Source organism: Sceloporus occidentalis, unplaced genomic scaffold, assembly GCF_023333645.1.
Source record: "Sceloporus occidentalis isolate IW3139 unplaced genomic scaffold, rSceOcc1.0.p SCAF_1, whole genome shotgun sequence".
In the NCBI taxonomy this organism is placed as follows: domain Eukaryota; kingdom Metazoa; phylum Chordata; class Lepidosauria; order Squamata; family Phrynosomatidae; genus Sceloporus; species Sceloporus occidentalis.
The window spans coordinates 134,486,101-134,630,279 of NW_028316981.1; the positions used below are offsets into that span (position 1 = coordinate 134,486,101).

Consider the following 144,179-nt stretch of genomic DNA (forward strand, 5'->3'; position numbering starts at 1 on the left):
ACGTCTTTCCCATCTCCTGCCCAGTTGAGCCAGGGCAGTTAAAGCGGTGCGAAACCGGATTATTCCTGCGGGGTGTGGATGCAGCCCTGGGCAGGCGTTCCTCCTCCCTTCTCCCTCACCCTCCTTGAAACCGGGGTCATCATATGGCCCCTTCCCTTCCATGAAGAACCAGGAGGCAGAGGAAGGAAGGCAAGCAGGCAGGCCTCCCTCCCTCCTCCTCCCTTTCCCTGCTGCTTCCCATGAAGCAGCAACAGCAGCAGCCCGGGGGCGGTCGGGTGTTGCCCAGGCGCCGCCGCCTCCTCCATGGCCTCCGTCCTCCGCCGGGTGGGCTCCCGCTTCCTCCTCCTCCGCCGCCCTGGGCCGCACCCGACCCCCGGGGCTCGCAGGTACTAGGCCCTCCCCCCCTGGCCGCCATTATTGTTGCTGCTGGTGCTGCTGCTGCGTCATTTCCGGTTTATTATGGCTCCCATTGGGCTGCCTTCAGTTCTCTTCGGACTAGGGCCTTTGGCACGGCCTTCCCCCAGGAGGCTGAGAGAGCGGGACTCGTTGCCCAAGGGTTTACACAGTCCAGCCAGGATTCGAACCCTGCTCTCCAAAGTCTAAGGTCCAACCAAAACACACACATTGCAGAAATAATCCAGCTTGGGACCGCTTTAACTGCCCAGTGGCTCATTGCTAGGGAATCCTGGGGCTTGTAGTTTTATTGTGGCCCCCTCCAGAGCTCTGTCTGACACAGAAGGTTAAATGCCTCGCAAAACTACAGTTCCCAGGATTCCCTAGCATTGAGTGCAGCAGGGCAGTTAAAGCGGTCTCAAACTGGATCATTTTGGCAGTGTGTGTTTTGGACCTTAAGACACTCTAAAAACAAGGTGACCAGAGGCCACACAGGAGGATGGGCGCACATTCCGGAAACATGGGGGACATGGCTATATAAAAGCTAAAGACGCCAATAGAAATATAAATAGCAATTAGTAGTTAACAGTAATTATTATTATTAGTATAGTAACTATTACTATTATTATTATTATTATTATCCTGCCCTTCTCCCAAGACTGCTTCTTAGTCATGCTCAAAATGGAAGATAGTTGGGAATTCGTGCTGGACACTGGGCTGCAATGTAGGACTCAATGTAGGCTCAAACTGCTACCAAAAGCTGGCCCTCTGGCTGTGTTTTGTTGTTGTTGTTGTGCACCTTGAAGTCGTTTCCAACTCTTGGAGACCCTAAGGCAAAACCTATCATAGGGTTTCCTTGGCAAGATTTGTTCAGTTTGGAGTTGCCATTGCCATCCCCTGAGGCTGAGAGAGTGTGACCCAGTGGGTTTTCATAGCTGAGCAGGGATTCGAACCTTGCTCTCCAGAGTCCTAGTCCAACCCTCAAACTACGCCAGGCTGGCCTTGTTTACATGCAGAGAATGGCATGCAAGATGGATCCTAGCCTGGCTCCTAGCCAACCTCTTGTCTCCTTCGCTTCCTTTTGGTTTCAGTGGCTTAGACTGAGGAAAGAAAATCCTCCTCCTCTTTCCTCATTGCTTTTTGCTGGTTCTGAAAAGGCTTGCCTGCTTCCTGACCCCTGTTTGGTCTCCATAAGGTTTTGTTTTACCCCCTGGATTCTCATGCATGCTGAAAGGGTGGCACTGTGGGGCCCCTTTGGCCCAGTTGCAGCCTTCTCCAGCCCAGTGCCTCCAGTGCAGATGGACTGGGGCATGACAGGGAGGTTCACCCACAGTCAGGGTGACCAGATGTCCGAACCGCAAAGGAGGACAAGGGACCACAAAGTTGTAAGACATCCAAGGAAAATGGAAGTCGTTGCGAAATAAAAGCTGAAAACACTCCTATAAATAGACAGTCTAAATGAAATAAATAGTGTCAAAAATATAAATATAAATAAATCATAGGATCATAGAGTTGGAAGAGACCGAAAGGGCCACCCTGTCCAACCCCATTCTGCCATGCAGGAACTCACAATCAAAGCACTCCTGTGACAGGTGGCTGCCCAGCCTCTGTTTAAAAAACCTCCCAAGAATGTCAAAAATGGAATAGAGTGTCAAAAATATAAATATACATAAATAAATAGAATGTAAAAAAGGAATAAATAGAACAAATGGAATAATGTAATGGCAAAACTATAATTAAATATAAATAAATAAATAGAATGTCAGAAATGGAATAAACAGAATAAATGGAATAAACAGGTCAAAAATCTCAAAATAGAGGTCATTTTGGAATTCCTCCTGGACAGAAGGAGGTTGAAATGTAGGACAGGTCCTGAGAAAAGGAGCATGTCTGGTCACTTTGCCCAGGGTGCATCTACACTGTAGAAATAACACAGCTTGACACCACTTTAATTGTCATGACTTCATCCTAAGGAATCCTGGGATGTGTAGTTTTTTGTGAGGCACCAGCCCTTTTTGGCAGAGGAGGCTAAAGGCCTTGCAAAGCTACAAATCCCAGGATTCCCTAGGAAGGAGGTACAGTACTTAAAATTATTCCAAATTACATTATTTCTACATGTAGATGCACCCTTAGTCGAATGTTAACCTTTGTTGTTGTTGTGAAGGCAAAACTATCAAGGGGTTTTCTTGGCAAGATTTGTTCAGAGGGGGCTTGCTGACACGTCACCTTCTTTCAAGACTAAGAGGATGTGACTTGCCCAAGAATACACAGTGGGTTCCCATGGCTGAGCAGGGATTTGAACTCAGGGGGTGTTCCCACTTGGCAGATAAAACGGATTATATTGGCGCGATTCTGATTCGGATTATGTTCCGGGAATAATTTGATTTTTTCCCATTGTTTCCATTACGAAAAGGGGCAAATTACCTCGATTCATTTAGACCTTGTTTTCGTTCCCATTTATTTTAAATCGCTTTATTTTAATAATAATAATAATAATAATAATAATAATAATAATAATTTTTATTTTTCTATTTCCCGCATCTCCCTGTGGATCAAGGCGGGATCCCATCAATATCAGCAATACAGTCTACAAAATACATAAAAGATTAAAAAATCATCATATAACCACAATACACAGTGAAATACATTACAATACAATACTAGTCGCCCAGCAATATTACAATAGAGGAAACAACGCATCTGATTCATCTGTTTTTCCATATAATCTAAACGGGGTGAGAATCTTCACTATAGCAGGTCAGGTGGATATGCCCGCTGGAAGAGATCCGTCTTTAATGCCTTCTTAAAGGCTTCTAACGATGTAATGAGACGGATCTCTTCCGGCAAGTTGTTACATAATTTTGGGACCACGGCTGTAAATGCTTTTTGGGAAGTAGTGACCAGTCTGGTTTTTTTGTATTCCAGCAATTTCTTCCCTGAGGTTCTGAGTGTGCGGGGCGGATTGTGTAGGGAGAGGCGTTCCCTTAAGTAACTCGGGCCCGAGCCATGTAGGGCTTTTAAGGAGACGACCAACACTTTGTATTGCGCCCGGAAGCTAATTGGTAGCCAGTGTAAAGATTTTAGTATTGGTGTAATATGGTCCGATCTTGATATTCCCGTGACCAATCTGGCTGCAGCATTTTGGATTAACTGAAGCTTCCAAACTTGGTACAAAGGTAGCCCCATGTAGAGCGCTTTACAGAAATCTAAATGAGAGGTTACCAGTGTGTGCATCACTGCTTCAAGGTCTCTCCGAGCCAGGTAGGGGTGCAGCTGGCGTATTAACCAAAGTTGGTACCAAGCACTCCTGGCCATCGCCTCCACATGCAATGTTAACTGTAGAGACGAGTCCAGGAGCACTCCCAAACTGCGGACTTCATCCTTTAGGGGAAGTGTGACCCCGTCCAGGACAGGTTGACAATTCTCCCCACCCTGCCCAGGGGTCCCTATCGCAAGTACCTCCGTTTTCTCTGGATTCACCCTGAGCTTGTTTTCTCTCATCCAGCCCATTACCGACTCAAGACAGGCATTTAGAGGAGAGATGCCATCCTTGGTCACTGCAGCAGTCGGGGACATGGAGAGGTGGAGTTGGGTGTCATCAGCGTACTGATAACACTGCGCCCCATGTCTCCGGATGATCTCTCCCAGCGGCTTCATGTAAATATTAAACAGCATGGGAGACAGGATGCGCCTTGGACGCCCAATGTCAACTCCCGCTTACGGGAGCAACTGTCTCCCAGTATCACCATCTGGAATCTGCCTGAGAGATAGGATCTGAACCACTGGAGTGCAGTGCCCCCGATACCTAAATCCCTCAGGCGTTCCAGAAGGATAACATGGTCTATGGTATTGAAGGGCGCTGAGATGTCCAAGAGCACCAACAGGGTCACACTTCCCCTGTCGATGCCCAGACGGAGATCATCGACCAAGGCGACCATGGTAGTCTCAACTCCGTAACCTGCCCTGAAGCCAGTTTGAAATGGGTCTAGATATTCGGCTTTATCCAAGACCGCCTGGAGTTGGAAGGCAACTGCCCTCTCAATCACCTTGCCCAAAAATGGTAACAAAGAGACTGGCCTGTAGTTGTTTCTAATCAGGGGATCAAGGGAGGGTTTTTTCAAGAGTGATTTAACCACTGCTTGTTTGAGTTTGGATGGAAATATCCCCTCCCTAAGAGATGCATTAATAATGATTTGAAGTGAGGTTATTACTGCATCCCCTCCCTGAACGGTCAGCCAAGATGGGCAGGGATCTAGAGGGCAAGTCATCTTCCAAGCAGCTTGTCCACTTCATCAATATTCACAAGCTCAAAGTGATCCAGTCTAACACCGTTCACGGAGTCACTGGACACCTCTCTTATAGTTTCTGTTGTAATATTGGCATTGAGATCAGCCTTTATCAAAGAGATTTTATCTGCAAAAAAGTCGTTGAATAAGTCACAGCAGGCCTTGGTAGGTTCTAAAAGTGGGTTCAGGGTGGGAGGTTGTTGAGTTAGCTCTTTAACCACCCTGAACAGCTTTGCTGGACGAGACTCTGCTGATGCAATTCGAGCAGCATAGAATGAGTTCTTTGCTGCATGGATTGCCACTCCATAAGAGCGAAGGAAGGCCTCATGGCGTGTCTTGTCAGATAAGCGGATTAACTTGCTCCCCGTTTTCATTTATGTCCACAAGCTGTCAATCAAGCGCGTAGGCTTCAGACGTCACAAGTCTTGGGTTTTTTTTGGGGGGGGGCAGCCAATGAAAATTGGCTGCATCCGAGGCTCTTCTGTTGTGTCTCCCCAGACTAGAAGGAGCCTCTATTCATCCTAAACCCCTTGCTCTTCTGTGTCTCCCCATATTAACTGCCATAACTCAGTGCTAGGGAATCCTGGGAATGGTAGTTTATTATGGCACCAGCACTCTCTGGCAGAGGAGGATAAATGTCTCACAAACACAACAGTTCCCATAATTCCTTAGTACTGAGCCAGGGCAGGTTCAAGGGGTCTCAAACTGTATTATTTCTACAGTGGGTTTGGAACTACAGATGAGGTTTTTTTCGTAAATTAAAAAAGTTGTTAATTTATAATTTACTTTAGAAATATATTGTCAGCAACTCATCTGAGCCCTGTAGCCAATGCTGGCATATGGCAGAGTAAGCTGGCAAATTCAGAAACGTGGTTCTCAGTCCTCAGTTGAGATAACAGTAGCTGGATGTCTTCCAGGAACTGAAGAAATGCAGGAACCTCCAGGCACTCGCAGCAACCGATGCCAGGCTTCAGCTGATAAATGACCAGACAAGCCAAGGCTCCCGAAGTGCTTTATTTACAGTGCAATAATACAGATCACAAACGAATACCAACTCCTACTACAACCCACAAAGCAATCACTGGAAGCCTCTGTGCTTATATAGCCTTCAGACCATGCGGTCTCCCAAACCCAGTGACTTCCTGTGTTACAGTCTAAAGTGTCCCCCTGTGCAATCCAGCTAGATGTTTCATCATCCAGGGCTTAGCGCATGTAGGCACCAGAGTGTCCTTGAGGCTATGAGCATCAGCTGTGCTTAATCAGCCTTGTCCTTCCCAGTCTGGATGCTCATGGTCAAACACACACACACATCCAAGCATTTCCCAGTGTGCTGACTTTAACCCTTGACAATCCCCTCCAAATGCGCAGAGGTGTGTGTGTAAGTGTGTATGTGCCATCTCCTGTAGCTAAAAACAGCTACCCCTCTGCACAACCTACACCTTTGTCCTTCTTGTGAACCCTTTGAGTGCTCTGTGCCTTCTCTATCACTACCCCAGAAGAGACCTGTGCTTGCCTCAGCACAAAGAACTTTCCCTTCTGTGACAGCATGGGTACTCTAAATTCCCCCTGTTCTTGAGCCTCACCTTGCTCCACTCCTGCAGATTCCTGTGTTGGTGCTTCAGTGCATGCCAGTGTCTCTGTTGAGGTCCGCTGTGCATGCTCTTGCCCCCTGCACCTGAGCCTCAACTTGCTCCACTGCTTCAGTTTCCTGTGTAAGTGCCCTAGTGCATGCCAGTGTCTCTGTCCGAGTTTCAGTGGGGAGAGACTCTTTGAGGAAGAGAGAAGAGAAAGCTTGATCCCCCCCCCCAGATCCCTGGACGTCCAGGCTCTCCTGTGTCTTCCCATAGTTCCTCTGGAAGGAGCCTCTATTCCCCCAAATCCCTTTGCCTCCCCCATTGCTCCCTGGGCTGTCTGGGGGGTTATAAAGCAGGCATGTTCTGCAAAGCTCATCTGCTGCTCAGGCAGAGGCGAAAAAAGAAAAAAGAAAAGTTTAAAATGGTGTTCAATGGCTCTCCTCACACATCAGTCTATGAATGAGGAGCAGAGGGGAGGTTGCAATCCACGGGGGGAAAGTCTATGTGAATTGAAGAAAATGGTGCTGGCGATGCAGAAAGAGAACAAAGAGGGTGATACCCCCAGGCCAGCCCCTTGAGTGCTGCTCCGCCCATCTCCAGGTTCCCGAATCAGACACCCTTTCGTTCCCATTCGGATACCGCGAATCGGACCCCGGGAGCAAAAATAATTCGCTTTAAAACCTACTGTTTTTTTAAACCGCTTTATAGGCATATAATTCAAATTATTTGAGATAATCTGATTCAGATTCAAATTTCTATGGGAACGATTCAGGGGCAATGCAGGTTGAATTCAGGCTTAAGTGGAAACAATACCCCCCAAATTAGCATCATGGTCTGCTTTATAGGCGAATGGGAACACCCCCTCAGAATCCTAGTCCAGCACCCAAACCACTGCATCATGCTTCCATGCTAACCTCAAGGAGCATTAAAAGCAAAGAGAAACAGTATTGGTCAGGAAAGACGAAGGAGGGGGAACTCTAGATACACAAATTCATGTGTATGATGACCTGCCTCTTGCAGGCACTACATTTTGAAAGATTGGTAACTTGTAGAGCAATACTCCTCAAAGGAATGGTCTGTGATCCATCAGCCATTGGCTGCTGGTCCACAACAAGTTTCCAGGAAAACAAAACAAAACATTTGTATAGGCTGAGTATTCCTTGTCCGGAATCCCAAAACCCAACATTGTCCACATGGATGGCTGAGATAGTGACAACTTTGGTTTCTGATCGTTCAGTGTATATAAACTTTGGCGGGTTACAGCCCGCCATTTAGGATGCACTCTGCGCATCCTAGGGTTAGGAAGGGGCGTGCTAGGGTTAGGAAGGGTTGCCCCTTCCTAACCGGCCTTGTTCCCAACATGCGCGGAGCGCGTTCTAAATGGCAGTGCCCATCCACATGGGTGCTGCCATTTTTACGTCTTGGACGCACAGCGTCCAGATGTGGTGCACCGGAAGTGACGCCGCGAGTGCGTGCCTCACACTTCGCGGCACCACTTCCGGGGGCCTAAAAGGAGCATCATTTCGGCACTCCTTTTTCGCTGCAGCCGGAAGCCTCGCGGTCTGGCTGGTGGGGCTTCCCGCTGCAGCTAATGGCGGTGGCGGCAGACCGCCCGCTTTAGGGCGGTCTGTAACGCACCTTTGTTTCATACACAAAATTATTTTAAAATATGAATAAAATTACCTTATGGCTATGTGTATATGGTGAATATGGAACATAAATTGATTTGTGTGTGTGTGTGTGTGTGTGTGTGTGTGATATGCCTTGGCACACTGGCACCCCCCCAAAAAAAACCCTGCCAGTCCTACGCATCAGATAACTCAAGAAGCCCTGCCATAGAGCGGTGGTTCGTAGGCTTTGTCTCTTCAAATGGGCATGGATTTCAACTACCAGGAGCCCTGACCAGTAGGGCTAGTAGTCAATGATCCAGGGAAGTCCAAAACACCCAGAGGTCAAAGACAGAGCTGATGATATATAGAGCATAAAGTTTGCTTACTCCCAGAGCCCTTTTCTAGTTGGCAGTTTGGATGGAGTATTGCCTGCATTGGCTTTTCTGCTGTATTTTAGTAGTGGAGTGGGCAGCCTGGCCTTTTCCAGATGTTTTAGAGTATATTGACTCTGGCCATTGGCTCTGGCAGATAAAGGAGTTGTACTGTAGTTCAAAAGATCCAATGGGGCTTCACAATAGCTGCTCCTATGTTGTAGAAGTTCCTTCCATAGGAGGCTATGCTGGTCCCCTCTCTGCAATCAATAAATTGACAGGTGACCTGGAGGCACAAATTTCTTCTGCTACTACTACTGAATTTCTGAAACAGTTATATCTTAGGTTTTTTTATATAAATTTTTATTGATTTAAAAGAAAAATGACATATGACAGACAGAACATAAAACATAACAGTCTTCCATGTCAATCTTGCAGAATCCCCTCCCTCCCTGCACCCCTCCCTTTATCCCATCCAATATCATATCCTTTCATATTATTTCTCTCTTATCTTAACATTCTCAACATACTTATTCCCCTTACCTCTATAACCAACCACACTAACTCATACATTAAAAAAATGACTTCCACCACCTTTGAGTTATGAGAAGATCCTTTCTCTTCTACCTTAGAGACTTCATTACTCTATTTTCGTTATCTGGTATTTCTCTATCAGTTGATTCAAGATGTAAAGTAAATTTTCCCAGAATCTAGATTGTCTTTATCAAAAGAGAGGTAAAAAAAAAAAAAGAACCATAGCACTGCCTTTCCATCCTGTGGGCTTAAGGCCACTGATGGGTAGTACGTACTTAGTTAATTACTCCCTGAAGGCCACTGATTGGGATAGCTGCTTCAGAGAGTGCAGTTTTCTGCCATCTTGGACCTCCATGAGTCACACCGTCTCTTTTTTTGAAACTACGCATGGACCTTAATACATTTGCCACTTTTTCAGATGACACAAGACTTTTGGTTGCTTTTGATGAACCAGTCTGAAATCTTATGGAAATTACTTGGTATGGCATTGTGTGCCTTCAAGTTATTTCTGACTTATGGCAACCCTATCACATGGTTTTCTTGGCAAGATTTCTTCAGAGGAGGTTTGTCACGGCCTTCACCTGAGGCTGAGATCATGTACTGTGCTCAAGGTCACCCAGTACATTTCCATGGCCGACCTGGTAATTGAATCTTGGTCTCCAGAATTGTAGTCCAACACTCAAATATACGATTAAATGAACATTCAGCTGACATCCCATATTCATATGCTTTGTTTTTGTGCAATTGCTTGACCCTGCCTGGCTTCTTGTTGTATTTTCAGATGAAAAAAAGATTTTGTCAAGTGCAAAAGCTACCTTTTCAAGTTAACTATAAAACCTTTTGATGTGTACAACTAAAATGTGACATGTGCAATAGCCTTAAAAGACAGACCATGAGTTACAATATTACATTAACATGTTAACATGTTTCAGTTTCTGTGCTTTATTTTTCAGAAGAGCTGAGCTAAAGCTTTTTCGAGATACTGCTTGTCCCACCTCCTGCAGGCATTCTGGATTCTGATTGGTAGACACAGATCACACTCCGGAATGTGGGTGGAGTCAGCACCATTTTGAAAATCCACAACTCTGGTGTATGTTCGTTATGACGGCAGATACAGCCAAGGGATTTTGAGGAAGGGACGAGAGAGGTTGAACAGTCGAAATTTGTAATAGAAACAACGCCAGAGAGCTGTAAGCATGGTAGATCTGAAAGAAAGGAGCTGTTTCATTAAGCAAAATTGTGAGGTTTAGAAACAACAGATAGTCTGAATATAAGGGTATCCCACAGTCTTAAAAAGAAGACAGAATGACAGTATCCAAATTTGTTGAATGATTTCTATCCATTGTGATTAGGGGCTTGTCTACACTGGTGCCAAATCCAGGACTCACGCCGTATCCACTGCGATGAGTCTTTGCGACCCACGCACAGAATCTGCTTCTTTAAGACATTAATCCATCATAACAGAAAATGCTGTTGACTCTGGAGTTTCCAAGAATAAATGATAAAAAATCATGAAAAAGATATATGAGTGCAGATGAGGAAATTCTTGTGTGTGATCACAGTACAAGGAATAAATCATGGTGATAGATGTATGGCTATGATTTAAAATTTGAGGATAGAGAAAAAAAATGTTACTAGAAGTGTTAAAAGAGGTAATTGTTGGGTGTAGCGGGTGTATTTGGGAATGATGATGTAAATCAGTGGTTCCCAAACTTTGATCCTCTAGATGTTTTGGACTTCACCTCCCAGAAGTCCCAGCCAGCTTGGCCAACAGGAATTCTGGGAGCCGAAGTCCAAAATATCTGGAGGATCAAAGTTTGGGAACCACTGTTGTAAATGAAGGTGAAGGGTTGGATGCAGGGTTGGATTCCCAGTGGATATCAAGGGCCTACTAGAGTTGAATGATGGAGTATAGATGAAGTTTCCAAGAAATTATGGAGTGAACCCAAGGTGTCTTGAAAGTGAGGACAACTGGATCTGGTCTACACACCAATTGCACCATCCCAGTCATTTGTCTTTCTCGATGCTGTCACTTCTGTTGAGATCAGAACTTGATGCCCATGTGATTCACGAGGAGGGGATAGAGCAACCCCCTGCTTGTTGATCAGATGGTAGGGTGCCTCATTCTGACCTTAGCAGATGTGACAGTGACAGCCAGGTTCTCATAGGGAGCTTGGCTGGTGAAGCTGTGCTGGCGGTGGCAGTGGGCCCAAGGGTAGCTGGCCAGTGGGATGATGCAGTGTTGCCTGTTGGCCCACCTAGATACATTTGGCCTGCATTGTGACAACTTGGGGCAGCTCCATAATACTCTGGATTAAGGAAATCATTGTAGACGCACTCTTTGTTGACTTTAGAACTCTCCTTATCCCTTGACCTTGACTATTAACTTGAAGAATTGGTGCCTGAATTGGCTTGGTTTTCTCTTCCTTCCTCATTCATTTTTCCTTTTATGACCTATTTGTTACATTATGAGCATGTGGGCAAGGACTGTCTTCTCTGTGTTCTCTCTGTACAAGTCTCAGAAAATGTTAAGATCGTAATAAGTGATAAATAATTGTGAAGAAGATAAATAAGTGCAGATGAGGAAACTCTTACATAGGATCAGAATATGAGGAATGTATTATGGTTATAAATGTATGATTAAAATTTGAGGAACAGAAAAAATGTTACTGGGGAGTTTGGAATTGCTTGAGGAAGTAATTGTTGGATGTAGGGGGTGTATCTGAGAATGAAGATTTAAATGAAGGACTATAGTCAGGTAGATGCATTGCAGTTGAAGTCTGTTCATATCTTCATAATAAATAGGAGTCCTGGGAATTGTAGTTTATTTTGGCACCAGAGCTCCCTGATAGAGAAGGCTAAATGTCTCACAAAACTACAGTTCCCAGAATTCCCCACCACTGAGACAGGAGAGTTAAAGTGATCTCAAACTGGGTTATTTCTGCAGTGTATTTGGGACCAAAGTCAACAAAACAAAAAGGACACAAAACAACAGCATGAAGCCTAATAGCAGTGAGCTTCATTAAACCGCCATTTTGTAAGAGCTGTGCTTAAAAAGAAAGCTTTTAATCAACTTTCTGAGCACAGTGTTTGAAGCAGCCAACAAACTTATCTTGCACAAGCTATTTCCAAAGAATGGATGAGCAAGAGAGAAACCATTATAACTTACCTTTGCATGTCATAGTAAGTTTATAGTCAGGCTGTGTTTCTTAAACCACTAATTTCATGACAGACAACCAAGCCATGGCTTGTCTTCACCTGGTTTATGTTGCACCCCTATTGTCTACCATTCTTTCATGGTGAGGAGCTGAAGAAATAATCCATAGATACAGCTTTAGAGGTCACAATAAATCATGGTTTAAATAAGCCCAAATGAATAAGCCAATAACAAATCATGGGCTTTAATTATGGTTTGTGGCTTGATAACAAACCAAGAATAAGTATATATCCTGAAAGTATTACCACTGTAAAAAGAGATGCAGTATGCATTTTGTTACTCTCTCTCTCTCTTTCTTTTTTTCTCCCTGCTCCCCTCCCCTCCCCTCCTCTTTTTTTTTTTTAACAAACCATGATGGCTTGTTAGCAGAGACAGGTTCACACATCCTATGAGCTATACCATACCTGGTCATGATGTGTGAACACAGTCTTTATAACTGGTGATAATTCTATTACTTTAAAACCTAACCTGCTATTGTTGTGTGTATCATGGAGAGCCAATGTGGGGTAATAGTTTGAGCATTGGACTACGACTTTGGAGAGCAGGGTTTGATTGCCTGGTTGGCCATGGAAACGCATGGGGTAACCTTGGGCAGGTCACAAATTCTTAACACCACAAAATCCTGTGATAGATTTGCCTTCCATTTGCCCTAAGCTGGAAACAGCAACACACAAACCATTATAAACATTCTGTGTCCAGAAACTATTGAGTCTTGTTGCGTGTGCATCATGAGAATTTGGTGTCCTGAATTCTTCAACTAGAAGAAAGGCTCATCCCTCAGCTATGTTACAGCTCACGTGTAACAGCAAGACATGCTTCTTTAGGCCTACACTAGGAGAACCTGAAATCACTATATATAGCTCAAGTCTGGCAGCAGTCCCCCAAAGTCAGCTTGAGACTTACATTTCATTACACACTATCCTAGTGTTCATTAGTGAAACAAATCTGTAGTATTTACCCACAATGCAGACTTGAGTCTGCCCAGATGCTGATCTCCCCAGGATATCTGTAGTCTCACAAGAGGACTAGCACTGGGAACCAATCCAGATCTTGGTGCTTTGGAGATTAGCCCAGCTAATAGCCTGCTGTCTGTGCTTCTTGTTGCAGAACCATATTTCTGAGAACAGCCTTAGCAATGGCCACAGGAGGGAAGGGCAGCCATTCCAGTGACGCTCTCTACACTAATCGTCTGATTCATGAGAAGTCCCCTTACCTCCTTCAACATGCCCATAATCCTGTTGACTGGTAAGAGTTTCTTTTTGGAAAGAGGGATAGACTGTGGGGAAAATAGTATTGGAATTTCACAGGCTCTGTTCTTAAGAAAATAAATAGATCACAATTTTCATTTAGTACTACAGATTACAAACAGCTCCAGCCATTCTTCTTCATGTGTGCTGAAACCCTTCCCATGGCATGCAGTACCCACTCCTGGCTTTCAGATCTTTCGTGGCCTCATCCACAGTTGCAGTGAAGCTGAAGTATTTACAACAATATTTGGTCCTGTTGCCCTCTTTTTAAAAATAATTTCCCTTCTCTCCATTTCAAGTCTCTGCTACTGTTTAAATTGGGCTATAAGCTTCCTGGGCCATAGATTGAATGTGCATGAAATAGAGGGAATGCGAGAGAGTAATAAATACCTATATGAAATGTTTTGAATGCTTAGATTGACCTCTGTTGTTGCTGGAAATGTCACAGTTGGGCATTGAAGGTGGCACTTTGTCACTGATGGTGCCACAACTTCGTAATGCTATGCCTGGAAAGATCTGAAAAGCTAAGGACTACAAAATAACTGTTAGAGGCAGAGGAGACAATTAGATCAAAGATTAAAGAAAAAAGCTTCCTTTGCCCCCACTTTTACAAAACATTTTTTTAAAAAATATTGGGTCCAAATTGTTTTTGAAAATATTTTTATTCAGAGAGGTCTTAATTTTTAAAATAAATCCTGGCTTTTAATTGTCTTTTGTTATGTTTAGTCCTTCATGCTATTAGTTTCAACCTACTCTTAATGTTTGTAGATTTTTTTTAAAAAGTAAATGATTATGTTATTGTATGCGGTGTTGTATATACAGGTTGAGTCTCCATTATCTGAAATGCTTTGGACCAGAAGTGTTGGATTTCAGATTTTTTTGGATTTTGGAATATCTGTTTTTGCCAGTATGTACACAATGAGATATCTTGGAAATGGGACCCAATCCAGCAGTGTTCCTGCATGAGGACAGGGCTAGCAGGGGATATCTGGGGTGGGACTTCCAGGGCGGGACTTCTGGTGGGCAGGGCTTCCAGGATGGCATGCACTCCCTCTTCCCATGTTGCCCCCCATGCACACCACTCCCCCAACGCATATGCCAGTATGGAAAAGGAGGGAACAGTGTGTGGGAGAAGCAGTACATGGGGATGGTGATGGAGTGCATTTGGGGACATGGAGCAGCGCACACATGGGGACTGGTACAGGGAGTTCTGCCCCCAGAAAAGGACAGGATGGTGCACATGAGTGGTGTGGGGGGACAAAACAGCATGAGCTGTGGATGGAGTGGCTCACACACGGGGGCAGAGTGGTGCATGCGGGGGACAGCTGACCAGGTGTCACCCCCCCTTCCTGGGGTGTCACCCGGTGCGACTTGCCCCCTGCACTCTCCAGTGACGCTGCTGACTCCATCGAAATGCAAAATTCATTTATGTTTTATATATACCCTATACACATAGCCTGAAAATAATATTATACAGTATTTTAAAATATTTTTGTGTATGATACGAAGTATGTATACATTAACCCATTAGAAAGCAAAGGTGCTAGTATAGCAGCCACCCATAAAAAGAGTTTTGGTCTTTGGAGTATTTTGGAATTCTGAATAAGGGAGACTCAACCTGTATGTGCTTCTATCAAACTTAGTTATAAATGGAGTAAATAGTAAATTTACAGTGAATAAAAGTGAGCAAACCAAGTATATTTAGTTTGGGAACTTCACTCCATTCTCCTGAGCAGAGTGTACAAATTTATGACAGCAGTGAAGAACAGGTGTAGTTTTATATTTTATTTCAAAAGGATTAATCTCCTTCAATAATCTGCAATACTGAGACAATCATGACAATGTAATTCAGGAATGGTCAAAGTGTACCTCTTCAGATGCTGTTGGACTGAATAATAGCATTGCTTGTGGTGAGGAATGCTGGGAGTTGCAGTCCAACAACTTCTGGGGCGCTGTTTGGTTCCCATTCCTAGTGGAAACAGAGTTGTGAAATCTGAAATTTTCCAATGCAGGCATTCCAATTCCTGCAGAACAGAACTTCAGAACTTTTCTGTTGTTATTTTATATTCAGAAACCTGCTCTTAAGTCTCTGATGGTCCATAAGGATTTAAAGTCAACAGCCAGCCTGAATTCTAATTAAGTGTACACCCTATTTATGCCCTGTACTAAATGATCCTTTACCTTAACAACAGTACACACATGAGTGTGAGCACACACATACACAGATGCAGCCCTCAGCATGCTCAGGCTAGTAGTTCTGGCCAGTGAGCTGCTTTGGCAGAGCTCTTGCTCTTGTCAGTTGTTTTCTGTAGGACTATTTGGTAGCTATATCAAGCAGGGTGCAGTGCAGCTAGTACAATATAAGCTTATGGTAGAAAGTACTCAGGATGCTCATGTAAGGTAAAAAAGGAAAATGCAACATTTATTGTTCCAGGAAATCCATCTTGAAATAGGAAAGGAGATGGGCAAAAAAAGAAGTTTACACACACTTTGATACAAGCGCTCCTAAAGGCTGTCTCTCATTATGGGTTTTAGCAAGCATCCATTAGGAGGCTAGCACTTCATGGACACTCCCTTCCCAGACAAAGAACTAACTAACTTTCTGAGAGACTTTGGGGGGGGGGGGGGAGTGAATTATACAGTCAGGAAGGAAGCAAAATAGCTTGAGTGCATTGACTTTAGAAAGAAACAGAGGATGCATCTGCACTGCAGAATTAATCCAGGTTAACACCACTTTAACTGCCATGGCTCAGTGCTATGGAATTCTGGTAATTCTGTGAGATATTGAGCCTTCTCTGTCAGAGAGCTGTGGTGCCACAGGAATCCCCAGAATTTCCTAGCATTGAGCCATGGCAGTTAGAACAGTGACAACCTGGATTATTTCTGCAGTGTGAATGCAACCAAAAAGACAGGCATACTCCCTAGCGTCCCCTCTCTCACTTTACAAGCACTAATGCTTCTTTATTTCCAACATTTTCTTCCTAAGTCATATAACTCTCTCTCACATCCAAGGAGTTATGTGTATCTCCCTGTAAGTACTTACCAACACAGGACAGCTATGCTGGCATTACTATTTAGAATAAGTTACAGAAGTGTAGATTTTGATTAAATGTTGGAAGGAACTTCTTGACAGTAAGAGCTATTTGACAATAGAATCAGTCCTCTAGAGTTGGTAGTATCTTTTTCTCTGTATGTCTTCAGAAGGAGGCTGGACAGTTACCTGATGCTGGAGATGCTCTAGTTGGATTTTCTGCACTGAGCTCTGTGATTCTCTGCCTATTCTCTTCTGCCTTTTATGGATGGGAAGGTTAAACTCCACAGCCAAGCATAGGGACAATGTGCCCATCTTTTATAGACATGGCACTACTTAAATGTGCTTATGTGTAAGTAGAAGAAACATTGGTTTAAGCAACAACATGCTTCCAACCAACTTCTTTAATCATATCAAGGAGCCCTGGTGGTGCAGTGGTTAAATGCCTGTACTGCAGCCATTCACTCAAAACCACAAGGTTGCGAGTTCAAGACCAGCAAAAGGGTCCAAGCTCAACTCAGGCTTGCATCCTTCCGAGTTCGCTAAAATGAGTACCCAGACTGTTGGGGGCAAATTAGCTTACTTGCTGTTCACCGCTATGATCTTTGGAATAGCGGTATATAAATAAAACAAATTATTAATTATTATTATATACATAGGCATATTAAATGATGAACTGCAGAAATAAATCCCAGTATCTTTCTCTCATTCTTTTTCCTTTAGGTACCCATGGGGTCAGGAAGCCTTTGATAAAGCAAAGAAAGAGGATAAATTGATATTTTTATCAGGTAATAAAGGAATTACTTCATTTAATGCTATCCTTATGCATATGTTCACAAATTATATGTACATATGTTGTGTGTATATATATATAAGTTCCTTAAGACACAGAAAAGAAAGCAAAGTTACCTATTCCCTTGAGAGTTACTTGAAATCTGAGAAAATAAATTTGCATTTAGAAGAAGAAACATAGTAAAAACTAGACCCTCATCCCCTGGGCAATTTCTCTTCTCTCTGTTCACTTCAAGGAGGCATAAGTTATGCCTTCTTGTCTTTCCTTTTTCTAGAGTATTCTGATGCTTCTCTTTCTGGATTCATAGTTTGCACGTACAATAATGTATTTGTATCAGTTTATTCCCCACCCCATGATTTTTTGTACTACCTAATCTGATGAAGAGGTTTGAAGAATTCAACAGCTTGCACATTTTTATGGCATATTTTGTTGATGTAATAAATAGGGGAATAGGGAAAATGTTTCTGGCCCTCTTTGCTGTTCATTTTCATTTTTTAAAAAGCAACTTTTAAAACATTTTTAAAAAAGAAACTAACTTCTGTAGTCATAGTTTCTTACAGAAACATCTTATTAATCATGTTTCTTAGATTCACTTTGCTCACTTTCAGCTGCTACTGTATATTAGTTCTTTGCTTTCAGAAGAGTTCTTGACACATTATTCTAGAATTGTATTTATTAGCGGGGCTAGAACTTTTCCATTGGTTTACAGTCAACTTTGATTCATGAAGCCCTGTTCTTCATTTATTATTGTAGATATATATTCTTCCCCACTTATTTGCTCACCCCTTAAATTATATATCTGCAGAGGGACAAAGCTGTGGTCTTTCTCCTTGGACTATCTCTCTCTGGACTATTTAGAAGTACATTTTATAAAAAAAATAATTTCTGGAGTTTGCTTCGTTCATCAGGAAGCCTTTCTTTAATTGATAACATTTGTTTTCAGTTGGCTATTCGACCTGCCATTGGTGCCATGTGATGGAGCAAGAATCCTTCCAGAATGAAGAGATTGGTAAAATCTTGAACGAGAACTTTGTGTGCATCAAGGTGGATCGTGAGGAGCGGCCGGATGTGGATAAAGTTTACATGACCTTTGTGCAGGTGCAGAGGTGGTACTTGGGGAGCCAGAAGAAGAAAACATGGGAGAAAACTCTTCTTGATTGTTCTGGGTGGCAGTGAAGGGGTGGCAGAAGCAATCTTAACATGTCCCATCTTGTTTTCTGCAGGCAACCAGTAGTGGAGGGGGCTGGCCAATGAGTGTATGGTTGACTCCTGACCTGAAACCATTTGTAGGGGGGACCTATTTCCCTCCCGAGGATGGTATTTACCAGGTTGGCTTTCGAACTGTTCTGCTCCGCATCCTAGATCAGGTATGGGGTTCAGTATCCAGGACTGTGTTATAAATTAAGACTCATGGGCGTTCGACAGATGGCCCCGAAGGGACAGCAGAATGCCACAGTTTTCCAAGTCGGATCGAGGCTGCAGCAACCTCACGCCATGACCCTGATCCAATCTTTTGATGGCACAAAAAGGAGCCGCAAAATGTGGCTCCTTTTTGTGCCCTCAAAAGGGCGCCATAGCCATGGTGGCAGGGCTATATGGTGCTCCTTCAGCGCTGTGTCATCAAGCACAATGCCAGAGGTGCACCATGACATTGCGCGCCATCTGGAGCAGTGTGTGGCATCAGGAGGTGGAGTCAGGCATGCATCGTCAGGATGCTACGTCCCGACTCGGTCCCCCAGGCCGGCATTTCAGGCCAGTCTGTACAGGGCTATAGTGAATTAAGAGTGCCAAAGTGTAAAAAATATTAATAGAGGAAAGTGGACTAATTTGGACTGTTGAGATTAGTGATCAGTGCTATCAATACTTGAAGAGAGAGAAGCTGGTTAATAAATAGAGGCTCCCCATGTTGCATCAGTGTGAGCTAGAAATGAGTGAATGTTGCTGTCTCTTTGTATTGTGCATGCTGGTGGATACCCCTGAAAGCATCTGCAAGGCTTATTTTAATTAAAACAATGTACTCTTGTCAGTAAACACTTTTGTGGTTGATGAGGGTATCAGTTGACATTTTGAGACCAATTCTGACATCATGGCTGCTGAAGGAAAGCTTCTAGGACAAGTTACAGAGAGTTGTGGCAATGTCAGCAATAACGTCCCTAAAAGCCACACATTGTGAATTGCCCCTGTGTATTGATATTTTATCTCCGGATACATGCTTAGTAGATATGTTCTCAGTGAGAAAGCCAGACAACTCTCTGGAGCAACGTAGCATGTTCTGCTTTGATACGAGAAATCACTCTCTGCATGAGAAAGGACTGGATTCCCCCCCCCCCCCCCCCAGTGGAGATTGATGGTTGGGTGAAGAAAAAGGCACAAAGAGTAGTAAAACAATGACTTAGATGTCTTCTCCTCACAACTACTTTTCCTCCAGTGGAAACGGAACAAAGCAACCCTTTTGGAAAATAGCCAGAATATCCTGTCTGCACTGTTAGCCAGGACAGACATCAGTGTCCGAGGGGGGGAAACACCCCCCTCGTCGAAGGAGGTAATGACAAGATGTTTCCAGCAACTCTCAGAGTCCTATGATGAAGAATATGGTGGATTCTCGGAGTCTCCCAAATTCCCAACTCCAGGTTAGTCCAGGATTAACAACAGTAGGGTTCCTTTTACCATCCATGGGCCAGAGGTTCCTTTCCCTAGTCAAATAGCAGAAGATAGCTCTGCATGAATGTATGTGTCAGATTCATGACTTGTCCACTTTCTTGTATTGCAGTCAACTTGAGTTTCCTCTTCTCCTATTGGGCTCTTCATCGATCAACTTCTGAAGGAGGCCGGGCTCTTCAGATGGCCCTGCACACTCTCAAGATGATGGCATATGGTGGCATTCATGATCATATTGCCCAGGCAAGAAGGGAGGGTAGTCTTAGTTTGGTGGGTTCCAATTTTTGCAGTAAAGGGTTTGCCAGTAACACTTTTTTCAGTCTGCCCCTCCCTCAACATATCATCTTCCCAGTCAAAATCACATCCCCACAACTTGCCAAGCACCTGTTTAGATGAAACAAGGGAGAAAGGAATACCATTCACCTGGCAAGGATTGCATGTGGGGAGGCTGTTTGTGTGTTATCTTCTCCATGAAAATTACTTCTCCATGACCCTGGTGGACAGCTGAGTCTATGAATTGCTGTAAGATTTGGTGGAAGTGCTAGAGGGATTATTGGGAGATTTTTGGTGGTTTGGTTATATTTCAACCATTGCTGGGGAACTACTATATTCCCTGAAAGCTGGGTACTGAGTTGGGATTGAGGTCAGCCTGTGACTACAGGATTCATAAACGCCAGCCAGTAGGGGGAATTCTTGAACACATTTTAAACCGAGTTTTCTACTTGTCCCTGAGCTCAGATAGAAATAAGTTTCAGTTTTTAGATGCTTGGAGAGAAGATTAAGTAAAGAAATGTTATCATGGACAAACATGTGCACCTGGAGAAACTGGACTGAAAGCATGTGTAGGCCATGTGTTGATCACAAAATGTTGTAGTGTGCAGTGTTTCTGTTCAGGTTTCCAGCCAAGCCATTCTACCCTCACATACATCCTGTTCTCTTATCCCTCGTCCCTCACAGCAAGTCAGCATTCTGGATTTGCTGACTATGCTCAGTTCTCATTATGCTGTTTTGGGATGTCCATCCCTGTCTGCATTTAAACCTGAAATTTCTCTGCTGATTTCTTTCGGTGGCTAAGTGCAAAGCAGAACTTAATGACAACAAGATCTCTCTCTCTCTCTCTCTCTCTCTCTCTCTCTCTCTCTCTCTCTCTATATATATATATATATATATATATATATTTATGCATGCATCAACTGGCCTAAATACCCTGAAGGCACCAAATCCTGTCTGATCTCAGAAGCTAAGCAGGATCAGTACTAGTTAGTATTTGTATGAGAGAGCACCAGTGAATAACATAACATAGGCCTGTGGTGGTGAACCTATGGCATGTGTGCTGGAGATGGCATGCAAAGCCATTTTTGAGGGCTGGAAAGGGGAGGAACAGGTGTGGTAGCTGAAGGCCTGGGAGGCAGCTGAAGGCCCAGGAGAGTGGGGGAAGAGAAGGAACAAATGTGCCTCTTCCTGGCTGTCCTGGGCCTTTAGTTGTCTCTGGAGGGTGGATGGAGGGGAGGAACAAGCACATGTCTGTTCTCCGGTTCTCTACTGTCCCGGGCCTTCAACTGTCTCCAGAGAGGGAGCTGAAGGCCCGGAACAGTGGAGGGGAGGAGGAGGAACAGGCACTCCCTTATTCCTCCTTTCATCCTCCGCCCTCCTGGGCCTTCAACTGTTTCCAGGGAAATCCCACCGCCCGAAGTCCTGCCCCCAGAAGGCAGAAGTCCCACCCCAGATTTCCCATCCTCTGGAAGTCCCCTCCCTGGCACTGGGTGACACCTGGTGTAGGAACACTTTTCAGTTTGGGCACTCAGTCTGTAAAAGGTTCGCCATCACTGGCATAGGCTATATTTTGGAAGAAGGAACTGGCAAAACCATCTCTGAGTATTTCCTTGCCCAAGAAAACCCTATGAAATTCATGGGGTCATTATAACTCAGCAGGTGACTTGAATGCACATATATAGACATCTGTGCAGTTGTTTCTCTGACTTCCATTTTCAGCCACTCTTTTCCATTTATCCTTCCTACTGGTTATTTCTCCACTCTCAACCAACAGCTAGAATTGTGTTTTCATGGAATAGTCCTTCTTAAGTTGTTCCCTCCTTCCTCCCTACCCACCCTGCCTGTTTATTTGGTCTAGATTTATACATCTTCATGGGGGTTTCCTGGGACTGCCAATATCTCCTTGTGCATGGGTGGTACATTTTGATTTCTTATGCAATGGCATTCAGACAATTCAACAGCATTTAGTTATAAATATAATATATGTTAAAGTCGAAGGCTTTCATGGCCGGCATCCATAGTTTTTTTGTGGGTTTTTTGGGCTATGTGGCCATGTTCTAGCAGAGTTTCTTACTGATGTTTTGCCAGCATCTGTGGCTGGCATCTTCAGAGAATGCTTTGCCTGGAAAAATTGGGTGTATATATACTGTGTGATCCTGGGAATGCAGGAGTGATTTGCATGTGTATTGTCCTGACATGCATATAGCACCACTGTAAGCTATGTTTTGTTACAGACTTGCATGGGTAGCTTTTTAATCATTGCAGCCTCCCTGTTCACTGGCATCTACTGGCTGTTTTGGAACCTCTGTGTTAGGGTAACTTGGTTTGTCTATACTTTTGAATTAAGTCAAGATAATTCTGGTTTAGCACAAATAAAAATTTCAGCTGAAAACGAGGTGTGGGAGATTTAACCACAGTTCCAAACTGGGCAAAAATGATCCCCACCTTCCTCTTCTTCAGGGTTTCCATCGCTACTCCACTGACCAGCGTTGGCATGTCCCTCACTTTGAAAAAATGCTGTATGATCAAGGACAACTGGCAGCAGCTTATGCCAAGGCATTTCAGGTATATTGCCCAGCAAGATTTCTCTAAGCAATGTCATAGAGCCTCCATACTAGGGCCAATAAAACTGGGGAATGAACAATGTTCTTTTCAGGCAAGAGTGGACAGGAAACAGAATCTTATGCTGGGTTACATGGGGGAGAAAGGTGGCAAATGGTGAATTTCCCCTCTGTTGTGGAATCTCGTGTATTTCTCTTTTTTCTGGACATTCATACTGCTATTGTCAGCTCTGCTGGAGAAAGGAAATGCTACAGTTAACTGAAGAACAAAATAATCCTCTCCCCCTGTGAACTCCCTGAATCCCTTTAATTTCTCTTATTGCCTAAGTCAATTAGGCAAGGATAGAGGCCATAGTATTGGGGACTTTCATGAATGTGCTTGTAAAACATTCTTCATGCGAGCGCAGAAAGAACACGACAAGGCTGAAGAATCTTTGTAGAAGTACTACAAAATCCACAAGCAGTGATACCTTTTTTGGGCCACCTCCAAAACATAAAATACATTATGCAAGCTTTCAAAGCTTTACTATCTTCTTCTTCAGCAGACAAAGATGTTAAAAATCATACAGGAGAAAAATGGTAATCATGTCAGAATGTAGTCACTGTCTACATTCTGTCTGTAATGTTGTCAGTTAAGATGGTATTGAGAGATTTCAGTGCAGTCAGAGGCCACTGCCATTATTGACCATGTCAGGGCAAAGAGAGCAATAAAAGATGGGTAATAAAATTTCAACTCCCATTAGCAACAGAAAAGGAACTTCTCTTGAGATCTAATTGTCCCTGTCCTGTGTGAAGCTAACAGCTTCTTTCTTAGCCAGAGAACATTTAATTTCTCAAGGAGTCTCTGTACTGTTACATCTGGAAAAACTTTTAGGTGTTGTATAGGTATAGTACTGTATTTCTAGGGTTTGGAAAAGTTACTTTTTAATATATATACTTTTCAGAATTCTCTCCATTGACTTTGAGTCTGCAAGTTGTAGTCCAAGAAATTAATTATTCTTGTTGCTGTATATTTGCCAATATCTGGATTCTTAGCTAGAATCCAGTTCTGTCTATGAATTGAGCTATAATTGCCAGTCAAACAGGATAGTACTTGAACCCACTTTAATCTCACATTTTCCACATGTCATTGAGATGACACAAAAATAGGTGCAAATTATTATGTGAAAGCAGGAAGGTTAGGTAAGGAGGTATTATTATAAACAGATACTTAGCCTCTTGAACTCAGTTCCTGCATTCAGTGACTCTATAGAGAGCAAAGTAGAGGAAATGAAAAGGTTATATTATTTGCTTGTTTCACTCATTCTGTTTGTGGCAACACAGAGAGATAGTATACTGTGTATAGTGTCCCACCCTGTCTTACTGTAATTATTCTCAGCAGTAATGTGGCACTTCTTGAGTATAATGAAAACAGAACAATGTGGAGGCCTGTTGCTTTGTACATAGTAGAATAGCCAGTATTTATACAGGATTGTTGAGGGAGGAGTGAAACAAGAAATGCTTTACTGGAGCAAAGACAGCTGCACCGTTTCTCCACAGTAGCCATGCTCTGAGGTAGTACAAATTCTCTTGGGACTTCAGCCAGAGCAGCCTCTCCTGGGAAGTGTCAGGTGGCAGTGGATTACACAATCTGCCTTTCCTTAGATTGCTTTTCACACAAAGTTTCTCAACTGTGTAAGTGGATTCAGCTTCCGTCTTGCTGTTGCACAAAAGATAGACCTTCAAATACTTCAGAAGTGGAGTGAGGGTGGGTGGGAGCTGGGAGGACAGAAAAAGGGCCTGCTTTGTATTTTCACCAAAAGGGAACCCAAAATCAACAGTTCTAAGCTGACTGGAGGTCTCATTTGAGGCAAATAGGCTGCATATATATCTGATAAATTAATCCCAGTACTGACACTTATAACAGTATTGTAGATGCACAACAAGAGTCACTGTTAATGTATATGTGGCTGGAGAGAAGAACCTTTATGACAGTTCATTTTCCTGCTCCATCCTGTTTTTAACTCCTCATTACTAGGCTCTTCAAATGCAATTTGAAAAGGATTTAGAGTTGTAGAATCCACAAGAATTTAGGCTGTATCTGTAGGGCCCAAACAGAGGCGGGATACAGACGGGCAAAAAGGGGTGTATTCATGACATCATGAAGGTAGAGCCTTCAGACGGGCCTTACCTGAATGCCGCCATGAACACGCCTCCCGCACGCCCCAAGCGGGAAGAAGTGGCATTAAAAAGGTGCTGCTTTTCTCCGCTTCTTTTCCGTTTGATGCGCAGCTGCGCAGCTCCGTCTGTAAGCTGCTGCACCGGTACGTCAGAATTGCTACGCCGCTACTTTAAGTTGCCCATTGAAAAGCTCCGTGTCTGCTGCGCCGCATAATGAGTCGGGGTCCTGGAACATGCGCAGTTTGCAGTCAGGCTTTAATTGCAGCGTCAGCTGCCATGCAGGTGTGGAAGCTGCGGCACAGCTGCAGCGCATTTTAAGACTCGTAACCCTAACCCTAACCCTAACCCTAACCCTAGAGCAACATGTACGCATGTGCTGCTTGGAAAGTTTGGACTTTAAAGTGAACCCCTACACACATTCCTGTGCCAATTTCACCTAACAATAAAAAACGCTAAAACTGTAAATATTTACATATGTACAAGGGAGGTGATGGGGGATGGCAGGGGGACAGCGGTGGCAGCGGAGACAGCTGTGGCTGCGCATTGCAGATTCAGCAGGAGCGCGGGGACCAAAGGAGAGGAGGCATCTATGATGCTGGTGACACTGGCAAAGTGCAAGCGGACAAGGATGCCAACACCAGCTGATCACCAGCTGGCAGGAGACCACCATTGTTCTTGGGCAGAGCGGGGGGAAAAGTTTTAAAGGGGCTTGGGCACTTTAAATGTGCCCATAGGCTTTCTGCCGCCGCTGCTTAGCGCTGCAGCTGCGCAGCTGCGCATCCACCAGCCGGCAAAGGGGAAAAAAAAGCCGTGGTTTGGGCCGCCCGTGAGGAAGCTGCCTCTCTCTTTGCAGCGTCCTCCGAGGCGGCGGTTTGGAAACTCCGGGTCTGAAACGGACCCAGGTGAGGCGTCTTCACTGCCCCCCATGTGGAAGCCCCAACACCTGAAGCACGCCCCCGGGGCGGGTGGTCTGGAGGCTCCGTATTCAGCAGAATACACCTCCAAGACATCTTCCCCTGCCCGTCTGTATCCCGCCAGACAGGCCAAAATAAAGCTGCTTCGGATCACTTTGGAGGTATGCTGTTTAAATGATGTATGCATCCTAAGAGGCTGAAAGTCACGCCATAACCACACTCCAGTCCTAAGGACTGGAGCATAACTTATGCAGTCAGAGGCCACTTTTGGCCTCTTAAGATGCGTGTGTCATTTAAACAGAATACCTCCAAAGTGACCCAAAGCAGCTTTATTTTGGCCTGTCTGTTTGGGCCCTTCCCTGAAGAAATAATCCATTTCGACACCACTTTAACTATCATGGCTCAATGCTATGTAATGCTGGGAATTGTAGTTTTGTGAGACAGTTAGCCAGAGAGCTCTTGTTGTCACTACAAACAACAGTTCCCAGGTTTCCATAACATTGAGCCATGGCAGGGCAAATGGTGTCAAACTGGATTATTTCTGCAGTGTGGACACAGCTTTAGAGAATTAGCCAAGCAAGCCACTAAAACAGCCTCTGTGCTGCCTTTTTGTTTGGATTATTGGCCTCCCCATAGGCTGAGATGACCTCTGGTGCCCCCATTTTACATCCTGTCTCCTGCTCGTAGCAAAGGAGGTCTCACATTAAGATCACAAGTTTTTTGAAAATAAATTTAAGCTAGGGTTCTCTGTGGATGATGTTAGATTTGGTTGTTGCAAAACTTTTTTGAGGTATGCACAGTTTTGTGTGGGAGGACATGAGTGTGATCTTTGTGGGCAGGATGTTTACAGACGGATTGTTTACCACCCCATGGAGTTCTCAGCTACACTGATTTCATTTGAGATTATAGAGTGGGGAAATGCTTGCACCATAAGTGTCTTGAGAGAACCAAGAAAAGGGCATATATCCTCCCAGTTCCTGTCATTTCTTCACTAGGCAACAGTGTTGCCAATCACCCTCGAAGGAAATCCCCCTTAAAACCCCAGAAACTCCCCCAAATTCCCTGGGACATCCGGGTCAGGGGGCGGGACATCTGGTTCAAGGGGCCGCAAAGCACTATGGGAAGGCAAAAGGGGTGGGGCTTCCAGGTCAGCTATTTTTTGGGGGGGCGGGGACTTCTGGGTCAGCCATTGTTTGGGCGGGAAAGGCATTTTTGGCCATTTTGGGGGGTGGGTGGGAAGTGAAATAATTCCCCTTCAATGGAAAGGCTTTTAATTACCCAACGGGAAGGTTTAATTCCCTGGAAATTCTCCATAATTTTTTTATACCTGGAAATTTCCCGGAAAAGCTTTTTATTACCTGGAAACCGGGGAATTCCCCGGAAATTGGCAACACTGCTAGGTTACAGCTCCTCAAATGCCCTGGGGCTGAATGACCTGGGTGTGAACCTCTCCCACCATTAGACATCTCTCCTCTGAAAGGCCTTTGAGCTTGCAGGTGGATTTTCAGTGGCAAATCAAAGTCTTTTTTCTATCAGTTCCAAGAGTGGTACGGTCCTAATCTGGATATTAGGTCTCTTCTTGCTTCCCTGTGGCATTAAAGCATCAATCCCCTCCCACATTACATTGTTTTAGCCAACTCCACTCTGCCCCCCCCCCCCCCCCATTTCATTCTCCCAGGAATAACATCTTCCTTGTATCTTAAACAGATTTCTGGCGATGAATTCTTTGCAGACACTGTGGCTGATATTCTGCAGTATGTTTCCAGGGACCTGAGTGACAAGGTAAGCTACCACCTCAGAGTTTTACCTCACAGCCTTCAGAAGCTGGCTGGTCTTTGGGTTGCCACCAGTGTTCATCTCCGTTTTTAATTGTGCTCTCAGTTCTCACCTTCATGGACTGAAAGTTGTTGTTGTGTGCTTTCCAGTTGTTTCCAACTTACGGTGATTCTAAGGCAAACCTGTCATCAGATTTTTTGTGGGCAAGATTTGTTCAGAGAAAGTTTTCCATTGCCTTCCCCTGAGACTGAGAGCATGTGATTTCCAAGGCTGTGCAGGAATTGAACTTGGTTTCCAGAATCACAGTCCACCACTCAAACCACTATGCCACACTGGCTATTGAACTGGAAGTAATATAAGTTCTATTATTTGCTTTCATCAAAACAAAACAAACAAACAACTACAGAGCTTTAGTTTTTTGTGGGTTTTCCAGGCTATGTGGCCATGTTCTAGAAGAGTTTCTTCCTGACGTTTTGCTAGCATCTGTGGCTGACATAGAAATTCTCTGAAGAGGCCAGCCACAGATGCTGGTGAAAGGTCAGGAAGAAACTCTTCTAGAACATGGCCACATAGCCCAAAAAACCCACAAAAAAAGTATGGATGCTGGCCATGAAAGCCTTCAACTACAGAGCTTCTTTTCTATCCTCTCAGACACATTCAGCTTGGTATAGGTCACAAGGTGTACAGTCCTGTTCTAGAGAGAGGAGCTTGGATTAGCTTTGAAATACATGAATGTTTTAGGGTTCTTCAGAAATTTGGTGGAAGGTGTGGAGACTAGAGATGTCTAATTCCTGGACATTTTGAAGGTAAGGAGAAAAAAAAACTGTTTCCTTTCTAGTTTTGCTGGAAAAAAATGACAGCAGGGTTGTTGTTTTTTTGAAGAATTGAAAAATACAGTATTAACATCTTTTTACAGACTGAAACTCATTTTGTTTCTTTAATAACATAAAATGTATTATATGTAACTTGATTTGGTATAATGTTATATAGTTATATTGAAAGTACCATTTGTTCAGAACAAAATTACAAATGGAACTTTTTAAAAAAATCTTTTAACAAATGGAGCTGTAAGGTAAGAAAAACCTGAATTATAAGGAACTTCTTTGAGTTTTCTAGTTTGAGAAACAGCCCCTCCCCATGATAAAAACAAAAGAAAGCATCAAAATTAACAAAAGAGAGAAAATTCTATGATCAGTGCTAATTCTTCATCATGTCAAGAAGACATAGTATGCTCATTTGTATAGAAAGAACTCAGAAAAGGAAGTAAAGTCCAGGAATTGTAATAATCTGATACAGTACATAGTCTTCCACTGACATAGTTTTTGGAAATGATTTTGGGGAAGTATATTTATGAACTTCTTGTTTTAAACCTTTTATTTTATTTTATTTTATTTTTATTTATTTATTTTAGAAAGGAAAACATTCCATAATACATTTTTCTCCTATTTTGCCAGACCAAAAATCCTATGGGGGGATGACAGCCCAAAACTTGATTTTTTTCTGATCCTGTCCCCACCCCCAGGCCTACCCATCTCTAAGGGGAGAGGGACAGAAGTAAGCATATTCTAAATAGGAATATGAAGGAGATTTGCCACTTTTTTGGCCTTGACAGGAGAAGGTATCTCAACATGATGAGCCACCTCAGCAATCACAGTAAGTGTTTTTGAATTCTGGGCAAGAGTGAAATGACATGCTTTTTCTGTCAGTTTTTCTGTAATCTGTGCAGGAAACTTCTGTTAAAAGTAAGCAAAGGACACACACATACAGTAGGCATGGAGAGGTAGGATTATTGCTGAAAATAACACAAAGAACCTATCCAGTGATTGCTCTTTTAAAAAGTTTCTGCAACAAAACAGAATCAGTCATGATTTGTGCAAAAATCATTTCTGAAATTAGCACAAATATTGCATCACAAATATAAATATTCCTTGAAAAAATCCTCAAAATCCTCTCGCCATCATGTGCAGTGAGGGGGGAAAACAGTTTTATACCTCTAGTTGTAACTTATGAAACCTTGAGTGAAATGGTAACATTTGAAAATGTAAGGGACCATTTGAACATAAATGCATATATGTGTGCTTGTGTATAAAGGATGGGCATAACAAAAATATATAATCCTCCAGTTAATTGAAAATTTACCCAATTTCTTATTGGGCTCATGCAAAGTTCATTAGCCACTGAAGCACAGTCCCACATATATCTGATCCTTCTTTAGTACAGGGATGGAAAACTTTCATATCTGCAGATGTTTTGGACTTCAGCTCCCAGGAGCCCCTGCCACCGTGGTCAATTGTAAGGAATTATGGGAGATGAAAACTTTCAGGAGCCAAAGATTCCCAATTCCTGATTTTGGTAATTAGTATGTTTGTTTGCCACTTGTATTTGGCACTGACAAATCTTGCAGAAGTCACATAAGAGATCACCTCTCGGTCTGTAGTGGTCTGAGTACCAGACTACAACTCTGGAGGCCAGGATTCCCTATCGGCCATGTAACCCTTGGACAAAATCACATTCTCTCAGCCTCAAATGAAGGCAAAAGCAAAGCTCCTCTGAATAAATCTTGCCAAGAAAACCTGGTGATAGGTTAGCCTTAAAGTTGCACACAACAATAATAACATTAAAATTTGTCATTCAAAAAATAATGGGCTAGAAGCAGTTTGCCTCCCCACAGGGCTGTGATTCTCTTTGGGTGGTTTGGTGGCCTGTGAGAATCATTAAATGCAGAACCCTTTTCATTTACTGGAAGTTTCTCTCAGTGCTGTTTTGGCTGCTATATATTTTAATAAACATGGTTCTTAGCCAGCCTCTCCAAACTTTCCTTGGAAACCTCAAAGGCTTTGGCTGTCCAGGACAAACTCATCCCACCAAAACAAATACTTTGGAATGTGAATTGTCAAGCCAGATTCCAAGGCTCATGATCATGGCCATGATTAGACTTCCTCCCTGTTTTGTCAATTTTCTGTTTATGTTGGGGGGATGGACTGGTGCACTTCATAAGGGGTATATAGTAATAGTGCTGCCTTTGTTTTCAGTCTGGGGGGTTCTACAGTGCAGAGGATGCAGATTCCTACCCCACTGCCCAGTCAGAGGAGAAGCAAGAGGGGGCATTCTGTGTGTGGACAGCTGAGGAGATCCGGCGGCACTTGCCAGACCTCATTGAAGGGAATCCTGAGAAAAAAACTGTGGCAGATGTCCTCATGCACCACTATGGGGTTAAAGAAGATGGCAATGTGAATCCAATGAAGGTGCTGTTGATGGGAAGATGCAGTCAGGGTGGCAGAGATGGGGCAATAATTCCCAATTCTTTTTACCAATGCTGTCATAGGTGTTGTTCAGTGACATTTGTGGTTGGAAGAGGATTGCCGTGATCCATGTCAGAGTAGTTCTCTTGGGAGAATGAGCATTCTGTCTGACTGCAAGCTGAATAGTCTTGAGAAAGATAACCAATCAGAGAAAGTATAGCCCTAAGTTCTGAGTGCAAATGGGAAAGGGATGTGGACCAGCTTGATCCTCATGAGCTCTACAGAAGTAAAAAACAACAACAACCCGACAACATCTGGGCACCAGCATTAAAGGAAGTACAGCATGCTGCTGAGGAACAAGTGCTTCCAAGTGTTTACTCAACTCTTGATGAAGCACATGACAAGCCAGGCCCTCTCCTGGAGAAACTCGCTTCTACTCATCCCTAATCTCTCTCTCTCTCTCTCTCTCTCTCTCACACACACACACACACACACTTGTGTGCCTCCCAGAATGGGATTTCCTCAGAAATATTGCCTCAACAATTAGACATATAAATTACATATTTACCTTCCAGTGACCAAAATCCAATAGATATAGATCAGGAAAATCACATGCTGTGATAAAGAGATGTCTTTCACCATTTGGGTGAACCCCTTTTCTAAAAAGTGTTAAACGTATTGTCTAATTTGACCCCTAGAATTCAAAGTTCCCTACCAGCTGTCTCCATAGCCATAATCTGCTCACTTTTAGCAACAACCAGAAGATATAGTGTGATGCAGTAGCTTGTTTAATTATGTGGGATAACAGAGAAAAATACAACATTACATGGCCATTTCAAGTAATTCTTTGTCTCTTATACATGTACCTCTGTTTTAAACATTTGATTATATTAGTAGTTGGATCCTATATAACATAACATAATTTCATATGAAGACATGATTCATTAATCACTATAACAGATAATCACACATATTTATCAGGACTTGCATTTCATTCATCCTGTCCTGTCTTGGAATGCAAGCTACCTAGAGCACCTCTGGCCCCAGACTCTCAGTAACTCCTAGACAAAATTTAGGAAGAGGCTTCTGAACAGGGCCTGGTTAGTGGTCTCGCTGTACAGTCGGCCCTCAGTATCCGTTGACTTGCCAACCGTGGATTCAACCATCCATGAATGGCAAGTCCACATTGTCCCCAGTGGTTCACATGGCTATGTCGCCATTAGGCACAGCCCTCGCTGTCCCCATTGGCGGCATGTGTACATGGCTGTGCTGCCATTATGGACAATTAGTCCCGTTGTCTCTAACAAAGCCACTGGGAACAATGAGGGCTGTCCTCAATGGCAACACGGCCACATGCATGCCCTGCCATTGAAGTCCCATTGTCCCTAATGGCGATGTGGCCACGTACCATTGGGGATAACAGAACTCGAGCATCTGTGGATTTTGGTACCCATGGGAGGGGGGTCAGAATAGATCCCCTGCGGATACCAAGGGCTGACTATCTACAATCTGCATTTTGATTCTTTTGCTTGCTCTTTTCCAGTTCTCTTTTAGTCCTGCCTAACTTCATTGCCTTTAACTTTCCTCCTTGTTCTATTATTTCACCGATATCTTCATTTGTCCCAGAGGGTGGCATATATGTCAACTATGTGACCATCTGTTTCATGCCTTACATACACAAGAATGTGCCTTCATGCCAATTGTTGCTACCACATATACACAACTGTAAGTTGAGAAATTTATGCCCCAAACTGGACTCCCAAAATCATGGATCAACTTATATATGGGACAATATGGTAATACTGCTTATAAAGTTCCTAAAAGAAATGCCCACCTTTGTAGCCAGGGATCTTTAAACAGCTCCCCACTTGAGTCCTGTGTGCGCGCTCCTCTGTATGTGTGTGTGTTATCCCTCAGTAGCCAAAGCTAACAAACAGTGAGGCAAGGGAGAGAGAGAGAGAGAGAAAAAAAAGTGTGTGTGCCTAGGTTTGTACCCTTTTTTTCAAGTTATGAGCCTTGGGGCTTTTTCACACGGGGAAAATTGGAAGGTTAAACTGGTCACAATGCAAGGTCATCCAGAGCATTAGGAACAATTTCATAATTGCTTTTCAGATGATGCTGTGCACAAACTGGTCAGAATCCAGACAGAAAGTGAGGTGAATGAGGGAATAATCATTCTGCAAATAATCATGTGTTTTCATGTCCAGTTCATTCATGAATTTGCTCTCTTCACGTAATAGCAGCCGTCTGAAAATGATGTCCTGCATTCTCCCTGTTCTCAGATTTCCCAGGGTACCTTGCTGTGCCAAGGAGAGGGAGACAGCGTTCTTAAAGGGACATACATATATACACACACTCCTCTTTCCCTCGTGCAGCTGGTCTCCTCCTCCTCCTGCAGCAGCAGGGAACAGCTGGTGGGAGAGCAAGAGGGAGGACGTTTTGGAAATCCTGTACAGGGGGAAATGGAGGATATGTCCTGGAAACGGAGGGCATCTTGGAGGTTCAGCCCTCCATGAAACCAGGAAGGTTTAACCAGTGCTGTTCTCTAGCTGGTGGAAGGAATGGCTTGTTGTCAAATGGTGCTGACTGCTCATCAGATGACGCACGTCCCAACTCTGCCCCAGGGCGCCATGATGCCGTGCGCCGCTCCATATGGTGCACGGCATCATGATGCTCCTCCAGCGCTGTGTCCATACAATACAACACCGAAGGAGTGCTGTATAGCCGTGGCAACGTGGCTATGGCATCCTTTTAAGGGCACAAAAAGGAGCCACTTTTTGTGGCTCCTTTTTGCACCCTTGAAAGGCTGGATTGAGACCGCAGCATGAGGTTGCCACAGCCCCAATCTGGTGTAAAAAGGAGTGGATACAGACCACCTCTTTGGGGCGGTCTGTTGGGCCCCAGAGTCACTATTTACAGGGCCCAGAGGAATTGCTTTCTTCCTATAAGATCATGACAGTATTGTGTGGAGTGAGTAAGAGCAGTACCCTCCAACCTCAAGTGCAGAGCCAAGCTTTTAACTCTCACCTTCAACAGTGGAGCCACTTCTCTCTTTATTCCCTTTGTCTCTGTGCCTAGTACAGTGCTTCTCAATTATTTTCTGTCATGCCCCCCCCCAGGAAGAAGAAAACATTTCGCGCCCCTGCGCGACTGTAAATAGTATCATTTGTCTATAAAATTGTTATAAGTACACCTCTGCATAACAGAGCCTTGCGCCCCCCTTTACGGAGCCTCGCGCCCCCCCTGGGGGGCCCACCCCACTATTTGAGAAAGGCTGGCCTAGTAGTTTCCTTTCTTCTGTCACTCATCAAAATGTTTATAGCAGGGAAGACAAATATTTTATAATATCCTATTTTAGGGATTATTTTACTGCTTGGCTGAATACCAGTTAATTAAAAGCAATCTCAATGTGTGTGTATATACATGTATATGTGTATGTATGTATTTGGGTCCTTAGAAGGATGATGGCACAAGTCTGGCTTAGATGATGATTGTTATCTGATGTTGGCTTTTGGTTTCAGGACCCTCATAATGAGCTAAAAGGAAAAAATGTCCTGATTGTTCAGTATTCCCTGGAACTTACAGCTGCCCGGTTTGGACTTGAGCTGGAACAGCTGAAGACAATGCTAGTTGAAAGCAGGGAGCAGCTGTATAAAGTGCGGGTCCAGCGGCCACAGCCTCATCTGGACACCAAGATGCTGGCCTCCTGGAATGGTGAGCCCCTCTTGTTGGTTCTGTCACTGAGCTCAGTGATATGAATTGATCTGTGCATTGGGCAGGCACATGGAAGTGGCACAATGTCTTGCCTTAGTTGTTCTGCCATGATGTAGGGAACAGACATGTTATATCAGGCTGTGTAGGTCTATCAACCTGCTATCAAATCTACTTCTCTGATGTTGGAGGAATACATTCTGATGTGATCAAAATTATTTCTCTGCATTTCCCTGCCCCCTGGTATGTTTTTTTGTCTCTCCTGATTGCAGCATTAGAGCAAAACACACCAGACAAGCACTTTTAAAATTGCTTTCTGTTATCTAGTCAGCAGGGGGCAGCAACACCTTTCTGCTGTTCTGTTCACAGATGTTTTGAACAGCTCTTCCTTCACCCATGTAGCCCTTGCTTTGCTGTGGTTTTCCACTTTATATAAAGGTATAGAGGGCACAGTCCTCTCTCTTATGAATGAAGATGCCTAAACAAATAATGGAAAGTAGTAGACAAACATACACATTGGTCTTGAAAATATAAGTAGTGAGAGCTTTCATAATTCATGGGGTTTCTTTCTTCTGTTTGACCTGCAAGAGAGTGCTTATCTATAAAATACAGCGGGAGAAAATAGAGTTAAAAACTATGAAGACATTTTGACTGTTTGTCTTTGGCTAAAGGCAAAATGTTTTGCCCAGTGTTAACTTCTCAGGAATGTACATAGCATTGGCCTGTGTCCCCTGCTGCAAGTGAAGTGCTTGCTCCCTCTTCTGTCTCCCAAATTTCTGATTAGGATTTTCAGGGTGGTAGATTAACAGTAGGTGCAATTATTGTACACCCAGTGGTAAGTTACTGCTTCACAAATAAGTCTTCTGTGTTTGATCTACCACAGGTAAATTTTGAAAGCTTTTCACTTTTTAATGAGGAAGTGGCTTAGGCCAACGAGACAGTTAGGATCTCTGAGTGCCCTTGGCCTGTCTGTTGCTTTTGCTGAACATCAGGAGAGGCAAGCTTCTCACAGAATATTCTGAGGCTGCAAATTCCAGCTGAGCCCTTTATGGTGCTTTGTTTTTCTCCTTCTCTTTTAGGGCTGATGATCTCTGGCTTTGCTCAGAGTGGAGCCATCTTGGGCAAGGAAGAGTACATTGACCGGGCTGGGTGTGCAGCTGATTTCTTGCGGAACCACATGTTTAATGTCAGCAATGGAAAGTTGCTCAGAAGCTGCTACCGGGGCCAAGGGAACTCAGTGGACAAGAGGTATGTGGCCAGCAATCCTAGGCCAGCCCATGTAAGCGGAAGAAAAGATGGCTGGGTCTTGAGGAGAAAGGGAGCATGGCTCTGTGGTAGAGCACCTGCTGCACATTCAGAAGACCCCAGACTCTGTCTCTAGCATGTCCATCTAAAACATTCAAGTAACAGATGGCGGGAAAGATCCTGCTCTGCCTGAAACCAGCCCTGTCTGAGCTCATCCATCTTGGAAGGCCTGGCATAAGCCAGTGGCACTGTGACTGTGTTTCCATGGTCCTGTCAGAGGAGAGTTGGGAATGTTGGAGTTTTTCCAAGAGGGGAAAAGCTTTTAAGCTAGGTTGGAGAATCTTTGGCTCTTCAGCACCTTTGGTCTACAACTCTTAATTGTAATATAGCTAGTGGTCAAGAATTGTGAGAGCTTTGGTCCAGAACCTCTGGAGGGCTGAGACATCTCTACCTTTGCTTTAATGTTTTGTGGGCCGATTCAAATATTAACCAGACAAAACATCTTGTGGCAGTACCTCAGTTCTCTGTGCAACATACTGTTTTACTTTTCTGAGGCGTCATTCACATGCTGTTGTTTTTAGCACATGATCTCACACATTCTGGATTCGTTGTTCATACTATGGAATGATGTGCATCTCTGCAAGTTTGGTTGCTCACACGTGTCAGCAATCAAATAAAGATGGTGTCAATGATGTGAATGTATTCAAAGCACATTCAAGCCATGCAGGGTTTTATCTCAGTTTATCCTGGGTCTATTTGCATTGGTTATTCACAGAGTCGAGAATCTGAATCTTTTAGAAAAACTTGAAAGAAAACCTGACACTGATAATCCTGGGTTAAATGGGCTTTTTTGGCAGTCCCCCAAACTTAATCGGATTCATCCTAAATGCATGTAAACAAAAAAGATTCAACCCAGATTCTACCTTAATTATTTTTACCATCTGAATCACCCCTAAGACCCATTTTCTGTTTTTCATGTGGCTTTTGTTTCTCTCATTGGGCTCTTTCTCTTTCTCCCCACATTTGCCATATCCCCATCCTGATAAAGAAAGGATGTTTACAACTCAGTCTGCAAGTTATGTGGGTGTTGCCTAGATCTGAATATGAAATTGATGCTGGTAGTCTGATGATTTTTTTGTCAGATGGTTCAAGATCCATGGCTGTGTCCTTTTAATCTCAAGGAACAGGTTTTACATTCCACTGTTATAGTGAGAAAATTCCCACTGGTGGAATGATGTGGCATTGCCATTTAAGCAGAGGAACCTGTGACTTTCGTGGTAGTTTGTAGAACTTGTGTTTCTGCACTAGCTTATACACCTACCCCTCTGAGTGACTGAGCAGCCTGTAAAAAAGTATATATTTATGTTTATTAATAACAATACTCTTATTAAGAATAATAAATACATAAATAAACCATTTTAACTAGATAGTATTCCTGCTTAATTGTTCAAAGTGTTGCAAGTGCATAACCTGATGTTCCTTTATAAGGACCTCAAAGTAGGCCAGCACAATCAGCTCCATATTAGTCAGCAAACTGAAACTTAAATGTATTCCTTTAGGTCTCCTTGTAAGTTCATGGTTGAGGCTATGTTGCAGGTGCAGTGACTTTTAGGCTGAAAAACCATTACACGGAACCAACTTGTATGTGACAGAAGCAATTACATACAGATGTGTGAATTCAATGTGGAACGTGTGTATGTGTAATTAATGACAGGTTTATACTGAATGGAGTTAGAAGACACACACACATAACACACACAGCAGTTTGAATTGGCAATGTGGGCATGCATACAAAAGGTGTGTGCAGGTGCTTTCCTATCGCTGAGATGTGCAGCCATTTGCTTGAGGGAGAGGCTTGCTGTTCCTCTTGGCTTTCTGCTGGAGCTTAACAGGTGCTCACCTGACATTGGCTGGCTTTGCATATATAATAAACTGATGTCAAGCTTCTGACAACAGAAGCTTCAGAAGCTGGGACTAACCCTTCTCTTACTTACTGCTTCCAAAGTCTGCTCTGCTCTTGAGCAAACACAAATTAAGCCTGTGTCAATAGAGATTAAGGCAATCAGACAAAGAGGACAATTTGCCTGGCTACTTAATTCTGACAGCCGCTCCGCTCTATACCTTCCTCTTGCATGTCAGGCTGAACTTTGCTTAAGTAGCTGGCAAACTGAGATGGGGGCAGAAATGACAAGAAAGAGGAGGTAAAGTAGTGTATAAGAGGGGGCAGGTGTGGAATGGTGACTATGTTCAAACTATATTTACATGTGCATTTTCAATGCTAGCAGTGCTAGCTTGCTCCCTGGCAAATTGTTTCACTCCTGTCTGTATGGTCACAGGAGGGGGGGGGGGAAGTGTTGAAGTTCTGTTGGTAAGTTGCTTGCCCTGAGAGGTAAGTTGCTTGCCCTGAGATAATATGGAAACCTCTGCCTTGGCAAAGGGGGGTGCCTCCTCATTGTCTCCCTGGGAAGGCAGATGCCTCTGTGATGTATTCCAGAATTACCCATGCTTTCCTCCCAAGCATCCTCCTGGTGGAAACAATAAACTCTCCCATTAACTATCCATTATAAAATATCATAGGTTGCTTTCCTGTTATAGTTTTCAAGCAAGCAAAATACTGCTATTACTGTTCAGCAGTAATTTTAACACCAAACTGCTACATGTTCAGTAGTGGTGTCTGGTGCTGATGATGGTAAATTCACAGCTACAAGCCCATTGTGTTCCAATTCCCAGCTACAAGCCCATTGTCAAAAGGAAGAAGGAATGTGTTGAGGGAAACAGACTGAGTCAAAAAAGTTACCCAGAGGGCCAAGGAAATGGATGCTTTGATTCATTATCAAAAGATATCTCCTTCTGTGTTGTTGGGCTTTACGTTTATATAGTCAATACTGAAGGTCCTCTCTTGGAATAAGTGAACATAGCATGTGATGATATGCCAGTTATTTGTGATACAGATAATATTAATCAAAGGCAGAGGCAACTGGTCACAAACATATTTTGTGATGATGTTTTCTTCATCTTTGTGGCTCTCTGCAGTTCTGTTCCGCTCCACGGCTTCCTGGAGGACTATGTCTTTGTAATCCAAGCCCTCTTTGACCTTTATGAGGCCTCGCTGAACTCGAGTTGGTTGGAGTGGGCTGTGCAGCTGCAGCACAAGCAAGATGAGCTCTTCTGGGACCCAAAGGGGTTTGCCTATTTCTCCACAGAAGCTGCCGACCCTTCATTGCTCCTTCGTATGAAAGATGGTATGTGTCCCCCAGAGACAGTAGTGCCTGCATCCCATCCTGGATGAATGAGACAATCTTAGCAAACAAAACAAAGAAAACTGTTTTGGTGCAGTGGTTATTTCTGCTTTTGGTATACAGCAGAATTCTGCACAAAATAATTATGATAGCAAGGAAAGTGGAATTGCAGTCATGGTGTTCTTTACATGTGAGACTTGAAAGGATCCATGAATTCTGCATAAGGAAGCTGTGGGCATTCCTCCAGACCTAGTCTGAACATAAACTTTTGGATTTCTTAAGAGCTCAGCTCAAAGGAGGCAACTTTTTGAGAGCCCTCTCAAGGAGACACCTCCTTCTTCCCCTCCCCTCTGCTGCCTTTGCTATCTCGTTGCCTATGAAGCTTTGTAAGGAGAGGGTATCTTGAGAGCTGGGCTGCTGACAGCACAGAGAGATGGTTCATTGTTTTCCCAGAATCCCCAAATCCTTGAATGGGCTCAGGAAATTCATGGGCAGAGTCCAGTTTTGAGGGGAAACAGCCATCCATTTGGCAAGTCATTCCAAGGAGAACTCAGGGAGTTTGTCTCAGAAGCACTCTGCTTGTCTAGGAAAAAAATATCTCTTGAGATTTACAAATAGCTAATAGTCTACCATTTCCTTTTAGACAGAAGGACTTGGCAACTATTGCTAGCTGATATTCTACATCAGGGGTAGGCAACCCTTTTGAGCCGGGGGCCGGGTTGCTGTCCCTCAGACAACTGGGGGGCCGAAGCCAATAAATAAATAAATTTTTTAAAATTAAATAAATAAATAAACTGGGACAAATGTAGGACAAAATGTTCAAATGGATGACACTTTTTAAATAAAAAATGGAGGACACGCGAAAAATTTGCTGATTTTTTAAAAAATGTTAAGATAAATGCATGTTTCTGAGGGTTCTATAGACAATTGCCCCACCATGCCCCTTGCGCGAGATGCCAAAGGCCCCGGCGGCAATCGGTGGCAGGACCGGGCTGGGGCCAGTCCCAAGGCCTCGCCGGGCCGCATCCGGCCCGCGGGCCGCAGGTTGCCTACCCCTGTTCTACATCCACAGGGACTGAAGTGGGGTGGTTTTAAAAATTCTGCATTGGCTACCTCATTTTTCTGCAACTGCACAGTTGTTAAACCCGGTCATCCCTGTTGTAATAAATGTGTTTGGCATGTGCTCTTTTCTCTGATTTTTCATGGTGGGAGGAGCCTCCAGCAAAGTTATCAATTGATTGATTAGTGTAATGAAAAATAATTTAATTATTTCCTCCATCAGTTTGTGCTTTCTGTTTCAATTTGGCAGATTTGTGTATGCTTGCTCCTCTTTTTAAAAGAGCATTTTATGGGACAGGTTATGAGCCAGTCCTAGTTTGCCAGTCTTGCTCTTTGATGGGAGAATTGAATAGGTTTTATTTAATCACTGACAAGAGAACAATAACATGAAATGTGGTGACCAGCTAAATTAAAAAAAATGTCTGAAAAGTTCTTGTGTGAATCTATTCTGTGTGTGGAAAAAAAGGACAGAATGAATTTTTCTCCTTGTTTGACATGCCTACTGATGGGTGTTGAAGACTTTATTGTTCCCCCCAACCCCCAGTCAGCACTTTGGTAATCAGAACCAGCATGGTGTAATGGTTTGATTCTTGACCTAGGACTCTGGGAGAGCAGGATTCAAATGGCTCCGGGGGTATTGAGATTGCCTAAGGTCACCCTCTCTCAGCTTTAGAGAAAGATAATGACAACCCTGTTCTGAACAAATGATGCCCAGAAAACCCTAGGATGGGATTGTCATAAGTCAGAGTCATCCTGGTACCCTTCCTGAAGGAGGTGTCTCTATAGCCCCACATCATGCTAAGCTTGGCTACCCCCTTCAAAGAGAATCATGGGCATATCAGACTTGGAGTATGGTTTGGCCCAATGGATATGAACCAGGAGAACATCTCTTTTGGCTTGAAGTAAACCTGACACACATACAGAAGCAGCAGACAATGCTGATAGTTCAGCACAATTGTTCTTACTTATACATTTGTTGCACCATGGCACTTTTATGTTACATTAGCATATTCACAATTTACAGATTGTCAGTGTTTAGCACTGAGTGAAATGATCTGATATGCATAGTATATATGTATACATGGTGGTGAGAATCAGAGCCCATCTAGCGACTGAATTAGTTTCTTGCAGGTTACATAAAGACTGAACAGGTAACCAGGGAGCCACTGATTATGGCAGTGAAGAGGGACACATGAGGCAATAGAATTCAGATTTCAAGTTCTACTCATGAGTAAGCTTCACTGAATTCAGTGAGACTAGAGCTTGGTAATAATGTTTGACAAGTAATGTCAGTGGCTGTAACTTGGTTCTTTTTTCTTTTGTAAAGAGATGCCACCTCACAAAAGTAATAAGTGGGAAGAATATCATTCCCCCCCCCCCCTTTTTGTTGTCTGACTCCTTAATTGCATTTGGAATGTTTCAGCTGTTTTGCCATTATCAATCCAAAAGTTTTTTCTCCTATCTCCAAGTACTGAGCAACTAAACATTTTCCCCCTGAGACTGGTACCAAATTGCAGGATGGGTGGGTGTGCATGTCCAAATGAGTTGCAGAAGAAATTATTCTTTAAAAAGTAATATTTGGACTTATACCAAAGTACCTTGGAAGCATAGCCTTAGTATTTAGGTATGATGGGGATTTGGTGGGATGTGCATTACTTGCAAGGCTCAAAGCCTTAAGCTAAAAATCCATTGGCCATCAATAGCCACAGGGTAATCCTTAGTAAACAATGGGTTATGTTATCATAAGATATAATGATGGTTTCTAGCTAAGACAGCTTTAAATGGAGATCAGACAAATTCATGGAAAATAAGGCTCTCAGTGGTTAAGGTTGCTATATGCCACCTGCAGTACTGGGGCGACAATACCTGTGAGTACCATTTACTATAGAACATGAGTAGGAAGGTGCTATTGCACTTACCCTACTTGTGGCTTTCCCAGAAACATTTGGCTGGCTACTGTGTGAACATATTGCTGAATCACATAGGCCTGTCCAGCATGACCCATCTTACCTTGTACCTTACAGTGTGGGAATTTTGCCAAGGGAAAGCTAAGCTTCCTTAGGTAGCTGACTTGTTTTCCTTAATTTTAGATCAAGATGGTGCAGAGCCTAGCCCCAACTCTATTGCTGTCAGTAACTTGCTCCGGGCAGCCAGCTACACTGGCCACAAAGAATGGGTGAAGAAAGCTGGGCAGATTCTGGCTGCATTCTCAGAGAGGCTAGTGAAGATTCCTGTGGTCCTCCCTGAGATGGCTCGAGCCACAGCTGCTTTTCACCAGACCCTCAAACAGGTATTGTTGTGGGCTGGAATAAGTTTAATACTCTTTAACATGGGGCACTTTGAGAAACTGATCTGTTAGCACAGTCTATGAAATGATATGTGCTTCCACCTGCAGAATGGTTTGGCCAGAAATTTGTTAAGCCATTTCTTTGGTCAGACTTGATCTTGCAGCCTAGAATGTTTCTTTCTGAATGGACTGAGTGAGGAGAGTGGAAAGGAAATCTGTCCATTGACTGCTGTCAGGATGCAGCCCCACTTAAAGTTCAGAAGCTGGATTTTTCCTTGGAAGAAGAGCAAGATCAACCCCTCCTCCAGTGTACATGATAGCAGCCCTGAGGAGCTGCAAAAGTTGCCTGGATTCCTGTTGAATTCTCAGGGCTTCAGTCAGAAGCCCAGCACCTCAAGAGTAGAGGTCACTGTGAATGAGATAATTCATGTCTCAGTGTTGATGTGTTCCCACATGCTCCTGGGCATTCAGGATCACTACTTTGTAGCGAGCACAGTGAGACAGTCTACATCAGGGAATGAAGACAGAGTGCTTTTCCTCTCCTTATGAACTCAAGATGTAGTTGTGTTTTGCTGATCTGTCTCCACTGAGGGCTTTTCTGGCTGCTTTTTTTCCACTTTAGGGAACATTCAAAGCACATCCTTAATTCTGTTTTATTCCTGGGCAGGTTGTTATCTGTGGTGACCCAACAGGAGAAGACACCAGAGAGCTGCTACACTGTTATTATTCTACATATACTCCGCACAGGGTAAGAACTGCACACAAGCATCTGCCTTCTCCCTCATTCAGTTGGCATTCTGGGCCTTGGTTGGAGATTGGTGAGTAGGTGACTTTCGGAAAGTCAAGGGCAGCAAAAAAGAAGTCCCAGAAGGACCAGGTTGTTTAATGAGCAGGAAATAGGAGAGAACTGTAGCTCAGTCAAGTCTGTTGTGTAAATGAAAGATGTTGAGAAGTGGAGGGATCCAAGAGGATGCCAGCCATGCTCAAGATGTTGGTCTTTTGTTTAAAGTTCATTTTGAAAAGGGATAGTTCTTATGGAAGTGGTACGACCAATGAAATTTAGAGATGCAGGTTAATAAAAGAGCTGAAGGTGAGGTGGAGACCCCAGAGACAAACAGGACAGGCTTGTAGGCGTATGTCTGATTCCATCTTAGCATTTTTAGGATATGCTATGTCTGCTTCCTTGACTAGTTTTGGGCTTTTTGACAGCTTTCTTTATATTGATGGGTTACCAAAGACATAGGAGATTGTGGTTGGACAGTGATACAGAGGTCCAGTTGCCTAGGTTGAAAACTAGAAGCGAAACGGTTAACCAATGCACTCCCATTAATTGTAGTTTCTTTGCCAGTGTGCCAGCCTATGCCTCTGCAGACCTGTATATGAGATTGGAAGGCTTTCTGACCATGGCCCTCCTAAGTATTTGCAAGTTGCTGATTGCTTTACCAAAGTGACCTGCTTAGAGTGACATTCTTCTACTCTTTTTGTTAAAACCCAATCTCTCTTCTATGCTGCTGCAAAATCTTCACCAGAATTGTGCAGGGCAAATTCCAAGACCATAAGCTGCCAACCTGGGCAGCTTGTGGCTCTCCATTATTTGAAATAAGCTCTGCTGTATTAAGTGAGGCTTACTCTCAAGCAAGGGTATGGCTAGGTTAGTTATGAAATAACTACCGTATATACTCAACTGTAAGTCGAGAAATTTATGCCCCAAAATGGACTCCAAAATCAAGGATTGACTTATGTACGGGGCAATAGGTTACTACTGTTGATAAAGTTCATAAAAAAAGTGCCCACCTTCCTCTGTAGCCAGGTAAACAGCTCCTTGTTTGAGTCCCGGCCGGCAGTCTCTCTCCTCTCTCCGCGAGTGTGTGTGTGTGTGAGATCCTTCAGCCTTCCCTCACAGCTGGAGCTAACAAGCAGCTGGTGAGGGAAGGGATGCAGAGAGAGGGAGCATGCCCAGGGTTGGACCCCGTTTTGAAAGCCATGCGCCTGGAAATGTTGGGGCTAAAGGCAGGGAGAAAGCAAGGTTGGTGTCCTTTTTTTTTGCAAGCCATGAGTGGAAATGCTGGGGTTAAAGGCAGGGAGAAAGCAAGGCTGGTGTCCTTTTTTTGCAAGCCATGAGTGGCAATGCTGGGGTTAAAGGCAGGGAGAAAGCAAGGCTGGCGCCCCCCTTTTTTTGCAAGCCATGAGTGGAAATGCTGGGGTTAAAGGCAGGGAGAAAGCAAGGTTGGTGTCCTTTTTTTTGCAAGCCATGAGTGGCAATGCTGGGGTTAAAGGCAGGGAGAAAGCAAGGTTGGTGCCCCTTTTTTTGCAAGCCATGAGACTGGAAATGCTGATGCAAAGAGATGTGTGTGTGTATGTGTATGTATGCACCCAGACTTGTTTCCCCATGCTGATACTGTGACCCTTGAGAGAGGTTCAAAGAAGGAGATGTAGAGGGGGAAGTGGTGCTTTGTTTCCCCCTTTAGATCTTTTGTAACATGCCCTCAACTTATCCACAGGTCATATCAAAATCCATGATTTTGGCCTCAAAAACTGCCCTCGACTTATACATGAGGTCGACTTATACATGAGTATATACAATATATTTCTTCCACCAGAGTTGAGTTTCTGGTGGCAATGATGGGAAAGGAATTGAGATTGTGAAGGCAGAGGGGAGCACTGGACTGGAGAAATTTGATTTGTTAGCCAAGTCGAAATGTGCATGGCATGTGCTGTGGCTGTTTCTGGCAGGATGCTGGAGGAAATGAGCAAATGCTACAACAGCTTCAGAACTCTGGGAAAGTGGTTGCAGGGATGAGGAAGGGTGCACAATATATTGATTTTTACCTGATTTTGGATAGGGCATAGGGGTGTAGTGCCTAGGACAGCTGTGTTCCTCCCAGCCTTTGATTTCCCCCTGATTTTGTTGCACTCCTCACATTTGAGGAAGATTTTCACTTCCTAGGTAATCTCTTCCAGCTTGAAACCCTCTTCACTCTCTGAGGTAAAGGCTGCAGTCCCTTGTGTGATGGTGCTGCACTTTATAGCAACCACAGTCTCAGGAGCATTGCCCTTTGCTTCTCTTTGCAGGAAAGAATATGTTCCATCCTTTCTCACTCTAGAGAATGTCTGTTTTAAGATGAGTCTCCCAATACTCATCTTCCCCAAATGTGAGTGCAAGTGGGGTGCAAGTGGTGGGATCATTAGGTGGAAGTGACCATGTTCTCCTGGAGTTTGTTATACACTGGAAAGGAGAAGCTGGGCATAGTCAGACACACATTCTAGACTTTAGGAGAGCTGATTTCAGTAAACTTAGAGAAATACTGGGGGTGATCCCATGGTCAGGAATACTAAAAGAGAAGGGAGTTCGGGAAGGATGGGAGTTACTCAAAAGGGAGATACTGAAGGCACAAGTTCAAACAGTTCCAGTGAGGAAGAAAAATGGGAGGATGGATGACTAAGGAACTTTCAACTGAGCTAAGTTTTAAATGGAACATGTATAAGAAATGGAAAAATGGGGAAATCACCAAAGGGGAATTCAAACAAATAGCTAGCCTGTGTAGGATAACGTCAGAAAAGCTAAAGTGCAGAATAAACTCAGACTTGCTAGAGAGGTTAAGAACAATAAAAAGGGCTTTTTTGGATATGTCCGCAGCAAAAGGAAGAAAGAAGGAAATGGTAGGGCCGTTGTGTGGAGAAGATAGCAAAATGCTAACAGAAGACAGAGAAAAGGCAGAGTTACTCAATACCCTCTTCGCCTCTGTGTTCTCAGAAAAGGAAAAGGGTGCTCAACCTGAGGATAATGGAGCAGAGGACAGAATAGGGGAATTTCAGCACAGAATAAGCAAAGAGATAGTACAGGAATACCTTGTTAATCTAAACAAATATAAGTCTCCAAGACCAGATGAACTACATCCAAGAATATTAAAAGAACTGGCAAATGGAATATCGAAGCCATTGGCAATAATCTTTGAAACCTCCTGGAGAACAGGAGAAATCCTAGCAGACTGGAGGAGGGCAAAGGTTATCCCCATCTTGAAAAAGGGTAAAAAAGAGGATCCCAACAATTATCGTCCAGTTAGTCTGACATCAATACCAGGAAAGATTCTGGAGCAGATCATTAAACAGAGAGTGTGTGAACATTTAGAAGGCAATTCCATAATCACAAAGAGTCAACATGGGTTTCAGAGAAACAAGTCATGCCAGACAAATCTTATCTCTTTCTTTGATAAAATTACCAGCTTGGTAGATGAAGGGAATGCTGTGGATATAGTATATCTTGATTTCAGTAAGGCCTTTGATAAGGTTTCCCATGACATTCTTGCAAACAAGCTTGTAAAATGTGGGCTAGACAAGGCAACTGTTACATGGATTTGTAATTGTTTTCCAGCTGAACCCAAAGGGTGCTCAACGATGGCTCCTCTTCATCCTGGAGAGAAGTAACCAGTGGGGTCCCACAGGGCTCTGTCCTGGCCCCAGTGCTATTCAACATCTTTATCAATGACTTGGAGGATGACAAAATTGAGGGCATTCTTATCAAATTTGCAGATGACACCAAATTAGGAGGAATAGCTAATACCCCCCCCCAGAGGGCAGGATCAAAATTCAAAATGACCTGAATAGACTAGAAAGCTGGGCCAGAGCTAACAAAATGAAATTCAACAGGGAGAAATGTAAGGTACTGCACTTAGGGCGGAAAAATGAAATGCACAGATATAGGATGGCGACACCTGGCTGAACGAGACTACATGTGAAAGGGATCCAGGAGTCCAAGTAGACCACAAGTTGAACATGAGTCAACAGTGTGATGCGGCAGCTAAAAAGAGCAATGCAATTTTAGGCTGCATCAATAAAAGTATAGTGTCTAGATCAAGAGAAGTAATAGTGCCACTGTATTCTGCTTTGGTCAGGCCCCACCTGGAATATTGTGTCCAGTTCTGGGCACCACAATTCAAAAAGGACATTGAGAAGCTGGAGTGTGTCCAAAGGAGGGTGATTAAAATGATGAAGGGTCTGGAAACCATGTCCTATGAGGAACGACTTAGGGAGCTGGGGATATTTAGTCTAGAGAAGAGAAGGTTAAGAGGTGATATGATAGCCCTGTTTAAATATTTGAAGGGATATCATACTGAGGAGGGAACAAGATTGTTTTCTGCTGCTCCAGAGAGCAAGACCCGGAACAATGGACCCGGAACAAGCTACAGGAAAAGAGATTCCACCTCAACCTTAGGAGGATCTTCCTGACAGTAAGGGCTGTTCGACAGTTGAACACACTCCCTCGGAGAGTGGTGGAGTCTCCCTCCTTGGAGGTCTTTAAGCAGAGGCTGGATGGCCATCTGTCGGGGATGCTTTGATTGAGAGTTCCTGCATGGCAGGGGTTGAACTGGATGGCCCTTGTGGTCTCTTCCAACTCTATGATTCTATGATACTCCCGCCTTAGCAGAAAGCACTACTTACACTAGCATGTCCCTTACCCAGCCATTGACCTTGGATTGCTCTTGCATCTGGATTCATGCAAGAGACACAAAAAACATGTGGAAATGCTCTGGATTCTTAGCAAAATTAATGGCCAGGATAATAACTTGGAAAATGTAGTCTGCAGAGTTTATTTAGATCTGGAGAATGGATGAAAGTTTGGGCTTGAAATGCCTCAAGGTGAGTCTCTACAGGTTCTTCAAGTTCTGAAGCTCTATGACTTTCATTCTCAAGGATAGACCCATAATGGTGATTTGTCTTTGCAGACTAATAGGCATCTCTTCATATTGCAGTAGGTTATAGATGGCTGGGATTGAATGGTAATGAAGTGACTGAAAAAATATTAATTTTGGGTCAAGAAACCATACTGCCAAAACATATTTTGTGCCTGGCAGTATAAGTGAGAATTTCAGTGTGGAGCTTATACGTTTTAGAAATCTGACTGCTCATGGAGCTGTTTGGGAAGCTGTATTTGGCTCTGCTGATGCAGGTAAGCAGAAAGCAGGTAGACTAGTATCAATTTGTAAATCATTGATTCCACTGATACATCATGCTTTCATTATGGCTCACTTAAGCACATAGAATTGCTCTCTCCTGAATCATCATATTTTGAATTCCTGTGTGTATGTATCCTCCCCAGGGCATTCTGGTGACTTCTGTAGGAAGGCCTGTACTCAATTCTGTGAACTGCTGGTAGTCTTTCTACTGTTAGGGGAAGTCTTCTTCTTCATTTTTAATGTTTATATCAGCCTCAGGAGCTCAGCTGTCCCTTTAGTTTAGAGCCCTTGGATTCTGATTCTTCCCTGTGGTGGTGAGCAGCATTTGGGCAGATTATCTCATGTCATCCCCTGTTGTTCCACTTGTGGCGGTCTGCTGAGGTTGCCTTTAGTGTGCCCAGTTTTTGCTGGTCAAGCCATTGTTTTGTAGACTGGAGAGAGCATGGGGTCAGCCATAATGACAGAGAAGAAGGGGCTGATGGAATCTGGCCCTGGTAGCAGCTCCTGCTTAGAGTACGGCAGAAACTCTCCTTAGCAGTTGCCACATTTGCTAGACTGTGCTCAGTCTCCTTTTCATTGTCAGCTTACTTATGGGAGGGCCTGTCAAACTGAGCAAAACTGGGAGAACATGAGGGGAGGTTTTTGATTGGGTATATCCGGACCAAAGCTAGGAAAAAAAATTTATTTTTGGATTATGCCTTCCAGAATTCCCCAGCCAGTGGCCATGGATTCTCCTGGATTCTAGGTATTGCAGTTCAAATAGTGATTTCCCAAGCTCTCTACTGACAGAGTGACTAGAGACCGTAACCACAAAGATGGACAAGGGACCACAAAATATGGGACATTCAAGAAAAATGTAGAACATTACAAAATAAGAGCTAAAAACACTCATATAAATACAAATTCATGTTTCTTAGTCATGCTCAAAATGGAGGACATTTGGGGATTCCCCCTGGATAGAAGGTTGAAATGTAGGAACTGCCCTGGAAAAGGAGGACATCTGGTCACCTTGTATTCTGGGATCCACTTGGAGAATGTCAACGAATGGCAGAATAGTCAAAGGGCCATGGACCCCCACAAGGGAACCCATGTGGTCCTGCCTGCTTAGATATTCTTTGATCATATTAGGTTATCTATTTATGACATGGGGGATTTGTGCTTGAGAATGACAAATGAGGGCACTGGAACCAGAAACCATTTTTCCTGTTCTCTACATGGAACAATAGATGGTGTTCTAATATCCTTCTACAATTGTGTGTCTTAGCTTTTCCTAAGTGCTGCTCTACATGCGTTTTTAAAATGTGAGGAAGACAGTATAACATTTGAAGCTGCCTTAAGGCACAGATCTTAAACTGTGTCGTTGCTAAACAAATGGCACAAGGCATTCTTAATAGTTGCTCTCCTTGGACCAAATCAGTTCTTCTTGAAGAACAAGGGCTGCTCCTTGAGTCAATTACATCCTCTCTTAGCCTAAACAAACTCACAAGGCTGGTGTGAGGATAAATTGGGATGAGCCACTTGTGTGCTGCTTTGAACACCATCCTGGAAGAGCTCTGAATGTGAGCATGTTGGGGGGGGGGATAAGGAGGAGAGGCATCATTATATACATAAGGTTTTAGTTATATATGACTGTAGATAAGTCACAAAGGGAGCTCCCTAGTCTCAAGCCTAATAATACAATGTGCTGTTGTTGCACCCTGTAAAGATGGGGGCAGGTATTCTTGTCGCAGTTGCGTCAGGGTATTAGTTAATACCTCATAGAGGTAGACCATAACAGGAAGTCTCTTGAATAGGAATAGAAAAATTTTCAGGAGCTGTCCAGCACTACCGGCTTCAAAGAAAGGGTAAGGGGAGGGTGGGTGGGGGAAGGATCAGACACCTTTGTGGCAACTATTTGGCTCTCCACAAGTGTCTGTAGTGTGAGGAGGTACAATTTCTGACCTCTTCCAAATTTGCACCGCTGTGCCCTGTGTTGCACCCAAAACCCTTCATTCATGGCCTGGGTCTCTCAGGTTCTGCTTTCTTTTTCCCAATCTCTCTCTCTCTCTCTCTCTCTGCCTTCTGTTAGAAGGATTAAAGGCAGTGACCCACTTTGCAACCACTGAAAGCACTGTGTTGGCAGCGGGGAGCCAAGCCTGCTCGTGCCACTATTAATAAATGACTCCTTTTCCAACAGCTGCATCAGCTTTTTGTTCTCTGCAACCTGTACATTGTTCTGGGAGTACCCTTCCTCCTCCTCCTCCTCCTCCTCCTCCTCCTCCTCCTCCTCCTCCTTTGGGAAATGGGGGTGGGGGGGACAAAGCAGGCAGTGTGAGCAAATCAACCAGCGTGGAAATTAAATTCCGTTCTCACTGTTTTAATTCAGTTTCCTCTTAACTGCAGCAGAGAGCAATGGGAAAAGAGCGGTGACAGTAAAAACAAGAGAGAGGAAAAGAAAGAAAGATGTTCACCATAAATGGCTAGTTAGGAATTTGGAGGGCATCAGACAGGGAGGTGGCGTTCAGCTGTTACCAACCATTCTTCTCCAATTTGCTTCTTGTGAAATGGGTAGGTGAAGGGAAGCTAGGTATCTTGCAAAGATCCTCCTCTATTCAAGGCCTGGTCCTTTGAGAGACCCACAGCTTTGGACTCGGAGCTTTGGCTCTTCCTCCTACTGCAGGATGTTTCAATGACCTGTTGCCATCACCTGTTGGCCATTCAGAGGAGCAACTAAACAGTTGTTCATTTGTCTTGAAGGAATCAGCAGGCTGGTGACAGACCTAATTTTCCTATCCCTTGGCTCCTTGAAGGCAGGCTCCTCTCTCAGTGAGATGAATCAGAGCACTCCTCATCAGCCTCTTCTTTTGGCCAGTTCTGGATTAAATGAGCCCTCCTCTTTGCCTAAAACCCCTTCTTCTTATAGCCCTGTTTTGATTGTGGATTCTGCCAATGTTGCCTAGTGCTTAGAGTATTGGAAACAAAGGTTAGGGAGGCCTGGTTCCAAATCACCATTCATCCTTCAACCTTACCAAGTGTCTTTAGGCACCAACTAAAATTATTCAACAGAGTTGTGAAAATTAAATGAGGGCAGGAGAACCATGTCTGCTGCCTTGAAAGAAAGGTGAGCTATAAATGTAAAAAGGAAAAACAATCTTCCTCCAGCATATTTCTGCTTCTGTGAGTGGTACAGATGGAAGAGTACCATGGCAATCACTGCTGTCTTGCATGCTGTTGTTCTGTCCTTTTCCCAATATTAAGAGCCCTGGTGGCGCAGTGGTTAAATGCCTATACTGCAGCCACTCACTCACAAAACCATAAGGTTGCGAGTTCAATAGCAGTGAAAGGGCTCAAACTCAACTCAGGCTTGCATCCTTCCGAGGTTGCTAAAATGAGTACCCAGATTGTTGGGGGCAATTAGCTTACAATTTGTAAACCGTTTAGGGAGTGCTTAAGTGCACTGATAAGCGGTTTAGAAATGTACTTGCTATTGCTATTGCTGTGCATTCTTTGTGCTATTTATGAGAGCTCTTGTGCACCACAACAGTGCTGTAGGTTTTCAAGTCAACACCTGGGATGTTCTTCACCAAACCCTGGCCCTAGGAAGCAGCATTTAGCTTTCCACTGACATTTCAGAGGTCTATGGAGAGGGAGCTCTGGGTCTTCTTAGCAATCTGCTGTGCTGGCTTGGTAATACAGAAAAAAAAAAAAGACTGTGCAGTATCAGGTAAAAGCCTTTCTAGTCCAGCCTTTTGTCTCCATGAGTGGCCAGCGAGATGTCCCAAGTGGAACATAAAGTCATATCTCCTGCGTCCTGACTCCATCTTTCCTTAGAAGTGAACAAGTGGTTCACATTTTTGTCCTGGGTGATGGTTAGAGTTTTTGTGTAGATATTTGTCCGTGTGTGTAGGTTTTCTGTATACTGTGTGTCCCAAATATAAAAACATTGGTAGACCAGGCAAAAAGGATCTGTGAACCCCACTTCCTCGAGGATGAATTGAAGCACCTAGACTGAGTTCTACAGGCTAATGTTTACTCCAGCTCAGATGTCAGAAGGGCTGCCAGACCCAGAAAAATCCACAGGAGTGGGTACATACATCAAAGCAGTCACAGATGAAATAGGGAAACTGGTGAGGAAACACACCCTCCAAATGATCTACAGTGATCCCCATCCATTGAAAATCCAGGAAAATCCATTAAATGCTGTGCTCAGCAAAGGACAGGAGAGAGCCTCTCACAGCTGCAGGAGTTTATCACATACTGTGCAGCTGTGGACAAGTCTACATAGGGGCCACCAAACGCGAAACAAAGGAACACGAGAGACACTGCAGACTGGGTCAGCCAGAAAAATCAGCAGTAGCAGAACATGTTATAAACCATAGGCATAAAATGCTATTTGAAAACACTGAAATTCCAGTCCATGTCAACAACTAGCAGGTCAGAATGCACAGGAAATCCATTGAAATCCACAAACACCTAGACAACTTCAACCGGAAAGAAGAAACCCTTAAAGTAAACAAAGTTTGGCTACCAGTCCTGAAAAACCCCGCCTATGCAAATGAAATCCTCCCAGGGTGAGGGGGTTTCCCTGGAGACAATAGATCACTAATTAAGTAGACACCCCGCGGCCTTGCCATTCAACAACAGACCAACACAGATTAACATATAAATCACTTTCTTTTACCCAAGGGTCACACAGTATATACACCCCACTCACTTCCATGCCAACATTTTCTGAAGATTCCAGCCATGGATGCTGGTGAAACATCAGGAATAAACTCTTCCAGAACATGACAAAGACATTGAGTAGGAGTGGCTCTTCTGTAGGACAGAATGACACAACTTCTTTAGGCTAGGTTTGAGGGATAGCATCAGTGGCAGTCAATGGCACACAGTCTGACCTTCTTTCTCTAAAATGGATTTGCTTATCTCAGCTCTGGCGGAGGATGATGTCCCATTTCCAGTACTGAAGTTGAATTTAACTGGTAGTCCAGTTAGTTTTTGTCTATGGTATGGAGGAGATGTGCCATTTTGCCTGCTTTAGGTCCCAAAATGCCTTGGGCTGGTTCTGATGTTGGGAGAAGAATGGATGTCATCAGCAGTGATAGAGCATATCAGAAATCATGGTGGGTATTTAGAAGAACAGCGAAGCTCGGTCTGGAAATATTTGGAAGCATGCTAGAGCTTATCATTATGACCTCAGCTGTGGGCTGGATGCTTAAGCATGTTGTCACCAAGCTCAAGCAGTGATAACGTATAGCATCATGTCTGTGGACAAACTGGGTAGAACCATAACCTGAGGCGAGATAGTCACATTAAGGAAGAGGTGATACAGTGTCCTGGATTGCCTAGCCTTGGAAGAACCCATTTTCCCAAATTGCACTATGATCCATGCACAAAAGAGAATGTCTTCATTTTCCCCTGAAACTCTTGCTTCCCATCCATTGATCTTCTTTTCTGTAGGTGATGAAAGAGCCCTGACTCACTTCCCCTGGGAGATGGACATGCTGTGCAGACAAGCCAAATTGTGAGATTAAAAAACAAACAAAATAAAATATCAGCACATTGCTTGACATCGCTCTTTGCACCACAGGGGCAAGGTGCTGGTGGCTAAAGCTGCCAGGATGTATGTAATCAACTGGGTAATTCCAGTAATGAATTCTTTCACAAAAATAACATTCTGCAAGGAGTAAAAAGAAACAAGCAGCCACAAAGAAGACTGTATTAAGTGAGAAAGGGAAGGCAGATTTAACTCATACACTTACACTAGAACTGATTAGAACTGGAGTGCCTGCCCCAGAAGGACAACTATTTTCTTGGGCTGAGATAGCAAGTGAAGGCACAATTACATGAGGCACACCTCTGTCCAGTCACCCCAAAGCCCAGCCGTTGATTCTCCTGCCCCAGTGAATTGGCAGGTGCAAACTGGGTACTTAGTTGGTCCCTTTCCATCTAACGGGGTTTCCCCCCAGGTCCTTCCCCCATATACTGTATACACTCGACTACAAGTCAAAAAGTTGTTTCCAAAAAGTGACTCTAAAATCCTGGGTCGACTTATACAGTATATGGGTCAGTACAATCACCATGGGTCGAGATTGATTGGAAGGTAGTTAACAATAACAGCAACAGATAGTACAGTCCACCCTTTTTTTACATGGGGGGATCCGTTCTGGATCCCCCCCGTGTAAAAAAAAACATGTATGCTTGAGCCCTATTGAAAGTAATGGGACTCGTGCATGTGGCGGCGCGGCGGCGCACCATTCATCTGAATGAGATGCGCTGTCCCTTGCACCCCACGTGCTCCCACACGGCTTCCTCGCAGCCTTTAGCATATGCTGAAAGCACTGTAATACTGCTTAGAAAGCTCCTAAAAAAGCAGTCCTGTCTCCCTACTCTCCATGTCTCAGCAATGACTTCTGAAAGAGGCAGGAGTGTGAGTGTGTGCATGTGTGTATGGTGATTCCCTTTTTAATTCGATATTAAAACCTTCTCTCCCCATCCTCCTCCTTCTCCAGATCTCTTTGACCACCAAACACCCTATTTCTCTACACTTTCTTCACTTCCCAATCTGATGTTAAAACTTTGTCTTCTCCTCCTCTGGATTTCCCCTGTCTACCAAACACCCCATTTCCATCCACTTGCCAATCCGATAGTAAAACCTTTTCTCCCCATCTTTCTCCTCCTCCTCCTCTGGATCTCTCTGACCACCAAACAACCCCATTTCCCTCCACTTCCCTCCTTCTCAGTCTGATGTTAAAACCTTCTCCTCCCCTAAGTTCTACTCTTGACCAATCCATAGGTCATATAAAATCCATGATTTTGGCCCTAAAACATTCCCTTGACTTGACTTATACATAAGGTCGACTCGTTCATGAGTATATACAGTACTCTTCACAGTAAACTGTACCGCTGGGTCTAATTGGCAGTTGAGAAGCAGCTATGAAGAGTAATATGTGAAACAGAGTTATGTCACCCATCTTCATGGGGATACAGCTCTGTCTTTGATTTGTTGAGGGTGAGATGGTCAAGGTTTACAGATATCATACAGAAAAGTTTGAAACTGTAATACTGATACTGGAGACTTGGTAACTTCCAGAAATTCAGTAAAATGCAACCTCCATGGAACCCACTAAAATACATTTTTTTAAAAAAAAGGCTGACTACACCAAACCCTACCAGATGACACTTGATGGAGCTACAAATGAAGAGGAACATGCGGCTCATTTTTTTTAGGTTTCCTTTTTTGTACAGGGCTTCCTACATTTTCAGATCCAAATGTTGGAGACAGACTTACAAAGCCAGATCTGAAGCAGTGGCAACTTTAGAAAAGGACTTGATTATGGGTAGAGCCACAAGGTCATGAACCATCTAAGCTTGAACTGAGAACCTTTTGGTTCTATTGAGCTCTCCATGTCTCAGAATTTTGGCTTGGCACATCATCTTAAGTAGCACAGTATTATCTTGCTTTGGACTGATCTCAGCTAGGTTGACTGTTGGTCGGTGCTAGGCTGGAAGGATTACAAAAGACTTCCTGTTTGGATTGAAATCTTTTCTGAGGATTGTGGTCTTTGTGGTTCAGATGCATTTCTGTGCCTCCTTCAGTTCCCACCTCCTGGCCTAGTCTTTTCATTCTGATTCCTCAACTTAATTCCCTTGTAACACCTGCTCAGCTTTAACGCAAAATTGCCCTTTTTGTTTTCATCGAAATGTGTGTCCTGGTTTGGGTGATATTTGGCATTCTTTGCAAAACAGATTTACATTCTTTATTTCCTGTTCTTGTCAATGCCATTTTCCTTCTTTCCTTTCCTTCTTTTTTGCCCTTAGTAGTGTTTAATTCTGTTAGCTTTGGTGTTCCAACTCTCTGATGCTACAGTGCTTCATCTGTCATGATGATGCTATGGATACTTGTGAACAAAGGCAATTGGATCAGCACAGCTGTTTGGATTAGATGTCAGTGTGACAAGAAATGAGGCTATGGACAGTGAGGGCAGAGAAGAATGAAAATGACATTGAGAAAAATTCCACCAAAGCAATATAATAACTGCTGGACGTAGTCAAAACAATGTAAAAAATCTGCATGAGAAGTGATTTCCCCAGCAATCTCTTCAGCAGCGTTTAATAGTAAGTTCAAAAGTTGAATGCTGAAAGTGGAGAAGACTCAACATTGCCCTAATGTAGACATTATGTTTCCCTCAAAACCACAGACTTGCGGGAAAGGAAAGGCATCAAGCCCCATTCAGACACAGAATCTTAAAAGACTTTTGGTAGACAGGGCTGGGGTTTGCTTTTGGCTTGAATTTGCTTTCTGGTTTATTATTCTCTGCCCTGCTAATGGCCTAAGGGTAATTATGGAGAATTTCATTATCTCCTTTGTCCACTGAGTGCTAATGCTCTGGCTTTCCTTTATCCTGCTCCAGCAAGAGGACCTCAGGGAGGCTGCAAGAAATGAATTAATGAATTTCAGGTTGGACATGAATTGGTAATTAATCACTCCTGGAATTCAAGATAAAGCCAGCGAGAGGGAGACTGACAGACAAAAATGTAATAAAGAAACGTAGTATGGATGGTGGGATAGGGTGGTAACTGTCCTGAAGATGGTCTGATTGCCCAGAGAGGTTAAGCAGGCACAAATGGATGGCCCACAGGAGAACTCTTTGGTCCCAATTGTCTCAAGAGAAGACTCTTGGAGGTGGGGTCAAGGAGATTTAATTAATTTATATCCCTGGCTTTTTCCCAGGAAGGTACTCAAGAGGCTTCCTTTTTTTAACCCTACAAATACATGTAATATGCCATTGACTGTAACCCAATGGGAAGTGGATTTTTATTATTAAGCTTTTCCGATGGTTTAGGTAGATACTCTTGTGAGCAACATTGAAGTTGCCTTGGTTGATGAAGCCTGTATAATGTGTTAATCTTGGATTCCAAGAATGTTTTCCCAAATCTACCTGTCTGTGCATGTGCAATAAATACACCAACTACAGAATGTATTTCTGGTCACATTTGTTTGTTGTGCTTTCTGGGAAAGCAGTGGCAAGCACTTGTCCTAGCTTAAGCTCTCTGTACCACCCACCACAATATGTAGGAATGCCATTTTGTAAACAGGTTCATTGTGTATTGGCCATTTGACAGGAAATGGTATCTAAAAACTCTAGGAGGATCAGCCCCGAGGGCAGAAGCCAAGTGCCTTGATCAAGAAATGGTTAGGCAGGTGGGCAGGTGGGAAGCTCAACACTGCTGTAAAGGGCAATACTCTGAACTTCTTCGGGGACCAGTGGATTAGACTGAGGGATGGCAGCAGTGCCAAGAGCTTTTTATCAATCAGTGGTGCAAGACTGGCTTTCTAATTCCACCTGACTTTCCAGGGTAGAAGGGTAATAGGGTAGACATATAGCGCCCCCCCCCCCCCCAAAAAAAAAACCCTGAAACTATCCAGAATCCCTATAATCATCCATCCACTAGAGGGAGCAAGTGTCTAATTCATCATACTTCCAGTTCCAGCCTGGTGGTATTTTACTGAAATGTCCTGTCCCCTTGCTTTTTCTTGGCTGCTGATGGGGAGAATGCTGTTTCTCAATATGATTGTGGGGTTGGGAGCATTTGTATTTTCTTTCATGCGTTACATGTGCGTATGTTTTTATAAAAGGGTGTATGTGTGTGCATGCACACACACACACACACACACACACTGCTGAACTGTCATCATCTTAGTTTTAATCATCTTAGACAACAGTTCCCCATTCCTTTGTTCACAAATGACTGTCATTAAAGCTGGACTTGCCACTTCATTTCCATACACAAAGAATTTTGAATTTGAATTGACATTCTCACACACCAATGACATCTATAGGTCTGTCCCTGGCTTTGACTCCACCAATGCATCTGAGGAAGTAGACTTTAGTCTGTCAAAACTCATGCTGCCAACTTCTTTCTTTCAGTTAGTCTCAAAAGTGCTACAAGATCTGTCTACATGCTGCAGACTAACACAGTTGTATTTTTGATTTCTACGTACTGATTCTATAGACTAGCGTGGCTGTATCTTTGACTTCTACCACTTAGACAACAGTAAGAAAGAATTCTGACACTTTTAATCCCTGTATCTGCTCATTTCTTCCTTCTCTAATAAAGCAGCCTGTGTGTGATGTCTGTGTACAGTATATGTATGTGTGTGCCAGAGAGAGAGAGAGAGAGAGAGAGAGAGAGAGAGAAGTCCTTTGTCATGTAATGACAGAAATACTTAGTGTAGCTTCTATCTTCTTAGATTTCCACATGGCATGTCCTGTTTTACACCTTGAACAAAGGTAGCTGATCCTCGCTCTTGACAAGTTTCATCCCAGTGCACTTTCTATTAACGCCCAGGGCCCAGGGGAGCTAATAATAATTTCTGTATTGTAAAAATTAATTAGCACTGCAGACATTCATTTCTCAGGCATGATTAGAGAGCACTTCTAACAGGGGTGACCTGATGACTCTGCGGCAGGAGCCTCTGCAGTTTTGATCTGGCCTAGAAAACACCCAGAAGGCCCCCAATTTGAAACTTCACTGGAGTGGAAGAGACAGTGGTCTGCGTGTGCAGGAGAAGACATGGGACATTTTCCAGGTGTGAGACGAATCTGGGAATATAATGCAAAGAAGGTGCTTGTCAAAAAGGAAGCTGTCAGGGAGGGGAAGGGTTTGCACCAGGGAAAAGGTACTTAGGGAAGCAGCCAGGCATAATTCAATTACAATGCATGTGTCACTAAAAGAACAAGATGAGGGGGAAGAGAGGCAAATGCAGAGGTATGTAAGATGCAAGAGGACCAACTTTTGAAGATAGAGGCAAGAACTGAACAGTCAGAATGTCTATAGGGAATGTGCTTAAAAAAGGGCCATTGGCAGGTCAAGTTTAATGTTGCACAGAGAGATAGCAAGCAGATGAAGCTGAACCTGAGGAAGGAAGCTGACCAATTCTTTTCTGGAAGCATGACTTCTGTAGTCACACTTCAACACTGCTGTTACAAAAAGAATAATGTAGTGGTAAAATTTGACCCTTTATTTAAACAGTAATTGTCGGGTGTGGAACCTGCCTCAGAGATATGTAGTGATTTGGGCATGAGGTAATGTGGACTGTCAGTTAGTCTGGTGCACTCTGGGAGTTGTATCCCCCAAAAGTAATTTCCTCAAGCTCTATGGTCAACCATGATAACTAAATAGAATATCTATGTTCAGAGTCAATGTGCTTTTTGATGTTAGATCCTCTGGATGTGAGGTGATGGATTGTTTTTGCTTTCACAGCTTGCTTATTAAGTTTCTCAGGGTATTTGGCTGACCAGGGTTGGAGACTGAAAATCCTTTGTCAGATCCAGTGGGCTTCTTAGGTGATTAACTTTGCTAAGTTAGTTAGCCTCATATTCTGTCGTTGACAGCAGGTCATAATGGGGGTGTTATGGAGATGTGTAAATAGTCCAAGATGACAACAGAGTTGTCCATGTCCCTGGTAATCTGATTCCAATGCTGAACAATTTCAATATCTTAATAAGAGACAACACAGACACACATCATGAAGTGGGGCCCATCCCAAGCCACTGCTTTTTCTTTCCCCGCCCATTCCATCACTGTTCCTGTTGTTGGGATGAGACACTACTGCATGAATATGTTCATGTATGTGTGAACAAAAATATGCACACTAAACAAAATATTTTTATTCATATATTAATTACATTGAATGGGTGGGGGTGACATCCGCATGTAGATGTAAAGGGGATCACAAGGGTAAAAATTTTGAGAATCACTGCCTTAAAGAAACAGGCCTCAACCTAAACTCTAACACTCTGTTTGATGGCTCTGGGTGGATCTCCAAGTCAAGCCTGCTCAAGAATAGTCAGTTCCTTGACATGCTTTTGAATTTTTTCTTCAGGGACAGCAGGACAACAGGTGACGTCCATGCTAGGGGGGTGATGAATCTGCTCTGGGTTTTAGGACCTATCTAAAATGCTGAAACTAAAGGTTCCCAAATGTGTCCATCACCTTGGATAGCTTCTTAAAATGTTTAGGCTAATTAGGATGTTGAGAAACTGGAGCGTGTCCAAAGGAGGGCAACTAAAATGGTGAAGGGTCTGGAAACCATGCCCTATGAGGAACAACTTATGGAGCTGGGGATGTTTAGCCTGGAGAAGAGAAGGTTAAGAGGTGATATGATAGCCCTGTTTAAATACTTGAAGGGATGTCATATTGAGGAGGGAGCATGCTTGTTTTCTGCTTCTCCAGAGACTAGGACCCAGAGCAGTGGATGCAAGCTCCAGGAAAAGAGATTCCACCTCAACATTAGGAGGAACTTCCTGACAGTAAGGGCTGTTCGACAGTGGAAAAAACTCCCTCAGAATGTAGTGGAGTCTCCTTCCTTGGAGGTCTTTAAACAGAGGCTAGATGGCCATCTGTCGAAGATGATTTGATTTGGATTCCTGCATGGCAGGGGGTTGGACTGGATGGCCCTTGCGGTCTCTTCCAACTCTATGATTCTATGATTCTAAGCCAGGTTGATTGGTTTGTCTTGATTTACTGTTAATGAAAAGCATGCTGGTGCCTGTGAACCAACATACTGGTTCACTCATCCCTTCACGCAAATAGGTAAAACTAACTGGGAAACCTTTGCTTAGCATGAGTGTTTGGTTTGTTGCTCCCAAGCAAACCAGGATTCATAAGCCAATAACAAGCTAATGGTTTCAGTCTAGTTGATGAATCTTCGTGAGAAAAAGGCTCTGTGCATCTACAGCTCCTGTGTCCAACTGAGAGCCCTGATTGATGCATACAGTTTTCTCATACTGTTGAACATTGTAGGCACCAGGGAATGTGGCCAGAGCATGCCTTAGTTCATGGAACATATCAGGGGGTTCATATACCCTGGGTCCTCAGTATCCATGTGGGATTCATTCTGGACCCTCCTGCAGATACCAAAATCCTCAGATGTGCAAATCCTTTTGTCTTCAATGGTGGTGCATGCATGCAGCCACGTCTTCCACTGGGGACACTGCAGACTTGCCGTCCACATATGCTTGAATCCATGGATGGCAAGTCTGCTGATACTGAATTCCCACTGTAATATCATAGAATTGTAGATTCCTAGAGCTGGAAGAGACCACAAGGGCCATCAAGTTCAATCCCGTTCCATGCAGGAGCTCACAATCAAAGCAGCCCTGACAGATGACCATCCAGCCTCTGTTTAAAGACCTTCAAAGAAGGAGATTCCCGCACACTCCAAGAGAATGTGTTCCACTGGACTTTTTCACACGAGAACCTATGTGTGTCCATCCCCAAAATGGTTAAAGTGGTGGCATCCCAGAAAAGCAATCCCATTTGCTAATGATTATCACACACAAGAGCACAGCCAGGGGTTAAAAGCACATTATTTCAGATTCGAATTTGGCTGCCTTTTCAATGGGCTGCAGCCAGAGACACCAGGCAGAGCAAGGGAGCAGATCTCTCCCCCCAAAACACACACACACACTCTCACTCTCACTCACTCACTGGCGTTTATCAAACAGGAGGAATTTCTCTTAAATTCGAATGAAAAGAAAGTGGGGCCAAAAAGCATTCACTTAAAGTCGCTAGTTTCGCGCAATTACATGAATATGCATTGCATTCGAACTGGCTCCCCATTGCCCGAAAATAGCATGCCATTGCCCGAATTTGCGTGTGGCAGTCTATCACGCAATAACGTGAAACGACATGATTGCGTTCGGACTGACTTCCCATTGCCCAAATTTGTGTGCAGTGGATTATCACGCAATAACGTTAAACCCCATGATTGCGTTCAGATTGCCATTGGATTATACTTCCAATTCCCCTTGTCTGATAAACTCCTTTCACTCACTCACACATTGCTCTGCCCTGGCTTGAGCTGGCTGAGAGGAAGAGAAGCCTTGTTTTCGATGACTCCTTGGATTTTGCAGGAGACCAGCTGGGCAAGGGAAGTGTGTGAGTATCCCTTTAAGAATAGGGCTGCCTTCCTCTCCCTGGCACAGCAAGGGACCCTGGGAAATCTGGGAACAGGGGTCATCTGGAGGCTTGCCATTACGCGAAGGGAGTGAATTCGCAAGCAAAATGGATATATAAATCCAGTAGTTTTGCGAATTTGCTCATTTCTTGATTCTCCTCTCATTCTCCCTGGATTCTGTCCAGATTGTGTGCAGCGTCATGTGATAAGCAGCTGCGAAGTTGTCTCTAATACTCTGGATGACCCTGCATTGGGGCGACTTTAACCTTCCAATTTTTCTCATGCGATAAAGTCCACTGTTCAGGAGCTTTTCATTTGTGATGCCAATGTGACATTCATCTCCTCTCACAATATTGCAGCAGTCCAACATCAGGAGAGCTGCAGTGTTAGCTAGACTTTGGGATGGGCCCTGGGCTCAGGCTCTGGATTCTGTATGTGGGAAGGAAACTGGCATGGTATAAAAGTGATTAATGCCATTTGAGTTCAATTAGAGTGGTATGTTTGAAGCCGGCTGGGCAAGCGGGGGTGGCGACAGCATGATTATGTTGATCACAGCTTGGTTAAGGCACAGATGGGGTTGAAGGGTAGGTGGGTGACAGCAAGGCAGAGAGCAGAGATGCCCTTCCCCAAACTGCTTCGCAGCTCCAGATCATAAGTGGCTCCAAGGTTGGATAAGGAGAGACCTGCTTGAATGAGTCATATCCGACTCTTCTTCTTCTCTCCCAAACCTCCCTCATCAGTGAATGTTAAATCAGGAGATTACTATGAGTTTGTTTACATGGTTGTTTACTGGATTTTTACAGAGCCTGATATTCAGGGTAACAACTTGGAAAAAAAGCATTCTCTCCAGGCTTCATTGCCTGTAGCAAAATTCTTCAGCTCATATTTGAGTTTGATAGCCCTGGGGACTCCCAGCACCTAAAACAGGAGACAGGCAAGTCATACGGGGATTCAATTCATGGATTAAAATCCAATATGTTCCACCTCCCCTTTTCAGCTTGGTTGGCTGCTGTTGCATTTTGATGTTGCATGTTGCTGTTGACTGTTGCATTTTTCACGCTGTAGCCAAGGGTCCGTTTAGGGGAATTTTATTATTATTGTTATTAGCTCAAATATTGCAAGAGGGGGCCTGCTACGACAGCCCTTGCAGAATCGTCTCCCGATATGTATACGGAGTAGACCAGGGGATCCCACTAAATGGAGCTGAGACAGACTTCTAGAATTAATAACCAATTTATTTATAAGGGGAAAAACACATACGATTCACTAGCATACACACACATATACAAGGCTCAGGAAAAGCATAGGTTAGCATGGAATAGGATTTTAGGCATCACTGGGGTGATACGTACCAGGATGTAGACTCCCTCCAGGAATCCAAATGGAATATGATGAGGATGGCATGAGGCTCAGCCATGGAATGACTGGCCAGGAATCAGGGGCCAGGAGCCAGGTCAGGGTTCAAGGGGACAGAGCTTCCCCCTGAAGTCCAGCCTGGCCCAGTGAACAAGCAAATCTGGGAGTATTTATAGGCAAAATCTTGCTTCTGGCAAAGGTGCTTGATGGTGAGAACAAAGGTGTTTAATTACTTTCTTTTCACCTGGATGTCTCTGTCTGATTGTCTTAGTGGTCTTAAGCTGCTCGGACAACAGACCTGGGGAGGGGGCAAGAGCCTCAGGCAAGGCAAACATTTGCTCTTCCTGGTCATATGATAATCCTCTTATGCGACTCTCTAGATATGATGATGTGGGTGCCCCTCAGGGTTGTGTGTACATGTTCTCATGCCTTGCTGGCAATGGTGGACAGGCTATTAGAGTTCATCTAGGGGTCATTAAGGGTTATCATTTATACCAAAATATATATGGAGCAGCATGGGTAACAACGCTACTTGTTCCCTTGAGAGAGCAACAGCACAGTGGGAGAAGCTGCCCATTTTCCCAAGAGCCCTTTGCAGGTGGTTTCAGAATTTTTTGACTGCAATGGATCTGGAAGTTATCTAGTGGAAATGACTGCACAGGGCCAGTGTCTTCCATCCTAAATATTCTGGTCCTCTACACAAGCTGGAATTGCCACCCTTGGTTCTTTTATTTTGTATAGGTAATCCATATAGTGAAGCCAGTCCATAGCACCTTGGTAGTTTTTTTGTTGTCTCCCTGAATCTTTTCAGAATTATTGGTAGTTATTTTTTCTATTTAAAATGCAATTGTGTTGTTATCCTGTTCAGTGCCATTTTGAGGCTTTTCAAAACTACTACACTTTTGATTAGAAACTTTCTTTTTGCAACTGTTTGCTCTAATGTTTTTGTTCAGCAGCATTATTAATGATCACCCCATAGTCAATTTCTGTTCCTCACAAAATGACTAAATATAAGCAGTTCTCTCTCATTTTTCTTCTTTTTATTGTGAGATAAAACTATTTTTCAGTTAATTTTTTTTTAAACGAAGGGAAGCCAGCCTTTACTAAATCAAGTAACCAACAGGCTGTTAATGAGTAATGCTGCTGATGTATTGCATGAAGGAAGTATCTAATTAACATTGCAGAGGACATTTGTTGAACTGGATTCCTGAATAAACATTTTAGCATTGATAATATAGTGTTATATTAAGTACTGTGTAGAGCTGCCTTTTCTGGCTGATTGTGGGTTTTGGTAGTGTCTCAGAGTGTGGAGATCAGCCATCAGAACTGATATAATGAAAATTACTGTATGCCACAAGCAATGAGCAAGAGAGCCCATGATGTGACATTTCAAAAGTGCCAGTGGGTTGGGGCAGGGAGGCAGGGAGCCTCAGAAGGTTTAATGTACAAAATTCATTTGCACTGCGTGGAATGGGGAGAAATGGCTGTAAGTTCTGTCTTAACTATCATCTTAGTCTGAAATCATATACATACTTACAGCGTGTGTGTGTGTACACACATTTATAATATTATATTGCTATGGCAATTTCCCTTTCTGTTTCAGGTGCTGATTTTTGCAGATGGTGACACAAGAGGATTACCGTACCAGCAGCTTGGCTTCCTCTCAACTCTGGAGAAGAAGGATGGAAAAGCTACTGCTTATCTGTGTGAGAACTTTACTTGCTCGGTGCCTGTCACTTCTAGCCAGGAGCTGCGACGTTTGTTGCTGTCTTGAAGCTACCATCCTTGGCAGACTTTGCATTTCTGTGGTCAAGAAGAAAGAGAGCCCTAAATTTAATGAAACAACCTTTATCTCCTTGGATCTCCCAATAAAGTCACCTTCAGACTAACAAAGTCATGGCCACTTTCAGCTTGCCTCTTTGTGTTGTAATAGCTTCTTCCTTCTCATCATTCAACACAGGGAGATGCTTGGTCAGTGGTCCTCAAGTTTACTTAATGGGACTGACTGGCTCAGAAAGTGGTGGACTTCGGAGGGCTAACAGAGGTTGGACAGGCATCTTCAGGAGTGCTGTAGCTGTATGGCATGGGCTGGAACAGATGGACCTTATAGGCCCTTCCAACTCTAGGATTCTATGGGTCTTCAAGACACAGAACATTGCAGTTTTTGTTTGAAGTAATTTCATCTATTGAAAACTTGTTTTTTGTAAAATCTCAGACCTTGCTACAACTCTGACAGAGATGACAGCTGTTCCTTCTTTTTATAGGAATTATGTTGTTTAGACCTCAGCCTCAAGTCTCTTGACTATCAAGGACCAGGTTTCCTTGTTCCTGTATGGCAAAGATTGTTCAGTTTTTGCAGTGGGAAATAAGCCAAGCTCTTTAATTCCTGATTATAGCTCAGGTGTGATGATTTTACAGAGGAAAGTCCATCTTCTTTCCAATAAGGATCATATTCCCATGGAAAGATTTGTGTGATGATCACAACCACACTCTCTAAATATGTATATATTCTCTATTGGCTGTCCTGGTGTGTGTGAGAGTGGGTATGTGTGTGAGAGAGATATGTGAGATGTAGTCCAAATACAACTGAAAGGAATTAGATAAGGAAGGGTAATGTATAGCCTCCCTCCCTATATATTGGTGGCATTTTATGGGTCTAGACATTGATGTGAAACTGTTGTGAATACTAGGGAGAATCAGTGGGACACAACTATCTCTATTCTGCCCTGTTGGGGACTTCTAGAGAGGTATCTGGAGATACTGGGCTATATGACTCTCCCACCTCCCCCGCAGTTCAGTATTCCTATTGTCCTGAAGTGTGTGTTATAATTTTTAGAGGTAAGAAGAAATAATCTTTGAGAATACCAAAGTGCAAAATTTCATGCTACATTACCCGTCTCAAATGGTATAATGCAGTTTATGGTAATATAAGATAAAATCTTGAGCTTCTTTTCTAGTTTTAATTACCGTATATACTCAACTATAAGTCGATCTCATGTATAAGTCAAGGTCAGGTTTGGGGGCCCGTGGATAGGGTAAAACTTGGAGGCTCCTTCAGTGTGTGTATGCATGCGTATGGCAAGAGAGAAGCTTCATCGGTTAGGCTTTCATTTCAGCCAGACACTCACATGGGAGATGGACTTTTAAACAAACAGCAATACCAATCAATCACCCAGGACTCTTTCTGCTTGGCTCCAGAGAGAAATAAACTCTTCTCTGCACCACATGGGGAAATCTGAAAGAGCTGCTATCACATTACCATAGTGATAAATAAGTCGACCTGGGATTTTGGGGTCAATTTTTGGACATAAATTTTTAGATTTATAGATGAGTATATATGGTAATTAATAAGTTTCTAGCTGCCATGTATTTGGAAGATGAAAATGAAAATGAAAGGGGGGTTATCACTTAGTTTTAGCCAGTGATTGTACTGGTTTCCTCCTAGACCCATAAATACTGCCATCTTTTCCTAACCAGATACCTCTCCTTCTTCCAGCCATTTTTCTCCTGACAACCAATAGTGGCTCTTGTTGTTTATGTTAGTAGGGTGGTTCACGGACTCTAGTTTTTGGTCCAAAATGCAAAGGAGCACAGACCTGAACTCTATCCCCACTATACTTCTTGTTTGTATTACAGTCGGCCCTTCTTATACACGGTTTTTTTATACACGGATTCAAGCATACACGGTTTGAAAATGTTCCAAAAAAGTATAAATTTACCTTGATGTTCCATTTTTTATTAGGGACACCATTTTGCTATGTCATTATATTTAATGGGACTTGAGCATACACGGATTTTGTTATACACGGGGGATCTTGGAACCAAACCCCAGCGTATAACAAGGATCCACTGTACATCAGTCCAGAGTCTTCTATCAAACCACACAGATTCACATTATTTAAATTTAACAATATAATCCATTGGAACAAAACAGATATAAACAAATTAGCTTAATTTTAGTATTTTTAAAGAAATATTTCATAGAAGTTAAGAATGCTACATTTCTAAATCTGCCCTTCTTTGGTTTATACAATCACACACCTTTAAAATTTAGTGCTTGGGATTACTTTTTGTGTTCTCTGCAGTATTAAAAGGGCCATCATAGCTGGTGAAGAACCACATTGGCCCACCCAGCAGTTCTCTTTCTGTGCAGCTGGGAAAAGACAATTTGCAAATAACATCATTAATGGTCCTCTCTTTCTCCTGTGAAGTTAACCCTTCCCACAACTTGGAAAATGTTTCTTTTTAGACTGCATCTCCCAGAATCCATCAGCCAATTTGCCAGGGAATTCTGGGAGCTATAGTTCATAAAAGTAACTTTTCCAGGCTTTTACTCCTGTTTTGCACTTCCTTTCTACTTTGACTTCTGTTTTTACACACTTTTACTTTTCTTAAACCTTGCATGCTCTTGTCCCTGATAGTTCAATATGAGCTCATATGTGTGATTCAAGACAGTGCCTCTTGTCACCAGCATATAAGGCTATCTGGAAAAAGTGGGGCGGACTGATGTCATTTTCTGCGAAACAAGACAACTGACTCTTAATGGGGGGGAAAGCCAAATCATTTGCACCTTTGGACTAGAAATTCTCGTAAGTGTCACTTCCCCTCCCTTCAAAGCTCTTGAATGGTGCCAGCTTTCTACTGGTGATGCCAGCGGAATTTCAACCAGAATCCCAAACATGGGACCAGCACTCAGGCTGGCATGTGGAGCCAAAGAGCTTTGTAGTCAGGCAGAGTGGCATTTTCTGGTGCGCTGGCTGTTCCCCATGGCTGTGTCAGGGCTGTACAGCCTGAATTATTCACATCTTTACCTATTGTGGAGCTGGATTTGTCCTTCACCCAACTGGCAGCTTCCCTGTTCCCTTTAATTTTCCCACGTCAGGTATGCAGGAGTTGCCAGGAATCAATATGTCTGCCTGTGCCAAAGCAAAGGGGGGTGGGAAGGAGGTGTGTGTGTGTGTGTGTGACTTTCAGGAGTGAAAGAAGCTATTTTAGGATGCTTGCAGGCCATGCAAAACTGATCTATAATAAACACCCTTGGGTGCTGCTAGCTGTGGTTTTCATTGTGTAACTGGCCTGCCTCATAAACAGTATTTTACAGGAGGTCTAGATGACGTCTTCTACTTTAAACCCTTCCTGATGCTTTTCTTCCTACACACCCAAAGAAGAGAAAAACTGTTAAGGAGGAAAAGCTGGAATAAAAAGCTGCATTCTATTTTTTGATTTGTACTGCCAGGAGCCGTCCATCTGGAAGCACCCCTTGTTAACACAGAGCTCATCTGAGTTGATTTCCTACTGTTTGAATTATTATTATTATTATTATTATTATTATTATTATTATTATTATTATTAACCTTTGTAAATTTACACAGCGCTGTACATACAATCTTTTTAATTGGACGGTTCCCTGCCCTCAGGCTTAGTAGTAGCTGCCTAATTTAGTAGGACTACCTCTGCATTCATTGTTCCATGTTTGAGGGATGTGGCTCAACCAGTAAATTCTAAGTTGAGTACAGCAATACCTAAACTGAGGCAGTTACCATTAGAAAGAATCCAGATTTTGTTATGATATTTGGATCTAGCTCTACCACCCTCTGTTGGACTGTGATATTACAACCAGATAGGTAGAGTATAGAAATGTTACTTTATTAGACTACAACTCTCAGAATCTGCTAGTCAGGCCAGAGACAAAACTGGATGGAGGATTCTGGGAAATGTAGTCCAGAAAGAAAAGTAATGTTTCTAAACTGTACAGATACAGACCCTGGATTTACACTAAGATTAGAAACAGAAAATCCTATGATGTAAGAGTGGCATACCTAGATTCCTTCTGTGAAAGAGCACCTAACACAATTCTACTTGGCATTCTCGATTTTACAGACTGTTAGTGTCTACTATGGGATTGCAGCAACAATAAGAATGCCTGAGGTTATAGTAGATCCTTGGGGAAGAGGAAAAAACCTGGTCGCTAACCCAGAACATTAACAACCTAAGATATGCGGACAATACAATACTACTAGCAGAAACAGACAAAAACCTGGGACAGTTACTTAAAAAGGTCAAGATAGAAAGTACCAAGGTTAGATTAATACTTAACATTAAAAAAACAAACATAATGATCACAGAAGATCTGGAGGAAATTGAACTAGTCAAAGAATTTCCATACCTTGGTTTAAATATTGATCAGAACAGAGACTGCAGTCAAGAAATCAGAAGACTAGAATTGGGAAAGGTAGCTATGAAGGAAGTGGGCAACGTCATAAAGTGTAAAGATGTAACCCTGAACATTAAAGTGAGGATAGTCCAAGCCACTGTATTCCCCATCACCATGTATGGGTGTGAGAGCTGGACAAAGAAAAAAAACGGGTGGTGGAGAAGAGTGCTGAGGATACTGTGGATAGCCAAGAAGACACACAAGTGGGTCCTTGAACAGATCAAGTGTGAAAACCAGGATATAGTCAAGGCTGTTGTACTTTTGCCACATCATTAGGAAAAATGAATCATTAGAAAAAGTAATAATGTCAAGAAAGATGGAAAGCAGTAGAAAGAGCGGAAGACCGCATGCCAGATGGTTAGACTCAATAAAGGAAGACACAGGCTTGTGCCTGCAGGACCTGAGCAGAGAGGCTGAAGATGGGGGCGGGGGGGGGGGGGCTTGGAGATATCTCACCCACAGGGTCACCATGAATGGAAGTCAACTTGAGGGCAGTTAACAACAAAGCGAATCAGCTCTCTGACTGAAAACCACCAAGCCTGGGGTGAGTTGTTGCTTGGGGATGGCAAAGAGCATATGTTGCCATCTAGTGGCTAGCCAACTGGACCTCTGCCAGTCCTGTAAAGCTTTCTTCTGGCAGTTTGAACTCTGCCAGTATCAGCAGTTCCTGGGCTCCCAGCCAAGCAGTACCAGAGAAGCTTTTGCGAGGAATGGAAAGGTCCCTGGGAATAAGGAATGTGTGATTCTGTGGAGCAGAAGTGCAGGCTGTGCCGTGACAGTGATGGATAGATTTCGTTATGGGGTCTCCTGACCCTGCTGCTGTTCCTAGCAGTAAATTAGATAGCGACACTTCCAGACCTGATAGGAACACTTTCGTTTGATGCTGTCCTAGTTCCCTCATTAGTTTTTGCTTTGTGACAAGGGGATCAAACCAAAGCCAGAAAGAACTGGGCTTGTTCCTGCCTGTGTATACTTGTGTGCTACTGCCAGGGGGAGGGACTGCAAGAGGGAGGGACAGCATGGGATCAAGGTGGGGAATGGCTGGGATGTGGAGTTTTACAAGCCTTATCCCACCAACTGTGGGGTTTTTCACTCATGCAAACCTACTAGTGCTACCAGTGGTGAGAACTCCACTAAGGCAATCTCACCACTGTGGCCCAAATGTGGGGTTTCTAGGCTTTAAGTCTCCAAATGTGAAGACAATGTAAGGACTTCCTTTTCTCCCCCTTGTGTGATACCAACTGTGGGGACTGTCTAAATGCCCTCAAGGTGCCTGTGAGGATTTATGCAACTTCTATCCTCAATTGATACCACCTTTTATTTAATGCTGACACCACAGACACCTTGTCTGAATCCAAATTCTCAGATAGTGTCCCCAGAGGCCAAAACAATCAAAACAAAAACAGTTCTTTATTTACAGAAGTTAAATGTAACTCAGCAGATTAATTATTTATTACATGCTCACACTCCTCTTAAGCGTCACCAAACTCCATCCAAAACTCCAACACTAGTCTGTCTCCAAAAGAAACACAGAAAACAAAAACCTTTGTCTAGCTGAACTGTCTTTCACCAACCCAATGCAAATCTCAAATATTCCACTAATCAGCATTCACTCCTACATTCCATTCTGTTGCCACTCCCAACAGCTCCTTCCTTACCTTATACTCTAATGCAAAATCAATAAATCATTATTTCCAAAATACAAGTCCATGACATCACATGGGGCATTCTAGCGTGGCAGCAGGGTTGATGTTGACACCAGAGTACCTAAAGAATCACATGCCAGCTGCATAGAAAGGGTTTCATTGATCTTGCTAATGCTGCATTTTTTATGAGTGCCACAAATCCTTTCCCCAGCTTGTGAGTGATACAGGATTAAAGCATTGTAATAGCACTTGAGATATTCGAATCCTAGTTCTTGGAGGGCCATGAAACTCATGTTACCTTGAGCTGGTTGCTTTTTTTCCAGCTTGGCCTATCTTACAGGGTTGGGAGAACAGCTGGGCATTCTGCTTTGAGCTCATTTAAGGAAAGGCAGGGTATAAATGAAACAAGTAAATAACAGCTAGCCTAGAGAGGTCTGTTGACATAGTAGATCTGAATAAGTAGGCGTTACAAATTTACTCTCTGCACACCATCAGCTCTTTTGAGCATTCTACCATACATAGTTGGCAGCTACAGCAGAAGGGTACAGGTGCCAATCTGCATTCAGATGACAGAGCAATGAAAGTGACAGGATGACGTGTTTGAAAAGCAACAACACCCTGGGCATGTTTATTCAGAAGTCAAGCATAGTTAATTCAAATAAAGCTTACTCCCAAGTAAGTGTTCATCTTAACCCAAACAAAGCACAGCATGCAGTGTGATGTATCCTGAACCTTGGATGCATTGCTCTCTATCCAGATCCAAATCTGTGCTGTTTTATTACCTTAGAAATGAATGGCCTGGCTGTTACAGACTTCCTAATCAGGTAGTTGCTTATGGAATGGCTAGGTATGTCACCCCTATTGAATAATCAGTCCAGAAGGTAGAGGGTCAAAGCATAGCACCATTAGGTCAAGACCCAAATGCAAGGCAATCCCAAAGTGTCTGTTGGATGCATAATCAAATACAAGGTGAAGGAAAGGGCCATATCTTAGTGGAACAGCATATGTCTTGCATGCAGAAGCCTCCAAGTTCACTTCCAGGCATCTCAAATGGAAAAAAAATGTAGGCACTGTTGGATTATGTGCAGGCCTTCTGAACAGATATAAAGTAGGCTCAAGTCTACAAAAGCTCATGCTACTAACTTCTTCCAGTTAGTCTCAAAGGTACTACAAGATCCCGTTGCATACTAATATTGGATGGTAACTCCCATCAGTCCTATCCAGCACAGGCAGCAGCACAGGGGGCTTGTGAAGCTGTAGTCCAGCAATAGCCATAAGGCCACACAGGACCCAGCCCAGATTTTACATATCAGGACAGGGGCAGTCTGCATCTTTTGTGAGCCAAATTAATACTGGGCCAGGTACACTGATTATCCAACACGCTATCAGGCAACATCATGCATAGAAAAATTCACATATAGAATTTTGTTTTCAGGTGTTTGTGTACACAAAAGATGGGCAATAACTTTTGTAGATTGCTGGCGAATGAGCATAATCCTCTGAGACCACTTCTGAGAATAACTGCAGTTCAGAACTGGCCATGCTGGCTGGGAGATTATATTGAGTTATAGCCCCATACAATTTTTTCAACCTATGCTATACTTGTACAATGTATAATATAAACGAAAGTATCATTTTTAAAAGGAACTAGTCCTTTTCAGACTATCACAACCAGAAAGAATATTATGCATGTTCCTTGTTAAAATTTCATATCCTCACAGAATCTGATGGGTGCCCATTTTGGCTACCATTTTGTATTTATACCATTTTGACAGGGCCCTTTTAGTTATGCTTTTGAGAACTCTGCTGGCTGCTTTGAAACTGACCTGTTTGACTAGATTGGAAATAGGCTTGTACTCTCCTAGAAACTTTATAGGTATTTGCGGGCAATTAAATACATCCCTCAATATAATTCATTTTAAGAGCCCTGTTTCTTCCATTTTATTACCGATATTAAATATTCCTCATCCCTTTGGTAGTTTGGTCAAAGTCCACTGGAAACCACAAAGCTGGGTGTTGGTGATCGTTTTGCATTAATAACTAATGTGCAATTTAATAGCAAAGTATGGAACAGGAAATGGGCTCATTTTATCATGAAATAAGCAACCATATGAACTATGAAAAAGTAACAATGCTCTGTACATCCAATTTTAGCAGAGCTATTTTACCAGCACAGATCTGCCTTTTTCCTGTTCATAAAAGAAGGAAAGAAATTGTTCTAGGAATTCCTTCAGGTAATATATTTAAATATACTACAAAATACACAATGTGTAAATAATGCAGCTAATGATTAGCAACAAGCAGTAGATGAATTACTGTGTTTGATACAAAGATTCACTGTGGAACTGAGAGGTCAACAGTCCCAATGACAGAACAGTAGTGCTGTAACTAAAATGACACATCTACCTGGCAGTGCCTGGACCAACCAGAAGTTGAAGTGAAGGAGTATGAGCCCTGTTCTCACTGCAATAGGGCTTGTTAAGAGGAACCACATACATACTGGTTTTGAAGCATTCCCTTTCATACGTATTCACAGTATGCATTTTAAAAAAATGCAATACCAGACGTATGCTAATATTATTATTTTTTTAAAGAGAAAGAAAAAGGAAGGAAGGAAGGAAGGAAGGAAGGAAGGAAGGAAGGAAAAGAAAGTTTTAAAAAGGGAGAAGCCTGCCTGGGAATAGTGAGGGGAAGTAGGGACGGGGGAGAAGAGGGGACAATGACATGGCATGACTGCCCAATTTCAGAATTGCTATGCGAAGAACCTATCACATGGGACAGCAGCACGTTTGGGGGTTACTGACAGATTTCACCATCAATGACAAGATGTACTGTAACTACACTTGGGCAGCAAGTCAGTGATGAGATGGAGATGGTGCTGTTTTTAAATTTTAAAAGCGCTTTAAAAGTCACGTGTGATTAAGTCTGAATTGAGGATGATGTAACACTATCTTAGTACTTGGGGATCCCAGAGACATTACAATGCATTTCACACAGGGACCTCTGGAGGTGATCTTGTCTGCCAGGGGATGTACAACAGCATGCATTGCAATAGCAATAGTACTTATGTTTCTATACTGCTTCATAGTGAAGTAAGCATTTTCTAAGCAGTTTATAGTCTGTAAGACAATTGCCACCAATAAGCTGGGTACTCATTTTACTGACCTATGGAAAGATGGAAGGCTGAATCAACCTGGATCCCTCTGGGTTCGAACTCACAACTGGCTACAGTACTGGTATTTAACTACTGTGCCACGAGGGCATTGAACCTACTGCTTGTTCACTTCTTCTGATTCAACAGCAGGATAGCATGGCCTAGAACAGGAATGGGCAATTTAGGGCCTTGGGGAGGTTGGACCAGTCCCGTGGGTAGTGATCTATATGGACATGCTAACTTCTTGGGTAGATGCGAATTGGAATTCAACAACCTCTTCAGGGTTCCTTTGCTGCTCCCTGGGCTTTAACAGTAAGATATCCATGCAACTGAGATGTTTTTTCTGAAGATACTTATCTTTCAACCACAGAAAGAAGTGGTCAAATACAATATCTCTGTGTTTCCAGTGTCTCCTATGTATTCATGCTTTTTTGGGGTGGCTACCCTCCCCCCCCAAATGCTGGGGGGGGGGATGTTCTTAGGCAGACTTATGATTTCAACAGAGAGCTCTGACTCATAACTTGGATTAGTGTGACTGCACAGCAAGCAAAACCATCATGCCTCTCAGCAGGACAGCCTGCAAAAGAACAGCTCTCTTGCAGGACAACGGGGGTGGCGGTAGGGGGGGAGTTGGCTATCTAATGTTGACATGCCAGTTATTTTTACTCCACAAAGACCAGAAAAATGGTTTTGTTTCACACAGCATCCACTCCCTGTCTGAGCAAAAGCTGAAGTAGCATCCTTGGTGACAAGGGAGCACATTGATAGGAAACATTTTCCTGAGCCGCTCTCTGGTTTTCTGCTTCTACCTTGCTCTCTGTGTCTGGTGTTTGGCGGCTCCACTGTGGAATAGGCTGTGGCAGGCTTCTTCCCTTACCCCACCCTGCTCCCTCCACACTGCACACTGACCTTAATGAATGTCTGCTGCGATCTGGACATGGGCTTTGAACTGGGGGGCGGGGGGGCGGGGGGGGCATAATGAACATTTTGCAAATGTGTGTTGCCAGCTGGTCATGTCCAGAGGTTTCCAAAAGGATGTTCCAGGAATCAAGGAAAGGCATCCAGGAGAAACATCTTTGAAGTTGGAAAGGAATTTTGCACCTCATCTCTGTGAATGTATTTTCTTGGCTACTGGAAGAAGAGGAAGAAGGAGTAGGAAGAGGCGGCAAGGAGTAGGAAGAGGAGGCCAAGAGAAGGTTTTTTTTTGTGTTTTTTTTTTAAAAAGGAGGAAAACGTGGACTGGGTGGGAAGAATATCCTCAGTGCCATCATACCTTCCTAACCTTTTATCCTTCTGAGCCTGTTCTTCCCTTCGTCCAGCTGGGATCACTGACTTTGAAAAGGCAAAAAGCTGGTGAAATCTGGTCTGTTGCAGTGCCTCCTGGCACCACTTGCTGGGAAGGGGATTAATGATAGCTAGAGAAGCTCACTTCACACCTTGGATTCTTTGGTTTCCTTTAATGCACTTTGGAAATAGTGTTTGTGGGGTTTTTGGGCTATGTGGCCATGTTCTAAAAGACGTTATTCCTGACGTTTTGCCAGCATCTGTGGCTGGCATCTTCAAGATGCCAGCCACAGATGCTGGCAAAACGTCAGGAATAAACTCTTCTAGAACATGGCCACATAGCCCAAAAAACCCACAAAAAACTATGTTTGCTGGCCATGAGAGCCTTTGACTTTATTTTGGAAATACTTCACCCACATTGGGATCCTGAGGGCTGCATGTGAGAAAACATGGTAATAATGCTACCAAGAGTTTCTTCGAAGGATGATGGGGAGGACTGATTCATAGCCCTAATTCAAAGGCCCATTTTAAGTCAAACAAAATGAATTTATACTGGAGTTCTGATCCTGAAAGACCTGAAAGTTCTTAATACCACAAGGAGCCACTTGAACATTAAGCCTTCACTATAACTTAGTAAAGTTATTTTTAAAGAAATAATAAGTCTCAATAAGTCTCAGAATTCTTCAGCTGATGGTGGGGAATTCTAGGAGTTTTAGTCCAAAAAGTAAATTTCTTAAGCTCTGGCCCTGACATGGAAGCCACTTCAAAATTCAGGTCATCTGTTGTGGGTTTTTAAAAGTTGTGTAAAATTTTGTTTTCAACATGTTGTGTTTGTAAATTTAGAAAACCTATTATGACTAAACTAGATGGACTATAATTGTGATTAATACCTATAGAAAAATAAATGGGTAGACTTGGGCAAGTCACCCTGCTCAGGGCACTCTAGTTTCTGTGAATACAGTGATGCAGTCATAACATGATGTGCTGATGTTAGGATTGCTGTGATGATTTTATGTACGTGGTTTGGCACCAGAGAAAAAGTACCATCTAAATTTTATGTTGTTGTTGTTGCTGCTGCCGCCGCCGCCACCACCATTATTATTCAAGGTATGGAAATCCAGTCTATCTTTTATACTTTCTCCATGGTTGGGAGTACTAGCTAACTTAAAATGTGCATCAGACAAATAGAATAAAAGTGAATTGAAATATAATCTGGAGAGCGAAATGGGCACTACATGGCAGGAGGTGTTGCAGCTTTATCTTGCATGTCAGTGCTCTGTAGTTTTTTCAAGGGACAGAATTGTACAGTCTTTCTGCAGTACTGGCCACCTTCTCAAGGGGGCAAGTGGGGTGGTACGAAATGTCAAAGGGATCTGTAGGGTGTGTGGGTGAGTCAAATGGACAGCGGGAGATAATAATGAGAAATGAGTATCCAGCAAGAGGCACTCAGGGGAGCACAGATGTGGGGATAGTCTACGTGTAACAGTAGTATAAGAATTGGTGTGCATTTTTGCACATTCACATTGGCAGGTAATTGGCTTCACTTTCCCACATAAATTCACATCTATTCATTCTCTATCTGTCAAAAATGTGCAGCCATCAGCAGATACTCTGGTAAAAACTGCAAAGCCTTTTCCCATGGACTTTAAAAGAGGTTTTTTTGGGGAGAGGGCACAGAAAGACCAAACTGTGAATCACATGTGACCTGAGCACATTTATTTGACTGGATAGACTCAGGGGAAGGCAATGGCAAACCTCCTCAGAACAATGTGAAGTTGAAGGCTTTCAAAGCTAGCATCCATAGTTTTTTGTGAGTTTTTCAGGCTATGCAGCCACATTCTGAAACAATTTATTCCTGATGTTTCACCTGCAATTATGGCTGGCATCTTCAGAGGGTGGTGGCATGGAAGTGTGCGGACTATGGGACCCTTGCTGAGGAAGTGGTTTTTTAAAAAAAAGTATTAACATTTAATGTTAATACATTAAATGGTGGAGTTAGTGTGTTGTACTGTGTTGAATGGCACAGTTTGGAGATGTGTTGTGTGGTGGATATGTGGGGGGGATTTGTGTCTATTTAATTGGCAATCCATTGTCTGCGGGGAAGCCCCTTGATTCTGGGTGGTGTTCATTTGTTTTCATGTCCAGCATCCATAGATGGCTTATAATGTGTTCTGCTACTGCGGATTTTTCTGGCTGGCCCGGTTTGAAGTGTCACTTGTATTCCTTGATCTGTGTTTGAACACTGCATTTGGTGGCCCCAACATAGACTTGTCCACAGCTACATGATATACGGTAAACCCCTATGGCCATGAAGGGGGGGGGGGCGGTCTCTCCTGTCCTTTGCTGAGCACAGCATTTGCTGGATTTTCCAGGTCAGTCTGTAAATCATTTAGAGGTTGTGTTTCCTCATCAGTTTCCCTATTCTGTCCACGATTCCTTTAATGTATAGTAAAAATACATTCCCTTTGGGAAATTGTTTGTCCTCATTCCTGTGGTTTTTTTCTGTGTCTGGCAACTCTTCTGATGTCTAAGATAGTGTAATTGTTGCTCTGTAGGGCCCAGTTTAGGTGCTTCAGTTCATCTTCCAGGAAGTGGGGTTCACAAATCATGTTTGTGCTCCTTTTTTGTACCAGGTGATGGTTGGAATTTTTGTGTAAGTATCTGTCCATGTGTGTAGGTTTTCTGTATATTGTGTGGCCCAGTCGTTGGTTCGGTTTGTGTATGACCATGTAAAAAACAAGGGTTCCACAGGTAGATATACTCCAAACACTTCCATGCCACCACCCTCTGAAGATGCCAGCCACAGTTGCAGGTGAAACGTCAGGAATTAATTCTTCCAGAATGAGGCCACATAGCCTAAAAAATGCATAGAAAACTCCTTTGAACAAATCTTGTCAAGAAAACCCCATGATAGCCTTAGGATAGGAAGTTGGAAGATTAGCCTGTGGTTTGGGTTAGGTTCAGAGCAATACTAGAAAGGCACCACACTTAGAATCATAGAATAATAATAATAATAAGTTTTATTTATGTTTTCCCGCCTCTCTCAATGGATCGAAGCGGGATAACAGAATATATAATTCAACAGTACATAATAATTCTAATAACAAATTATTTAAAATCAGAGTATAAAAGCAATATTCTACCTAAAAACATAAAGTGTGCAAATCGCGGTTAACATCCTAAGATAGACTAATATTTGAGAGTGATTTACTTTATAGAGAGTCAGGGGGGTATGCTTGTCAGAAGAGGTAAGTTTTCAGTGCCTTCTTGAAGGCATCCAGGGTAGAGATAAGTCGGATCTCTTCCGGGAGATTATTCCAATGCATGGGGACCATAGCCGTAAATGCTCTTTGGTGAGTAGTTGTTAGTCACACTTTGGGATGCTCAAGTAAATACTTCCCAGTTGTTCTGAGAGTGCGGGGCAGATTATGTAGGGAGAGGCGTTCCCTCAAGTAACTCGGGCCCAAGCCATGTAGGGATTTAAAGGTAATAACCAACACTTTGTATTGGGCCCGGAAGCTAATTTGCAGCCAGTGTAAAGATTTTAATACCAGTATTATGTGGTCTGACCTTGAAGTTCCAGTGACCAATCTGGCTGCGGCATTTTGGACTAGCTGAAGCTTCCAAACTTGGTACAAAGGTACCAAGGTGTAACGGACCCCCTCTTAAAGATGGCAGGCGCTTGGGCTTTACTTATCCCACCGCTGCCACCTAATTACGCTGCCACCATTTATGTACCGGATGTCCAAACCACAAGCCTTCTTTTTCTATGGCAAGCACCTGGGACTTCTGTTATCCCACCGCTGCCACCCAATTATGTAATATGAACCCCCTTCCCTCTGGCAGGTTCACCTTATTTAATATAGTAGCATGGAGCTGATATGTATGACTGACAAGCTTTTATGTAAACCAAAATATAAACTTTATTAAACAGAATGGTTGAACATCTCTTTCTTGAACTGAATGATATTATGTAATTGCTAGTTCAGGCACAGGTTACTTAGTTACACTTGTATTATTTGACTCGGCTACTGTCACTTTACTTTTCCCTAGATATCCCTCTATCACCTAGAGACTTTCCTGCCTCTCTTTCGTTCTCTTAACTCAGCCACCAAGGCTAACCATATCCCACAGGATATTACACTCCAGTCCCTCCCTCTCCTAGAGGTCTGCCAGTGCAATGGTAGGGAGCCCTTACTACACAGACTCTACCCCTAACCGTCCTTCTTGAGCCCTGGAACCCTCCCTCTCAGGATTCCAGCCCCTAACTAACCCATTCCCGCAGGAACTCCTGGACCTCAGTCCTCTCTCCCCAAGATTCTAAACCCTAACTGCCGTTCTAAACTGTCCCGGTTCCAACTGACTCCCCAACTGTCCGTTCGGAATCTTCAAAAGTTCCAGCCTACAGGCTATTGGCTGGCCCTCAGCTGCCTTCTGATTGGACAGCTGGGAGTGCTCTCCGTTACACAAGGTACCATGTAGAGCGCGTTACAGAAGTCTAAGCGAGAGGTTACCAGTGCATGTACTACAGTTTCAAGGTCCTTTCGGTCCAGAAAGGGACGCAGTTGGCATATCAGCCGAAGCTGGTACCAAGCACTCCTGGCTATCGCATCTACTTGGGATGATAACTGTAGAGATGGATCCAGGAGTACTCCCAAACTGCGAACCTTGTCCTTTAGGGGAAGTGTGACCCCGTCCAGGACTGGATGGCAAATCTCCCTGCCTGGACTTGGGGAACCTATGACAAGTACCTCTGTTTTCTCTGGATTCAGCCTGAGTTTGTTTTTCCTCATCCAGCCCATTACTGACCCAGGCAGGCATCCAGAGGAGAGGTGCCATCCTTAGTCACTGTATCAGTCAGAGACATGGAGAGATAGATCTGGGTGTCATCAGTGTACTGATAACACTGTGCTCCATGTTTCTGGATGGTCTGTCCCAGCGGCTTCATGTAAATGTTAAACAGCATGGGGGACAGAATCATAGAGTTGGAAGAGACCATAAGGGCCATCCAGTCCAACCCCCTGTCATGCAGGAACTCTCAATCAAAGCATCCCTGACAGATGGCCATCCAGCCTCTGTTTAAAGACCTCCAAGGAAGGAGACTCCACCACTCTCTGAGGGAGTGTGTTCCACTGTAGAACAGCCCTTACTGTCAGGAAGTTCCTCCTAATGTTGAGATGGAATCTCTTTTCCTGTAGCTTGCATCCATTTTTCCAGGTCCTGTTCTCTGGAGCAGCAGAAAACAAGCTTGCTCCCTCCTCAATATGTCATCCCTTCAAATATTTAAACAGTGCTATCATATCACCTCTTAATCTTCTCTTCTCCAGGCTAAATATCTCCAGTTTCCTAAGTCGTTTCTCATAGGGCATAGTATCCAGACCCTTCACCATTTTAGTCGCCCTCCTTTGAACACACTCCAGCTTCTCAACATCCTTTTTGAATGTGGTGCCCAGAACTGGACACAGCATTCCAGATGGGGCCTGACCAAAGCAGAATACAGTGGCACTATTACTTCCCTTGATCTAGACACTATACTTCTATTGATGCAACCTAAAATCGCATTGGCCTTCTTAGCTGCCGCATCACACTGTTGACCCATGTTCAACTTATGGTCTACTTGGACTCCTAGATCCCTTTCACAGAGCCAGGTGTCCCACATCCTTTATGCATTTCATTTTTCCGCCCTAAGTGTAGTATCTTACATTTCACTGAGTTGAATATCATTTTGTTAGTTTTGGCCCTTGTTAGCATAGTTCCTGTCCCACTCAGCATGAACTCCTCGCCGCCCCCCACCCCAAATGAGACTAGGAAGCAGAAATAAAGGGGTGGTTAGAAAGGGTCCCTGATTTCTAAATGTCTTGGTAGCAGCATGAAGAAAGTCCCAGGTCAGAAACTCTGTATCAGGTGTAGAGATGATGGTCTCAGAGCCAGCTGCTTACCTTCTGTCCAAATGTAGTTCCTCCCAGCATGCTGAGCTGTTGTATTCTCCCTGTTTGTGTTAAGCTTTCTCACGCTGTCACTGTAAGCAAGCTGTCAGGTTTAATTGGACTGAGCTGTAGTTGGGAAAACAACAAAATACTTTGATAAAGAGAGAAAGAGGTAAGTGACAATGTCCTTGTAAGACTCTTTTGCAACTCAGTCCTCCAAGCTCATTCTCAGGTGCTTGCAGATTAGAATGCAGAAGCCCCCCCCCCCCCCCCACATTTGCACATGTAGATTTTATTACACTTCCCTCCTGTTCTCCATTAGGAATAAATCAAGCCAGCCTAAATAGTTCCCCAGTCAAGATTTAAGAAACATTTTGTAATGCCAAGTAATTCAGAAGGAGAGGAGGCCTAGATCCTAATTCAGATATCATTTAAATTATTATGTTCCATAAAATGGTGAAGCACAGATAGTCAATCCAAGCACTAAACTTTTGAGAAGTCTGGATCTAGATATTGTATCTAATTCATCATTATGCACAGTTTCTATAGCCTGATGCAAACCAAGACAAATTGTTGATAACTGTGTCCTATATTCCCTTGTGCTCCAGCTTCATGGATCTGGCTTCAATAGCAGCCAGGTCTGTAGCACATTTGGTTCCTTGGCACCAACAACTCCATGGTATTGTCAGAAGACACCAAGGTATGGTCTGAAGGACAGCAGCCTTATTCAAACTGAGCAGACCAGGCTTGGTAGTTGTTCTTGCCTGGTCCAGCTATGCTGTATTTAATTCCACGAGAAAACAGTGGGATTTTAAAAAAAGTAATTAAACTGCTGCTCTACTGTGGGAAGCAAAAATGGGGCCTGAAAGCAGCATTCACCCTTTCTTTTCTTTCTTATTCATACACACTTTCTTTACCACCCTCATCCCAAATCTGACATATTACCAAAACTGACACAACTCTTGTACAACCCAGAAGAAAGAAACCTATGAGGTGCTAACATTAGGTAGAATGAGGTGGCTACCCCAGGCAGCTGAATCTGGGTATCATGAAAGGACATCAGATTATTTGTTAGTTAACTTATTATTGCTGTATTTCTTTTCTTTCCAAGCATGGGGAATGGCCTTGGTGAGATTTTCTTCCTAAGTGCCAAATGTGTTGTTAGCCCTTGGGCTTCATGTGTTTTGACATGCGGATTGGGATGCGATTGCCTGCTCTGCCCCAAGCAGCAAATAGTCTGAGGCCAGATGGGATATAATTCAGGGCACATGATAGACATGACCTCTTACATGCTGGCTCTGACTAGATCACCCGATGCATCCTTGGCTGAGGTCATTTTATCCAAGCCTAATTGGTTTCCTGGAAGCAGAGTGTCTCTGGGAGAACATCAGCCTCTTCCCTGGTATGTTTGGTCAACTAATTCATATGGCCCCAAATCAGAACACCAGTGGAATCTCACTTGAGGTGCAGTTATTCTTTGGACCAGTATTGGAAACAGTGTTGTCTCTGATGTAAGTGGTCAAGGGATCAAGTTGGAAATCTACTTGTTACCCATGCTGCTTTATATAAATTTTGGAATCAATGATAACCCTTTAATGACCCCTGGATGAACTCTAGCAGCCTGTCCTCCATTACTGGCAAAGCGAGAGGACATGTATACCTCCCCTGAGGGGAGCAGCCACATTAACATCTTAGAAGGTCTGGGAAGTCGCATGAAGGGATTATCATAAGATCAGGAAGAGCAAATGTTTGCCTTGCCTAAGCTATCACCCCCTCCTCAAATCTGTTATGTTATCAGATCCAGACATCCAGGTGAAAAGAAAATAATTAAACACCTTTTGTTTTGGCCAAGCCAGCCTCTTTGCCTAAGGCCAAATTTGGCCTATAAAAAGTCCCCACTTTTGCTGCTCAGCGCGCCATTTACAAGGTCTACTTACTCCACGTCAGTCGGACCTCTGTTCTGGTAGCCGGCATTTCTGCTCAAACCCAGGTTGCGGAGCAGGCTTGTCTCACTGTCCATCACCCCATTCGCTTCCCGGACGGAATCTAAATTCTGGTAAGCATCTCCATTAGTAACGCCTGAAATCTGTTCCCATCTTCCAACCCTAATTTTCCTGAGTCCTGAGTGTGTGTGTGAGTGTATGCGCAACGCATGTGTTTTTCCCCTATTTCAATAAATTAGACATCTAGTTATTAATATCCGTCTCAGCTTTATTTATTGGGATCCCCTGGTCTACTCCGTATACATATCGGGAGACGATCTCGGTGGGCTCTTGTAGCCAGCCCCCCTCTTGCAATATTTGAACTAATAACAACATAATAAAATTCCCCTACGGACCCTTGGCTACATACTTATAGCATGATTCTAACTGTTCTAATGGGATTGGAGTTCTTTGCCTCAAAAGCAAATTGGCTAGGATCATTTGACTGTTTGAAAAAAATATTTTAGGAAAGTGGTTTGAATCTTAAGCCAAGGATGTTGTTCTATTCTGGAAGTTCTCAGCAGAAGGTTCTCAGCCTGTATCTTGGAGATTGTGCTTGGTCTAATTGAAATATAGAAGTTCATCACAGCAAGGGCCTCCTTGATGCACTTTGAGTTTTGACCATATTTCTGACCTCACATTTTAATTTATACACATTGAACTCAGATGATATTCAAGAGCTCTTAAAATACAGGTAACTGTGCATAAGGGCAGGTTGTCTGGCCTCCTTCAGATACAAATTTGAATGTAGCAGAAGACTGTGCAAAGATTGCCAGAGGATGTCAACTTTATGAAAACTGGCAGCAGGAGAGGCTGTGATCTTTATTGCTGAAGAGAATATCCCACAGTCAGGATCATGCCTCTGCAGCTTTTTACAATTTGAAGTGAATACTCTACTTGTGATTACTAGCTGTTAAAAATTCTCTGTTGCTTGAGGAGAACTGATTTGCAGATTGCTTGATTTCTGCCTGGCCTCCAAAGTGTCAGCGTGTTTGAACAAAGGATAAGTGGTTCATCCTAAACCCAATTTAGGGGTGCTGTGAAGGTTAGCAAAATTACAGCTTGTACTTCCAGTGGGAACAGTTTCCATTGCTGGTTCACCATGAACTGAAAACAAACAGGCTCTGCACCAATATAGAAGGATTGTCCCAAGCTGACACTCACACTCACTTCTCTCACTTTCCGTTGTAAATTTTCATGTCTGCTTTGTTTCAGTACAGAAGGTTAATACTGGACATGTCCCACTGAGTCACCAGACATAAGCCCTCCTTTATTTTAGGGCAAGATTTCTTACCTCTTTGATAGGTTTGGAAAACATGAGAACGTGAGTCCCTGAAACTCATTCATTAGGAAAGTTCAGGGAAGCAGCCTGAGAGTCTTGAAATGCTAACTTCATCTTCATGAGCAAATATACTTGGGACTTTATAACATGAGGAAAATTGGAAGGTTAAAGTGGCCTCAATGTAGAGTCATCCAGAGTATTAGGGACAACTTCGCAGCTGCTTATCACATGACGCTGCACGCAATCCGGACAGAATCCAGGAAGAATGTGAGGGGAAGCAAGAAATGATCAAATTTGCAAAACTGCCATATTTACATGTCCATTTGGCTTGCGAATTCACTCCCTTCACGTAATGCTAGCCATCTGAAAATGCAAGCCAATGGATGCCTTTGTTTCCCAGGGTGCCTTGCTATGCCAAAGAGGGAGAATGCTCCCTTCTTAAAGGGCTACACACACACACACACACACACACAGTCCCCTCTTTAGCCTCGCCTGGCTGCTTTTTCTCCTCTTTGCAGGCTCTAATCAGCTGCTGGGAGAAGGCAAGAGGAGGATGTTTTGGGATTCCTCCTGGACAGGAGCGACAAATGGAGGACATGTCCTGGAAAAGGAGGGCATCTGGGAGTATCAGCCCTCTGTGGAATCAGGCATGCTTATAGACCCAGCCCCCTCCTTTCTCTCTCTCTCTCTCTCTTGTGTGTGTGTGCGCGTGTCTTTGTGGTTTTACGGAGTTTGCAAAGGGAAGCCTCGTTCTGCCTTCCTCTGAAACAGTTTCTGGGGCTTTTGGGGCAAAGAGGATCCCCCCCCCGGTTTCCTCTCCCTCCCTGGGGCATGTGGGGGGGGGCACTTGTGGAAATGACAGTTTGGAGCATGCACAGAAAAGCTATTTCTAAGCGAGCAATGGGGGTTTGTCCACACCCATTTGATAGCCAAATTTGAATCTGACCCTAAGTAATGTGCCTTTAACCCCTGGTTGTGCTCTTGTGTGTGATAATCATTAGCAAATGGGATTGCTTTTCTGGGATGCCACCACTTTAATTTGAGATGGAAGCAGATAGGTCCCCGTGTGGAAAAGTCCTTGGTTACAAAATATATCCAGAGTTTAGAACACAGTGGTTTCTTATGTGTGTTGGGGGGAAGGATTATGGCTCCACTGGCCATACTGTCTGGGGATATTTGGAAATTGTAGACCCCAAAAGACCTTTTTTGAGCTCTGCAGATGCCCATCCCGCAAGGTAGCACATTTGGATGCAATGTGCTTTTCCCTTCTCAAAGGAGAAAACCTAAGCTAGAGCATCTTTAGCAGATGGCTATCCAGGTATCAGGTCCTGGCAAAAAACAAACAAACAAAAAAACCTTTCAGGATATGACAGAGCATGCTCATCATTGGGCTAACCTCCTCACTTCTCTTTGATGATATTCACATGTGCTGTAGAACAACAGAGGCAGGGGAGGATGTAAGTCTGTTTAGGACTGTGCTGGAACATGGCAGTCAGTGGTTGCCTGTGCTGTACTAGTTATTATTTTGGAGTGGGAGCGAACAAAACACTGGAGCATTTGGGATCAGAAACTGGCTCACCAAACCCCAAGTTGCATCATATATCTCTGTTTCTCTTTGGGGGATATGCAAAGTGCTAGTCTGTCACTCCAGGTCAGAAAGGGAGCAGGTTCTTTCCTCCAGTCCCAGAGAATGTGGAGCAAAACATCTGAGCGACAGGGCTGACTTTCTCTGTCTGCCCCGCACCAGTCCCTACTGCAGTGCAGAGGTTTCCACTTAAAATTTTAATTGCTTTTGCAGATTTGAAAGGAAGAGGAATGTAGGTTAAAACAGAAGAAGGTCTCCCCCTCCTCTCCCTCCCTCCCTGCACTGGAGTAAAACTTCTATTTAAAGGAACAAAAGCCAAATGGTGTGTGCTGTGCTAGGAGGGAAGAGAAGCAAAGGAAGAGAAATACTATTCCGGTGTCGGAAATGGACATTCTGTATAGCTTAAATCCTCCCAAAGAAAGGAATCAATCTGAGAGGGCCTCTGGGACGTAATGCCTTGCTTCAGCTCAGTGGTATAGCATGTGTGTTTGTTTGCTGCCTCCTCCTCCTCCTCCAAACAGAGAGCTAAAGGACATCAGTGATGGCAACAGCAAGGTTAACCTTGGAGCAAGATCCACAGCACCCTCCAAAGTCAGACCATTGGGCACAGCCCAGAGGGATATATCTCAGAGTAAATTACCTGAGTGCTCAAGGAAGGTTGAGCCCCCTTCCCCCAGGTCCTCTTCTAAAAGAGGACAAGGCACACATTGCTGCTGGAGAAGCTGCACCTGTCCACGAGGTCACAGCTGGGGAGCAGAAGATGGGAGCAGGGAGTGTGGGCTATGGAGCTGTGGTTTGCATTATTAGCAAGCTGAAACTGCTGGAACGGATGGGTAATGCTCCAGAAGGGCAAGCCATCAGAAGGGAGGATGTTCTGCAGGCATTGCTTGGCAGCATCTGATTCTGCTGGCAGCTTAGCAGGTATGCCCCTTGTGGCAAGCCAGAAGGTGTCAATCTGTCAAGCTTCCCTGTCAGCTTCTGGATCTGTGGCACAGCTAAGAGGACGGCCCTAGAGATCTGCAATCCAAGAAGCTCAAAAGTTATACACCATTAAAGCCCCTTCTGTCCTCATTACATTTCCTGCCAGCAATTCACCCATTTCCCTGCAAATTACGTTGATTTGCTGAAACTGTTGTTTTCCACCCCTTGCTTGTCTGCACAATTAAATTAAAGTTCTGTTGACAGCCACAGTGCACGGACATGACAAGGTGCAGTGATGTGAAAAGTTTCCACTTGGTGACTCACATGCTGATTGTGTTCTGTGTTTAATGGGGCCTCTGGTTACTCCTTCTTCTGCTCCTGGGATCCATGGCCACACAGTGTCCAAGTGCTGCCTGGCATGTGGCGTAACCCAGAGCTCAAAGAATAATTTGATAATGTTAAATGTTTTAAATTAGGATACTTCTGCCATAAATGCTAATAATCAAAGTTCTTTTACTAGTTGAGTTATCTTTAATTAACTCATTGCTTAGATGAACATTAGTTGCTGTGCCAAGCCTTGAGAGTTATAGAGAATGGCATGGAGGTTGTCACTGTTAACCTTACGAGGGGAGCACATTTTATTTCAAAAGGGCTCTTTCTCTCCTTTTAAAGTTCCCTTCTTTCACCACATGGACAACAAAGCCCATAATAAGATTGCTGCCTGAGAATGGTGGGAGTCCAAGCACCTCTGGGAACTGTCAAGCTGTGGAAGGTTATCCTAGACAATATGATCATATTTTACAGTCTCTTCAGCTCAGTTTAGCACTGTTTGTATCTCTCTTTTCTTCCTGACCACATTAACATGTGCACTTCATTCACTTACCAGATACCTTCTTTGTTAAAGGTTAATAAAGAGGTTATTATTTGGTCAGAGGGAAAGTACAGGTGGAATGTCCTTAAAGAAATGGGAGTGCCACCACATCTGATAGCCTGATGAGAAATTTGTACTTAGGACAAGAGTCTACTGTTAGAACAGAATATGGAGAGACTGAATGGTTCCCAATTGGCAAAGGGGTCAGGCAAGGCTGCATCCTTTCACCCTATCTGTTCAACTTGTGTGCAGAAAATATCATATATAGAGCAAGCTTGGACACAGAAGGCGGAGGAGTGAAGATAGGAGAAAGGAATATTAATAATCTTGAGATATGCAGTCAACACCATACTACTAGCAGAAAATACCAGAGACCTGGAACAAATATTAAGAAAGATCAAAGAAGAAAGTACAAAAGCAGGCTTACTGTCAACATAAAGAAAACAAAGATAATGACCGTGGAAGATCTACAAAGATTCAACCTAGACAATCAGAAAATTGAAACAGTAAAAGAGTTCCCACATCTTGGGTCACACACTGATCGGAATGGTTACTGCAGCCAAATAAGAACATGACTAGGAATGGAAAGGATAGCTATGAAAGCATTAAAAAAGATCCTAAAATGTAAACCTATATAACTGAGCACAAAAGTTAGAATTGTACAAGCCATTGTTTTTCTTATTACCATGTACAGTTGTGAGAGCTGGAAAGTGAGGAAAGCGGATAGGAGGAAAATGAAATAATTTGAATTGTGGTGCTGAAGAAGAGTTTTGAGGATACTATTTGTTGTTGTTAACTACCTTCACATCGATCTCGACCCATGGCAACCCTATGGATGAGACATCTCTAGGCCCCCCTGTCCTCTACTGCTCTGCCCAGAGGAAACTATGGACAGCCAAAAAGACAAACAAATGGGTCCTAGAGCAGATTAAGCCTGAAATCTCCCAGGAAGTCAAGATGATAATGTTGAGGTTGTTGTACAGTGGACCCTCCACATCTGCTGGAGTTAGGAGCACAGGACCCCCATGAAAGTAGAAAAAATGGAAATATTTTTTTTGTTTGTTTTTACCTGAGAAAACACCTCTCTAGAAATTGCTAGGTCCTTCAGGGCAATTCTGTGGTCAAGATCTGCCAGAAGTTAACCATAAAATTGCACTGGAGGAGCTACAAATGCCCAGAGAAGTGTTGTTTCTAGGAATCTCTAGATCCTCCTGTGTGACCTTTGGCAGAAATTGACAATACAATCACGCTGGAGGATCTAGAGATTTCTAGAGAGAATGTAATAATCAAATCCAGAAATCATCAAATCGGCAAAAGTCACATCTGCAAATGTGAAGGGCCAACTGTACTTTGGTCACATCATGAGAAGCAATGACGCACTGGAAAAAACAATAATGCTAGGAAAGGTGGAGGAATGTAGAAAGAAAGGAAGAATTAATGCTAGATGGATAGACTCTATTAAGGAGCTCATGGGCATGAATTTAAGGGACCTAAGCAGAGCAGTAGAAGATAGGGAATCTTGAGGACATTTTATTCACAGGGTTGCTATGAGTCGAGATCAACTTGAGGGCAGTTAACAACAACAAACACGAATACTTCAGTTAATTAAATAGATGTGTTCCCGGGCTTTGCTTCTTTAAGAGAAACTTTGACCCTGTATACACTGGCCGTTAAGGCTGGCATGGGGGCGAAGTTGGGGTGTAGCGTCCTCATGACACACCCCCAACTCTGTCCCCCAGGGCGCTCTGATGCAGTGCACTGCTCCACATGGCATGCAGCGTCATTGTGCTTCTCCGGTGCTGCGTCCATACAGCACAGCACTGAAGGAGCATCATATAGCTGTGGCAATGTGGCTATGGCACCCTTTTGAGGGCGCAAAAAGGAACCGCCCTCAAAAGGCCAGATCAGGGCCATGGCGTGAGGTGAGCTGATGATGCATGATGAAGAAGCCCATGGAACTTCAAAAGTTTACAACGAGTATATTGTGCATTTCGGTTGAACACTAAAGGTATCACTGATGGGTTTTTGCTAGTATTTGTTAAATGGCCAACACAGTTACCCCTGAACTAACCATGGACTGACCGCTTATGTCGTACCTGTCCCTAGGGTTTCTCAAGATACAACCATCAACAAATGTGGTTTAAAGTTTATAGAAGTTCTTTCTTTGCATGGATTGCAGTGCCTTAATGGAACCCATTATGATCTGACATCGGGCTCTTACACTTATGGTGATGGCTAGACGGGCCCTACTTTCAGATGCCCCTTGCCCCTCGCACGTGATGAGGGTGTCAAAATGGTGGCGCCCTGTATATACAGGCACCACCATTTTGACGTGACAGATGCCTAGCGTCTGCACGTCTCGGCGCCCTTGTGACGCCTCAAGTGCACAATTGGCGCCTTGAGGCATCACAACCGCTGCGCGAGGGAGCCACGCGGTTTGTCCACTGCGGCTCCCTCGCGCAGCAAACCAGGGCGGTGGGACATGCCCTTTTTGGGCGGTCTGTATCCCGCCTATGTCACCAACAGGGGAGCAAGTACAATAGTTACCCCTGAATGTTTTCTGTATTGTGAGATACCGTATTGTAGCTCCAACAGGGGAACCATGAAGAGTAGCCTGTGGACTGGGACTTCAACCAAGGTAAAACATTTTTTTTCTTCTTAAATTTGGACTGAACTTGCATGTTTTACCTCTACATCACCAAAATGTTCTTGATGCAAAAGCATGAAGACTTCTGGAGGTATCTATTGTTCTCTGCCTACAAAGAGGCCTGTGATCTCACTGGAATGGAGACATGTTGGATTGCACAAAAGAGATGCAAATGGACTTTAAATTTCCTGGACTTTGAAAATCTCCCTATTGCCCCATGGACAGAAGGAGGAGGAGCCTGACTGTAAAAGATATCCTCCCCATCATAACATCTCTACTAAGGACTGAAACAACATGCAAGCATCTGACTAACATCTCCAATTGTTTTTGTTTTTCCCCTCTCTTGTTTGGTTTGTAACATCTTGCCCAATGACGAAGCCCATGGAGCTTTGAAAGCTTGCAGCAAGCATATTGTGCATTTCAGTTGGCCAATAAAGGTATCACTAATGGATTTTTGTTGGTATAAAACAGTGTAGTATAGATTCTCTGTTTCACAACCTGAGTCAGTGCTACATTTCTTCCAAATTATCTCTAATAACTCATGAGACACCAGTGAACTTTATTTGTCATATAACAAGATTTATATCTTCCCAGTTCCAACTTTGAATCATAGAATCATAGAGTTGTAAGAGACCACAAGGGCCATTCAGTCCAACCTCCTGCCATGCAGGAACTCTCAATCAAAGCATCCCTGACAGATAGCCATCCAGCCTCTGCTTAAAGACTTCCAAGGAAGGAGACTCTACTACACTCCGAGGAAGAGTGTTCCACAGTCAAACAGCCTATTTGAAATGCAGTGGGAAGGACCCAAGTTAGGCCGCATTCCCACTATGACTTAAAGCAAATTGCTGATCGGGTTATATGATCATCGTTCCCGTTTGAAACTGGTTCTGATCCTACTGTGATTGGTTTCAATCGTGATGAAGCGAGGCAAACGTAAAAGACCTGTTCTTTCCTCACACTAGTTCTTTGGTGGTTCTTTTGAAAAGGATAGATTCCAAAGCGTGTTCAGCAAGTGGGAATGACGGATCTGAATTGCATCATTCTGGAGGGGAGGGAATCTACTACATTGCCCACTACAATGGAGATTATCAGATGGGGGGAACAAAGGACAGTGGATCGCTCCCATCCTTATCCCACAAAAGACTATCACACATGTCATGCTTAACCAGTCATTATCCCATCAATGAAGCAGAACTGACTGTCATTTTTCAGTAATGGAAACTTCCACTAATGAAAAATGATAGGACAATGCCACTTCATTGATGGGACAATGATGGGATAAGCGTGACGTCATCTGATAGTCTTTCACGAAATCATGGACAATTCCATTTTAGTGACAGGATAATGACTAGATCAGTGTGATGTCATCTGATAATCTTTACGCAACTGCGTGATAAGGACCAGAAAAGGGCAGGAAGAGAGCGTCCTTGAAGCTTATTGCACTCATAGTTTTCCTGTTCCGTTCTTGCAGACAGATTGTGGAACGGGATGAAGACTAATGCTACCGCATCTAGTGTTCTTAGTGATTAGAACAATTGCTATCGCACACCATTAAGGGAGTAGATGACGTGTTATCGTTCTTGGACCTGGCTGTGAACGGATATCACCGCACAGCCAGGTCCCATCCCAAGTGCACCCCGTCTGTCCCCTTTTTCTACGCATGCATACTTGAGAAATAGAATCGGGCATGATTTTCAATGAGAGTGTAGGGCAGTTCCACACTCCCCAATTGTGCAGTATTCTGTGGTGTCTTATCCAACAAAAGATGTAATTTCTATATCTTTATTAAACACATCAAATATATCTGTTTTGTACACATGCTGCATGCAGATCCAAATAAATAAGTAGATAAATAAATAAAACTAGTAATGGTAACAGTGGTGATTACAATGTGTACAAGAAGAAAATATATTTCTATGGCAATTTCATTAGGTACCAATAATCAAACACATTTAATACCATTATGCTTTAACATTAAATATGTTATTACTAAAAATATTTTGCAATTCACATGTAATTACCTTACCTTTAGTGTCCCAGTAAAATAATCGAGGAATTATGTTTGTAGCACCAGTATTCCATGCATTTCCCATGTTGCATCCTCAAATTGTTATTTTTCTTCAAAACAGGATACTGTTATTATAAAAGGGGGGTCTGAAACTGGGGAAATGTCCCCAACCCTGAAACTGGGGAAATGGTCAGACAGGAAACGGGAGCAAAGCCAGTCTTTATTCTGTTTGTGACAGAGATCGTGTGAAAGACATGCTCAGATGTGAGCATTTCTGTTAATGCAAAATAAAGGGCAAGGACGAGACAGTTTACCAGACTGATGGGACAATGACAGGATCGGTGCAACATCATTTGAAGGTCTTTCATGCAATTTGTGCTTCTCGGATGGGACAATGACTGGATCAACTTGACACCTTCTGAAAGTCCTTTCCGCAGTTGTGCTGGAAGGACTAGACAAGGATGGGAGAAGGACAGGACAAGGATGCCCACCCCCTCTCTGATAATCTTCTGGGTCTGACTGAATCCTACTTCTTGAAAATTTGGTTAGGTTTTTGCGCTTGGTTTCAAGAACAATGAAACTTTATTTCTAATTCTCCAATTAATATTCCTTGGAAAAGCTGACACTGTCTAATCAACAGCTGGTTCTTGGAATCTTGGCTTTTTATCTCAGTTGTATTGATGTTACATCAACGGGAGATGGGGACTTTGAAATCTGTTTGTGATGTTGAAGCAACATGGGAGAACTAATAAACTGAGAAGAGACAACACAATAAGCAAGTAAACCAAGTAGAATAAATCTCATGGAAAACATGTATGTTCTTGTGATGGAAATTTCTGATGCCATGTTTTGATTCTTTATGTTGGCCATCTTTGCAAAATGAACAAGCTGCATCTGGAACATTAGTGCCATTCTGTTAAGTATTTCCCTTTGGGGAATACCTCTGAAAAATACCTGTAGAGTTGTTTTGTTTATTTCTGTTGTCTAACGACAACCAGTGGATTGAATATATGAACGAAGTTTATGCCATGCTTCCCATTTCTAGTCTCCCAAGTACAGAAAATAGGTCAGCTTTGCCAATATTTTCAGTTACTGCTGCTCTGTTCTTTGTAGCCCCTGGGAAAGTTATAGTGCATGCTGGGATATTACCTGGGAATATGGGCTGTGTACATTTAAGCCCATGTAAGAGGTCTATGTATAAGAATCAGAGGCTGAAATGAAAGGCCTTGACTGAGCACTTTCATCTTGGAATGGAATATGTGGAGCAGGGAATTTATAAGCCTCTTTAGTAATTTAGGGGGCGGGAGGGAGTAAAATTTTTCTGAAAGTTCATGAAAGAGTTCCAAATTGGTGGCAGCATCCTCAGCAGTCCTTTTCAGTTTAAAGCTTTGATTTTTGTACAGGCAGTGCTCCTTTTGGTGGCCATCCTTTAGCAGCTGCCATTTCCCCACCCGCACATGTCCCAGAACTATGCTATATCTGGGTTGTGGGTAGGTGGTATGGTGGCTCAGCCAATAGCTGAGAGAAGTTTTGCTACAGCCACGGCAGACAGAGGCATAAACCAGTTAAGGGCAGGGAGAAAGAGGGAAGCATCATTGCTTTGGAATGTTGTGGTCTAAACCCAGCTCATGTTCTCTTTGGAAAGCTATGGAGCAGGAGCAGCAGGATGCCCTTTCAGTCACGCACCACCTGTGGTTGGCAAGTACTCCCAAACCCATCTGCCTAGTGGCAGAGGCCAAATTCACTACAGCCATCATGGGGAACAAATAGGCCTCTGGTCTTATCCAGCACATCTCATCCTACATTCATATGATGCTACCAATGGAGAGAGATACACACATGGCTACAGGAATTTCTCAATGTACCCTAATATAGTATTGCCAAAACAATTCTCCTATTTTCATTGACACATGCGAATGGGGCAGTGAATTTTGACTGGTTGCAGATTGTGCCCAATATATGTTCTGGCTGCCTTTGCTTATCAAGACATGTTGTTGTTGATGCTGCTGCTGCTATGTGCCTTCAAGCCATTTCTGACTTGTTTTATGCCTACGCTTGCTATATGATCCCTAAGATGAAGTTATCATGGGATTTTCTTGGCAAGATTTTTCAGAAGAGGTTTGCTATTGCCTTCTGCTGTGGCTGAGAGCATGTGATTTGCCCTAGGTCACTCAGTGGGTTTCATGGCCCAGCTGGGAACTGAATCCTGGTCTCCAGAATCATAGTGCAATTATCAGACCACTATGTCACACTGACATACCCTACAACGTTCCACAGATGAAAATCAGGACATGTGTGCCCAAGCAACATTAGAATATGGCCAAGATGGAAAAAGTTATCAATGAAGAAGAACAGACAAGCCCGGAGAGCTGTAACACTTTGCTTCTGCTTGAGTTTCCTGGGAAGGGTAAGATTTTGCCTCTTCTTTCCTCTCCTCCCTGCTGAGTTAATCTAGTGCAAACTGCTTTTGCACTTTCTATTCAGTTTGATTCAATTGAAGTAATCTGGAAACAAAGTGGGAAAGTGGGAGGAGGAGACAGAAACTGGAACATTTTAAATGCAGCTGAAAATGTGGGAGGGCAGAGGATTAATCAGGACTGTCACTGCCAAATTGGGACAGTTGAAGAGTATGCCAAGGAGCAGGCTCAGCCCCCAAAAGGCTGATCCATCTTTCCCGGGTGCTCAAGGGCAACCAGAACACGTCTGGGCTCACTCCTCATAGTAAATTAGTAGTCAGGCGAGATGAAACTGTGCCTGGAAGCCTCCCCAGCTGCTGTTATGCATCTGGAGCAAAGGCACTGTAGATGCAGCTATTGGATATCTCCTTCTGCAGTGCTCCCTCTCCAAAGTACATATGCTGGCACACCTGAGGTTCACATCAGTGATCACCTGAATGGTTTTACAGTACGATCTGTATCCATGGGAGATATTTTCTCAGACTTATCATGGCTAGCAAAAACCATGGATAATGTCAAACACAATATTTTTGACAGCGGTTGACCATAAAGTCATGCTTGTGGACCTCCAGATGCTTAGCAAGACCCTTTTTTTTCTGGAAATGGATAAGAGAAACATCAGTTACCTGTCTCACAGGTACAGCCTTGTACTTTACTTTTATTTAATTTTATTTATACCCTGCACACACACCCCCCCCCCGAAAAAAAAATTGGACCCAGGGTGGCTCACCATATGAGTTCAGGCAAAATACAGGTACAATCATGTATAATACAAAACTTAAAAACCAATTAGACAATTATATTAACAATATTAATTTTTAATTGAAACATTACAACAGCTTTAATTTAAAACATCTTTGAAAGGTCCCTCCCTTGCTCCTCCTCATGCCTTGCCCTGGCATCCATCCATTGCTTTTTGGGTTTCATCACCTGCATACTCTTCCCTCATGCCTGAAAAGCCAGGGCAGACTTGTTTCTACATTTTGTCCTATATCTCAGTTCCTGCAAGGTCTATGGGCTTACTTTCAGAATAAAAATAAAAACGAAAGCTTTGAATCTCAGGCAGTTGATGGTTCAAACAGAAACCAGGTGGCAGGCCTAGAATCCAGGTAAAATCTGGCTAAACTAGGAGTATGGCAACCCTAGGCCAAGCCAGCTTCCCATAGAAGGGCTTTCCACAGTCAGTTACCCCAAAGGAATTTTTCACATAGGAGAAATTGGAAGGTTATCCCAGGGTCAATAAGGAGTCAATCGTGGGGTTTAATGTTATTTGACATGAGATCATCAAACGAACATCAAACGTAATCCAGAGTCATTCATGGAGCTGCACGTTATTTCGCATGTACTTATCAAATGACATCGAATGGAATCCAGTGCCGATTTGAACTCAATGGCGAGTCATCCCAAAAATGAGTAAATTCGTTAGACTATCAAAGTTACAAATCCTGTTGCAATGCAAATTTGCAGCCAATATGTGTGTAGCTTGTTGTGAAATGTGGTTTTAGATCACCCCTGGATTCCGTTCGATTCCCATGATCCTCCTCTGCCTCCTTCTCCTCCTCCTATTCCTCCACCTCCCTCCGGCTGAAAGAATGTGACTGTTGTGTGTGTGAGAGAGTGTGACTTTTGTGGGGAAGAGGACCTCCAAGTGAGCGCTGAGGATCAGGAGGGTCCAGCTCACCCACAGGGGTTCGTCTGAGGGTGGCGGCAGCAGCACCATAACCAACCCTTCCCCCATGCCTCCCCGAGGGTGGCGGCATTCGTCCCTGGGGCCGGCAATAGCCTCCTGGCCACCGATAATACTGCCTCCTCCTCCTCCTCCGCCTCATGGTCCCACAGCCTCAGCAGCTCCCAGCTCCTCCAGCCGAGCGGCCACTGCGGACAGGACCTCCACGGCAGTGCTGACCCTCCGCCTGTCTACCTCTAAGGCCTCTCGGGCCACCTGCACCACCAAGGGGTCCCCGCTGAGGGAGACACTGCACCGCAGGACGCTGCAGGAGGACTTCACCAGGCGTCACCCCCGAGCAGCACAGGGCACTGACCCACTACTGCCCACGTCACTTGGCTCCCCTTCCTGGCTCTGCTGCCTGCTGCCACACACAGTCACACTCTGTCAGCCAGAGGGAGTAGTAGTAGTAGTAGTAGTAGTAGTAGTGCATTGGCCAGGCTCCCCACTGCTGTGGATGTGGGGTTGTCTTTCAGAGCCCCAAGACAGCCACCCTTCCCTCCCTGGAGCATGGAGGGGGGCTTGTAAAACTGACATCTGGAACATGTGCAGAAAAGGTATGTTGGCAGCTGGCAATGGGAATTTGTCCTCCTCCATTTGATGCCCAGATGCACATTGGGCCCACTTTAACGTGGTTTTAAATTCTTGTTGTGCTTGTGTATGATAACCATTCACAAATGGACTTGCTTTTCTGGGATGCCAGCACTTTAACCATTTTCGGGATGGGAGCACATAGGTTGCCGTGTGAAAAAGTTTGAAGACTCTCTTCTGTGTCCTCAAAATATAGGCCTCTCACAGAGGTGAGACTGGGACTGCATGTACAACATTGCAATAATGCAGCTTGACACCACTTGGAATTTGTAGTTTTATGAAACAGCAGCATTCTCAGAAAAAGCCCTTTGCTGAAAATCTTAAACCTCAGACAGGCTCATATTAGGATTCTAACCTAAGTAAATTATTGTTGTGGGCCTCCAAGTAATTTTTACTTATGGCAACCCTAAGGCAAACCTATCATAGGGTTTCCTTGGCAAGTTTCTTCAGAGGAATTTGCCATTGCTGAGAGAGTGTGACTTGACCACCCAGTGGATTTTTATGCTCGAGCAGCGAATTGAACCCTGCTCTCCAGAGTCATGGCCCAACACTCAAATGACTACATCATGCTAGTCTAGTTACTTGAAAACTGGGCAAGAGTTATTTTTGAATTGTAGCTGTGAGAGTACCAAAGTACTTGGGGAAGGACTGGGACTTTAACTGTAACTGTTCTTTGAAACTTTGGACTTTCTAAGCTCTCCTTTAGAGCCAGTGTGGTGTACTGGTTTGAGCATTGGACTATGACTCTAGAGACCAGGGTTCAAATCCCGGCAGTCTACCTTTGAATCTGTGTGGGAGAAACAACAGGAGAAGCCTGTCTCCTTCACACCTTGCTGCTTGGGGAGCCTTTTTTCTAAATACTATTGCATCCTCCCCAAAAAGGCCAACCTTCTCCCCACAAAACCAGACCAGAACACTGGAGAAAACCATAGGTCAATCCATTAAGGCAGCTCTTACATCCTTAGCCAGCATGGACTATGACTCTGGAGGCCAGGGTCCAAATCCCAACTTGGCCATGTAACCCAACTGGATAACTGTGGACAAGTCACACTCTCTCAGCCTCAGAGGACAGCAATGGCAAGAAATGTGCCAAGAAAACCCAATGATAGCTTCCCTTTAGGGTCACTGTACGTCAGAAACGACTTGAAGGCACACAGCACCAACAGCAAAACTCCCTTTTAGACGGTGCAGCTTCAACCCTTGAAAGGATGCAGTGTGGGTTGAGGTGCAGTGTGCCAAGCTAAGTAGGCCTCAAACAAGGCGTGAAACGGAGGTGAAATATTCTGTCTGCAGAAGGAAGCCTATGGCTTAATGAGCGCTCCTTTTTGCCTTCTCCCTCCTGGAACAGCTGTCATTGCCATGCAACAGGAATAAAAAGATGGGAAGCGTGTCCCAGGAGCCTCCTGGGATTGTTGGTTAGGGAGGAAGTTGGGAGGAAACAAACAGCAGACTTCTCTGTTGACTTTTTCATGGCACTGTGTGCTCATGGCCTGATCACGGCTCTGCTGCATGAAGACTCATTGTCACACGTGCTTGCGTACTTTCCCCCTCTCTGCTTCATTTTCTTTTCTTCAGCTGTCCTGTCCATCTTTCCCTCCTCACACCAAGTTCCCTGGCATGGTTTGGGAGCTGTATGTTCTTCCCAACAAGGGAAGGCTGGGCTATAAAGCTTTCACCAGGCCTGTTCCACCTCTTCATTCAGTGCCAGATCCCATATACTGGGGTATAACATTGGCCATGAGCAAAGAAAGCCCTTTCTGCAAATTATGCGTTTTATTTTCCATTACTTTAACAGCCACTTGCGCATGCTAGGTTGTGCTTTTCCATGCTGCATCATGGGAAAGAGCAGGGGAGGGGAAAAGGAATACTGTACTTCCAAACTACCTTGTCCTTTTCTTCCTTGGCTCAGTCCTCATTTGACTTCGGACACTTTAATTAGGGCTTTTAATGGGCTTTCGTGGCTTAGAACTGTCCTACGAAACAAGCCTTTCTCTCAAATTGAGCTGTTCAGGATAAACACTCCATTAGTTCTGTTGTAAACAGCAACCAGGGACACTTTTATTGGTAACAGAAGGGAATACACCCTCATTTCCCACACCATGGTTCTGAGAGTCAGAGGAAATAGGACCCTTCAAGGCAATTGCAAGCCACATTGACCTTCCTTTTTCAATCACAATTATGAGATTATCTGTAGACTTTGTGACATGCCATAATTGTTTGTGCAGCAAAGTAGGTCTGGAATAGTCCAGACTAAGAAGATCAGGGGGAGGGGGCAGATTTTGTGATAAGTTAAATGGCAAGCTGGCCATTACCCAGGGTGGAGAAATGGATCCCCCACATACAGAAGAAGTCTACCTCTATCACCTTCACACCTTGCTGCTTGGGAGCTTCTTTACTGAATGCTATTGCATCACATACACACCCCAAAAACTCCAAACCAGAACACTGGAAAAAACATGGGCCAATCCAAGGCAGATCTTACATTCCTAGCCAGTGTGATCTAGTAGTTTGAGTGTTGGACTATGACTGGAGATCAGGGTTTAAATCCTGACTCAGCCACTGGGTAACATTGGACAAGTCACATTCTCCCAGCTTCAGAGGATGGCAAGGGCAAACCTCTGAAGAAAAGTGGTTGCCAGAAGTTGGAAACAACTTGAAGGCACAACAACAACTGCAGCTGCAACAACAACAAGCCATTTGTGTGGTGGGTGAGTGGAATGAGTGGAAAGATTAGAAGACTACTTGGTCACCCATCACGAAAATATTACTTTACACTGGTTTTCTAGCTTGTTCCTGGCAAAATGGACACACTGGTATCAAATCTAGTTGCCCAGGGAGACACTTACCAGCTTCTTGTCTCTGGCCACCTGCTCTTTATTTTCTCTCTCTCTCTTTCTCTCCTTTTCTCTCCTGTACAGTGCAGCAAGTCCAGTTCTTAGGCCAAACTATGGAAGATCCAAAGCACAAGTGGGCAAAGTGTGGCCCCCAAGATGCTGTTGAACTGCAACTCCCATTGTCCCTCATCATTGGCTATGCTGGCTAGGGCTGATGAGCCTTGCATTCCAAGACTGTAAGTTTTCCATTCCTCTTCTACAGAGTTCTAAACACCAAGATGGGAATAAATAACATAGAAGATGGCATAACACAAGGGGATTGTTTTCTTTTTGTACACATAATTTGCAACACTCTTCTGTATGCCCTCACAATGCAAGGCTAAGAGATGTGTAAACATATCCCTTAGGTTTTATCTGTCAGAGGCAGGCAAAGCCCATCAAGGAGCTAGCAAAGCAAAGCAAAGGGCCAGTGATCCACATATTTTTTTTACTATTTTCCTATGATTTCTGCCTGGAATATGTTTTGTTGCTCTGCAGCCAGAGTGGCGTAGTGATTTGAGTGTTGGAGTATGACTTTGGAGACCTGTGCTTGATTCTCAACTTGGCCATGAAACCCACTGGGTGACCTTTAGCAAGTCACATGCTCTCAGCCTCAGAGGACGACAATGGCAAATCTCTTCTGAACAAATCTTGCCCAGAAAACCTTATAATAGGGCTTCACCATAAATTGGAAGTGACTTGAAGGCACACAACAACAAGCTACAAAGAGGCTGTGCATTTGCAGAAATGACATAAGCTTGGATTCTTTTGGTAGACTTAATCTGCACTTCAGAAATACAGTCATCCCTCCACATTTGTGGATTTGATTATTCACAGATTATATTAGCATGTTCTCGCTAGGAATATCTAGGTTGTCCAGTCAACTTTAACCTAAAGTTGCACTGAAGGACCTAGCGATTCCTAGAGAGAACAATTCACTAGGCAATTGTAGCTTCTCCAACATAACTCTGTGGTCCAGTGTTGCACTGGAGGATCTAGAGATTCCTAGAGAGGTGTTCTCTCAGGTAAAAACAGGGTTTTTATTATTTGCAGTTTTTCCACTTTCATGGGGGTTCTGTGCCCCTAACCCTAGTGAATGTGGAGGGACTACTGAAATGCAGTTTGACCCTGCTTTAACTACCATGGCTCAATGCTATGGAATTCTGGGATTTGTAGTTGTATGAGATATTTTGCCTTCTCTCTGAGAGCTCTGATGCCACAACAAACCACAAATCCCATGATTTCATAGCACTGAACCATGGCAGTTAAAGAGGGGTCAGACTGCATTATTTCTGCAGTGCGCATGAATAATCCCAATTAGAATAGACCCATTGATTTGCTGAATGGTGGGTCAACACATATAGAAAAATCTCATTGATTCAATAGGTCTGTTCTGGTTGGATTACCAGTAGGATTCAGGTCATAATTTGGCACCTATTTGTTGAAAGCATTTATATCCCAGACAATTCCCTGGGCAGTTTACAGCTCCATAGACACAGAAAACATAAGAAAACAACAAGATAGTTCCTGCCCTCCACTTTACAATCTAATAAAAATGACACAAAAAGGGGAAAGGAAGGAGAGTGAGAAGCAAAGAAGCCAATCTCATGCTCTCCATCATTTCACAGATGAACACCGAGGCATATGTGACTACAGTGTGGTCAAGATGGCAAATTAATAGCAAGGAAGAACAAACAAGTTAGCAGAGGTTCTTGGTTGGAAAATGTCTTCCATTTTGAGCATGACTGAGAAGCATGGAGTCACTTATATTAGTGGTTTTAGCTTTTGTTTGGTAATGCCCTACATTTTATGGTACCTCGTCCTCCTCTGTGGTTATGATATCTGGTCACCCTGCTCTCCCCAGCTGAGTTAACAGAGTGCAAACTACTCTTGTACTCTGAACTTTTGCAGCAAGTGAAGTAAGCTGAGGACAAAAGGGGAAAGTGGAAGGAAGAGAGAGAACTGGGACATTTAAAAAGTAGTTGAAAAAGTGTGACGACAGAGGATTTATTGGGACTTTCTCTGCCAAACTGTGACAGTTGGAAGGTATGCAACCACACATTAGTTCTTATCACTAGCTGAGGTGTAAATGTGCTGCTGCTCACAGTTTAAAAGCAGGCCTTAGCAGGGTTTGAGATCTGGTGACCTGACCTTCCTAGATAATTAATAATAATTTGTTTTATTTATATACCGCTATTCCAAAGATCATAGCGGTGAACAGCAAGTAAGCTAATTAGCAAGTAAGCTAATTTGCCCCCAACAGTCTGGGTACTCATTTTAGCGACCTCGGAAGGATGCAAGCCTGAGTCGAGCTTGGGCCCTTTTGCTGGTCTTGAACTCGCAACCTTGTGGTCTTGAGTGAATGGCTGCAGTACAGGCATTTAACCACTGTGCCACCATGTGGCTGTAATGCATGCAGAAGCTGTTGGCCATCTGGAGTCTTATCAGATCTGTGAATATCTTACCATTCTCATCACAGCAGGCAAGGTTTAGGGGAATGGAGATGACACTCCACACTGCCTCCAAGCAGATGATCCTGCTGCTCTTCTTCACAGGGCAGCTGATTCAGAAAGTCTTGGTGAATTGTGGGGTCAGGACTTGACCCGGCCCAGCTGGTGAAAGCAGAAGCAAGTGGAGAAAGCAAAGATGACAGTTTGCTTCATGACCTGCAGTTTATTCTGTCTCAAACTGCTGGTCTGTGCTCCTTGTAATACTGTTAAGGATTTGCCATTTATATAATGCATCTGTTGCATTTCATGCTCTGTTCTTCTGAAAGCAGGATGATAACTATGCTGTGTTAATGTTGGGTATGTTCCCACTATGATTTAAAGAGAATCGCTGATCGGTTTATATGACTGTTGTTAACCAGTTCTGATCCTACTTTGATTGATTCCTGTCATGATGTAGCGAGGCAAACGCAAACCCCCCAATTTTTCCAAACACTAGTTTCGTAGTGGTTCTTTAGAAAAGAATAAAGATCACTAAGGAGATGTAGGGGTGTACAAATGCAAAAAGGGATTGTTCAAACATAGGAAAGATGATGAGATTAATGTGATATCAAGTGATTATGTATTGTATCAATTTAATGTTTTATAAAAGTATATTGGGAAAGGATAATGGATACACTTAAACTATGAAGGGAAATGTTTGAACGAAGGTAATAAAGTAAGGAAGAAGATTAATAGAGAAAGTTCATAACAATCAGATGTCTTCAACTTGGAGGAGGGGAAGGGATTTTAAATGTCTGTCGTTGTTTAGTTTAGGATGTAGGGAAATAGGTGTGGTGCTGTTAGAATGTTTTTAGTTGGTAGTGTTGTTACTATGTATTTCCTTTTTTTGTTTTTGTTTTTGTAGACTTTTTTGTATTTGTTGTTTTTGTTTTGTTTTTAATCAATAAAAAATTAAAATTTTTTTTAAAAAAGAGAAAAGAATAAATTCCGAAGTGTGTTCAACAAGTGGGACCGACCGACCTGAACTGCATCATTCTGAAGGGGAAGGACTAATGGGAGAGGGGTGTTTACCATCCCTCCTCAGTTTTGGTAGATCCTCCATTCCACTCTCTCTCAGGTCTGCCTTTGTGCTTTTGGTGTGACCTATGGGTGTATTTTTTTTAAAAAAAATAAAATTGATATAAGATGCAATTCATTGGTCTTGCAACTACTTGCCTCACTGATTGCAAGTAGTTGCAAGACCAATGAATCACATATTCTATCAATTTTTAAAAAAAATGTAAGTTCCCAAGCCAGGCAGTCTGGGCTGCTGCTTATGTCGCACAGATAATTGACATGCATTTTGTAGCTGCGCAAACTAGTGGGGATGACAATCATGCCAAAAAAGAAGCAATTACAAGGGGATAATGAAAAGATCTGGTTTTATAGTGGAAACAATGGACCTTTTGGAATCAATTACCAACACGGAGCGAAGGAGAATCGGAAATTGGTTTAAAGTGTAAGTGGGAATCAGCCCATAATGTGTTCTAGGCTAAACTATACTAAAGGCTGAACTATATAGTTGGCCCTTCCCTTATACGGAGGATCCATTCCGGACCCCGCCACATAAGGGAAAAAACACGTAAACTGAAGCACCATTAGAATTAAAGGGGCTTGTTTCCGCAGCGCATGCTCAGCATGCCACAGGACACCTGCCCCATTGCTTCTTCTGGGGCATGGGAGAAGTCTCCGGCACAGCTTTCAGCATATGCTGGAAGCTGCGTATGGCACGCCCGTATATAATGCGGGTGCACTGTACTAAATGAATCAGAACTAAAATGTGGAAAGAAATGAGGTTCTTTATGTGTACTGTAATGTAATTAACAATGACATGAATCTAGACTATGCAATTCTATTTTTATTTGATTATGCCAAGGGATCTTGTAGCACCTTTGAGACTAACTGGAAGAAAGATGTTGGTAGCATGAGCTTTTGTAGATTTGCCTCTGAGAAAGTAGGCTCAAGACTACAAAAGCTCATGCTACCAATTTCTTTCTTTCAGTTAGTCTCAAAGGTGCTACAAGATCTTGTTGCATCCTGATTTTCCAGACATAACATGGCTATAGCTTTTAATTCTATGTTTATATGAGATATACCTCCGAGCAGTGTGTGTATCTGAGCCTGTTGATTTTTTTATTATTTTAAAAATTGACTAGAATTCTGTACCTACTACTTAGCCACGAAACCACCTTATTTATGTAACTACGTAGTGTCTCTAGGCTTGATCCCCCTCATCCCCGTTTACTGGGCAGCAGCTCCTGTGAGTGATCTCTGGTACATTAGCTAGAAGCAAAGTCCATGTTGTAGTTCTCCCTTGCACTGGAGATCACTCATGAGAGGGAGGAAACATCTATAAGATACTTCCTGATCTACAGGGGGACAGAATCCTGCTATTTGCAGTGGCTGCTGCCTGGCAAGTGGGAACTGGGGACTTTAATGTGAGTTGTGTTAACTGCTCTCAGGTTGATCTCGACTTATGGCAATCCTGAGGATGAGACATCTCCAAGACCCCCTGTCTTCCCCTGCTTTGCTTAAGTCTTGTAGTTTCATGGCCATGTCCTTCTTCTTAATTGAGTCTAGCCATCTGGTGAGCCATCTTCCTCTCTTTTTACTACCCTCCACCTCTCGTAGCATTATTATTTTTTCCAATGTGTCATGCCTTCTCATGATGTGGCTATAGTATGACAGCCTCAGTTTTGATCCTCTTGGCTTCTAAAGGTATTTCAAGCTTGATCTGTCCAAAGACCCATGCCATAGAATCCTAGAATCATACAGTTGGAAGAGACCCCAAGGGTCATCCAACCCAACCCCCTGCCATGCAGGAATTCACAATCAAAGTACCCCCAACAGATGGTCATCCAGCCTCTGTTTAAACAAGGAGACTCTTCCACTTATCCTTTTGTCAAAAAGGATGTTGACAAGCTGGAATATGTCCAGAAGAGGGTGACCAGAATGGTGAAAGGTCTGGAAACTGTGCCTTATAAGGAGAGATTTAGGGTGATGGGTGTATTTAGCTTAAAGATGAGATGGTTAAGAGGTGTTATGATATCCCTGTTTAAGTATTTGAATTGTGGTGCCCAGAACTGGACATAGTATTCCAGGTGAGGGCTGAGCAAAGCAGAATAGAGTGGCACTATTACTTCACTGGACCTAGACACTATACTTCTGTTGATCCAGCCTAGAATCACATTGACTTTTTAAGCTGCTGCATCACACTGTTGACTCATATTCAACTTGTGGTCTACTAGGATTCCTAGATCCCTTTCACATGTAGTCTTGTTAAGCCAGATGGTCTCCATCCTATATCTATGCATTTCATTTTTTTCTGCCTAAGTGTAGTACCTTACATTTCTCCCCGTTGAAATTTAATTTGTTAGTTTTCGTCCAGCTTTCTAATCTATTAAGGTCATTTTGAATTTTGATCCCCTCTTCCTAATTTGGTGTCCTCTGCAAATTTGATAAGTATGCCCTTTGTTCTTTCATCCAAATCAGTTGTTTGTCTTTTTGGCTGCCCATGGTATCCTTGGTCCTTACCTATTCCCTAAATTAGTTAACATGTAGGGCTTGTTAATACAAGCCAGTCATGAGTGCATAAGTTGAAGTTATGTATTTGTTATTGCCTCAGTGAATTCTGGCCATTAGTTATAAAGCTGCAAACCTATTTTCCTGCAGTAAATTTACTCATACTCCATAATTTAAGATATCATAAACAGGAATGCTGATGTTAATCTATCTGCTCTAGTTTGTACAGTTGTTTGTAGCCCTGGGAGCCCAGGTGACCAAAAAGGTGAATTGTAAGGCAGTGCTACTGAAATTGGTGGTCCCTGGACAGATGTCGATCTTTGAGCCTTTGGCTGTTGGTCCCTGGCAAATTTCCAGGACAGAAGGAAAGAATTATACTCAATGCACACAAATATAGATGCAGATTGACAGATATTAAGGCAAAGAACTTCCAGTCTTCTACAAGATACAGAGGTAGAGAGATTGCATCTGTGTCATTTTGACGTAACAGTCTGGAAGTATATCTACACTAAAGCTTGATGCCACTTTAACCACCCTGGCTCTGATCTATGGAATACTGGGATTCAAAGTTTGATAAGGTACTTCTAGTTTTTTTTTATACAGGGCTCTTGTCCATTCTCATCCAAACTATAGCACTTGAGCTACAGTATCTAGTAGAGAAGTCTAAGTACCTCCTTGAACTACATATTGGGAGGTGGGACTACTGTATAGAAAATCTGCACTCATCTTCTGATTTTGGTAGCACAAGCTGGTAGGATTTATGAACAGGTAGGAGAGCCACTCAGCCAGTGTAGTGTAGTTATTCAAGTGCTGGACTGTGACTCTGGAGACCAGGGTTTGAATTCCCACTAATCCATGAAACCCACTGGTTGACCTTGGGCAAGTTACACTCTCTTAGCCTCAGAGGATGGCAATGGCAAACTCACTCTGAAGAAACATGCCAAGAAAACCCTGTGATAGGTTTGCCTTAGGATGATCATAAGTTGGAAACAACTTGAAGGCACTCAATAACAACAAAGTTTTATGCTACAGAATTGCCCTGTCCACCTGCTTTAGGGTTGCTCTGACTATTCTTTTCTTTTCAAATATAAATAAATAATGCCATACTCCAATATTGTTGTCTCTGTATTTTTAAAATCCTTGCTAACATTGTTTCATCCTCTAATCAGCTTGTTTTGTGTCTTCTAGATCTTAAAATATTAACAGTCATGCACTACCAAGTGTTTCTTTATTTTATGAGTGGCTTGAGGAGCTGTACTGCCAAGGAAACGCCTTAACCTCAGTCATTCCAGAGTAATTATTGTGCTTTATCTCAGCTTGTCTGCTTCCTTCTTGTTTTAACAGGAGGTTTCCCAAAAGTCTAAGGGGGTTATATAACTTTTCCTTACTGTTTGGTATGTATTTTTCCCCTTCTGGCTCACCTGTCACAAGCAGCCAGGATCTGAGCCTGAAAGGATGAGAAAGAGAATTTCCTCACAATCAACATCCTGGTTTGGAACTTGGTATAATCCTGTTTTTTTGTTGTGAGTCCTAAAGGCACCAAATCCTGTCGGAGCTGGAAAGCTGAGCAGGGTCAGCCGAGGTTACTACTTGGGAGACCACCAAGGAATACATGGGGGTGTAGGCTAGATTTCAGAGGAAGGAACTGGCAAAACCACCTCTGAGTAATCCTTGCCTAGGAAAACCTGATGCCTGAGAGACCATGATTTGCCCAAGGTCACCCCCTGAGTTTCCATGTCAGAGAGACAGTTTGAACCCTGGTCTCCAGTCATAGCCCAACATTCAAACCCCAGTGCCACAGAGGCGCCGAGACTTCTACAGTGACAGTGGAGAGTGCCACCTATTTCCTTAAATTTTATTCCACACGGATATGTCATTGGTCAAAGGACTAAGGCAGGGGTAGGCAACCTTTTTGAGCCGGGGGCCGGGTTGCTGTCCCTCAGACAACTGGGGGGCCGAAGCCAAAAAAAATTAAATAATTAAATATTTTTTTAAAAAATTAAATATATAAATAAACCAGGACAAATGTAGGACAACATTTTCAAATGGAAGACACTTTTTTTAAAAAAATGGAGGACACGTGAAAAAATTTGCTGATTTTTTAAAAAATGTTAATATAAATGCATGTTTCTGAGGCTTCTATAGACAATTGCCCCCCAAAGGCCCCGGCGGCAATCGGCGGCAGGACCGGGCTGGGGCCGGTCCCAAGGCCTTGCCGGGCCGCATCCGGCCCGCGGGCCGCAGGTTGCCTACCCCTGGACTAAGGGCTATGGCAGGGGTGAGAATCATGTGGACTTCCAGATGGTTTTGGAGTGCAAGTTCCATTAGCCCCCGCCAGCATAGCCAATGGTGAGACATGTTGGGAATTGCAGTCCAAAGGCATTTGGAGGGCTGCATAATTCCTACCCCTAGCAGAGTTGCATGAGCTTGTTGGTATAATGTGTGTGTGTGTTTCCTTGGCTACATGTTATTCCAATGTATTTTGAGGAGCATTAATTCAAAAGATGGGACATATATCTTCTGAATAGACTATTTTTGAGCAGAGCAGGAAAAAGCTATTATTATTATTATTATTATTATTATTATTATTATTATTATTATTATTTCACACCACTGGCCACAGTGGGTGGAGGATGCTGGCTGTGTAATTTTTTTTCTAAAGACACATTTCCAAGCTTTGGTTCTAAGCTAGATGGCCCAGTGATCTGACTCAGTATAGAGCTGAGCTATGTTTCTGTCATTTCCCAATTGGGGGCGTGTCCACACTATATCATTACTGCAGTTTGATATTGTTTTGACTGTCATTGCACTGTTCTACAGAATCCTGTGATCTGTAGTTTGGCAAGGTACTTAAAATTCTCTGCTGCAGAGCCCTAGTGGAGTCCCCTGCACTGTAGCACTAGAGCTCTTTAGCACAGAATTCTAAACACTTCAGTAAGCTACAAATCAGGATTCTGCTGGGTGGTTTCATGAAAACAATATGAAAGCACTCTAATTGAGTAGCACAAATACAGTCTTGGTGATTTAAGAACTTGTCCAAAATGATTGTTAGCAAGTTACCCCCTGTGCACATGAATTCTCCCCTTTTTCTTCTGAGTGTATGACTGACATTTGGCCCTTGATGCAGAACTAATACCTTTGACTACTTCTTTGAACTGGTAGATGAAATTGCTTTGGCAGCATTCCTGCTCTTCTCATCTGATGACAAGTCAGTGATTAAACCAGACTTCAAAAGCAGGTGGCTGTTGCCATTCATTTTCCATGGGAATTTGTCCCAGCAAATTTCTGCATAACAAGCAAAATTAAAACTCACGTGTTTGCTTGTATCTAATTGCAAGTACATGACATGACTGAAATATTGAAGAGAAGATGTGATCCTAGGCAAACTCTATGTCAGAGATGGAGAACCTTGGCTTTCCAGATGTGTTCAGCTTCAACTCTTAGAAGTCCCTGATAGTGCTGACAGTGGTAGAGGACTGTAAGAGTTGTCTAAAATACTGTTGTTGCTGTGTGCCTTCAAGTCATTCCTCACCCTAAAGAAGCCTTATCACGGAATTTTCTTGGCAATATATGTTTAGAAGGAATTTGCCTTTGCCTTCCTCTGAGGCTGAGAGAGAGTGACTTGCTTAAGGTCACTTACTGGGTTTCCATGGCAGAGCAGGGATTCCTAAATACCCTGAAGGCACTAGATCCCATCTGATCTTGGAAGCTAAGCAGGCTCAACTCTGGTTACTACTTGGATGGGAGACTGCCAGTGAATATCAGGAGCTGTAAGCTATATTTTACAGGAAGGAATTGGCAAAACTGACTATGAAATTTATGGGGTCACCATACCAAAACAGGCAACTTGGAAACACACACACACACACACACACACACACACACACACACTCCAAAGTTCTAATCAAGTGCCCAAACCACTATATTACACAGGCTCTTCTAAAACATCTGGAAGTTAATGTTTCCCCACCCATTCTCTAATGCAGGAATGAAAAGTGTGGAACTACCAGCTATTGTTGAACTGGCTGGGTATTTGCTAGGAACTGCAGTTCAACAATATCCGGAGGGCTGCATAATTCCTACCCCTGTTGTAAAGGAAATAACAATGAATAATTTTAGTACAGAAATCCAGTCAGTTGGAAAATATATTTAATGTGTCAATGTTGTTGTTGTTGTTGTTGCTTGACTCTTCTCCTGGATGTTCTTCTCTGATCCACGATCTCTTGATCCCATTGTTTGGGATGCTCCATTAACATAAGGGTGTAATAAAAATTTCAGGAGAGATTTAAATCTAAGAGGAGGATTTCCTCATTTCCAAAGTTTTAAAAATGACGTGATTATGAAAATACTTTCATTTTAATAGATTCCAGTAAATATTCAAATCATAGCAGCTGCTTGTTAGAAAATCTGCATAAACATGTAACGTAAGAGGAATGAAATCTGCTCTTTCCTTCAAACAGAATTTCCTGGTTGTCATCTGCTTTGCTCTTGCCTCTTGTGATTCTTTCACTGCCTTCCTCTTGCGAGTGGCCTAACTCAGTGTTCTGAGGCTAAGCTTCAATGCCAGGCCAAGACATTGAAGAATAGCTACCTCACATAGTGGCTATTTGTTTGTCTGTCTATTTGTCCAGAATGGCAACAACCTATTTGAGTGGCTGTGTCACACAAACAGCTCACTGCATACATGCACAACTGGTTGCATTATCTGGGCTTCATCCAGTGGATATGGTGAATCATTGGTTTTACAATTATTTCTGAAATGCTTTTAAAGATCACAAAACTAGTATGAACATCTCCATTTCTCTCCTATCTCTGTCCTTGTTAATTGTACCTATTCTCAATGTTACTGGCTTTCTAGACCTGGGAACTCCATTCCTTTAAATTCTCCTCCATATACAGTATGTGCACTGGAGTAAAAAGGGGAGGGAGGAATCAGAGCTCAAGAAAACAGTTCCATATCCTCCCCCCCACCAGGACAATTTGGGTGTAGTCCCTCTCTACAAACCAGAATTAAAATCAATGACCAAAGTACACTTTCCCTATAACTGATAGTTTATGTATCCAGAAACCTTAGTTTGTGCTGCCACAAGCATGGTATATCCAGTATGTTTTATTAAAAAAAAAAGTAAGATGAAAAGTGGAATTGTGATTGTACAAGGGGAGGGGAGAAGTGAGTATCCCAAGAGTATGTTTCAACTGAAAGTGTTTCTAGTCACAACACAGTTATAGTACTTTGGGACCACTTGGATTTAACACTCAACTTAGTGTTAAACAGTAAAAAACAAAAAACAAAAAATGTAATGAATATACGTGAGTTCATCCTAGATGACAAGGAAATCGAACTAGTCAAATATTTTCCATGCTTTGGATTAAACATGTTATCATAACATAGACTGTAGTCAAGACATGAGAATAACACTACGAATGAGTAGGGCTGCTATGAAAGAACTAGACAAGATCCTAAAAAGTAAATTTCTTCTTCGTGGTCTCTGCGAATCATACAAGATGGATAGCCAAAGGACAAACAAAAGGTTCTCAGACCAAGCCTGAACTCACCCTGGAAGCCAGAATGACTAAACTGAGGCTGTTGTACTTTGGTGCATGATTAGAAGGCATTACTCATTAGAAAAGACAATAATGCTAGGCAAGGTAGAAGACAGTAGAAAGAGAAGAAGACCACATGCCAGATGGCTAGACTCAAACAGGGAGGTCAGAGGCCTGAACCTACGGGAGCTGAGCAGAATGGCTGAGGATAGGGGGGCATGGAGATGTCTCATCCACAGGGTCATCATGAATTGAGGTTGACTCAAAGACAGTTAAAAACAACAGAATTAAATGGTTCTGCTCTGTGGGATTTGTAGTCTGGTGAGGTACTTAGCATTCATGGTTAGAGTGCTGGAGTGCACTTCTCCCCTAACTGACAGAATTAGAGCTCTCTAGCAGAGAATTCTAAGCTGTCCCAGGGCTCTTTGGATGGAGCTATGTGACCTCAAGTGGTGTCTACACATAATGTAGCCACTGTGGTGTGGTAGTTGGAATGCTGAACTAGGACTCTGGGAGATCAAGGTTCATATGCAGCCCAATCATGGAAACCCGCTGGGTGACCTTTGGCAAGTCACACTCTCTCAGCCTCAGAGGAAGGCAATGGCAAACTCCCTTTGAACAAATCTTGCCAAGAAAACCCTGTGATAGATTTTCCTTAGGGCTGCTATAAGATGGAAACAACTTGAAGGCTCACAACAGCATAATGCACACATGAAATGATAGGCTGGGCTAGGCTAGGCTAGGGCCACAATACACAGGAAATTATTTGAAGGCACACAACAGCACAACCACAAAGTGCTAAAATTGTGTAGAATAGCCCTTCTGAGTTTTAGATTAAGTGGCTCTCAGTGCTATATGCTCTTATTATTGACATTTTCTTATATTGTTTTCTAGTACAATTCTAAACCCTTAGTACCTGGCTGAATGAAACTACGTGTGAAAGGGATCTAGGAGTCCAAGTAGACCACAAGTTGAACATGAGTCAACAGTGCAATGCGGCAGCTAATAAGGCCAATGTGATTTTAGGCTGCATCAATAGAAGTATAGTGTCTAGGTCAAGGGAAGTCATAGTGCCACTATATTCTGCTCTGGTCAGGCCCCACCTGGAATATTGTGTCCAGTTCTGGGCACCACAATTCAAAAAGGACATCGAGAAACTGGAGCGTGTCCAAAGGAGGGCGACTAAAGTGGTGAAAGGTCTGGAAACCATGCCCTACGAGGAACGACTTAGGGAGCTGGGGATGTTTAGCCTGGAGAAAAGAAGATTAAGAGGTGATATGATAGCCCTGTTCAAATATTTGAAGGGATGTCATATTGAGGAGGGAGCAAGCTTGTTTTCTGCTGCTCCAGAGACTAGGACCCGAAGCAGTGGATGCAAACTGCAAGAAAAGAGATTCCACCTCAACATTAGGAGGAACTTCCTGACAGTAAGGGCTGTTCGACAGCGGAACAAACTCCCTCGGAGTGTAGTGGAGTCTCCTTCCTTGGAGGTCTTCAAGCATAGGCTGGATGGCCATCTGTCGGGGATGCTTTGATTGAGATTTCCTGCATGGCAGGGGGTTGGACTGGATGGCCCCTGTGGTTTCTTCCAACTCTATGATTCTACCAAGACATTCCCCTCCTTACAATTCTCATTTTTTCTTTATAATGCATAATATTTTATACCAGTCCTAACTGCACTTATCAAGATTATGTTAGTATTACGGGCTTCTCCCTTAATAGTTTGCTGGTTTTTCCCCCCAGTTTTGTCTGCATGAAACTAAGAAGTATAGAATATCCAATTAATAGATGGAGGGTGTTCAAGAGTACCAAAAAGAATGAGGCACTACTAATACCTCTTTCATATATGTGTTCCTCCTTATCTTTTTGTCCCCTTTTTGTAATTCATAATTCATATTTCTGGTTCTGCTGTGCTGAAACGTTTTCATAAGTTTGCACAGTTGTTATGATTTCTTTTAAATTGCATATATTCATTAATACGTATGCTAGCCTACAGAGAATCTGAGAATGGAACTCTGCGATGAATAATAGTATTGGCCTTTGCCAAATATACTGTCAAGTGCATGTTTTAGCCTAGAAATTGCCTGGATTTGGTTTCTTGAGGAACGAGGGACCATAGAGAGAGGCAAAAGGTTTTGTAATATATTGGTTTATGTGCAAATTTACAGGCTGAACAGAAAGCTGAAACACAGCTTAACTTCTGCAAACAGCGCATTCCATTGCCCCACATTCAGTCTCCAGAGAGGAAGCTGATGCCAGAAGGCACCTTTGGTAGTTCAAAGCCAGCCCACTCAAAATCTGCTGTTTCTCTCACAAGCACAGCTCTTGCTTACATCATCCTTAAAGGGGGCTGGAGACAGAAGATAAGATACCATCCCCAATCGGTAGATGAGCTTGCAGAGAAAATAATCTTTTTAAAAAACTACAACTTCCCCAGCTCCCATGGCTATTGAGGATTCTGGAAGTTGTAGTCCAAAATGTAATGCTTCCAAGTTCTGTTCACAAGTGAACAATTATCTGCTGGCTTTTGTGAGATCATCTATCAAGCATTTAGCCTATTGTCTCTCTGAGAAATGGAAAGGATAGTTGAACCATGGCTATCAGGCTTGACCAACAAGACTGCTGTGATCACCATATTCACAGACATTTGATAGCAAAACCTGTAACAATATTTATTTTGTCCTTATGGCAAATAGGGTTTGTTTACACTGAAGCATCCTATATACTTTGGATTGAACAGATCAAAGGAAAAATAAATTCCACAGGCTTTAACACTTAGAAGTGGTGGAGAGGTGAACAAAACCTTCTACGGAGGTAGAATCTCATAGGGCTGACAGCTTCTTTGTACCCAAGGTCAGATGAATTGTGGGGCTGGCTAAATACCCAATGCAAGCAGGATTTGTGTGTATGTGTGTGAAATTTAGGGGCAGTACATTTTGTTCAAACTATATTGCACTTAGGCCTTAAAATGTATACCTTATACTTACAAGACCTTTGGGCCCAGCACTGTTGGACACTTGGTGACTGAGGACCACATCTAAGAAGGTGCCCTCTGCCACATTTAATTTTCCTTCTCTTCCTCCTCATTGCTTGAAGAAAAAGCAGCATCCAGCCAGCCTTCCTCAGCTAGCTAAATGACAGTACCTTGTTTATCCACCCTTGAAGAGATGAGGATGTGCCAAAGAAAGGTGCAACAGCCCCTTTAATAATTTAGATATTTGGTGGGAATGTCACCTGACTGCCTGTGGAGGACATGCCACGGTCTATCTCTGGTTGGATGGACAGTGACAAGTGGCTACATCACTGTGTTGCAGTTCAAGTTAACCAGCTAGTTTTGCAAGGCACACTCTGGGTGAATGGCAGTGGTGGGGGGATAATGATGAAAGGCCAGACTTTGAAAATGTTACTTTTTAGACTATAGCTCCTGGAATCACCCAACTAGTATGGACACTGCCTGTTTTGGATTTGATTTGGGGGGAAAGTGTATCTCCCAAAACCACTTTTTTTGGCTCTATGAAAGAGGTAGGCAGTAGAGAAGCAAAATAATGCCAAGCAAGAGGTTCATTTTTGAGGCAATTGCTTTCCGTTTGCATGGCAAGGTAAAATAACCCACTCACCCACCTAATGATGCTTGGTCCTTCAGTAATGCTGCTAACTGTAAATATTATGCTTAGTGCAGTCTCTGGAGCATCATTAGGACTTAGCATGGGTTTTCCATGACTTTATACCATACATTTAAGTGCTCGTGAAGATGTATATTTCTGGTGCTGATGGACCTGGGACAACAGCTTTGTTCATGAGATCCCAAAACAGTTGTGAGGTTATGGTTGCCTAGGACATGAAGCTGTAATGAGTAAAGCCAGCTACATCAATGGGGCTGCGTACCTCTGAAGGTAATACCCTGAATCACTTGCAAAATCAGGAATCTCCTGATTTTTCAGCCTCTGAAATGCTTGACACATCCCTGTCAGCATTGCATTAAGAAGAATGATATATCTAGTATACCCTCACAATCCAAGATTGGCCCCAAACAGAGGATATTTATATGACTTGCCTAAATCAGGCAGAAATTCATATTTAGTCTTATACTGGAAGATAACAACAGCAAAAGAAAAGTGGGCAATTTACTGACATTTTGATGTTTGAACAAGAACAATATAAAATTAAGTCAAATGAGGAGTTGATGTCTGAAGGTTATTATTTTCAATGGCATTCTTATATACAAAGTTTTAAAATTGATAAAAAAATTGGTTTTGAATATTAAAAATCTGAATTTTAAGTAGTTATCAATGGATGACCAATACTTGATTGGTAAAATGGTTTCTTATATTTTGTCTTATTGTCCATAATCCTGACCCCCCCCACCCCGTTTTTATTTTTATTTTATTTTTTGCACAATATGGTCCAGGGATTTTTGTGGTCACAGTTTGAAAAGTCTTCTCTGGAAGCCATCAAGCTCAAATCCCCAGCCCCTGGAAATCTTACTGAGTGCCCCTACCAGGCTCCAAAGATTTCAGCAGATGACCCAGAAATTTTCATATATATTTGTAGCCATATGGACTAGAAAGCTGCTTTTAAAAAAGAGAGAGAGATAAGGTTCAGATTCTCAGGAGGCTGTTTTTTCTGCTCCACATCATACATGCACATCTCCTGAATTCCTGTTGAATACCCACATCATTATGATGACTAATAGAGCTGATACTGTTTAATACCACCAGGAGGAAGGGCCAGCACTGTCCAGAGTGACTAGCAATAATACAGATGCTCAAAACGCATTAGAAGAAATGGTTGGAAACTCACTCATTGTAGCACATCCAAAAACAACTCTCTCTGGTCTGAGGGAGCAAGGGAACCATTAACAGACAAGCAAACATGCTCTTCCCTTCCTACATGCTTTGCATCAAATTGCCCAGCTGTGCAGAAAGTGGCAGACCCAGGGAGTTGGCTCTCTAATGTACCATGTGAGGGAGCTGCAATAATTATCAGCCAGGCAAAGATAACACACAGGCAAAGCTGGAAAATGCAGATGTGGAGCTGGCAAGTGGCAGAAGGCTCTCCCCCCCCCCCCCCCACCACCATGTTTGCCTCACACTGCTACTCACCAACATGAACATCACACTTTCTAACACCAAATACTTCTTATTGGCTTTGCAAAAAATCCAGCCTTTGCACACAGTCAGCTAGAGACAAGGCTGATCCCACAAAGTTGGCTTAAAGACCTGGCTAGCCTAGAGGGGTTTGAGACATGGATTGTGTTTTTATTTCTAATGCTCCAGATTCCTGTTCCTCACCTAGAGATAGAGTGGGTAATATTACTTGAAATGTTCTGAATGGAGGCCATGCCTATATACTTTTTAAAACTCTATTTTTTCATGGGTCATTTGACCAGGACTGGCCCTACCATGCAGTGAAATGAGCCAGCTGCTTCAGGCAGCACATTTTATGTACCATGAAAAGGCAGCCCAAAAAACCCTGTTTGTATAGGTCTGTTGTGGCAATTTGTATCACTCCTTGTGAGAGTAACCCAACCAAGATCCTTTCAGGTTCTATTGCTCTCAGACGTCACGCTTGGCTCTGAGCATCGAACTTGACACACTATGCCAAGGCGGCAATAGAAGATCTTCCCTTCAATTACTCCTATCTATTTCGTAAGGAGACAGACAAGAAATTGAATTTTAAGAACAAGATGAGGATGATGGCGAGGAAATATGGTATGTCAGCTTCCTCTGCCCGACCTGTTCCTCAATGTTGGTATGGATGGCAACGTCCCTCCTATACCCCATTCCAATGTAGACAATACCAACTTTTTGAACAGCCTCGCCAGAGTTACCCTTCCCAGTCTTCTTCCTTGTCTGGAAGGCGCCAAAGCTGTCAGTCTTCAACCCCATGTCAGACCATCCCCTCAAATGGCTGACAGTACCAAGGCCTATAGCCACAACTTTATATTGGTAGCTGGATCTGGCCAACATCTGTGCAAGGATGCCCTTCTTGCCACCCCAGCCACATCCAAACCACGGACACATCCATGGGGTATTGAGGACCCCACACCGAAGGACTCACCGTGAAGGGCAAGTGGTCCTCCAAAAAAAAAAAAAAACCAACACATCTCCACATGAATGCCCTCAAGATGCTCACAGTTGAGAAGGCCTTTAAATCCTTCCACTCTCTCTTTCAGTACTGAATGGTACTGAAGGTATTGTCTACCTTGGCCCTGACCCCAGCCACCGATACTGAGTGCCACCTTCACACCCTTGTTGTCCGAAGGGCGCTTGCTCTCTATGTTGATAGGACTTCGAATTCAAGACAATCCGAGACTTTTTGTTTGCTACTTGGATTCAAAGTTAGGATTCCTTGTTACGGTTCAGCTATTCTCAAAGTGGGTGACGGCCACTATTTACTTGTGCTATGAACTATCTGGGGAAACTCCCCCTGCTTGAATTTGAGCTCATTCCACCAGGGCGGTAGCAACATCCTCTGCCTTCAGTGGCATTCTCTTGGAAGCTGTCTGCAAAGCTGCTGTCTAGTCCAAGCCATTGACTTTCATCTCACATTCTAGGCTGGACACCTGATCTAGACATGACACAGCCTTTGAGAGGGCAGTGCTGTTTTCTGGTTTGCATTAAGGGTTGTTTCATTGCATGCCTTCTACCCATGCACTACAATATATGACTTGTACTCCAGTTGTCATTTGATCCAGCGATTCCAGAAAGTTCTGAAGCTATCTGCACAGGCACAGAATAATCCATTTGTGTGAATTCATAGATGACCACTCAAAGAGCCACAGTTACAGGTAAGCAACCTATCCTTCTGTTGAAAGCAAAAGTAACACAGTTCCAGCTCATTGCTGCCAAAAAAGCAACTAGTTACCAAAGTAACTCATAACAAATGATACTTTGCTTGTCTCTCATCAGTGATGAGAGATCAGGTGATTTAAATCCTGGAAAGTTGTCTCATCACCCTGGTTTTAAAGGCCAGAAAGCTGTTGCATGGCAAACCCAGATTATGAAGATAACTGGTATTGATCACTCCATGTGGGTTATTGGTTTTTAGGTGCTTGCAATTATGCAAGAGTTCTGTGGTAGTACTTGGTTTATATAAACTAGCTCTCCTAATTTGCACTCACTGTTCCAGTTAGCAGACTGCACTTCTACTTTCATTACTTCTCCATGTTGTTAGTGATCATTTTTGAGTTGCTTTTCTCCTCTTATGCTTCCCTTTCTCTGCATGCACACTTCCTGACACTGTCACTCAATAAATGGGCTGTGTGTCATTTATCCATCGCAGTTTAAGTGCACTGATTCCCTCAGGGAAATCAAACAGTTCCTGGATTGAGGGCAATTTAGCTATAACCCCAAACTGGCAAGCTCTGGTCACTGTGGTAATCAAGTGGAGTCACCCCACAAAATGCTCTTTTTTGTTGACACTGGAGTGACTTTCAGAGTAAACGGAGATGTGATGTTGTCTGACAGGACATAACCATTCTGTCACTGAAGATTTGTGCCTACTATTGATGTATTGGTGATGGTGAGGAGAGGTAAGAGCCATCTAGGGTTGCTAATGGTTGGTGAAGGAAGGGATGGACAAGAATGTGTGTAATGCTATAGCCAGCCTGTTTTAAGGCATTACAGTTCCCTTTCTGTGGTTTCTTACAGTGCATCTACACCATAGAAATAATGCAGTTTGACACCACTTTAACAACCATGCCTTCATCCTATAAAATCCTGGGATGTGTAGGCAGAGGAGGCCAAAGATTTTGTAAAACTACACATCCCAGGATTCTATACAATAGAGCTACAGCATTTAAAGTTAATTCAAACTGCATTATTTCCACAGAGTAAATGCACTTTGAGTCTAGGTCTTTATCTAATACAGGGATGAGCTGAAGGTTGATTTGGATCTGTTGATAGAGCTCTGGGTGACTTGCAGCAAAACAGCAAGGTTTTCTAACTCCCACTTATTTAACAATAGCAGCAATATAATGGCCTATCTTTACTATTGTTGTTGTTGTGTGCCTTCAAGTCATTTCTGACTTACGGAGACCCCAAGACAAGCCTATTATGGGTTTTTCTGGGTCTGAGAGTGTGTGACTCACCCAAGGGCATCCAGTGGGGTACCACGGTGGAACAGGGATTCAAACCCTGGTCTCCATAGTCTAGTCCAACATCCAAACTACTACACCATGCTGTCTCTCTCTGTCTATACTATACTGCTGAATAAAGAAAGCTTGGGAGGGGGGGGACAACCAGGGTCCCATAACACTACACATTTATATCACTGTGATTCCCCATTCAACTACCATGGTTCCATCCTATACAATCCTGTGGTCTGTAGTGTGTTGAGAGAACTCTCTGGCAATAATAATAATAATAATAATAATAATAATTATTATTATTATTATTGTATCCCGCCTCTCCCTTTTGAGGATCGAGGTGGGTAACAGCAAAATCAAATACAATATAAAAGCAATAACAAAAACATTCCCTTATTCCCCCATCCCCCCTACAAATATAAAATTATAACAATAAAAAACATATAAATAAAAATATGATCAATTAAAACAGATTAAGGTGCAAAAGTCAATATAGAGGGGGCTGATTAAAGAAGCAGATAATTCTATCCTGATCAGAGGTCAGTCTGGGAAGGCCCACCGGAAGAGGACCATTTTAATCGTCTTTTTGAAGGCATCAAGAGATGTTATCTGGTGGGTCTCAGGTCATTGCAAATTTTTGGAGCGGCAATTGAAAAGGTCCTCTGGGAAGTCGCCCCCAATCTGGATTTTCTTGACTGTAGTAGGTTCTTCCCAGAGGACCTGAGTGTGTGTGAAGGATTCTATGACAAGGAGTCATTCCATCAAGTAAGCTGGACCCAAACCCTGTAGGGCTTTATAGGTAATAACCAACACCTTGTATTGTGCCCAGAAGCTGATAGGCAGCCAATGCAAAGATTTCAAGATAATTTCAAAACAGCTAAAGTGTCATTATAGCATTATAACTGTGCAGTGTGAAAGAGCCCCAGGTATGGATATGTGTGTGGAAGAGTGATGAGCTGCATTCAATGCCTGTACTCTTGGTTTAGGAATCTTAATCTTAGAAATCTTAATTTGAGGAATAGTTCTCGTGCTCTACTGGGCAGATCTTGGGATCTTATCAACTCAAGTTTAATACCCATACAATCCCAATGTAGCAGAAGGTGGAGATGGAGAAGTTGGGCTGTGTTTACACACTTCATAGCAGTCTAATACTCCTTTACCTGTTATGACTCCATACAATGGAATCCTGGGACTTGTAGTTTGGTGTAGAATGTAGTTTCCTCTGCTAGAGAACTCTAGTTTTCTTCCCTGAATTTCAGCACTAGAGCACTTTGATAGAGGATTCTAGGTACTTCAAAAAACTATAAATCCCAAGATCCTGTAGGCTGGAGCCATGGATGTTAAAGAGGTATGAAACTGTTATAAGTGTGTATGCAAATACATGTAGGGTATATCCATACTATCGATTGTATTGCCTTGATCCTGCATGGCAGGGGTTTGGACTGGATGGCCCTTGTGGTCTCTTCCAACTCTATGATTCTATGATTCTATGATCCCACTTTAGCTGTCATGGATTTGTTACATAGAATCCTGGGATTTGTAGATTGTGAGGGACTACATTGTCTGCAAGAAATCATTACTTCTATAATTCAGGGAAGTGTGCTAGAGCTCTCCAGCAGAGAGAATTCCAAGTACTGCTCTCCAAACTACAAATCCCAAGTTTCCATAGGATGGAGCCATGATGGTTAAAGTGTTATCAAACTGCTACAATTGTGTAGGGGGTTACATCTTTAGATAAGGGCTTTACATGTGCCTGGATATTCTGAAGAAAGCATGGTTGCTGGGCAGAAATTCTTTCAGCTTCATAATTTAATGATAGTTAATTCTGGATGCAGGTGCTGGATTCAGAATGTGTTGCATTTCATATTGTTATTTGGCTTTTAATTAATGTATTAATATTTATTATTTTATGTCTTTTTTATGTGCTGCCCTGAAACTGCCCTGCAGGGCAGAGAGATATAAATCAAATAATTATTACAATTCCCAGAATGATTAATGGCACTACCTGTGCATATTGCAAGAAGACCTATAAGCCACCGCAATGTCCTGGGAGGGAAGGTCGGTGGCCTTAATATCCGGTGCGGAGCATTTTGCCCACATAACAACACAGGGCCCATAGCCAGGGCTTCAATTGTGCCAGAGGAAATAGATGGGCAACCATTCCTTGCAAAGAGAGAAGGAATGAGACATCAGAGCAGTGGCTCCAAGACTAAGCAGGTCAGCTAAATCTGCTTCTCTTCATAGGGACAACAGCTGTTAATAGACAAAGCTGAGTATGTCTCTATTGCTCCAGCTATAGAGCATGGCATAGTGATTTGAATGCGGAACTTCGACTCTGGAGATCATGATTCATAGAGTTGGAAGAGACAATGCATTCAATTTCCAGCTTGGCTCTTCAGCAAGTCACACTATCTTAGCCTCAGGGGAAGACAATGGCACACCTCCTCTGAACAAATTTTGACAAGAAAACCCCATGGGAATCTTAGGGAGCATGACTAAGAAGTATGGTTTTGGAGCATGGATTTACCTTTATATGAGTATTTTAAGCTTTTATTTGGTCAAGTACTTCATTTTTCTTGAATGTCCTACATCTTCTGTCCAGGAGGAATTCTCAAATGTTCTCCATTTGCAGCATGGCTAAGAAGCATGGATTTACCTTCCCAAGAGTGTTTTAAGCTCTTTTTTTGTGTGTCATTCCTCCATTTTTCTTGAATGCCCTACATTTCTGTTGGAATGTGCAGAGTGCGCAGACTGCGTGGATTTACGCAGAAGCTTCTTGCCAGAAGAACCACCAAGCAGATTGTCACGGAGCTGAGTACCAGATCTGGAATCTCCTCCTTCTCTCCAGATGCTGAGAAAGCATACTGAAACAAGTGTCTCTTCAAAGAGGCTCTTTAATCTTCCAGTTGCTATATACAGAAACCAAAATCCAAAGCTACACATCCACCACTGACAACCAGCAAACCCACACTGTACAAGGAGGCTTGGGCTTTATATACACTTTTGCCATGCGGCCACCAAGCTCAGCCTCTTCCTGCTGTGTCATCTTAATTGTTGTCCCCCAGCCAAGATGACCAAGCTTATTTACATTAGTTTTTCAACACTTCACAGTGCTTTCCGGCACATGATGACCTTGCAGATACATCACATGTCCTGTACCAGCTGCAACCAATTCCTTGGTTATCAGGCTGCAAATGACCCTTAGTTACCTTTGTCACTTTTTCCACATCTGGACATTTTATTTCAGGCTTTATTCTCTAACATTTTCGTAGTGCTTTGTTCCCTTTTGCAGTTTGGACATCTGGTCACCCTGCCTTAGGGTCACCATAACTTGGAAATGACGTGAAGGCACACAACACACACAATGATCTCTACTTGCAGAGCCAGTTCTTCAATTACATCTTTACATCACAGGCAGAGTGAAAAAGGGTAGCAGAAGCTGAAGGTGCATCCAGACTGATGGCAAAGTCTCAAATTCTGTTCCTGTTCTTTCCAGTTTTATACTGTGGGCCCATTCACATTACAAAAAACATCGGTTCTGAAACCGATTCAATCACGTGAAGTTCCTACTCACCCCGAATCTCACACAAGCGAATCCGGGGCTTGCACACCCGTTACGTGTTAAATGGCCCCTAGCGCGGGTCTTTTGAAATCGGCGCAAATGCCGTTTCTTTTTAAAAACCCCGGGTCCTGGGAATGAGAACTTTGGCCTCGATCACGATCGAGGCAAATTGAGGGAGGGATTTAGGTCAGAGGGTGGGCAAAGGGCAAGGCATTTCCTCCCCTCATCGGAGGGGAGGGGGAGGAGGAAAGAGCCCTGGGAAGAAGGGAGCAAGGGAAGGCATTCTTTAGGAGCCTCTTTTCCCTGCATCCCCTGCCCAAAGCCCTCTTTTCCCTGCATCCCCTGCCCAAAGCCCTCTTTTCCCTGCATCCTCTGCCCAAAGCCCTCTGTCACTGGGCATTCCTTCCCTTGCAGGAGGAAAAAATTCAGGTCACTAACGGAGCTCACGTCAGGCAACCTCCCCCCCTTTTCAAATTCAAACCATTTTTTTTTTTGAGCAACTATGCGCATTGTTTATATTCCAGAGGCAGATGGAGCCAGGCTTGCACTTTATATCCTTGGATCTCCTTGCCTTCTGCAGAGAGGGAAGCTACAAATGTTGCAAACAATCAATGTTACATTTTTAACAATTTTTTTGGAGCAAATATGCGCATGGTTTGTCTTCTTGAGCAGATACAGCAAGGGAAGCAAAGGTAAAGCTAATGTTGCTTTTAAAAGCATAAAAAAAAATGCATGGCAATCCCATCCTTTGCCTGGGACAGGGGCAGATCTGACCCCAAAGCCCACAGGTTTATAAAAAAAAAGAGAGAGAGAGAGGCATCTCTCTCCCTGCTTCAGCCGCTGAAACCCCTGTGCCTGGCTCTTTAAAAAGGGAGGACACTTCCCCCGATGCCCTGCAAACGTCACCATGACGATAGCTTGATTGGCAGCAGCCACCTCCAGAATGCATTCGATTTCTGTCAAAATGCATTCGATTTCAAATTTGTAGTGGGCACTTGCTAACAGAGCGATTCGGGGGAGGGGCATCCGGATCAGCCCAGTTCCTTCCAGGTCTTTTAGACCAGTATGAATGGGGCCTGTGTTAAAATAACCTAAATCTGGAAAGCGGGTATAAAAAATCTCTCATCATACTGGGAGTTGACATAAAATATTCTGGGATTAACAAAACATGCATGGAGTTGAGTGTCCAAAATTAAAATCAGAAAGAACAAGAACAAAATCTGGAACTTTCTGGTCTTTTAAATCAATCTGGATGCATCCAGAGTCAGCAATGGCTGTTCCTCTCTTGGAGTTGGGAGCTTCACAGCTTGTCCTCCATCCTTTAAAACAGTCTACTGTCTTCAGGTATGGTGAAGGAAGATGTCCCATCTCCACTATTGAAGCAAGATTCACCTGACAGTCCAGTCAGTTTTTGTATATAGAAAACTGGAGCAGATGCCTTCTTGTCTGCTTCGGTTAGCAAAATGTCTTGGGCTAGCCACCTGCCCCTGTGTACCTGGTGTTTGTGAGGTAAAATGCCATCAATACAGCTCCTGTTTTTCCCCACCCATGCCCATTATGCTTGCCACTTGCATATGCCTGCTAGGAAGTGAAATATTTTGACAAGGACAGAAGGGGAGGCCAAGAAAACTTTTTTAAAAATGCTCTCTCAGTATCAGTCCCTGGGAAATAACTTCTCATTTACATTAAGTTTCATAGGGGAAAAGGTGCTTAATGCACAGCAATCCTATTTAAATTCTGGACCTTCCTTTGTTTATAGGAATTGGCTTGGGTGGAAAGAAGCTCTGTCAGTTTACCTGCTGAAAACTATTGTCACTCTTAGAGTGAATGAGTCTCCATTGCCCATCATAACATCAACAGCAGAAGAAGGACCCACAAATACTCAGGTTGTATGTCCCCTTTCTAAAAGCCTTTTCTATTCCAACTTAATTCCTTGTTCCATGTTCCTAGTGAAGGTGTGTGTGTGTGCATGCGCGCACGCACATGCATGCACATGGATTGTTCTCTTTTAAATAAAACCTGTAACTTGGAGTCGCCTCTGGACTTCTTTATACTTTCGGAACTGGTATACACAGGTAAAAGATCCTGATTAACACAGCCAATTTTATTTGAGCTAATTATAATTCTCCATAAAGTCTTGGCTGTGGTATCAGTGTGTAACTCTGTTATACATTCGTAACTGTGCAACATCCTCATCGCACCATCGTTATTATATTATTATTATCAGTATGCATGGTGCTTTACTAGAAAGATTTAATTCTAGGAGGTCATTGGTCATCTGTATCTTAGATTGCCCACATTAACAGAGGGCACAGTGCAAAACAAAAATGCAGGCCTGTCATGGGGAGAAGACTGGGAAAGAGAGCAGATGGAAAACACAGGAGAGTGGAAAAGTCTGAAGATAACCCACTGAAGCTCTTGATCTCCTAACTGGTAGCTGGGTCTGTGCCCAGCCTGACCAGCCTCTGGCTAATGGTTCTTGCTAGGAGAGAAGACAGGCAGTCTCCCTGGGTCTGTTCCTCCACTTGAAAGCTAGACAACTGGAGGATGTCAGAAAATGTTGCAGTGTTGAAGACCCCCTGGCAATCTAAAGCTACCCTTGTGATGGAGGAGCATAAAGGTTCAGTCGTGCAGATCCTTTACTCTTTTATTTGTTAAGCTATTTTTATCCTGCCTTTATAGCCTATGGACTGACAGGGCAGCTAAAATAAACAGTGAAATGACAATACCCCCAACCCCAAATGATAGCTAGGCCAAAAAACAAACCAACCACAATTTACTCAAAATAAATAATGAAAAATGCAGAAGCAACCATACCATCCATAAAACAAAATCCAGAACCTGTCCTTTTTATCAGAGATGGGCAGTGTGTGGCCTGTAGTCACATGCAGCCCTTGGGAGCCCCAAATGTGGCCCCCTAATGCCTTCAAAATATCCCAAAACCACAGTTATTTGTTTTCCCAGACCCTCCAATGCCCCCCAAACCACCCTGAAATACAAATGAAATCTGAAGGTGCAGGATGGAAAAATTGCTCCCAACCTTTGTGCAGTTGTCCTCCCTAGCTCTCTATCAAGGTAATAGTTTTGTAAGACCAAGTTTAAAATGGGCACAAAACTGTGTGCAGGCTTTGAAGATCACTAGATTTCATTGCTGGGTAAGCAGCTATAAGCCTTGGGGTGGGGTAGGGGAGCAGAGTAAAGACCTCCCCCCCCCCCAAAAAAAAGAAAAAGAATGAATGAATGAATGAATGAATGAATAAATAAATAAATAAATAAATAAATAAATAAAGACTAGATATTAAAGTCCTTATTTTGCCTTTGTAATGTATCTCAAGCTGTAAAGGAGAAGAACATTCAGCAGATATTCAGACATTCAAAAATTATTTGAAGTGTGTTCAAAAAAGCAAGCACATAACAAACCAGCCTAAAAAGTTGCACAAAGAGCTCAAAGAGCTTAAAGAGCAGGGATGGCTACTTTACCATTGCACACTTCCTTAACATCTGCGCATGACTGTTGCTCAATGGTGCAGGGCATTAGAAGAGCCTGGGTTTCATCCTCAAACAAACCATATTCACTTTCTTCACATTCAATGATCTCAAAGAGCAGGGATGGAGAAGACCCTTTCCTGAATCCTTGGGTAGCAGGTTCTAGTCAGAGTGGACAATAATGGGCAGTGGAATAGATGGCAGAATGAGCTGGTTCTGTATATCCTAGTGTCTATGGTCAACTGTTCTCTTTTTCAGGTGTATGTATGTTGTACTGTTTTCTCAATTGCAGAGTTAGGGGAAGCAGTGAAGGCATGTCGTCATGGATTATCATTTATCTGACACTTCAACTCTAGGTTCCTGTCAACCCATCACCATGAGAGAACCTGAATTCAATATTAGGAAATACTCTACCCAGTTTCATCAAGGGTGGTGCATCAGAACCTACCTGCTGGTTCCTACATGTCCAGCACAACCAGTGTGCAGGGGTAAGCATATCTCATGGTACAAATTCTGGGACTTGCAGCCCAACAGTATCTGGTGGGCTACCTCTCCATTAGTGGGTACATAACTAAGGCAGTGAGTGTAAATATTGCAAGGTAATCACTATTTTTTGTCTTTAAAAAAGCTTCCTTTGCAAGTGCCTGAGCAGATGTTAAGAACTAATCTATGGCATAGGAGGAATGAAGAAGATCCCACTTGGAACTAGTTGTGTCATGCAATGAATAGATATCCATCTACTCAAAATTAAATTCCACTGTATAAAGCAGTCCAAAACTTCAGGCATACACATGGATCTGTGGCAGAAAGCATGACACAAACTTTAAATGTCCAGATGGAATGGTGTTGATAGCTGGCAAGTTTTGCCGAAGGACATTTCTTTCTGAATTCTTCACCCTTTTGAATTTACCACTGCCCTCAGCTGCCCAAGAGTTTTCCACTTTGCCTTGATGTGACTTAATGGTCACTTTGGCAAAGAGCTGCCTTCCTGCTGGCTGGCACAGGCTGTGTCACCTCTTTTTCAGTCTCCCTCTCTCCCTTGCCTGCCTAGTCAAGTATTCACTCCACTGCTACTCCCCCTCTTTTCCCACGCACAGAAATAGCCATTCATCCAAGTGAAAATGAGAAGCACATTTGCTCTGTGACACATTGTCAAACGCTTTATTTTCATACTTCCTTTTTCTTCTTCTAGGCAGGACGTAACTCAAAGAAGTCAACAACTGTATTTCATCACTACAGCAGGCAAGGAAATTGCCACCTCCGTTATTAGCTAAAACGTATGCTCTATGTCTAATCCATTTTGCTACAATCCTTGCCTACCTCTGTCTTCATCAAATGGTAAAGCCCTTAGAAATGGGGACCTCAGACCTGCTTGATTGTGAAAGTATTCAGCAAAATATTTAGTGGTCCCAGGTGCCACTAAATATATCCAGTCCCCCTCTCAAGCTATCCAAGTTGGTGGCAACTTTCTGGTAATGATTTTCATGGCTTACTGATATGCTGTGTAAAAAAGTACTTCCTTTTACCAGTTTTGAGTGCATGCTGTGTGCCTTCAAGTTGTTTCCAACTTAATGCAAACCTATCATGGGATTTTCTTGACAAGATTTGTTCAGAGGAGGTTTGCCATTGCCTTCCCCTGAGGCTGAGAGCATGTGACTTCCCAAGGTCACTTAGTAGGTTTCATGGCCAAGTGCGAGAATGGAACCCTGGTATCCAGAATTGTAGCCCAATGCTCAAACCACTATACCATGCTCTCTCTCCCTCTCCCTCTCCTTCTATTCAGCTTCTTTGGTTTCAGTGGCAAAGGATATTCTGTAGTGGGATGATGAGTTATTGAGGAGTTAGTAGAGAAGGCCTTCTCAGGCTCATTGCTCCACTGCTAATTTGTTGGTGGCAGGCGAGAAGCCAGGATTCTTACAGGACAGGGGGGTGTTTGGGCCTTCATCTGTGTTCTCATCTGAGCTACAATGTGTTTGTGAGGGTTATTTCACTGTGTGGCTGTTGCTTTTTTCCTCAAATGAAGGTTGAATGTTTTAATAACTTTAAATTCTCCACTTTCTGACTGGGGAGTGCCGCAGCAAACTCATTAATTTATTATGGGACTGTTTGGCTTCTGCCACGACTCAGGAGAAATAAAAATTATTGCTGAAGGCATCTGAGAGGCTGCTAATGTAACAGCAGTGTCATAGGATGGAGGGAACAAGAAAAACCCATGCTTTGGATGAGGGGAAGAAAAGGGGAAAGTTGAGCAGGGCCATTGGAGGAGGAGGAGGAGGAGGAGAAGAGCTCTGAGCAAGAAATGTAGAAGCTGCCATTACAGAGAAGGAAATAGTGCATTAGGCATTAAGCACAAGATATTCAGCCATTGTACCTAATCGTCCTTTTAAAATACATCTGTGCTATGTACAAGCCTCTGAGTATTTCTCCATTTCAATATAAAGCAGATGAACATTTTGGAAGCTTAATACAGTTACTGAGATGGTGTGCTATCTGCAGGTGGAAGAGGAGGACCCACGGGCAGGGAACAGGGCCAGATAATCAATGGTTGGGTTGGTGCAATTGCTCATGGTCCTTTATTAGCAGGGGGCCCAGTGCTGGAAAAAATGTAGCTTGCTTCCTCTTCTTCCTCAGTCATTGCTTGTATCTCCAGGTATTTCTGTTATCATCAAATGCATATGGACAAGCTAATCTCACTTGAAGTTACAGGGCCAAAAGTTGCAGGGTTCACACATTAGCATTTTTATGTTGCTGTCTATTGTACTTTGCATTTATTTATGATTTATCTATTCATTTATTTAATTTCTGTGCCACCACTCATAGAACAGGTGCAAAAAGCAGGACCATTTTTTTGGAACTGCTACAGGTCTCTGACCATTTTAATTCAGCAATGGCAAGGAGGGAAAGAATATTGGGCCAATGCTATTCTAGATGAGCTATTCATTTATTTAGTTTCTGTGCCATCACTGTTAGATTAGGTGCAGAAAGCAGGACCAATTTTTGAAACTGCTCCAGGAGGACCCCAATTCTTTTAATTCAACTATGGCAAAGAGGGAAAGAATATTGGGCCAATGCTATTCTAGGTGAACTATTTAGCTATGTAACTACTTTAGTAGAATAGCTAAGGAGCTTCCTTTGGCCCAACCCTCCCCAGTCCCAACTTAACAAGCATCAGTCACTGCAAGCAACAGGGGTCTCGTCTTTTGATCAGGATGCAGAAGATTGATATTCCCATTCCTCTCCCTCTAGCAATCTCTGCTGCAGTAGTCAGAAGAATTTCTCTTTGCATTGGAGATTACTCATGGAAGGGGAGGGTGAGACTATCAGTCTGCTGTTTCCCAATTGATAGGGGAACAGATCCCCATCACTCACAGTAGCTGTGTTGTTGTTGTTGTTGTTGTTGTTGTTGTTGTTCACCCTCGAGTCGATTTTGACCCCTGGTGACCCTGTGGATGAGACATCTCCAAGACTCCCTAGCTCCAATGCTCTGTTCAGGTACTGCAAGTTCATACCCGTGGCCTCCTTAATGGAGTCCATCCATCTAGCATGTGGCCTTCCTCTCTTTCTGCTTCCCTCTACCTTTCCTAGCCTTATTGTTTTTTTCCAATAAGTCGTGCCTCCTCATGATGTGACCAAAGTATGACAGCCTCAGTCTAGTCATCTTGGCTTCCAGAGAGATTTCTGGTTTGATCTGCTGTAGGACCCATTTGTTTGACTTCTTGGCTGTCCATGGTAATCTCAGCACTCTTCTCCAGCACTGTTTCTGAAATCAGTTAATTCTCTTCCTATCTGCTTTCTTAACTGTCCAGATCTCACATCTATACCTGGCTACAGGGAATACAATAGCTGACTTTTACAATTTCTATGTATTTCCTAGACTGTTGAATACATAGGAATTGTGATTGTGAATTCCAGCCTTGTTTTTTATTCATATTCATTTTCTATTCATTTTCCATGTATAAGGGTCTCCCAGAACCTAGGAAATCCTGTCAGGAAAAAATAATGAAGCAGCAAGATTATATAGTTGTTCCACACAAAATCCACACAGAAAATGTGCTTTCTAAACAAAAAAGTGGTTCTTTTTCCTGCAGAGAAACATGCAGAGGGAAGACCAAAGAGCCCAGGAAGTAGAAGGAAGTGACCATTACCTAAGAGAGAGGGGTCAAACACACCTTCAACACACCTTCCTTTGGTCAAGGAAGAGCAACACTGGGCTCCCTGGTTATACATTACAGGCCATCCACCCAAAGCAGTCAGAATGAAATTGAAAGGATGTTCTGTCTTTAAGTGGATGCTAAGCTCAAGACACTTAGAGAGGAAAAAAGATCAGGGTGAATAATAACAATAACAATAACAATAACAATATTTATTTTTAGCCCACCTCTCCCTACAGATCGAGGCAGGTTACAATAAAAGAAATAAAAATACATAGCACAATATAATAATCAATACATAACCCAACAGAATAAAAGATTAGACAATCCCTACCCCTCCACCAACAACCATGTAGAGAATCATGTAGAAACTGTGTTAATATCTTGGTCTTGTTTCTCTCTCAACTTTGCATCAGCCTCCTAGAAACAAGATGGGTGGGTGGGTGGGTAGGACAGGAGATGGAGGAATACTGAACAATATAATGGAGAAACATCTAGAAAAACTATCGATTGCTTTTGTGTGGGTTTGGTTATTGTGCAGAAAACAGTGAGTGAAATCTGCTTCACACTGCTTATTATGTCTCTCAGTAAACGTGTCCTCTAAATTGAGATGGAACAGGAAATTTTCAGTTCCCTTATTCATAGTGTTTTTCTCTCAGTCTCCAGAGATGGATGATTCCAGGCAACTCACAATTCCTTAGAATTACATGAATCCACTTTTCAAGCTGCATAATGTCTCAGAGACAATAAATGTTCTTCGCTAAAGCAAACATATGAAAGTCATGTGGTTGTGTGAGTGGAGGATAGTGAGGAGAACTAAGGGACCTACAGTGTCCCAAAGGGATTATTTCATATCTGATGACCAGATTTTTGTTTCCTCAGCAATTCTCCTTGGAGTCCAGGAAAGAAGACAATGTGTGTTTGATGTCTGGAGATACTTTTGATTTTGACCCTTGACTAATAATAATAATAATAATAATAATAATAGTATTTATTTATAGCCCACCTCTCCCTGTGTTGGATCAAGGTGGGTAACAGCATATAAAAAGAAAAAAACAATAAAACCAAAGGCACAGAAACGGTAGATAAAAGTACACTAGACTCCAGATTCCCCCTCCCTCCCCCCTCCCCCCTCTCGCCAGAAGAGAGATGTTTTTATTGCCTTCTAAAGGCCTCCAAAGATGTTAGTTGGTGGATCTCATACGGCAGGTCATTCCAGATTTTTGGAGCGGCAGCAGAAAACGTCCTCTGGGAAGTAGTTACCAGTCTAGTTCTCTCTGATTGTAGTAGATTCTTCCCTGAGGACCTGAGAGTGGAAGGACTAATCTTTTTCTGCTCAAAAGAGGTTAAGATACAACCTCTTTTGAGAAGTGTACTGGTTTGCATATTTGATTGAAACATGGGGAATTTGTATTCTAGGCTGCTCTGAGTCATGGAACCCACTGTGTCACCTTGGGTCAATCCCTACCTCTGATCCTGACCTACCTTGCAAAGTTGTTGTAACAGGGAGGAAGAAAGCTGTCTGCCTTAGATTTATTGAAGGAAAGTGGAATACAAATGTAACTAATAAATAAATCTGAGGTCCCCCTCTTGGAATCAACCTCAGTTGATGATTCATCACAGTGGTATCATTGAGAGGGTTGTGAGTGGTGTGGATCGCTCTGGATGACACCCCTCCTCTGGGACCCAGTCGGGCCCTCCTCCCATTTTGGAGCAGGAGGGGAGAATGGGCACCTTTCCCAGGTGAAACTCTCAGCACCGGGTGACACCCTAGCTAGCGATGCCACTGATTCATCAGCATTTGTCTTGTGGCCAGGAGGTCTGGTCATAATGATGGATGTTTTTACCAGTATTATTGCTTCACACTTTTTGTTAATCATCCCACCCTCATCTATCACAGATTTTCTCACAGCAGATTCTCTCTTTCTCCCTGGTTGTTGTATACATAGCAACAATATGGAACATAGCCCCTTGGCCTGTGAAGGGTTTGGGTAGAAATCAGCTGTGGTTGGTATATGTGTATCCCTGTTGTGTAAACTGGCATTTCAGATATGTAGACTTTAAAACATCTAACATAAACACTACACTTCATTAGAGCAAACCCTTAGGATCCAATCCTGTGTGCTTGCTGCTCCCTACCTCTCCACCTACGAGCCTCTCCAGAGGCAGGGAGAGAGATTCAAGACAAACCATGCATGGGCTTCCAAGAGCAAGGCCAGGTGACACTGCTGGGTTGTGTTTTTGTCATAACAATGAGCAGCACAATCCCTTTCTCCTGGAGCCAGGGATTTTTTTAAGAGGGAGAGAACAGAGGGACTAGCAGGTGTGTTCCTTATTATTCTGAAGGCTAATTCTTTTCCTACCCGTGACAGCACCCGTAGAGAATGTGGCTTTTCACAAATGCCTCCGACAGCCCAATATTCTAAGGTGTCACAAGCTGAAGAATTCAATAAACTAACTTTGCAATGACTGCTGGCATTGTTTGGTGCTCAGGTGTGTGCCAAGGAGGTGAAGGAAAACTGAACTGCCAGAGGAGACCTCTTTATCTTAGTGGCTATTATGAGAGGGCTGAATTAAACAAGCCAGCCGCTGAGAAGAAACAAGCACTAAAGTCTCCCAGGAAGACTCTCTTGTTAATCAAAACAGAAAAGGTGCCTTTCCCTTCTTCTTTTTCTTTTTCTCCCCCCCTCTACATTTCTTTTATTTATTTTTTTCATTTCAGGACCTGAAAGACTCCTGCATTTGCTGAGGGCTACAGAGCATACAGAGGGAGGGTGGCATGTGACTGAGTATCTAGTCCAAAGACCTGCTGTTTTCCCTTGCCTTTTTGTGCTTTGGATTTAAGGAGAACTAACCTCTTTTTACATAGGCTTTCATTACTGACTCTTCCCTCTCCACATGTATGTTTCATACAATAAATAAATGGGACTGCCATGACAGATGCTCAGGGTAGCAAGAAAAGAGAAGGAGGGGGGAAGGGAGATACACTAAAACTGAAGTGAGCTTTTTAGGCACACTGCAGCAAGAGAATCTGGGCCAGCTTTCTCCAGGAGAGCTGTTTGATGTGCTGTGGTTTTAAAGTTATCTGTATAGTGCTTTCTGAGGTTGAACACCTTGAACCGAGCAACTTGCATGTGGGTGTTTCAAAGAAAATGCAAGATGTGAGAAGGTGCACCATGCCGGGAAGAAACATTTCCCTGTACATTTAGGATTATGTTGTAGCAACACACACAGTACTGGATGTATGCACCAGCTGAGAAAACTACATTGAAGGACTCATATTAGGAGAAACCTCAATGACCCTGTCTGCATGTGTCCAATAAACTTCCCCCCTCCTCTCGGTGAGGAGTTCAGATGACCCAGGACCCAATCCACAAGCCTTGTGTGAACAGTTTGGATGATGTTTGGCCTGCTCAGCAGCAAACACGGTATAACCCTCTTATAACTGTGTAAAATAAATCCCTTTTTGCTCCAGATCTTCCCAGGAGAGCCAGAGCCCTTCATAAACATCTGGGTGGTTGTTTAAAATATGCAACTACCACACATCACATACTCTGAGGTCAGAATGAGGTACCCAGCCATGTGACTGATGTTAAATATCTTTTCAGAGCAATTGATGCACCAGGCAGCACAACAGGAAACCATGTGAACAGCTGCACAACATCAGAACAGAGGGTCCTAGGTAATCAGGGGAGGTCAAGGCAACTCTGGGTACAGATGCTCTGGGCTGTTCCCAGAGTATCCTGGTCCATACAGACACCCGTCTACATTTTAAGAAACCCTATATTTTAAGTTTTGCATAATTGTAAAGTTGTATGTACATGATTACATAATTGTTCAGTTACTTCACATTTTGGCTAATGCTACATAGGCCTTGAATGTGACATAGCTTATGGCATCAGCATGACTTAAAAGTGATCCTGAAATGTCTCATAGAATCATAGAGTTGGAAGAGACCTCAAGGGCCACCCAATCCCCTGCCAGAGGAACACACAATCAAAGCAACCCCAACAGATGACCATCCAGCCTCTGTTTAAAAACCTCAAAAGAAGGAGAATCCACTACTGTCCGAGGAAGTGTGTTCCACTGTCAAACAGCTCTTACTGTCAGGGGGTTCTTCCTAATGTTGAGGTGGAATCTTTTTTCTTGTAGTTTGCATCCATTGTTCTATGTCCTAGTCTCTGGAGCAGAAGAAAACAAGCTTGCTCCATCCGCAACATGATATCATTTCAAATATTTAAATAGGGTTATCATATCACCTCTTAATCTTCTCTTCTCCAGGCTAAACATACCCAGCTCCATAAACCACTCCTCATAGGGCATGGTTTCCAGACCTTTCATCATTTCGGACACACTTCAGCTTGTCCACACCCTTTTGAACTGTGGTGCCCAGAACTGGATGCAATATTCTCATCCAGTCATAGTCTTCACCTTGGAATATGCTCCCTTGGAGTGTGGTGATCTTCTTTTCGGAGGTTTGTAGACAGAGGCTAGATGGCCATTTGTGCTTTGATTGTGTATTCCTGAATGGCAGTGGGTTGGACCGGATGACCTTTTTGATCTCTTCCAATTCTTTGATTCTATGAACTTGTCTGTATTCTTCTTAAAATGAGGTGCCCCAAAATTGAATGCAGTACTCCAGATGAGGCCTAGCCAGTGTAGAATATAGTGGGATCATTACTTCCTTCAATCTGAAAACTAATGGTTCTAATAATGCAGGCTAAAATAGCATTTGCCTTCTTTGTTGTTGCATCACACAGCTGTCTCATGTTCAATGTATGATTAACAATACTCTGAAGGTCCTTTTTGCATGTAGTATTGCTGAGCTTTATATTCCCCCATCCTATACATGTGCATTTAGTTTTTGTGGCTTCAATGTAGAAGTTTGCATTTGTCTCTATTTAATTTAATCTTATTAATTTCTGTCCAATTTTCTTGTTTATCTAGGTCCTTTTGAATTCTATTCCTGTTTTTCAATATGTTAGCCACTCAACCCTGTTTTGTCCCAAAGAAAACTCTGTGGCTGAAAGGGGAGTTTGAAACAGCTCTACTTAAATTCAGTACCCTAGCCACTCCACCACACTGGCTTTTTGACTGACCATACACAAAGAACTTGGCAAAGAACATCTCTTTTTAAAGATATAAACATATTTGTTCACATTTGTAGACTGAAACTGATGACTGCAATACTGAGTAATGGCTGTCTGAAGTAATGAGAGAAAGGTGCGGAGGAGGAAACACCATAAATGAGTAGAAAAAGAGAGATATACTCTGGTGTTGTAGAACAAACGCTGATAAGCGGTGCTGGTACAAAAAGGCTTTATTTATCTTCCTCAATATGTTTCAGGGGGACCCTTTTGCAAGAGCTATAAAACTGTAAAATTATAAAATTATATAACATAATTTTATAATTTTATAGCTATTGAAAAAGGGTCCCCCCCCCCCCCCGAAGTAATGGTACTGTTTGAAGAAGCCATCTTCTCTCTGGCCTTATCACCTAAGCTCAAACATATTTATTTTCACAATATTTTAGCAAAATATTTTATTGTTACATCCCTAAGAAAAGAAGAAAATATTTCCTTCATTTAAAAAAATAAATGGCATGTTAGTCCTTTTATGGGTATCTTGTTTCTCAGCAGGACAAATATGCTATCTCTTAAGCATGTGCATTTGATGTCTGTAGAAATAGTTCTGAATTGATCCTTTTTTTCAGCAAAGAAACTAATGCACACCCGTAAGGGAAGGCTCCCAGTAGCAGACTAGTAACAAACTGCTTACATTAAATGATAGCTAATTTAGCTTGAATTACACAGACTAATCAGATCAATAGGTTGAAGTGAAATACATGAACAAAATCAATGGCTTCCAAAAGATGGATGTGCTGAAAGTGAATAAGTGTGGCAAAGGCCAATTAATTTTGGCCATCCATTGTTAAGTGAGATGTATAGCAAAGGTTTAGGTGTGGCTAAATTGCAGGCAAGGGCTGTGTAAAGACCAGAAAAGTCTGGCTGATCATAGCAATTTACATATATACTCAACTATAAGTCAACCTCATGTACAAGTCAAGGGAAGATTTTGGGGCCAAAATTATGGATTTTGATATGACTCGTGGATAAGTCGAGGGTAAAACTTAGGGTCATGTAACAAGGGGTGTAAAGGACAAAGCAAAGCAAAAAGATGCAAAGGGCTTACAAAATTCCAGTGGGCATAACTGTTTGCGCTCACACTAAAGACTGGATGGATAAGAGAATAGAGTGGGGGCTGGTGCTTCTAGGACAGATTACGCTCTTGGCTTTCACCAGAAGATGGCTCCTTTTTAAAAATAAAGAACAGGACTTACATTGACCCATGGATAAGTTAACTTAGTTTTTTTGGGTCAAGTTTTTGACTAAAATTTAGACTTATACATGATTATATACAGTACTTTGTTGTGTTCCATCATAACAGAAACATAATGGCCTGAAATTAAGGGGGAAAATTCTTAAGAGCTCTAGCATTAATGCACAGATGGGAACTGTGTGTGGAGGCCTCAGAACTGATTTTAAGGTGCAGGGACTCAACATTGGCAGGAATGTCATTATTAACTTTTCTTACTTGCAAGTATGTCTTTACAAAACATCCTCCTTTCCACTGCACTATTTTAAAAACAAAAGCTGTGGTAGATGCATATCAGAATTACATAAGAGTTTTGGTGGTCCAGTTTTGAATGATGATTTCAAGGATCCTCAGCCCTCCTGCTTAGTGTGTGGAGACTCAAGCCCTATCTGCCACGTTCTGGGATCTATGATTGTGTGGCTCTCCAGAAGACATTGGACATTGGCAACTCCAAGCAGCCTTGGCCAGCATAGCTAATGATGAGAAATGCTGGCAGTGGCAGTCCAACAACAGGTAGAAGAGTACACAGTTCCTATCCCTGATCTAGAGTCTTGCAGCCCACCTTGTCCTGAATGGGGAGCCCATGGGATAAGAGGAAGCTGGGGATGGGGAGAGAGCTGGCAGTAATGACTTAGAGGCACATACACACAGAAAACCTGAGGGACAGTACCCTGGACAGCTCCAAGGTGATGAGAAAGCTCAGAGAAGTCCTGAAGCCCAGATGAGTCCACCTTGCCACACCCTAGCTACCTATCCCATCATTCCAGCCTTCTGTAAGAGGTAAAGCAGTTTGTGGCCTTTCCTCCTGAGCTTTCATCTCCTCTCCCCACTTTTTGAGAGACAACACTGTTCATACTTAAAAGTCTATCCTTCACCCCCTAAAGCAGCCTGCTGTGCTCAGGTACAGTAGGGGACATTGTCCTGTTACCAGTGTCGAGCTGAAATGCAGCACATCCAGTTAGCTTCTGGACATGGAATAGGAGTAGCATCTTGTTGTTTGCTTCAGGTAACAATACATTTTCAGCCACCCCGGGCCTGGTTGTTCATACTCAGTCTGGCACCTCCACCATCTGTGCCCTGAGTGCCATGCTTATTAGGTGACTCTCCTTCTAAATCTTGGCACCATTTGTTGCTGACAGTTGAGTCCATGACATGGCTAGGGGGACAGTGGGGAGGATCCAGTGCTCCACTGACAGAGTAATGGAGCCAGAGGGGGCAATCTCCCAATGGCAACCCCATGTCACACCTATGCAACCCCCCAAAAACTGCTGCAAGCCCGGAAAGCCTCTAGAGCTCATTTTTGACAGCTTCAAGGCTTGCAAGAAGGGAGGGAAAGGCAAGGGAAGACAACTCCATAGTGCTGCCCTTGTAGTGTCAGTGCTATGATGAACGTGGAATATTGGCTGTCATCATTCTTGAGGATGTGCAACTACTGATTGTAATCACAGAGGGAAACTGTTAACTCACTAAAACCAAGAATAGACTTACAAGACTCTTTCTTAACTTTATCTAGCCATCATTAGTGAAGGGAAATGCCTGAAAGAAAATGAGTAAGATGCAGCACTTGAGAAAGAAGGAAAAGGAGTAAGAGGCAGGAGTAAGATGCAGCACACATAATGTATATAGTCTTAAAATTCACACAAAATGGCTCTACCTCTCTTCCTCTTGCAGTTACAATGAGCATGTGGGCCCCAACTCAGACTCGGGCCACTATGTGGCTTTATTGTTTGTTCTTATGTGCCTTCCTCATTTTGGACTTATGGCAACCTCATCATGAGACTTTCTTCGGAGGTTTCTTCAGAGGGGGTTTGAAGCTGAGAGTGTGAGAATGTGATCGTCTGAGGCTGAGACAGTGTGACTTGCCCAAAGTCACCCAATGGCCTTATATGGCTAAACCAGGATTCAAACCCTGCTCTCCAACACTCAAACCAGTATGCCATGCTGGCTCTCCAAAACAAACAAACAACAACAACAACAACAAAAAAAAAAAAAAGGAAAGAAAAGAAAAGAAAAGAAAAGAAAAGAAAAGAAAAAGAAGGAGGATTATGAGCACCAGGTTCTGAACTGCCATACCAAGCAGACTAAAGATGGTTTAAACCCTCTCATACTATCCCCCTGTTATGTCCATTGCCTCCCAGAGGAGCTGTGGGGGGATACTTCCATTGGTACAAAATATCTGTATCCCATTCCTTGTCTAAATATCTCAGGATGGCATGTTTTTGTTTTTAAGCTCCCCACATGGCATGAGGACTAGGGTTATGAAAATCAGGAGGGAAGGAGGTTTAAACCTCCCCCAGTTATGCATGTGATTCTGATCTGTGTTGAAGCATCACATGCCTATTCCTAAAGAAAAGAGAAAAGGCAACTAAAGGAGGTTCAGCTGCCTGCTATGGATTTAATGTGACATGCTTCATATACGGGGAGAATTTACCTCTACTAAGCTATTCCTTTCAGTGGTCAATGCCATCACAAAAAGGAACAGCAAAAATCAAAGTGCAGAAGACTGGCCAAAGCGATCAAGTAGATGCTGAAGGATGACCTCCCAAATGTGAATTGCTCTTAGAGAATGCAGATCATTGGCTTCATCTGAGGGACTGTTCCATCAAGGAAATAGGAACAGTTCAGCTACTGTGTAGTGTAAATTTATGTCAGTGTAACAGAGTAATGCTATGGCTGAGTCGAGGTGGATCACACTGTTGTGCAGCTAATCACACAGTGGGCAGCAATGCTCATGGCTAGCTCTCCAACAGTGGTTACGTCATTCATTACTGGGAGTGAAATGCCTCTGTTGGGATGTCCTGCCAGGCAATTACAGATAAGCTCTTAGGAAAATATGTCTTGCCTCTCCATTTACCTGGAAAATAAATGAAAGAGGCCTAGAGGTATTTCTGTACCTTAGGTTGAAATCTATTGCTCATGCTTTCTCTTCAAACTACAATATATCAGCTTTGTTGTGGTGTGCTGTTGCCCCCAAGTTTATATTGCCATATTCCATTGTTTTGGATCTCTGTCCTCATTTCACTGATTAATGAAATGTCATTTTTTCTCTTGCACATTCCTTGTCTGGATCGGTGAGTTTTGTGTTATTTCATTATTTGTCCTTCAGCTGTTGTCCTTAGTTTAGTTTTGCACCCCGCTCCTTCTGCTTGAAATCACTTCATAAGCTTAGGGGAAGGGGTGATAGTGGCAACAGTTCAAACCACACACGTTTTCCATTTCTACCAAACATTTGGCACTGAATATTCATAATCCTGAAAGCAAGATTGTTGTTTTTGTATGCCTTCAAGTCATCTCTGACTTATGGCAACCCTAAGGCAAATCTATCATGGGGTTTACCTGGGGAGATTTGTTCAGGTGGGGGCTTGCTTTTACCGCCTGAGTCTGAAAAAATATGATTTACCCAAGTTCACCCAGTGGGTTTCCATAGCAGACCAAGGATTTGAACCCTGATCTCCAGAGACATAGTCCAGTGCTCAATTCATTACACCACACTGGCTCAAGATGTTGTTATTGTTAATTGCCTTTGAGTAAACTTCGACCCATGGTATGAGAGACCTCCATGTCATTCTATCCTCAACCACCTTGCTCAGCTCCTGTAGGGATTATTGTATGAGCCTGTAGTTGCAAAAACACTTGAAAGTCAAAGACACGTTTATTGTGATGTAAGCTTCTATATAGTGTACAGCACCTCTTTGTTGTTTTCATTAATAGATAAATGGGAAAGCTGCCCTCTGTCCTCTTTCTTTATGCTCAGAAGGTTGTCAGTGGTCATGCTGGCTGGGGGATTCTGGGAGTTGTAGCCCCTAAATGTATCTTTTCTGAACTCTGACTCTGCCCACTCTGATATCAGCGTACATAGATGCTATTCTGTTCTCCTTTCTGCAACCATCATAGTGCTTTGAGATGCTGAGTCTGCATGGCTGTTTTCATCATTGATATTTGTGTGTGTGGTGGGGAGAGACTGAATGGGAGAGAGATGTAAACAGTTATACCGATGATGATCCAACATAAAATACAAATGAATAGTCCTCTTCCAAACAATGATTAAAATGGAAAGCTGCTGGCCATGAATGATTGCCTGATTCATTGATGGGATCTGTCAGGGAAATACAACACATTATGACTGTCATTGTCAAGGGTTTCTTCCTGAATTGATGAGCAAGTGACCCTTGCAGTCCCTAATCTCCTCCAGAAAAATAAATGGCGTGGAGATCTTGCAAACCTTCCCCTAGTGAAGTGTTACCAGCCATGACAAAGGAGAAGATTTGGTGTAAATGGAAAAGGACAAGTGATGATGACAAACCCTCCCACCCCCCCACCCCCGCTTAAAATAATTGCATAAAATTTTTGGGGAAGACTTCACTGCCAGGCTGAGCTGCCCACGCTGCCTGTTTTCAAATGAATGAGGCATGTGTTGAGTTTTCCTTTTCATATACTTCTGGTGTTTGTGATCAGCTATAGCTGAAAATGATGAAAAGCAACATGGCAACTTTCTAATAGGTGAACATGTTGACAAGGGAATGTGTGTTTAGCTACATGTTTTGTGAACCTCTCCCGGAACCTATTTAGGGGAATCATGATTTTGCAGATACAGCACAGCTTAAACTGTATGAGAATGGAAGCTAGTAGTTTGGCTGGAAGCAGTGTGTGTGTGTGTGTGTGTGTGTGTGTGTATAACCCATATTATTATTGTGTTCTGTCATAGAGTATATTGCATTCTGCTTTTTGCAATCTTTCCTCTTTACTTAAGTCTGCGGCACTTGATCCTTCTTGCCGAGCAGAGATGGGCAGTTCAATAAATACTAAGGTCTGTAACAGAATCTGATGCAGATATAATTTCTAAACCATTTTTTCCTTTAAAGGGGAACTTGAAACACATGAGTCACATATAGCCCCCCCCCCACTGCTGCCCCTCCACTGATTTTGCCATAATAGTGGCAGCAAAAATTCTTAGATGTGTACAAGGAGTGGCAAATAAACAAAGAATGAACAACTTGTCTTCAAGCAATATCATGTTCCCAGAAACTTCCTGAAAGGCCAGTTCAAATTTAAGGCAAGCTGAGTGCTTCACATACCCACCCCCTTGGTTTTTTTTTTTTTATAGGAAAACTACTCAGGAGGGGATTGTTTTCACCACTTCCACTTGGTGATACAGAAACAAATTTTGTGACATGGTGGTAGGGTGTAGTCCCTAGTGGGTTCAAGGGTGGGCAATCTGCCCTCCCCATCCTCCAGAGGTTTATACCCCCAGTTTAGTGGAAGCTAGAACCAGTGTGGCATAATGTTTTGACTGTTTGATTATGACTCTGGAGACTCTGGTTTGATTCCCAGCTTGGCCATGAAACCCATTGGGTGATCTTGGGAAAGTCACATTCTTTCAGCCTACTCAAGGGAAGGCAAAGGCAAACCTCCTCTGAACGAATCCCATTATAGGTTTGCCTTAGGGTCTGAATATGTCTGGAATGACTTGAAGGCCCATGACTCACAGAAGTGCCTAAACACCCTGAAGGCACCAATCCCATCTGTTCTTGGAAGCTAAGTAGGCCAGCCCTGGCTAGTACCTGGGAGAAAGACCTCAAGGAAATACCACACTTTGCAGTCTATATTTCAGAGGAGGACAATGGAAAACTATCTGAGGCGCATAGTGACAACAACAGAAGCCTGCTCTTCCCCCCCCCCCCCATGTGTTCAGGGGCTGCATTCCAGTGGTCAGTAGGCAAACTGAGGAGATTACCAGACAGGGGATGACACGTCCTTGTCCTGTCCTTTTCCCATTCTTACCGTGTGGTTGTGAGAAGATTTTCATACAATGTTGCACTTATCCTGTCCAGAAAGTGCAATTAACCGTGATTGTGTGAAAGACTTTCAAATGACGTCACCCAGATCCCGTCTTTGTCCCATCACTGAGCCAGCATTGCCTGATATTTTGCATTAACAGGTGTTCGGGTTAATGCAGTGCCACTTCAGTGATGGGACAATAGCACTGCAGTCTAAAGCCTTTCACGGGATCTCAGTCAAAGATGGGATAACAACGGGGGAGCGATTTTTTGGATATGTCCGCAGCAAAAGGAAGAAGAAGGAAACGGAAGGGCCACCGCATGGAGAAGATGGCAAAATGCTAACAGGGGACAGAGAAAAGGCAGAATTACTCAACACCTTCTTTGCCTCAGTCTTCTCAGAAAAGGAAAAGGGTGCTCAACCTGAGGATAATGGAGCAGAGGACAGAATAGGGGAAATTCAGCACAGAATAAGCAAAGAGATAGTAAAGGAATACCTTGTTAATCTAAATGAATTTAAGACTCCAGGACTAGATGAACTACATCCAAGGGTACAAAAAGAATTGGAAAATGTAATA

The 144,179-nt window shown here is 43.2% G+C and overlaps 1 protein-coding gene across 4 annotated transcripts; it reads left to right on the forward strand.

Annotated features, from left to right (window-relative positions):
- The first annotated feature begins 258 nt into the window (after window positions 1-258).
- SPATA20 (spermatogenesis associated 20) lies at window positions 259-65,329 on the forward strand. 4 transcript variants are annotated; one of them, XM_089537149.1, is made up of 17 exons: window positions 341-386; window positions 9,722-9,958; window positions 13,093-13,230; window positions 16,987-17,051; window positions 18,000-18,154; window positions 18,280-18,423; window positions 19,485-19,686; window positions 19,827-19,957; window positions 22,448-22,552; window positions 27,330-27,404; window positions 30,431-30,643; window positions 34,162-34,354; window positions 35,431-35,599; window positions 38,630-38,838; window positions 41,985-42,184; window positions 42,849-42,929; window positions 65,040-65,329. In XM_089537149.1, exons 3-17 carry the CDS (start codon window positions 13,121-13,123, stop codon window positions 65,208-65,210), a joined length of 2,223 nt encoding a protein of 740 aa, XP_089393275.1. In that variant the 5' UTR covers window positions 341-386; window positions 9,722-9,958; window positions 13,093-13,120; the 3' UTR covers window positions 65,211-65,329. The 4 variants fall into 4 exon arrangements, with proteins under 4 accessions (XP_089393268.1, XP_089393261.1, XP_089393275.1 ...); XM_089537153.1 differs by lacking the exon at window positions 341-386 and adding an exon at window positions 556-604; XM_089537135.1 differs by lacking the exon at window positions 9,722-9,958 and having other exon boundaries at window positions 260-386.
- The last annotated feature ends 78,850 nt before the right edge of the window (window positions 65,330-144,179 follow it).

Excerpts from the sequence above, each read along its gene's own strand:
- SPATA20 (XM_089537135.1), top strand. The coding sequence starts at position 304 with ATGGCCTCCGTCCTCCGCCGGGTGGGCTCCCGCTTCCTCCTCCTCCGC. Across the intron at positions 19,958-22,447 it reads TTCATGATCATATTGCCCAG|GGTTTCCATCGCTACTCCAC; the intron begins GCAAGAAGGGAG and ends CCTCTTCTTCAG. Across the intron at positions 42,930-65,039 it reads CTACATATACTCCGCACAGG|GTGCTGATTTTTGCAGATGG; the intron begins GTAAGAACTGCA and ends TTTCTGTTTCAG.